We start from the raw sequence: 143415 nt of genomic DNA, 5'->3' as shown, positions 1-143415 counted from the left end.
CTCGACCAACTCAGCCTCATGAACCCAAAGCCTGGCAGAGACAGAGACCCCCAGATACGCCTGGGGCTCCTGAAAGAACCCCCAACATTCCTGCAGGACCCTCCAGTGTCTTCCCAAACTCTTCAGGACGGCCAGACGTGGTCACAGTTCTGGGGCTGGGGGTTCTGCCCTATCGCTTCCCAAACTCTGGGATGCCTCTACAGCTCCCTGGGACCCCCGTCCCCCCATTGTCACCAACCCACACGGTGCCACTGGTGCCAGGTCACAATGACACCCACAAGCCGGAGCAGAAGGAAAAGGACCCCACCGACCCCTGTGACCATTGCAAGAAACAGAGGGGGACACATCAGGATCACCCATTAGCCCAGGAGACCGGCACTCCCTGGTGACCCCATGTGATCCCACCTGTGACCCAGGGTGAGCCAGGTGTCACCTCCAGGGCCAGCTGAAGGCTGAGTGCCCAGTACACGCGGTGCCCGTCCTGTCCCAGCTGGTTAGTGACCATGCACTGGTAGGTGCCTGAATGTCCCACATCGATGTCCCTGAGCTCCAGGAGGGGACCCCGGGCCACCTCCTACCCATTGTGCAGCCAGGTGAAGGTGACAGGGGCTGAGCCCATCTGCTCTGAGCAGCACAGAGTCACGTTGTCACCTGCATGCACCTGGTTTGCCAGGGGACCGGTGGTGATGGTGGCATTGGTCACGGGCACTGTGGGGACAGAGACAGAGCTGGCACTGGGCAAGGTAGGATGGAGATGGGGGTACTGTGGGAGCGGTCATCCTCAGCCCAAGAGTCCCGGTCTCCCTGGACAGTGACATTCAGGGGGTCACTCTCGGCCAAGCTGTCCCCTTCGCTGTCCCCACACTGGTACTGGTCGCTGTCATTGTCCCCAGCCACCTGGCACTGCTCCAGGTAGGGGGTGGTGCCCAGCAGTGCTCTCGAGCCCTTCCAGTGCCAGGAGAAGGACAGGGGACCTCTCCCTGTGGCCACCGCGCAGCTTAGCACCAGGTGGTGCCCCAGTGCCACCTGTCCCCTTAGGGGCTGCACCCACAGTGAGAGCGAGACCCCTGCGGGAGGGGGTGACTGCAGGGGACAATGGGGGACCTGTGGGGGGAATGTGGGAGAGGGGAAGGGGGGCCCCACTGAGGGAGAGGCGGCGCAGAGATGGAAGGGTGCTTGGAAACGCACCTCAAGGAAGGATGAAGGGTTCAGGGACCTGTCATCTGGAGAGGAAGATGGGGAGACCCCAGGAATGGTATGTAAACCCAGGGAGGGAATGGTAAGACCTGAGGACCATGGGGGGAGATCAGAGAGGGCTGTAGTTGAACCAGGGAGAGATGAAGGGATCCCAGTGAGGAATGGGGGGACACAGAGGGTGATCCCAGCAGTAATGAGAGGATGTGGAAAAAGGTTGCAAGGGAATAGGGGGTACCCACATAGAGGTTAGGGGATGCGGTGAGATAACCAGGAAAGGATGGGGGACCCTGGCATTTATGGGGGAACCCAGGTAGTGTGGGGGGCTCAGGGAGGCTGTGGGGGCTCCCTGTGCCCATCCCCACACTCAGAGCACACCGTGATGGAGAGCTGGGCGCTCCTCTTCTGCACGGCCCCGCCCTCAGAGCGCACCTGGCAGCTGTAATTCCCCGAGTGGGAGACCCCCACGGCGGGCACCAGCAGCTGCGGGGACCCCTGCGGGCCCCCCACCACCTGCCCGTCCCGGTAGAACACGTGCAGGAGGGGGGCTCGGAGCCGCAGGAGGCTGGGGGTGCTGAGGCAGCTGAGAGCCAGAGGGGACCCCACGGTGGGCTTGGCAGGACCCTCCAGCACTGGGACCGAGAAGAGCTCTGGGAAGGAGAGGGGAGGGAGATTTGTGAGCCTGAGTCCCTGGGGAGGAGCTGTGGGGATATTAAGGTGGCAGCTGTGGAGTGCTCACCGTGCACTGTCACTGTCACTGGATCCGAGAGTGCCCACGGTGCCACCTCAGAGTCCACCCAGCCCCTGCAGCTGTAGCGGCCACTGTGGTTCAACTGCAGAGGGGACAGGGAGAGCTCGGTCCCACTGAGGGACCTCTCCACCTCCTTGTCCCCATGGTAGAATTACACGCCAGTGACCGACATGTTCGCCCAGTGCCAGCAGCGCAGTGTCACCGTGTCCCCCTCCAGCAGCTCCTGCGCTGGCACCTGCAGCACCAACCGAGCTGCGGGACAAGGGAGTCTTAGAACACCTTTGGAATTCCATTTTCTCAAAGAACCCACGCACTGGAACATATCCATTGCACCAGCGCTCCCTGAATCCAGAACTGGGGTCCAACTGCTCTGAGATGCTCTGGGATGTCCCCGTGTACAGGGGATGGGCTCTGGTCACACCAGGAGGTGACCCATGGAGCAGAGCCCACCCAGAGCCCTCGGGGTCCCCATGGGTGCCAGGCTGGAGACAACCAAACCCCCCTCACCATTTGTGACTGTCACGGGGGGGCTGAGCCCGGTGCCGGGTCTGTCACACGTGTAGGTGCCACTCTCAGTGACAGTGAACTGATCGTGTCTCTCCTGCCTCCAGCGTCGCCCGTCCTTGTACCAGATGGTGGCTGTCCCAAAGCCCTGGCAGGTCAGTGCCACCCGGTCCCACAGCACCGCCGGCCTCCAGGGGGGCTCCACCAGGATCTGCGTGGTCTGAGCACCTGTGGGTGACAGGGCACACCAGCCTGCCAGGGCTAGCGTGGGGCTGGGAACAGCAGGAAGGGGCTATGGCATCCCCTGAGGACTCACCAACGAGGCCGAGGGTCTGGGCTGGAAGGGAGAAGAGACAGGGCTGGGTGAGGGTGGCATCACAGGGACATTGGCAGGGAGGGACTGGGTGTGGGGGCTGTCCATAAACTGTCATAATGTGGCAAGGACCCCTTGGGGACAGAGACACACCGACTAGCCCTTGCTCAGTTAGGACATGGAGACACATTGGACACGCGGAAATGGAAACTCAGCAGTGGTTGCAGTGGTCATCCCCAACAGCCCCATGATAGTTCCCCAAATTTCTGTCCCCCCATTATTGTCCCCCCTCTCCTGTCCCCACAGCCCTGGTCACCTCATGCTCTGCCTCTGTGGCCTTTCAGGACCTCAGGGGACCCTGAAGCTCCCCTGTGCCCTCTCCCCACCAGTCTCTGCCTCACTAGGGCTCATCCCCAGGGTGTCAGGCCTGTGCCTAGGGCACTCACCCAAAAGGAGCAGTGCCACCTTCCCGGCCATCCCGGTGTCCCCAGCCATGTGCACTGGCTGTCACTCACTGCTGTGGCCACCCCTCCCCTGGCTGGCGGCTCTTCGGTTGAAGGGGAAGGAAGCGAGGCCACATCCGTCCCCATGTGTAGGTGGCCCTTGGTGGGGGCAGGGTGGGGAAAGGATGGGGGCAGGGTGGAGACCTTGTGGGACATGGTGGGACATGGTGGGGCCAGAATTTGGAGTCTGAGGTGGTGTAGGGAGCCAGGGATGGGTGTCCAGAGGAATGGGGTGCCCAGGGATGGGGTCCCATGGGAATGGGGGTCCCAGTGGATGGATGGACTTAGACTTGGGGATGAGGGTGCCAGAACAATGTGGCCTCCTGGGATTTGTGATCATGGGATGGGGGCCAAGGGATGGAGGTGCCAGGGGAAAGGGGAACCCTGTGAGAATGGGGGCTTCTGGGGGAATCAATGTCCCTAAGGGAATGCGGCTCCCAGGGACTGGAATTACCAGGATGGGGTTCTTTGGGGTCGGAGATTGTGAAGAATTGCAGTCCAGGGAAGAGGTCTTAGGGAAGGAGGGACAAAAGGAAATGGGATTCCCATGGTTGGGGTCCCAGAGGAATGGGGGTGTCAGGGATGGGCAGTGGCTGGGGGGGCATGGGGGTCACAGCTCCTTCCCTGGGTGCCTCAGATTTTGAGGTGACCCTTGGCCAGGTGATGTCCCCTTGGGATGTTCATTTCCTGTGCAGGTATCACATGGGGGTCCTGGGTAGCTCTGCTTCTGTGCCCTCCCCTGTCCTTGATTTTTTCTTTCTTTATTTTTATTCTTTTCCTTATTTTCCTCACTTTTATGCCATGTCCCCTCAACCCCAGACCCTGGCTCAGCAATCCCAGGAAGCACCTGAGCAGGGAACGCATTGGAGGGAGGCAGGTGAGGGGGATAATGGGGAGCAAGGAATGCAGGGAAGGGTGGGGAGGCTGTGGGGGATGGAGGTGTTGGGCTGCGCCCCCTCAACACTTACAATTTCTTTTTCCTGGACAAAAAGGAAGAGGCCATTTGTGCTGAGAGTCAGATGGCAAAGGGAGGCAGTGTTTGTCCTGGGAGGGCACATCCAGGAGGGTCCTGCCCTGTGAGATCACTGTTGTGGGGATGACCTGGAGGAAAATCGGTCCAGGGTGTGACACATCCTGGCATGGGGTGTCCTGGGGGTGGCAGTTCCAGAAATGTCCCTGAACATTCCTGGCTGGGTGTCTGTCCCAGGGGTGGCACATCCTGGCATGGGGTGTCCTGTCCCAGGTGAGGCAGTTCCAGAAATGTCCCTGCACATTCCTGGTCGGGTGCCTGTCCCACGGGTGGCACATCCTGAGGACCCCTGTCAATGCAAGGGTGGAGCCCAGCCATGGCCCAGCCCCACTGCACAGGGATGGCCATTGTCCAGCCCTGCTCTGGCCAGCCCCAGGTGGCAGCCAGCATCTGAGGGTCCCCCCTGCCCCCTTGGCTTTGAGTCTGGCAGCTTTAGAGCTGCTGCAGAGATGAGAATTCTGTGAGGGAAAAGGCCTTCCTGTGGTGTGCTCAACTCTGCAAGAAGCACAAACTCCAAAGGGAGCTCAAGCAGTGGCTCTGTGAGGTCCTTTGATGGTTTTCAGAGCAGGGCTGACTGGAAACCCCCCTGCAGGGGCAGCTGTGGAGGAACTCGTTAGAAAATATGACAATTGGTCATTTTGTCCCTCTCAGCAAGGGACTGCGAAAGCCCCAGCACTACTGCAAATTCCACACCAATCTGCTCAAAAACCTGACCCGCACCCTCCTTCTTGAACAAAACCTGAAGTCCTTTGGTGCCTTCAAGATGGAATGTTTGTGTTCTGGATGTGCACAGCAGAAGAGAGGGGAAAGTGTGGCAATATTGAGCAGGGGTTGCACACGAGGGGCTGGGGAACAGGGGTGTCACAGCAGGAGTAGGGAGTGCCCAGGCAGGGGAATTCAGGGCAGGCTGGAGTGGATTTACCATGGAATCAGAGCCTGAGGCACACCCTCGGTCACCCCCATCCCGAAGGTCCCACTCATCCAGGATGGTGACATTCAGGGGGTCACTCTTAGCCATGCTGTCCCCGTTACTCACCCGGCACTGGTACTGGCCGCTGTCATTTTCCTCAACACCACCAGGCAGGGGCTGGTGCCCAGCGGTGCCTCCCGTTGCCGGAAGAACAGGGCACCTGTCCCCGTGGCCACCACACAGCTCAGCACCTGGCGGTGCCCGAGTGCCACCTGTCCCCCGGGGGGCTGTGCCCACAGTGACACCCTCTAGAGAGGAACCCATGCGGGAGGGGGGACAGCAGGGGACAGTGAGTGACCCGGGGGGGTCGGGGACGGGCAGGAGGATCACAGTGAGGGAGAGGAGGCACAGAGATGGGGGGGACTTGGAAACAGGGAGATAGAGGGTTCTGGGAGGGGATACCTGGAGAGGGAGGGGGGCGACACCAGGAATGGTATGGGGACCCAGGGAGGGGGGGATGTGACCTGGGGAATGTGCAGGGACCTCAGAGAGGGGTGGGGGGATGCAGGGAGGAGTGAAGGGACTCGGTGAGGGATGGGGAGACACAGGCCAGGAATGGAGGACTTGGGGAGGAACCCGGGGCAGGAATGGCAGGACACAGAGGAGGTGTCGGGGAGGGATGGGGGTACACATGTAGGGCTGGAGGACCCTGGGGAAGTCCCGGGAAAGAGTGGGAGAGCCAGGGAGGGATCCAGGAAAGGTTGGGGGCCACAGGGCAGGTGTCAAGGAGGTCTGAGGATCCCTAGGCAGTACTGGGGGAGCCAAGGAGGCTGTGGGGGCTCCCCATGCATGTCCTACACTCAGCAGTGCGCCCCATGATGCAGAGCCCCCCCCTCAGAGTGAACCTGGCAGCTGTAATTCCCCAACTGGGAGACCCCCACGGCGGGCACAAGCAGCTGCAGGGCCCCCTGTGGGCCATCCACCACCTGCCCATCCTGGTAGAACATGTGCAGGAGGCGGGCTCGGGGCCACAGGGGGCTGGGGGTGCTGAGGCAGCTGAGAGTCAGGGGGGACTCCAGGGTGGGCTTGGTGGGACCCTCCATCACCGGCACCGAGAAGAGCTCTGGGAAGGAGAGGGGAGGTGAGGACTGTGACTCTGAGTCTGCTGGGAAGTGGCTTTGGGATTGTCAGGAGTTTGGAGTTCCAGCCGTGGGGGTGCTCACTGTGCACTGTCACTGTCACTGGCACCGACTGTGCTCACATTGACATTTCAGCATCCAGCCAGCCTCTGCAGCTGTAGTGGCCACTGTGGTGCAGCTGCAGAGGGGACAGGGAAAGCTCAGCCCCATAGCGGGATCTCCCCACCTCCCTGTCCTCATGGTGGAATCGCACTCCAGTCCCGCCAGCATCGGCAGCGCAGTGTCACCGTGTTCCCCTCCAGCAGCGTCCATGCCGGTACCTGCAGCACCAGCCAGTCTGGGTGACATGGGTGTCCTGTCACATTGGGGGTCCCATTTTCATGGGGATCTCCCCACTGGGTCACACCCAGCGCACCAGGGGTCCCCAATTCCAACACTGGGATCCCCCCACTCTGGTGGGTCCCCAGAGCAGGGGACGGGCTCTGATTACACAGGAGGTGACCCATGGAGCAGAGCTCACCCAGAGCCCTTGGGGTTCCCGTGAGTGCAAGCCTGGGGAGACCCAAAGTCCCCTCACCATCTGGGACTGTCAATGGTGGGCTGCAACCGGTGCCTGGTCTGTCACACATGTAGGTGCTTTTCACGTTGACAGTGAAGTGGTCACGTCCCTCCTGCCCCGAGCGCTGCCCATCCTTGTACCAGATGGTGTCACCAATGGTCCCCGAGCCCTGGCAGGTCAGTGTCACCCGGTCCCACAGCACTGCCGGCCTCCAGGGAGGCTCCACCAGGAGCTGGGTGGTGTGGGCACCTGCGGGTGACAGGGAACACCAGCCTGCCAGGGTCAGAATGGGGCTGGGGAAAGAAGATCCTGTGGGAAAATATGTCTGGGTGGTCCCCAAAAGATATTTGGCAAAGCAGGGCGACATGTCTGCATCACAGTCACCCGTGCACTACATCTGTTTGGCACAGACACCTTGGCACCATGGACACTGAGGCCACCCTGGGCTGAGGCAGAACATGGGGACATGGGTAGACATCCTGGGCATGAGGACACAGCAGACACAGCCCATGCTGGCCCAGGTCACGCCTACCTGCTCATGATCCCATCCCCATGATCCCATCTCCATGGCTGCATCCTCACTGTTCTTGTCCCCTTCTGTCCCTGAGTCCCAGTTCCCTTGTCCCTATCCCCAGAGCTCCCTGACCCCAAAGGTGCCAGTCCCTACATTCCTGTCCCCACATGCCCATTCCCAAATTCCTGCCCCCTCTGTCTGTCCCCAAAGCCACCCTACATTCCTAGTCCCACCAAGATCCACTGTGGGTAACATGGACTGTCACTGCTGGCATTGGGGACCTCAAGGGACCCCACAGCCCCCCTGTGCCCCCTCCCCTCCCCATCGTGTCAGGCCCATGCCCAGGGCACTCACCCCACAGGAGCAGCGCCACCTTCCCGGCCATCCCGGTGTCCCCAGCTATGTGCACATCTGTCACTCGCTCCTGGGGGTGACTGTCCCCTGGGTGGTGGCTCTTTGGCCAAAGGGGAAGGAAGCGAGGTCAGGTCTTGTCCTCATGCGTAGGTGGCACCTGGAGGGGGCAGGGTGGGCACAAGCTGGGACAGGCTGTGGGCAGGGTGGGGACAGGATGGGGACAAGCCTGGGTGTGAAACAGTGGGACATGGGGTCTCCAGGATTTGGGGGCTCAGGGGATTTGGGGATGTGGGGTGGGTGTCAAGGGGCATGGGGGGTCCCAGGGATGGGGTCCCTTGGAATGGGGGTGATGAGGAGGGGGAGTCACTGGGAATGGGGGTCCCCACGGCTGAGGGGACTCAGGGATGGGAGTGCCAGAGTAACATAAGTTCCAGGGATTTTGGGTCATGGGATGGGGATGCTGGGGGAATGGGGGATGCTGTGGGAATGGGGGTCCTGTGAAAATCAAGGTCCTGTGGGAAGGGAATTTTAGGGATGGAATAAACAGCAGGTGGTTCCTTGGGAACGTGGGGTCCTGGGCCATGGAGATCCTGGGGAATGTGAGTACTGGGATATGGGTTCCAGAGAGGGGGTGACATAAGAAACAGGGTACCCCTGATTTGATTTCCAGGGGAATGGAGGTGCCAAGGACGGGCAGTGTCTTCGTAGACCCATAGATCCCAGCTCCTTCCCTGGGTGTCTCAGATTTTTGGCTGACCCAGAGCCCAGCACAGCCCCCACAAGGTGCCAGCAGCCTGGACATCATCCCAGACAGAAGGTGCCAGCAGCCTGGGCATCATCCCAGACAGATTCTGAGGGGCTCTGGGTGTGTGGAGCTGCTGCAGAGGTTAGAATTCAGTGGAGGAAAATTTCCTGCCTTTAGTTTGCTCAGCCCTGAAAGAAGCACAAAACAAAAAGGCAGCCCAAGCAGTGGGCTCTGCTCTGGGAGGGCCTTTGATGGTTTTCAGAGCATGGCTGGCTGGAAACCCCCCCGGCAGGGGCAGCTGTGAGGGAACCAGTCCGGAAATGTAGCAATTGATCATTTGTTCCTCTTTGTAAGGGACAGAGAGAACCACAAAACTACTGCACAATCCACAACATTCTGCTCAACATCCTGACCTGGACCGTCCTTCTTGAACAAAACCTGCAGCCTTCTGGAGCCTCATGGAAAGAATGTTTGGGTTTGGGTTTTGTCTGCCACATAGGAGGGAAAAGTGTGGAAATACCAAGCAGGGGCTCTGCCCACAGCTGTGCTGGGGCTGTGATGAGTGACCCTGTGTGGATTCCAGGTTTCCCCAAAGCTGATCCATCCTGGCCCTCCTCACCTGAGGGAAAGGCTGAGGGTTTGCAGGAATTGTGGTATAAATCCAGCAGAGGTTCTGCTGTGGACCCAAGACCTGCCTGGGGTCAGGCGCTGCCTTCCTTCCATTTGGGATCATGGAGGGCGGCCACGGGTGTTGATCAGGGCATGTGCCTGGCCCCGGGACACTGCTACACTGCCAGTGGGCACTGGGATCCCACCTGCTGCCGTGGTGGCTTCTGCCCGCTGCTGGTGGTGGTACCGGGACCGATTGGTGCCCGTGTGTGAAGGTCCGCCCGAAATGAACGGGTGACGAATGATTTTTTTGGTGCAAAAATAACCAACAAAGGCACAGGGGTTTTGCATTAACAAATCAACAAGATGCAATTTTATAGATGATAACCACAGCTAAATATGCGTTGTATTAGGGGATCCGAGGAAGAGAAGGGTAGCATAAGGGAAAAAGGGAGGAAAGAAGGTTAGGGAAGGGGTATAGCTACCAAAACGTGATGTCTTTGGGGTCCCGCCGCCGAAACTCGCTGGTACACGCCTTGGGGAGATCTCAGAGAGGCAGTTGAACCGAACCCCAAAATATACTGTTCTTGGTTGGGGGAAGGGTGGCCGAAATTAGGTTTCCATGGAGGGGAAAAGAATAGGAACAGGAGGAGGGGGAGAGGCTATTCTATTTTTTTCGCAGGTATGTTTACTCTGGGCAGGTTTTCCCCCCTCCCCAATTTGGGAGGGGGTACAGTCCCAGTCTCTGGAAGGAGGTTGCCAGGGGGGTGCCAGGGGTGTACCATGGGGGTGCCAATAGGGTGCCAGAGGGGTTCTTGGTTCCTTGATGAGGGGATTCGCATCTCTGTTGGTCCATCACGGTGGTTGAATACAGGCAAGAGGGGTCTTCTCTTGGAGGGGGGAGCCACCCCAGAGCTCAGTCCAGTCCAGGAGTTTGGAAGAAAGTCCAGTTCCATTGTTCAGAAAAGGGCAGTATGCCCCTTCGAGTACAGCAATGCATGTTCTGCAAACAGCACCTGTGAACACACTGAATAAGCATGAGACTTTCTTTCCCAACTGGCTCAACAGTTTTTAACCTTTCGGTGGTCTTTTTCTCATGACAATTGTGAGGCAAAAATGAAGGATTTTCAGATGGACTTCTACACGACTCCATGACTCACGATTGTCTTGAGAAATCCTCATCAGCAGAGCTCTAGAGTGTCTTCGAAACTCGTTGCACGTCGGTAGCATAACCCTGAAAAGTAGGGATGACAGAAAAGAGGGGATAAAAGGGAAGAGAAGGAAAAGAAAGAGATTGGGATTCATATTCCAATATTTTTTGGTATCCCAATATTACGAGGTAGATTGTGCCTGGGCCAGTCTGACCCTTGCTGCCGGGCTAAAGGCAGCAGCTGTGGCGTATCACCCCAGAGACACCTTTAGCTTGCTGGAGGTTGCAGCTGGGCACTGAAACAAGTCCCGGCTTGTTAGGAACTCCGTTTACCTCAGGAGGGAAGGCTTCAGGCGATGGTGAAGAGAAAGGAGATGGATTCTGCTGGAGGGTTGATATCCAGAGCTTTATTCCATGGTCACAGAGGTCTGAATCTTAGCAACAGCTCCAACAGAAGCTGGACCGCATGGCTTGATTCGGATTTTAAGCTCAGGGACAGGGGAAGGGGAGGGACAGATGAGCCACCAACCAGGTGGGAGGGGCAGGGTCTCAAGGGAGAGGAACACCTAAACAGGCCAATGACTCCCAGGCCTAAGGGGCATCCTTTGAACTTGACCAACCACATGACGACCTTCCTGGAATGTTAAGCCTGATTGACAGGACTCACTCAGCAAGGGGGCGAGGGGGAAGGGAGAGAGGTATAGGCACATCTGGGAAGGGACCCGGAAGTTTAAAACAGGATATTACAACACACCGCAACAGGAAACTTTCTGTAAATCATACTTGATAATTAAGAAGTTGTTCTAAAGCACATATGCTTGATTCATAACTATTTCGTATCAAGTGTTTTGAGGACATCTATTGTATAGAGTACATCACCTAAACGGTGTGCATTGACTACAGTTGACAGTCTCCTAAGCTTTTTCATCATGTTCCAATTCAGAATGAATAGGGCTGCTGACAAGATAAAGCCAAGCGTAACTAGGATCAAAAGAACAACAATTGGATGGCACACACTGTTCAGGATACCTGTGGCAGTAGGTGACCACCCAAAGAGAGTATCCCACCACTTTACCCTCTCCATAACCCGGTGTATTTGTCTCACGTTGTGATGAACAGTCACCAGAGTCTTCTGTCTGTTCTCCTTGATTTTCTCGAGGATGTCAACCAGGTCCTGATGGAGCAACAGGTGTCTCACGAGGGTGAGGTTCATTCTGATAGGAGTGGGCATCAGCTTCTGGATCAGTGTGTAGTTGGATTGCAATAGGTAGTGAGAGGTAACTGGATCTTCGTAAGAGAAATCACATCCTACTATCTTAGTAAAGTTACAAGCACAAAAGTTTGAATGATTCTTTGTATCTACCACACATCTTCTACAAAAACAGAATCACATGTCGTTCTAAAGCATGCACAGCCATTGCCTATGTATATAAGAACTGTCTGGGTATCCTCATGTGGACGAATCTCAAAATGACAGATGTTTTGCTCTGTGTCTAAACAGATATCCTGAGCTACAATTGCATTGCTTTCACAGATGAACCCTTGCTGTTCTCGGACAATATAAGTTTCCAGATTAACAGTTTGCCATTTGTCATCGACCTGACAGGCCCATCCCCTATGTTCAGTAGGATAGAGAACAGCTCCGTCATGGTTTAATCCTAATGTAATAACAGGGAAGACCAAATGTACAGAGGCATTGTGTATGGTTAAGACAAAAGCAGTGGCTGTGTTTGAAATGGGATCATAGGTAAAGTTCACCAGGTTCCACTAGGATTGGAATTCTCTTTCAAATTCAGTGGCACTGTCCCAGATTATTTTCCGAATTTCTGTAGGGAAGGTGCCTTCCTCGCCCTCTCTTATAATTGCAGCAGAGACCGACTGCATCCTCAATTGTGCCTGGATACAGCTGAGGACTAAGGAAACATTGTTCTGTGTGACACTAAGTGCATCAATTACCAATTTGTGATCATTCACGTTCACTTTTTCCCAATTTGGCAAAATGTTTGAAAGCAGCCACTGGTGCGTCCCCAAAGCTGACAGAGATGACCTCAGTGGTTGCTGCAATCTGGTCAGGTCTCTAGTTGTAGCAGCCAATTTGTTCATTAGTCCCAATCCTGTCCAGCCTTCAAAAGAAGTTTGCAGGAACAGAGAACAGGCTGGCTGAATATCTGAAACATTGTTCTGCATTAGCAATTTTACCTGTTTGAGAGACCATGCTGGATTGAACAATATTTGTTGTTGGCCAGTTTTCCTGGTCACATAAGTTCCAATCTCGAAAATTATCGGGATGAGTATGACCAGTGGTACGGGTGAAGTGGTGACAGTGGTAACAGTGGTTTCAGCATTTATTACAAATTTAAAAGAATGGCCTTGAGTATCCTTGGCCCAAAGACAAATTACCTCTGTAGTGTGGGTTAGTGTGAAACTGTGCCAGCAATCTCATATGCTTGGGTGCGTACAGATTTGCTTCTGTTCGTTTTCCCGATCTGCGGAAGCAATGATGGACATTGCTTTACTGTAGTCAGACCCATTAACCATTCGACACCCAACACTAATTAGTTCATCCACTATTCCTTGAAGCTGCCAGGTTTTGTGTCTCTCCCATTCCTGTCTGGTGTACAACTTATCTTCATGTGTAACTACTGTTAGCAAGTTCAGACCCGTGACATTTCCCATAGATCCAGTGGATTGCAGGAAGGCTTGACACCAGGGCCACTCGAAGGGGTTTCCTGTTGCCTCTGCTCTTTGGGGTGTGACATTAGAAAAAAGGTTCACACTTTGGGTCTGAGAGAGTGTAATTACAGCACTCGGTGTGGGTTTTGGTACAGTGTTTTTCTTGAATGTGTAAACCAAGCCTCTTAGTCCTAATGGACTAGCAGTGTCATTCTCCCAACGACATGTCACATAAGTGGGTTTGACCAAAACAAAACTGTACCAGCAATCAAGTGATTCATCATTGCAATCTCTCGTGATCGCAACATTGGTGGTTTTGGTACTAGAAACATAACTACCAACATGTTCCTGGCGGCAACGCAGAATAAGGGGACTTTCTATTTTGGAACACCCCCATTTCTTTGTGGGACACAATTTTGCTGAGGGGATGTCCAGATGATTCCTTCCACCTGCTTCCATAAAATTTCCAGCAATTATGATGGAAGTGGCTTTTTCATGGAGGGTTCCTTCCACCTTTCTGCATGTTACCACAATTGACTCACCAACTCTTCCCGTCAGGGTTCTCATCAACTCATTCTGGTCCCATCTCCACTCATTTGGGCGGTACACCTTGGAGTCATGCTGCACTAGGGTTGCCAGGCTCGGGTAACGGCCCTTGGGATAGGTTCCAAGAACATTGGTGTGCTGAACGATGGCTTCAGGCCACAGCTGTTCACCAGGGGGTTGTCCATGAAATTGCGGTAAAATGCAGAAAAGTATTAGCAAGGTTATCATGTTTTCAGATGATTCTCATGTCCCTCGGGGTTCACCTGTAAAAGCAAGAACAACAAAAAATCCTGCCACTGAGAGGCAGAAAGGAGTTTAAAATGAGGGGATTATCCAGCGTGTGTGTATGCGGTGCTCTTTTCCAAGAGCGTCAGAGGCTACCCATGCATATTTATTCAGAGGGGTTTTCAGCACAAGTGGTACCTCGCCCACCGTGGGGAGGTTCACTAAGACAGGTTGTCCAGGGTAATGTGATGGATTGTTTGCATCGTCGGGACCTTCCAGCGAAGGGATGATGCTTGGAGGTGTGGGGTAAAAAGCAGTGACTTTGGGGCAGCCGTTCACTCCCCACCTGCTATTTACCCCTTTCACAGCCTCCCACAGCCGGCAGTCCCAGCTTGCTTTCTGGGGTTTAAGGAACCGCTTTAAAAGGCCATTTGTCCTTTCCACGATCCCGTTACCCTGAGGATAGTAAGGAGTATGAAAGGTCCACTTTATGCCTTCGGCTCTGGCCCAATCCTGAACCACCTTGGCAGTAAAGTGAGACCCGTTGTAAGACTGAATTTCTTGTGACTTTGGAAAAGGTCCAAACCACCCCTGCAAAGCTTTAACTGTATTATCACCTGTGGCCCTTTTAAAAGCATCAGCTTGTACCAACCCAGATACGATTTCCACTCCTACTAACACAAAATATTTACCTCCTGATTTCTTAAAAGGACCAATATAATCTACCTGCCATGCATCCCACAAGCCTTTACCTTTCCTCAAATGCAGTGGGTCATCCTCTAAAGGATGCCTTTCCAGTCGCTTGCGGCACTGTTCGCAGGCCGATATGCATGTTTTACATGCATGTTTTACACATTTCCCTGGTGACTGGCCAGCCGTGGGCATGTGCTTCCTGATACAGATCTTTGGCACCTGTGTGCTGCCTTTTTACATGTAACCATTCTAACAGTTGATTCCAATCCTCTGAAATAGTTTCTTTTTCCAGGGAGCTAAGCCTTGCTAGTTCATAACTCTGTTGTTCCATTCACTTGCTTGATTCCCATCAGTTTGATGAGAAGCTACCCAACCGACCAGAAAGTTTCCTTTACTGGCAATTTCTAGGATTTCTTTCCATTTATCTTTCTGCCACACTGGGATTCTGTTAACTTACCAGCCATTCTGTTGCCAGAAAGGGAGCCACTCAGGGAAGCCTTTGTATACCGCATATGAATCAGTATAGATGTAAACAGGAGAAGTGTTTTGTGCCTCATGCTGGAAAACACTCCAGAGGACTATGAGTTCCCCTACCTGAGCGCTGCCCTTCCCCTTTTGTGATAATCTTTTCACCAGATGAAATATGTAAGGCAGCCGCCTTATATTTCCAAATTTTTCCTTCCCGCTTTGAAGAAGCATCTGTAAACCAACAGTTTGCTGCTATTTCAGGTGAGAATGGTGGTGCTACTTTTATTACAGAAGCAGGTTTGTCTTTGCTACTATCCAGGCTCTCAGTGTCTTGTATTGCCAAGAATTTTGCAGCACCTTCTGTGACAGAAAAGGTATTGCAGTAATACTCTATTTGAGCATACCATTTCCTGACTGACGACTTTTGGGCTATGCCGTCAGGTGGAGGGGTCCGATTTGTGACAGCTTTAATTACCTTAAAGGGACCTCTCAAGATGATAGCTTGCTGCCGTGTGATTTTCTCTACTTCAATGAGAGCTAAGCTAACAACAATCCTTTTTCCCAGGTAGTGTATCTTTTCTCAGCATCTTTAAAACCAAGGGAAAAGAAGCTGACAGGCCTTGTTGGACCATCAGGACCTCGCTGCCAGATGTGTATTGATAGCCCTGAGGAGGCAAATCCCCATTCCACTTGGAAAGGGTCTTTATGGTGAATGGGCCCCAATGCCTGATGTGCAGTGGCTTCAAAAATCAGTAATTGCAGTGCTTCCTCCTGAGAAGGAGTCCAATCCCATTTGACTCCTTTTCTCAGTAAATTGTAAAGGGGCCTAGCAATGATTGAGAAATCTGGGATGAGTTTCCTCCATAATACTAACAGTCCTAAGGCTTGCTGGAGGTCTTTTTTGTTTCCAGGCATTTTCATCTGCTCTAGAGAAGTTAAAGTGTCAGGTGGGATGCATGTGCTGCCAGATTGCCACCAAATGTCCAGGAATTTTACTTCCTGAGAAGGCTTTTGAATTTTCTCTGAGGGAATCTTTAAATCAAGGCTCTCCAGATGAGAGATTATATTCTGCTGGAGATTTAATTTCCTCTTTAATTTCCTCTCCTCCTACCAAAATATCATTAATGTATTGGTACACAGCTACAGTGTCAGGTTTAGGTATTTTTTCTAATTCTTCAGTTAAAGCATGGTGTGATAGTGTTGGAGAGTGTTTGTATCCCTGAGGGAGTCTGGTGAATGTGTACTGTTGTCCCTCCCATGTGAATGCAAAGCGATCCATGTCTTCTGGCTGTATAGGTATCATGAAGAACATGTCTTTGACATCTATGTTTGCCATGATTGTGTGAGCTTTTTCTTGTATTGATGTTATCAGTTCAGCTAAATTTGGCACTGTTGCAGGCAGAGGGTCAGTGTTGGCATTCAGCCTCCGGTAATCAACTGTAAGCCTCCACTTCCCATTAGGCTTTTGGACTGGCCACACGGGTGAATTGTATGGGCAGTGTGTGTTAATAATTATTCCTTCATCACGCAATTCTTGAATAACTGGTTTGATGCCTTCTCTAGCTCCAGAAGGCAAGGGATACTGTTTCACATTGATTGTTTTACTGTAAGGCAGTGCGGGTGCGGTCTGAAGCAGTCTAATGTTAAGTGGCGGAGTGCCAAAAGACCACAGAAAACCCTCGGTGTCTTCCCACTGCCTTCCTGAGAGGACATCAATCCCTAGCAGATTATTCGGTATGTCCCCAATTACCATTTTGACAACCAATTGATTTTCTTCTCCAGGGAGTGTTACTTTGCTAAAGCAACATTCATTGGTTCTGTGGTTCCTAAAGCATTAAGAACGCAGCATTGCCTTTTTGTTGGAACAACTCCACACTTCTGGGCATCTCTATGTGTTAGTGCAGAGATCTGGGCGCCTGTATCAACAATGTAGGTTACCAGAACTTTTTTAGGGCCCGTGATTGCTGTAATTAACATGTCTCCTGATTTATTTTTTGTGAGCATTCGTAAGTAAACCCAAGCTCCACCCCTTCGCTCACCTGTAAGTGGCAGAGATATTAGTTTCCCGAAAGCTCTGTTGGTGAAGATTCACTGTTTGTGTTTTGGGTTACGGGCGGGTGGGCAGTTATGTTGCTTAGGCTCTGTGAAAGAAGTTGCAAAAGAGTTACTTCTGGCTTACTGCTTGTGCTTTTCAGGAGACACGCAGCCAGGGTTTCACTGTCCAAGTTCTGTGAAAGAAGCTGAGAAAGTGTTAATTTTGGCTCACTGGCTGTATTCTGCGGGAGAGGCTGACACGCAGAGTCACTGCCCAAATTCCGAGGGGGAAACTGGGGAAGGGTTAACTTTGGCTCATTGCCTGTGTTCAGTGGGAAAGACTGTGATGTACTGTGTGTACAGAACTGTGTATTGGTAGGAGTGTTTGTTAGTTTCTGGTGAGGGAGGGGGATCGGGGCACTAGGCTGGGTATTTGATCTCCTAAAATTCCAGTTAGTTATGATTTTCTGCAATTTTTCAAGTGGTAAACCATCCATTATGTTCCGGGGAACCCCTTTTTTTATTCCCAGCATCCACCAGCATTGTCTGTTGGAAATCTGTTTTCCTGGTTCTGTGTTTTCAGTGTTAGGTGTTCCCATAAACCAGATACCTTTTGATTTTTCTGATTTTTCTTCCAGGGTTTTTAGAGGCCCATACTGTCTACAATAATACATTAAATCAACTGCTACCTCACTCCATGTCCAAATCTTACGGCTGCTAGATGTATCAGATGGTGTTGTGGGGGTCTGTGTTGGTGTATAGAGTGAAGGTGCAGTGTCAGTGGACTCAGACTGATCGGTGGAGTTGTTAAGAAATCTATCCAGTCTATCTATTTGGCTTAAAGTCATAATTGTTTTTTGAATAGTGATTGCTGTTGATTTCAATGTTTCTGGAAGCCCACGAATTAAAGGGGTCAAAATTTCAGGCTTCACAGGCAATTGCATTGGGGATTCAAAACCAGGAATTAATTTTTTCTCATGAATCATTTGCAAACAGGCAGCTTTTTGTGCACTTTCTAGGATTTGATCAGGGATACTGGCAATTGCTAGGGGATCACCCCTTTCCAAGGGATTTATTCCCCCGGCCCAATAGGCTGCATGTTGTGTTAGAGACCAGGAGTCACGCTTATCCCCTGTTTTTAGGAAAACACCATGTCCCCAGTAACAAGTGGCTTCTTGTTCAGTTAACTTAATCTGGTCTCCGCCAGTGAGGGACACACAGAACACATATTCCGTTTCTGATTCATGGGGAAGGCAACCGAATTCCTTTTTCAATTTAGCTAATTCGGTAGCACTGAATGGTGTTTGTTTGGTTGTTATGTGGGGATCCAGGTCTTCATCATTAATATAATTATATTCAGTTTTAATAAAAGGTCTCAAATGAGGACAACAATTTTCCCCACAATTTTTAACTGTTTCAGATTCTTTGTAAGAATAGTTTTGTTTTGCTGCCTCAAGTTCTTTGTAAGGATAAATCTTTTTAATGCAAGGTGTTACTTTTCCTTCCTCCTCGATAGAGGAGTTGATTTTGTGTATGGATTTGGTGTATTCTTCCCTAAGGGCAGCTTGCAGCATGTAAATTTCATTTCTTTCCTCATTTAACTGTTTTTGCAAAATTTCAACTAAATTTTGAAGGGAATCTATTATTACCATTTCCTCAGTTCTCCATTTACAGCGGTTTTCTATGGCTGCAGTGAGACATGCTCCAAGAACTGAGCAAAGAATGTTTTTATTCTTACCCATTTTGAATTTTGATTCGTGTTGCAGAGAACATATTCTATCAATGACATTTTCCAAATTAAACCAATTTTTCTCTGCCCAAGTTTCTCTGCCAGATGACGGTTTGGCATTGTGTTTAGCAAGCAAAGAGTAGAAGTCAGCTTTTGCTTTAGGATTGAGAATTTCATTCATTTTGTGTGAAGGGACTAGGACTATACCAGGGAGCTGATTTGTGAACTCAAATTACACAATCACACAGACTTTTTGTTCCACTTCATCTCCCTAGATAGCTGAAGAAACCAAATCTGTCTGGAAGGCACTGTTTTAATTGCTTCAGTTTTGTCCCTTCCTTTCCAGACAGTCCAGATACACACACTCACACACACAAATGTCTTCTTTGTGAGGGGACCAGAAACCTAGAACAGGGAAAAAGCCACTCAGCCTTTGCCAGGCCACCCCTCACTCCCTGTGTAGGTGAAGGGACAATATCTGTCTAAAAGGCACAGCTTAATTTCTTTAGGTCTGTCTCTCCCCTTTTAGACAGTCCAGGTACACAAAATACAGCAGTAAAAACAATAACAAGTTCAAATTCAGCTCAAATACAACAGTAACAGGTTCAGATTCAACTCAAACACAACAATAACAGCATTAATACCAATATCAATATCAGGATTAGGAGGAGTATCAGTGTTGGTGTCCATGCCGGTATTAGTTCAGTAACAGAAGTGACAGTAACAATTTCCCCTGCTTTTGCACCGAAAAATCTTTTGTGTCAATTCCAGAGCCCGAACGCTCAATTGAGCATGAGATTTGGCTTTGGTGTGTGCAGTTTGCGAGAGATTACAGATTACATACTACCTGCAAAATCTCACTGGCTACCAGAATCCCATCCTCGTCGCCAATTATGTGAAGGTTCGATCGAAATGAATGGGTGACGAAGGATTTTTTGGTGCAAAAATAACCAACAAAGGCACAGGGGTTTTGCAGTAACAAATCAACAAGATGCAATTTTATTGATGATAACCACAGCTGAATATGCGTTTGGTTAGGGAATCTGGGGAAGAGAAGGATAAGACAGGGAAAGAGGGAGGAAAGAAGGTTAGGGAGGGGTTTACAGCTACCAAAACGTGATGTCTTCTGGGTCCCGCCACCGAAACTTGCTGGTGCACGCTTTGAGGAGATCTCTGAGAACAGTCGAAACCGAACCCCAAAATATACTGTTCTTGGTTGGGGGAAGGGTGGCCGAAATTAGGTTTCCATGGAGGGGAAAAGAATAGGAACAGGAGGAGAGGGAGAGGTTATTCCATTCTTTTCATGGCCGAATGCTCGCAGGTATGTTTACTCTGGGCAGTTTTTCCCTCTCGCCCCGAGCTGGGATGGGGTACAGTCCCAGTCTCTGGAAGGAGGTTGCCTGGGGGTGCCAAGGGGGTACCATGGGGGTGCCAATAGGGTGCCAGGGGGGTTCCTTGTCTTGTCTTGGTTCCTTGATGAGGGGATTCGCAGCTCTGTTTGTCAACGATGGTTGAAGGCAGACAAGAGGGGTCCTCTCTTGGAGGGGGGAGCCACCCCAGAGCTCAGTCCAGCCAAGTCAGGAGGTAGAGAGCCATTGTTCAGAAAAGGGCGGCATGGCCCTTTGAGTTCACCATGGCATGTTCTGAAAACACCACCTGTGAACACACTGAATAAGCATGAGACTTTCTTTCCCAACTGGCTCAACAGTTTTTAACCTTTCGGTGGTCTTTTTCTCATGACAATTGTGAGGCAAAAATGAAGGATTTTCGGATGGACTTCCACATGGGGGTACCGAAGAAAGAGGAGAAGCTCTGTCCATCCTTGGGACAGTGCACAGGAATCTGTGGAAATGCCCGTGTGTGCCTCAGGGTCTGATTGCCTGGTAAATCCACTCCAGCCTTGTCTGATTTCTCCTGCCTGGGCACTCCCTGCTCCTGCTGTGACACCTCTGTTCCCCAGCCCCTCGTGTGCAGCTCCTGCTCAATATTTCCACACTTTTCCCTCTCTCCTGGTGTGCACAACCACAACACAAACATTCTTTCCATGACGTTCCAAAGGGCTGCAGGATTTGTTCTAGAAGGAGGGTCCAGGTCAGGTTGTTGAGCAGATTGTTGTGGGATTTGCAGTAGTTCTGGGGCTCCCTCAGTCCCTTGGGCAAAGGGAGAAAATGATCAATTGATGCATTTCCAGACACGTTTCCCCTCAGCTGGCCCTGCAGGGGAGGTTTCCAGCCAGCCCTGCTCTGAAAACCATCAAAGCCCCTCGCAGAGCCACTGCTTGAGCTCCCTTTGGGTTTGTGCTTCTTGCAGAGCTGAGCAAACCACAGGAAGGCCTTTTTCCCCCACAGAATTCTCAGTTCTGCAGCAGCTCTAAAGCTGCCAGAATCAAAGCCAAGGGGGCAGGGGGGACCCTCAGGTGCTGGCTGCCACCTGGGGCTGGCCAGAGCAGGGCTGGGCAATGGTCATCCCTGTGCAGTGGGGCTGGGCCATGACTGGGCCCCACACTTGCATTGACAAGGGTCCTCAGGATGTGCCACCCCTGGGACTGGCACCTGGCCGGGAATGTGCAGGGACATTTCTGTAACCACCACCCCCTGGGATAGGACTCCCCATGCCAGGATATGTCACCCCCTGCGACAGGACCCCCCAGGACAGGACCCCCCTTCATGTGCTACCCAAGGAACAGAGATTGCACCCATTTCCCATCTGACACTCAGCACAAATGGCCTCTTCCCTCTCGTCCAGGAAAACAATGTCAAAGTCTTCAGGGGTCACAGCCCCACCCCCCAATCCCCCAAAGTCTCCACACCCTTTCCTGCACTCCCCTCTCCCCATTTCCCCCTTCCCTTGGGTCCCCCAACCCCTTCCCTGCTCAGGTGCTCCCCAGGATTGGTGAGTCAGGAACTGGGGTTGAGGAAATATGGCAAAAAGTGCAAAAATATAAGGAAAAAAGAGAAATAGAGGGAAAAGTCAAGGGTAGGGGAAGGCACAGAATTATTACCCAGGACCCCCATGTGATGCCTGCACAGCAAACGAGCATCCCAGGGGGGTTTTGCTGAGCTCTGTGTCATGCCCAAATCTGAGGCACCCAGAGAAGGAGCTGTGACATCTGCGGGCACCCAGCCATTGCCCATCCCTGGCACTCCCATTCCCCTGGGAACTCAACCATGGGACCCCATTTCCTTCAGTCCCTCTTCCCTGGGGCCCTCATCCCTGGACTGCAATTACCAAGGATATCTACGACCAAGGAAACCCATCCTGGTAATTCCAGTTCCTGGGACACCCCTTCCCTTGGGGACCTTGATTCACCAGGACTCCCATTCTCACAGGGTTCCCTTTTTTGCTTGCACACCCATCCCTTGGCCACCATACCATGACCACACATCCCTGGAGGCCAAGTGGTTCTGGGACCCTCCTTCCTGACTCTGAGTCCATCCAACCCTTGGGACCATCATTCCCATGAGACCCCATCCCTTGGCACCCCATTCCTCTGGACACCCATCCCTGGCTCCCTACACCACCTCTGACTCCGAATTCTGGCAACACCATGTCCCCACCGTGTCCCACAAGGTCCCCACCCTTTCCCCATCCTGTCCCCATCCTGCCCCATCCTGTCCCCACCCTGCCCCCACCAAGGGCCACCTACACATGGGGACGGATGTGACCTCGCTTCCTTCCCCTTCAACCGAAGAGCCGCCAGCCAGGGGAGGGGTGGCCACAGCAGTGAGTGACAGCCAGTGGACATGGCTGGGGACACCAGGACGGCCGGGAAGGCGGCGCTGCTCCTGTTGGGTGAGCGCCCCAGGCACGGGCCTGAAACCCCGGGGATGGGGGGGGGGGGGGGCACAGGGGGACTGTGAGGTCCCCTGAGGTCCCCAATAGCACCAGAGTCAGTGCTGGTGGCAGTGACTGCACGGTGAGAACCTCACAGGCCCAACCCCGACACCCCCACAGCCTCTCCCCAGGGACTTGGGCTCACAAATCTCCATCCCCTCTCTTTCCCAGAGCTCTTCTTGGTGCTGATGCTGGAGTGTTCTACTGAGCCCATCCAGGGTTCCCCCCTGACTCTCAGCTGCCTCAGCACCCCCAGCCCCCTGTGGCCCCGAGCCCCCCTCCTGCACGTGTTCTACTGGGACAGGAAGGTGGTGGGGGGCCCGCAAGGGTCCCCACAGCTGCTGATGCCCACCGTGGGGGTCTCCAACCTGGGGAATTACAGCTGCCAAGTGCGCTCCGAGGTTGGGGCTGTGAGGAAGAGCAGCGCCCGGCTCCGCGTCACGGTGTTCTGTGAGTGTGGGGATGGGCACGGGGACCCCCCACAGCCTCCTTGGGTCCCCCATCACTGTCCTGATTCCCCCCTAAATGCCCGGGTCCCCTATCCTTTCCTGGGTACCTCACCAGATCCCCCAGCCCTACGTGGGTGCGCCCATTTTCCATTTAATCCTTTTCCATGTCCCCCCATTACTGCTGGGGTCACTCTCTGTGTCCCCCCATTCCTCACTGGGGTCTCTTCATCTGTCCCTGGTTCAACCACAGCCCTCTCTGATCTCCCTCCATGGTCCTCAGGTTACACCATTCCCTTCCTAAGTCCCCATATACTTCCTGGGGTCTTCCCATTTTCCTCTCCAGATGACAGGTCCCTTAACCCTCCATCCTTCCTGGGGGTGCCTTTCCAAGCCCCCTTCAATCTCTGAGCCCCCTCTCCCTCAGTGGAGTTGCCCTTCCCTGGTCCCACCCACCCACCACGGGTCCCTCACTGTCCCCAGGTGCACCCCCTCTAGCAGGGGTCCTGCTCTCAGGGGTGTCACTGTGGGCACAGCCCCCAAGGGGACAGGTGGAACTCGGGGACAGTCTGGTGCTGAGCTGTGCGGTGGCTGCTGGCACAGGTCCCCTGTCTTTCTCCTGGCACTGGGGGGCTCGGGGGCATCACTGGGAACTGGTCCCCGCCTGGAGCTGCGGTACATGGCGAAAATGACAGCTGCCAGTACTAGTGCGGGGACAGCGTGGAGGAGAGTGTCTCCCTGAATGTCTCTGTCCTGGGAGACCAGAACCCTTGGGCTAAGGATGACCCCAACCACAGTACCCCCATCCCCATCCCACTTTGCCTAATGCCGGTCGCATCTCTGTCCCCGCAGTGCTCGTGGCCAATGCCACCATCACCCCCGGTCCCCTGGCACACCAGATGCACACAGGTGACAACGTGACCCTGTGCTGCTTGATGCAGGTGGGCTCAGCCCCTGTCACCTTCACCTGGCTGCACAACGGGCAGGAGGTGGCCCGGGGTCCCCTCCTGGTTCTTGGGAACGTCAATGTGGGACATTTGGGCACCTACCAGTGCGTGGCCACCAACAAGCTGGGACAGGACGGGCACCAAGCATTCAGGGCACTCACCCCTGAGCTGGTACTGGAGGTGACACCTGGCTCACTCTGGGTCACAGGTGGGGTCACGCAGGGTCACCGGGGTGTTCAGGATCCCTGGGGTGATGGGTGACCCTGATGTGTCCCCCTCTGTTTCTTGCAGTGGCCGCAGGGGTCAGTGGGGCCCTTTTGTTCCTGCTCCTGCTCGTGGCTGTCATTGTGGCCTGGCACCGGTGGCACCGTGTGGGTGGGTGGCAATAGGGGGATGGGGGTCCCAATGAGCTGTAGAGGCCCACAAAGAAGCGGGTGCAATAGGTTGGCACCCACAGGCCCAAAATTGTGACTTTGGTGGGGGTCCTGTAGGGATTGGGGAGGTGCTGAAGGGTCCTGCAGCAATGTTGGGGGTTCTTCCAAGGGCCCTGGGGGCGTTTGGGGAGTTTATCCCTCCTGGGTTTGGGTTCTTGAGGTTGAGTTGGTCAGGGGCACTGGAGATATTCATTAATTCTGAGGAGAGTCAGGGATGCTTGGAGGTCCTGTGGAAAATTTAGGGTCCTGTCGGGGCTCAGAAATCCTGAGAGGGGTCAGGTCCCAGGGACACCACAGTCACCCTACCACTTTTTCCTCAGCAGACTCCAGGATGGAGCAAGAAAGGTGAGTGGGGGGCTCAAACCACACTCTCCCCTTTTACCCCAACCCTCAAGATCTCCCATTTCCTTTCCCCACATTCCCTTTGTTCCCTAAGGGCCCCCCCGGATCCCCTGGCCCCCCCAGAGGACAGGGAGGTGCTGTACACCCATGTCGTGGTCACCAAGAGGGCAGGGGGTGAGTACAGGGGGACACACACAGAGGGACACGTCACCCACGAGTGTCACCCCACCCAGATCCCACAGCCCATGTCTCTCACAGTGTCCCCCCATGCCACCACCCTCCAGGATCCCCAGGTGACCTACACGGAGCTGCGAGGACCCCACGCGCAACTGCGGGAACCTGGTGACATCTTCGGGAATGTGCTGTGACACTGGGGGGAACTGGGAGGCATTGGGGGTCCCCACCAATGGGCACCCACTCGTGAGGCTGCTGCCACTAAAAACTGCCCCTCCCCTCCCTGTGGAGGCACGAAGATCCCAAAGGGCTGAGAAATGAACAATTTCCTGCAACAGCAAGGAGAGAGAATAAAAACAACAGCAACGGCAACAAGGTTCAGAGTCTGAATGGCCACACAAGGAACGATTTCCAGGGAAAGTCACCAAAAAGGAATAAACCTCAGACATTTCCTCTAGTAGTTTTCCTCCACTAGAGCAACCTGGCAGGTTCTGGGACTTTCCTTGCTCTGATGGCCAAAGCGGCCTTCAGGAGTTCTGGATTGTCTTGTCCCCTGTCCCAAATCCCTCCTCTGCTGTGTTCCCAAAACGAGAAACTCACAAAGGTCCTGTGGGGATCCGGAGCCTCCCCCTTTTCCTGGGCAGTTGGCATTAGGCCGTGGCACAGGGTGGCGTGTCAGAGACAGGAAATTTTGATATCTGGAGACATTTTGGAACTCCTGTGTATGGCAGTGTGGGTAAGACCTTGCTTTTGGTGAGACAGGGCCCCATTTTCCCATCAGTCTGTCAACTGTGGCACACTGGGGACAGTGTGACGCTCTGCCAAAGCCAGCTCCTGAGTGGCTGGGTGACCAGAAGTGCCAGCTGGGGAGAGGGCCCTTGGTGTCCCAACTGGCTTAAAAGGCAGAGCATGAGGTGGTCAAGTCCCTGATCAGGTCTTGTTTTGGGTTGTCTGTCCCATCCACACTGGAACTCAGGAGTTGGCAAGTCATTTAAATGAGAAACACCTGCCAAGGAAAGTGGGATATTCCTGGATTGGAAAGAAGACCCATATCTAAAACTTGTTTTAATTTCAAAGATTATGGGGCTTTCAGGCCAAAATGTTGGAAAAGGAATAACAGGGTTTCCTAGAAATTTATAAACCAGAACAGAACAAGCAACATAAACCCAGAACTTTCCCTCCTGCTCAGCACTGTTGGTTTTTGTGGCAGTTTTAACCACAACCAGCAGTGGGCGCTGCAGGGAGCACTTACAGCCAGCAGGGGGCGCCCCGGTCAAGCTCCATCCCCTCAGGGGCCATGGTGGCCTCGGACAGGAGGGAGGAGGGGAAATCCCTCCTTTTGCAAACTCACGGCCACCAATTGGTCCCAGCACCACCACCAGCAGCGGACAGAAGGCTCCAAGGCAGCAGATTGGGTCTCAGTGCCCACTGGCAGCGTAGCAGTGTCCCGGGATCAGGCACACGCCCTGCGCAACACCCGCGACTGCTCTCCATGGTCCTGAATGGAAGGAAGGCAGCACCTGAGCCCAGGCTCATCTCAGGTCCACAACAGCACCTCTGGTGGCTTTACACCACAATTCCTGCAAGTCCTCAGCCTTTATCTCCCTTTTCCTCTTTCAGCCCTGTCACAGCTGCTCTGGAAATGTTGAATTGCCTTGGGATGTTGAGGAAAGCTGGTACTCGGTGCTGACTCCGCCTGGGCTCTTCAGGGGGCTCCAGAGCACTTTTGGAGTTCCTGCTCTTCCTGGGCCACTGCTGGTCCTGACACAGAAGCCACAGGGAGGGGGGGGAGGAGGAAAGCAGACCCACAGCCCTGAGGGCTCTGCAGCTGCAGCTAGTGCACAGGGAGAGCCAAGGCTGGAAGTAGTGCCTTAGGAGACCAAAATGGGGCAAAACTGGAGCTGGTTGGGCCAATGCCCCTATTCTGCTCTGGGAGCTCAGACTTTTAAGGAGGTATTGTAATTATAGCTGGAGTTAGTGAAGTTCAGCTCTGCTCCTAAAACATCCCAGAGCACAAACAGATGGCTTTGCTGCCTTTTCCAGAGATTTTGGGCTACACAAGGCAGTATTTGACACCATTTGGGGGTCAGATGCTGCCAGCTCTGCCCACAAGGAGCTTTCTTTACTGCCCGGAAGGTTTTTGCTGGTGCTGGGGATGATTCAATGCCTGTGCCATGTGGCTGCTGCTTCTCACTGGCCTTCCAGGAAGGCCGAGCTGGAGCAGCGGCTGAGGCAGGAGCAGCTGGAGCAGGTGGCCCACGGGAGCAGCACCTGGCCACGCAGGTGGAGCAGGAGTGAAATAAACAAGGGCCAGGAGACTTCTTCTCCTTTTTAATGCCTTTATTAAAAGTGATCAGCTCAGGATTGGGCGGCTCGGCGGGTCTGCAGCGTCCCGTGGTCTCCCAGGGCGACTCAGAGGAAGAGGATATGCGCAGCTCTGTCCACAAGGGGCAGAACTGGGGGAATCCAGTCCTCGTGGGAGCCTTTTGGGCGTGGTATTCTCCGCCAGGTGGTACTTTTGCTGGCTCAGTCGGCCTGGTCTCACCGCCGGGGGCTTCTCCCATGGTCAGGGCGAGAGGGTCCAAAGGTGTTCCGCGTCTCTGCAGGCTCAGCACTCGGCTCTTCACGTCTAGACATCACTCCAGTCTCTCAACTCTTAGGTGGCTCGTTGTTTTGGGGTCTTCTCTGTACACCGGGGGACCCATGCTGCTTTGTGGTCTTGGAGTCACTTTGCATAGCCTCTCTCCACCCTCTCAGGTGTCTTGACTATTCTGGGAAAGGTACAATTTAGCCTCGGGAAGGTCCCCACCCAGGAGAAGGGCCATTAACTCGCCCCAGCCAGGGCTTTTACTAATACAAAAACAACCATTAACGACAACGACCCGTGATTACAATAACAAAACACGAAGAACTTGGGCAGCTACCGTGCTCTGGCTGCCTTTTTGTAACTTTTTCTCTCAAAAAAAATATTACCCGAATTTTGTTCATAACAGTAGCACCCAAAAATTTTGCAGGGGTCTCAGATGAGGCCCATGGGGGCTGGGCCATGGTGGGGCACCACTCGTCATTCCTGCTTCCCCCTGATTTTGGGACAGAGCAGTGACACCCATCGGGCTCCCAAACCCCTCAGGGCTCAGGAACAGCCTCACAGGAGGTCCCGGGGTGATTCAGGTGCTCCTGGGCTCATTCCCAACAAAGGGCAGCGCTCTAGGAGCAGTTGGCACATCCCAAAAGAAGCAGCCCGGGGCTGCTGGAGCCCGAGTGCTGTGTGCAAGGACAGCGTAAGCAAGCTGGGCCCCGCTCAGCCAGCGCTGTGCCAGGAACGTCTCATCCTGCATGAGCTCGGCAGCCTCTGTGGGTGCCGGCCCCGGGGCTATCGGGGGGCGTGGCCAGAGGGGCCGGGGGGCAGCGGGTGGGAGGGGCCAGGATGGAGGGACCAGGACCCCACTGGGGAGCCCCGAGCATGGAGGGAGCGAAACGGCGGAGGGGAGGCCCCGGAACAGGGCGGAGCAGAGACCCTGCAGTGGGGTCTGTGGAAAGGAGGGAAAGCAATGGTGGTCCCAGAGCACAGGAAAGGGGCCCAGCTTATTGGAATATGAATCCCAGTATTACCAGTTAGATAGTGCCTGGGCCAGTCTGACCCTCACTTCTGGGCCAAAGGCAGCAACTGTGGTGTAATACCCCAGAGATACCTTTGGCTTGCTGGAGGTTGCAGCTGGGCACTGAACAAGTCCAGGCTTGTTAGGAACTCCGTTTACCCCAGGAGGAAAGCTTCAGGTGAATGGTGAGGAGGAAAAGGTGATGGATTCTGCCGGAGGGTTTAATATCTAGAGGTTTATTCCATGGTTACAGAGGTCTGAATGTGAGCAACTGCTCCAACAGAATCCTGACCGCATGGCCTGATAACCTTTTTAAGCTCAGGGACAGGGGAGGGGGAGGGAACAGGTGAGCCACCCAACCAGGTAAGAGGGGCAGAGTCTCAGGGGGGGATGACACCTAGACTCTGTGGGCCTGAGGGGCATCCTTTGAACTTGACCAACCACACGACGCCTTGCTGGAATGTTAAGCCTGATTGACAGGACTCACTCAGCATGGGGGCAAGAGGGAAGGGAGAGAGGTATAGGCACACCTGGGGAAGGAAGTTTACAACACACTGCAACACCAGCTGCCATCACGCTGCAAGTGCCAGGATGGTCACGGGGTGTCCGAACCGACTGTGGCAGTGTCCAAAGCCACTGTCACGATGTGTCGTGACCGAGCGTTGCCGGGGTAAAGGCCCCACAGCTCCGGGAAGTGGAGGGGTACCCTGAAAGGGGTGCAGCTGGTATGGGGCAGAGCCCTGCATATTCCCTATGCCCTGTGCAGGTGAGGAGGGCAAGGATGGAGCAGCTTTGGGAACACCTGGAATCCAGACAGGGTCCCTCCCCACAGCCCCATCACAACCATAAGGCAGAGCCACGGCTCAATATTTCCCACATTTCCCACTTATCTGGCAGCCGAGCCAGAACCCAAACTTTCTTTCCATGACGTTCCAAAGGGCTGCAGGTTTTGTTCAAGAAGGAGGACCAAGTCAGGTTGTTGAGCAGATTGTTGTGGCATTTGCAGTAGTTATGGGGCTCTCTTAGTCCCTTGGAGACAGGGATTAAATGATCAATTGCTGCATTTCCGGACTGGTTCCCTCACAGCTACCCCTGCTGGGGGGTTTCCAGCCAGCCCTGCTCGGAAAACCATCAAATGCCCTCACAGAGCCACTGCTTGGGCTCCCTTTGGGTTTTGTGTTTCTTGCAGAGTTGAGCAAACCACAGCCAGGCCTTTTTCCCCCCGCAGAATTCTCACCTCTGCTGCAGCTCTAAAGCTGCCGGAATCAAAGCCCAGGGGACAGGGGGGACCCTCAGGCGCTGGCTGCCATCTGGGGCTGGCCAGAGCAAGGCTGGGCAATGGCCATCCCTGTGCAGTGGGGCTGGGCCGTTGTTATAGGTAAAAGTTAAGTTAAGTTAAAATAGGATATAGTTCAATTATATTGTATCAAGTATGTTATATTATTTGTATTATGTTAAAGGGGGGAGGGCTTATTAGAATGTGCTAGAAGGGTCCAGGGTTTGGTGAAACAGGGGTCTGATGGGGCAAGGCAAGGTCAAAGAGAGATTGGATGAAACATCTGACCAATCATTCGAAGCCCTGCAGAAACGATTGGTCCAGAATGAACGGCGGTAAAGACCAATGAGAAGCCTGGAAATGGATCAATCATCATGAGGATCCAAAATGCACCAATCCTGGACTCGAAGGGGACTATAAATGTGGGGAGTTCGTTAGGGTTGGGGTTTTTCTTCTTTTGGAATATTTGTTGTTTGGGAGAACCCAGTGCACTTGGGGTGAGGGCACTATTTTCGTTTTTGGCTCGCTCTGTGGGTGCCTGGGCTTATCCTGGGCACTCCGTTCCTTGTAGCTATTTTAATAAACGAGAACCTCTTTCTCTGGATAAAGTTTGGCCTCGTTCGTATCCATAACACCATGGTTGGCCCCCACCCTTGGATGGCCACTGGCTTCAAGGAGCAGGAGTTTGGGTGCTCCTTCCTGCCCCGGGTCTCCATTCCCCAGCTGCTCTTGCAGGCTCTAATCCTGCAGGGAACGAGCAGGAATGGAGAAATCTGGACCACGCCTCTGGAGCTGCCATCCCCGAGGAATGGACCCCCTTGTCCATCATTTGTCCCCCCTGGACAGGATTCCCACAGGACAGAACACCCTCCCCCCCCCCACCCATGTGACACTCAATACAAATGGCCTCTTCCTTCTTCGGCAGGACAGAAAAAATGAAAGTGTTGGGGGGCACAGCCAGACACCCCCATCCCCCACAGCCTCTGCAGCCCTCTCTGTAGACCCCTCACTGTTACTTGCCCCACTGTGGGGTTCCCCCAACCCATTCCCTACTCAATTGTTTCCCAGAATAATCAAGGAGCAAACTGGGGCGTTGTGAAATTGAGGAATCAAAGGGAGGAAATGGAAAGGAAGAGTGGAAAAAGCCCCTGGGAGCTGGGGGCACACTGACTCAGAGCCCCTCGGAATCTCCCTGGGGTGACCCCCAGGACATCGGAACACTTTGGGGGCTGTCCTGAGCTGTGGGTGACCCCAAAATCTGAAGCACTCAGGGAAGGGGCTCCAAATCACGGACCCACCGAGCCACTGCCCAGCCCTGGCACCCCCATTCCCCTGGGAACCCAACCATGGGACCCCCATTCCTTCAGTCCCCATGTCCCAGGGACCCCACGCCAGTGCTCACATTCCCCAGGATCTCCATGGCCCAGGACCTCATTCCCAAGGAACCCTCTCCCATTCGTTCCATCCCCAGAAATTCCTCTTACCCCAGAACCTTGATTCTCCCAGGAACCCCCATGCCCACTGGATCCCTCATTCCCCTGGTACCCTCATCCCTAGGACAACCATCCCTTGACCCTAAATCCCTGGAGCCCTCATTGTTCCGGGACTCCCATCCCTTAGTTCCCCCAGCCCTGGGCACCCCCATTCCCATGGCACCTCCATCCCTGGTGACACCCCCTCCTCAGAAACCCTATTCCCAGGGGCCCAATCCCTTGGGCTCCCCATTCCCCTAGAACCCATCTCTGGCTCTCCAAACACTCTGTGCCCCTCACTCCTGCTAAGCCCATGTCCCACCTTCTGCCACTCTGTCCTGTCTCCATCCTGTCCCCTCCCTGCCCACAGCCTGTCCCCAGCTTCTGGCAACCCTGATCCCACCAGGTGCCACCTACGCATGAGGATGAGACCTGACCTCTCTTCCTTCCCCTTTTGCCAAAGAGCCACCACCCAGGGGACAGCCACCCTGGCAGCGAGTGACAGCAAGTCCAGATGTCCGGGGACACCGGGATGGCTGGGAAGGTGGCGCTGCTCCTGTGGGGTGAGTGTCCTGGGCATGGACCTGACACCATGGGGATTGACCCCAGTGAGGCAGAGACCAGTGGGGAGGGGGCGCAGGGAGTGGGAGAACATGTCAGTCACTGAGGTGTGATTCTGCTATGAGGACAAAGAGGTGTAGGGGTCCCTCAATGGGACTGTGCTGTCCCTTTCCCCTCTGCAGCTGAATCACACTGGCCGCTACTACTGTGGGGGCAGGGTGAGCTCCAACATGTCCTCGTGGGCACTCTCAGTGCCAGTGCCAGTGACAGTGCACAGTGAGCACCCCACAACTGGAACTCCAATCTCCGGACCCCACCACCACCTCCCAGCAGACTCACAGTCACAGTCCTTAGCACCCCTCTCCTTCCCAGACCTCTTCTCAGTGCCAGTGCTGGAGGGTCCCCCAAGCTCACTGTGGGGTCCCTCCTGAATCTCAGCTGCCTCAGCACCCCCAGCCCCCTGAGGCCCTGAGCCCCCCTCCTGCACGTGTTCTACCGGGATGGGCAGGTGATCGGGGGGGCCCGCAGGGGTCCCTGCAGCTGCTGGTGCCCACCGTGGGGGTCTCCCACTTGGGGAATTACAGCTGCCATGTGCTCTCAGAGGGGGGGCCGTGTGGAAGGGCAGCGCCCGGCTCCACATCACGGTGCACAGTGAGTGTGGGGATGGGCACGGGGAGTCCCCAGAGACCTCCCGGGTCCCCTTCCTGGGTACCTCCATGTCCCCCAGACACCTTTATTGTGTCCCTTCACCTCTGCCCTCAGTCCCTTCACTCCTCTGTGGTGTGACCCAATACCCAAAGTCCCCCATCACACCAATCTCCCGTCCCTATCCCCCCACAACAGCTGCCAGCCCCTCCCTGTGCCCTCAGCCTTGCCTTTGTCCCCACAGTGCCCATGGCCAATGCCACCATCACCCTAAGTCCCCTGTCACATTAAGTGCACGCAGGTGACAACATGACCCTGCTCGGTGCAGGTGGGCTCAGCCCCTGTCACCTTCACCTGGCTGCACAATGGGCAGGAGGTGGCCCAAGGTCCCCTCCTGGAGATCAGGGCTGTTGATGTGGGACATTCGGGCACCTGCCAGTGTGTGGCCACCAACCAGCTGGGACAGGATGGACACAAGGCTCTCAGCCCTGAGCTGGCCCTGGAGGTGACACCTGGCTCACCCTGGGTCACAGGTGGGGTCACACAGGGTTACTGGGGTGTTCAGGACCCCCATGGTTCAGGGCGACCCTGGTGTGTCCCCTCTATCCCCAGCAGTGGCTGTGAATGTCGGCAGGACCCTCCTGTTCCTGCTCCTGCTCCTGGCTGTCATCGGGGGCTGTCACTGGTGGCACCACCAGAGTGGTTGACAATGGGTGGGGGGGATTGGGGTCCTGGAATGAGGAGGAGCCCCCAGAGTGGAGGCAGAGATCAGCAGCACCCAGGGCCCCTGAGCTGGGGGACACCGAGCTTGCAGTGACCTCGGCTGGGGGTCCTGGGGGATATGGGAGGAATTTGGAATGTCTTGGTTGGGCTCCAGGGCTATCCCCGGATGGGCTTTGAGGAACGTTGCGGTGGCATTGGGAGTTCCTGGAGGGTTTGGAGAGCTCCTAGAGGGCAGTGCAGGGATGTTGGAGGATCTTTTTGGGTCCTGTGGGAGTTTGGGAATCCCCCTCTCTGCCATGCTTGGGGTTCTGGGGGTTCAGAGGGTTGGGGGCACGAGGGGGACTCGGGGCACTGCGGTGATACAGAAGTTCCGGGAGGTTCAGGGGTCATCAGAGTGTCCTGGGGGAATCAGGGGTCCATTGGGAATCAGGGCTGCAGTGGGGATTTGGGAGTCCCATGGGTGGTTGGAGCTGCCAAGGTCCCAGGAAGAATCAGGGGTCCTGGTGTCCCCATGGTCACCCCCTCCCTTTTCCCTTGCAGCTGCCAGGAAGCTCCAGGACAAGTGAGTGGGGGGCTCAGGGTGGGACTCCCCTTTCCCCCTCCCCAAACACCATGCAGACCCCCCCATCCCCACAGCATCCCCCCGGAGCAGGGGGCTGTGCTCAACACCCACATCATTGGCACTGAGTGGGCAGTGAGAGAACTCCAGGGTGGGACAGGGACACATCACCAACATGTGTCACCCCCCAATCACCTCCCCACAACTGGTATCACTCTCAGGGCCCCCACAGGTGTCCCCCAGCCCTGTCCCACCTCGGGATCTACAAGTGACCAATGCAGAGCTGTTGGGACACCAGAAGGGACAGCGGGACCCCCTTGACTACGAGAGCGTGCTGTGGCACTGAGGGCACTGGGGGGAACTGGAGGGCACTGGGGGGCACTGGGGGCATCGATTCCCCTCAGGGGTCTCTTCTTCCTTTTCACTGCACCCCATGGGGCTCCTCATTCCCCCTACCAGTTTTGAAGGAGCACACAACGTTTTTCCATCTAATTGTACCCAAAATTCAGTCTTTTGGTCAAACTGTGTGAGAAACAAGGCTCACTCTGTAAATTTCTTAAATGGTTAATAAGGGATAAAAGGGACAGTAAACAGCATGCTGGGTGCTTGGCAACTGCCAAAGGCACATGGATAACCATAGCAATTCTTCTTACATACCTTTTCATTGTATTGGTGAAATACATACTCCAGAGAGTTATACATTTTCAAACATTCTTTTCAGTTCACATGTTCCGGGAATTCTTATGCTTGGTTTGACCCCTGATTCATTTTCATGAAGTACATGCCATAGTGCAGATTAAATTTATATATTTTATGTCTTCACAAGGCCCCCCTGTTCTGTGGTTTGACAGTTCTTGATAGCCCAAGAGTCAGTGGTAAATTCCTCTTTGCATTCTCCTTTTTGATGGTTATTTATTTGCTACTTTTCAATGTGTTCTTCTCATACAGATGAGATACTCCACCAGTACATTAAATCAACAATATCTATTTCACAAATTATCTGAGTTATTCTCACCGTTGTCACTTAGTTACACAAATAAAGGCATTAGCTACTTATGCAACAGTTAATGCTGCAATGCACAGTGTCTCTACCTTGATATACTGGGAGAGCCTAAACTATAATGTATTTATCACACTAAAATATATGTTCTACACAGGGATTAGGGTAAACAGGCTGACAAATGGTCAAAGCAAAAGCGGTGAAAAACTGATTACAATCTGTATTATATCAAAATAATTTGGAAAAACCAATAGAATAGGGAAAGCCAATGACTACATAGTTATTCTTAACAGGGGGAAGGTGTATTGAAGGGTTGATCTGACTTCTCCTTATCCTGCTCTGATTTTGTCAGCAATAAATTCGATTTATATCTCTAATTCCGAGGCAGTTTTGCCCATGACAGGATTTGATGAGTGATCTCTCCTGGTCGTTGTCTCAACCCAGGAACCCTTTGCTCAATTTTCTCTCCCCATGCAGGTGTGGAGGGCAGTGAGAGAGCAACTGTGGTGGGTGCGGGGCATCTGGCCACTGTCCATCCATGGCAAGGCAGCGAGGAGGAGGAGGGTCCAGGTCAGGATGTGGAGCAGATTGTTGTGGGATTTGCAGTAGTTTTGTAGTTCTCTCTGTCCCTTACCAAGAGGAGCAAATGATCAATTGCTGCATTTCCAGACTGGTTCCCTCACAGCTGCACGTGCAGGGGGCGGTTTCCAGCCAGCCTTGCTCTGAAAACCATCAAAGGCCCCTCCCAGAGCGACTGCTTGGGCTCCCCCTTGGGTTTTGTGCTTCTTGCAGGGCTGAGCAAACCACAGCCAGGCCTTTTTCCCCCACAGAATTCTCACCTCTGCAGCAGCTCCACACACCCAGAGCTCCCAGGTATCTGTCTGGGGTGACCCCCAGGCCACCAGCAGCTGGTGGGGGCTGTGCTCAGCCCTGGGTCACCCCAAAATCTGAGGTACTCAGGGAAGGAGCTGGGACCTATGGGTGCACCCAGCCACTGCTCATCCCTGGCACCACCATTCTCCTTGAAATCAAATCATGAGTACTCTATTTCTTATGTGCCCACCCTCTCTGAAACCCATATCCCAGTACAGATATTCCCCAGGAATTGTATGGCCCAGGAGCCCCCATTCCCAAGGAATCCTCTCCCACTCATTCCATCCCCTGAAATCCTGCTTTCCCCAGGACCATGATTCTCTCCAGAACCTCCCATTCCCACGGGAACTCCCATTCCCCCAGCATCCACATCCCATGACCCCAAATCCCTGGAGCCCACGTTCCCCTGGGACTCCCATCCCTGAGTCCCCTCAGCCATGGCAACCCCATCCCCAGTGACTCCTCCTCCTCAGCTCCCCCATTCCCAAGGACCACAATTCCTTAGGGACCCTCCATTCCCCTGGACACCCATTCCTGGGACCCCAAACCCCCTGAGCCCCACACTCCTGGGAACCCCATGTCCCACTGTGTCACATCCAGCTTTGTCCCCATCCTCTCCCCTCCCTGTCCACAGCCTGTGCCCAGCTTGTGGCCACCCTGCCCCACCAAGGGCCACCTACGCATGACGTGACCTCGCTTCCTTCCCCTTTGCCCAAAGAGCCACCATCCAGGGCACAGCCACCCCTGGCAGTGAGTGACCGCCAGTCCACATGGCTGGGGACACCAGTATGGCCGGGAAGGTGGCGCTGCTCCTGTGAGGCGAGTGCCCTGGGCACGGTCCTGACACCCTGGGGATGGGGAGTTGAAGGTGGAAGAGGGGGGCTGTGGGGTCCACTGAGGTCCCCAATGGCGACATTCCAGTCCATGTTACTCACAGTGGACCTGAGTGGGAACAGGGATGGAGGGTGGCTTTGGAGACAGGAACAGGGAGGCAGGAATTTGGGGATGGGGATGTGAGGACTGGCATATTTCAGCTGAGGTATCTCTGTGGATAGTGAGAAGTGAACGGGAATGCAGGGACTGGAGGGGACAAGAACAGTGAGGATGTGGCCATGGGGATGGGATCATGAGCTGGTGGTGGTGACCTGGGCCAGCGTGGGCTGTGCCTGTGTTGTCCTCAGGCCCAGGGAGCCCACAGTGTCCCCATGTTCTGCGTCAGCCCAGGGTGGCCTCGGTGTCCCTGCTCCCAAGGTGTCTGTGCCACATGGATGTTGTGCACGGGTGGCTGTGAAGCAGACATGTCCCCCTGCTTCACTAACTCTTTTGGGGAGCACCCCCATGCACTTTCTCAAAAGAACTGCTGTCCCCATGGGGACTGTCCTCACACCCTGTACCCCTGTGCTGCTGTCTCCCTGGTTCCACCCTCACCCAGCCCTGTCCCTTCTCCCTTCTAACCCAGAACCTCAGCATTGCTGGTGAGTCCTCGGGGGATGCCATGGCCCCACCCTGCTGTCCCCAGCCCTACGCTGGTCCTGGCAGGCTGGTGTCCCCTGTCACCTGTATGTGCCCAGACCACCCAGCTCCTGGTAGAGCCCCCTTGAATGCCGGCGGTGCTGTGGGACTGGGTGACACAGACCGCCGGGGCTCAGGGACCGTCAGTGCCACCGCCTGGTACAAGGACGGGCAGCACTGGTGGCAGGGACACAACACTGTCCATGTCACCGAGAATAGCCACTACACGTGTGAAAGAGCCGGCACCAGGTTCAGCCTGCCCGTGAGAGTCTCAAATGATGAGGGTGGTTTGGTTGTCCCCAGGCTGGCACACGCAGGGACCCCGAGGGCTCCAAGTGGGCTTCGCTCCATGGGTCACCTCCTCCGTAACCAGATCCTTTCCCCTGCTCAGGGGACATCCCAGAGCATCCAAGTGTGGGTGGAACTCATTTTGGAATCGGGGAGCCCTGTGCACAGGGTGTGACCAAATGGGGGTGTCCCAGTGCTCTCCCCCAGACTGGTTGGTGCTGCAGGTGCTGGCACAGGCACTACTGGAGGGGGACACGGTGACACTGTGCTGCCGGGGCTGGAGGGAAAGCATGTTTACCTCGACATCCTTCCACCAAGAGGAGATGGAATTAGGGGTGCTCTGCGGTGGGACCGAGCTGTCCCTGTCCCCTCTGCAGCTGCACCACAGTGGCCACTAAAGGTGCAGGGGCTGGGTGGGATCCTGGGGGTGGCAGGAGTCAGCTCCAGTGACAGTGAAAATGCAGGGTGAGCACCCTACAGCCACCACCCTGACACCCCCACAGCCCCTCCCCAGAGACTCGGGTTCTCAAATTCCCCTCTCCTCCCCTTCCCAGAGCTCTTCTCGGTGCCAGTGCTGGAGTGTCTCCCTGATCCCACCGTGGGGTCCCCCCTGACTCTCAGCAGCCTCAGCACCCCCAGCCCCCTGCGGCCCCGAGTCCCCCACCTGCACTTGTTCTACCGGGACGGGCAGGTGGTGGGTGGCCCACAGGGGTCCCTGCAGCTGCTGGTGCCCGCTATGGGGGGCTTCTCCTCGAAGAATTACATCTCCGAGGGCAGGGCCGTGTGGAACAGCAGCGCTCGGCTCTCCATCACGGTGCCCAGTGAGCGTGTGGATGGGCACGGGGAGTGCCCAGAGACCCCCCCAGGTCCCCTGGTTGGGCACCTCCATGTCACCCTGAAATATTTCTTTTGTCCCCCCAAATCTGCCCAGTGTCCCCTCACCCCTCTGTGGTATGACCCCATCTCCAACATCCACCACCACATCCATCCTCCCGTCCCTATCCCCTCACACTTGCTGCCCTCCCTGTGGCCTCAGCCTTGTCTGTGTCACCGCAGTGCCTGTGGACAATGCCACCATTACACCCAGTGTCCTGGAGGTGACACTGCTGGACACAGGGACACACAGGGACACAGGTGGGATCACTCAGGGTCACCAGGGAGTGCAGGACCCTTGGGGTGATGGAGGATCCTGATGTGTCCCCCTCTGTTTCTTGCAGTGGCCGCAGGGGTCAGTGGGGCCCTTTTGTTCCTGATCCTGCTTGTGGGTGTCATTGTGGCCTGGCACTGGTGGCACTGTGTGGGTGGGTGACAATGGGGGGATGAGGGTCGTGGAGAGAGGTGGGAAGGGCCCCAGAGAAGGGGGACCCTAGGGCAGCACCCACAGCCCCTGACTTGGGAGGGGCTGAGCCCCCAGTGACCATGGCTCAGAGCTGTTGGAGGGTCCTACAGGGATGTTGGGGGTTCTGTCAGGGGTCCCCCTTTATGACAGGCTCGAGGATCTGGGGGCTCAGGGTGTTGGTGCAAGTGGGCTAGGTCAGGGATACTGCGGGGGCATCAGCAATTCTGGGGGGTCTGGGGAGAATTGTGTGTCTGGTGGTGGTTCAGCATTCCCAAGGATGGATGGGGGCTCCAGGGTCTCCAAAGTCACCCCTCCAGTTTTCCTGTGCAGATGCCAGGAAGCACCAGGAAAGGTGAGTGCAGCCTCCAGCCATGATACACCTTTTACCCAAACCCCCAGCACCTCCCATCCCATTCCACACACCCCCTTATTCCCACAGGGCCTCCCAAAACCCCCTGGCACCCCCAGTGGAGGATCCTCAGGCGATGTACATGGAGCTGCACAGGGAACCATGGGAACCCAGTGACATCTCTGACAATCTACAACAAAAGTTGTGATGCTCTGGGAAGCGGGAGGCACTGGGTGACACTGGGGATGCTCCCTCCATGGCTCCTGTTGTTGCCCATCCTTCCAAGGGAGGTGGTCATGGGGCAGGGGAAGGCTACACAGGGCACTCTGTGCTCCCCATTTCCTCTCCCTGTACCCCCAAGGGCTCCCCAATCCCTTTGGTCGGACCTGCAGGGGCTCCCCAGCTCCATCCAAGTGCCCAAGTACCCTCAGAGACTGCCCCATTCTCTCCCCACAGTGCTTGCAGTACACCCAGTGCTTCCTCATTCCCCCTCCCACTACCCCTGTCCCATCCCGCTGTAAAAGGGGGAGTCAGGGAGGATTCTTGCTGAAAGGTTTCATGGATGAAAATGAAGCACAAACGTGGCAATATTATATCTGAGGACTGTTTATTGATAAAGAAGAGCAAGTGTCTTTACCAAAGGGGGAGAGAAGGGAGTAGAAAGGGAAAAGGATGGAGAGAGAAACAGAAGACAGGGACAGCGTTACCACAAGGGGCCCAGGCACTCTGTGGGCATCAGCTTGGCAGATGGAGTGTGTGTGCTGCAAGCCAGGGCGAGCCCACATGGCTTTTGTGAGTGGCTGGGCGTGATTTCCAAGGACGGCACCTGCGTGTCTCTGGCATGGGCGAGCGATGGCTGCAGGCTGGCTGCTGCGGGCTGGCTGCGGGCTGGTGCCGCGGCACTGGAGGCTCTGGGCTGGCTGCTGCGGGCTGGGGCTGCGGTGGGCAGGTGCAGCAGGCTCGGTGCTGTGGGCAGCATGGGTAACGCGGCACAGGTGGCGGGTGGGTGCAGGCAGCATCCGCTCCACCATTGAGGCAATGAAGGAATGTCCAGGATGAGTGGGAATGGGCTGCCTCATAAAAGCAGCGAAGCAGGGAAGAACGGGTGCGGACAGGGAAGAAGGACCAGGGAGGAAAAGGCGAGTGGGGGTAGTATCGGTGATATTTTTGCCCAATGTCTGGGAGGAATGATGCATTTGACTTCATCTTATCAGAAGGCTAATTAATTACTTTATTATACTACATTATTGTATATTATATTCCATTACATCTAAACTGAATCTGCCAAGCACTCAACTGCACTCCACTGCACACAATCTCATGACTGTCAGCCCACAGTCCCAACACACACACACCTGGATTCAACTGGTCAGTGAATCAAAACTCCCAGACCAGAATCCAATTACCAATTCCCTTCAGGTAAACAATCTTCCACAATGCATTCCACTTGTCAACAACACAGGAGCAGTAAATGAGATAAGAATTGTTTGGATCATTCTTTGCTTCTCTCACTGCTTCTCCCAGGTTCAGAGAATGTCAGTCCCACAGGGGAGGAGGGCGAAACTGGCCCTCCGAGCGAGCCCCTGATCCCTCCAAGAAACCCAAAGCAAAATGCTCCTGTTGTGTCACAGTCTGCTGCTTTTATTTGCAAAGGCTCCTCTCACAGCCCGATTTCCCTGGCACTTTTCCCCAGACATTTTTCCTCAGGCATCTGTCCCACCAGAGAGTGGGTGTCACTCACAGCCCAATCACTGAAGCTTTCTCTCCCCTGATTCTCTTTGTGAAGCCTCCCCAGGGACAGGGTTGCCAGCATATGTACAACCAACAGAGTCATTTTTCACCTCATGTGTAAAATATGTTGAGACATAAATCCCAATCAGATTTGTTCCTCTTAACCCCAGTGTGCTTAGTAGCTCTGCAGTCCCCCTTCCAGTGCTCCCAATGAGGTGGCTTACTGGTGCCGATCCCAGTTCCAAGGGGGCACAGGACCTGGTTCCCTGTTCCTGGGAGAAAAATGCAGCTATTTGGTTAAACTGGCAGAAAGGGTATTTCTTTGTCAGCTCTGTCAAGGAAGCTGAACAAGGTGGGGACCTCCACTGGGATGGAAAATACCACTCCCTTCTCTCTAAACTAGTATGAAATTACAGGGCTTTTAGTTAAATATGTGGGAACAGGCATACCAGTTCTTTACTGGTATATATTGACAGAAACAAGTTAATGGAAGTTGACTTTTGCTGGATATTATATGAATTGATATTACGTCATTGATTGTACTGTTGATTAAATATTGCCATGTTGTTCAGATAGTGAAAAGCATTATGGAGTGGCTGATGTTGTTGGAGTGGCCAGGAGTGCTCCCTGCAGCGCCCCCTGCTGGTCGCGGTTATAACTGCCACAAAAACCAACAGCGCTGAGCGGGACAGAAAGTTCTGGGTTTGTGTTGTTGGTCCTGTTCTGGTTTATCCATTTCCCAGGAAAGAGCTGGTATTCCTTTTCCTACACTTTGGCCTGGAAGCCAGATCATCTTTGAAATTAAAAAAAATTTCTGCGATGGGTTTCTTTCCATTCCAGGATTTTTCCCCAGTTTCCTTGGCAGATATTTCTCATTTAAATGAGTTGCCAGCTTCTGGGTTCCAGCGTGGAGGGGACAGGCACCCCATGAGCAGATAGGGCCAGGGACTGTGCTACCTCATGCTCTGCCTTTTAAGCCAGTTGGGTCACCAAGGGCCCTCTCCCCAGCTGGCACTTCTGGTCACCTGGCCACTCAGGAGCTGGCTTTTTGAAAGTGTCATGCTGTCCCCAGTGTGCCATGGCTGACAGATGATGGACAGATGGGGCCCTGTGTCATGGTTTGACCCAGAAACAGGATTTCTGGGATGCTGTGGATGGGGCCAATGAGTGCTCAGATTTGAATATTGCCATCTGGCCCAACCACTGGGCATTGGGATCCACCTCCGAGAACACAGGGTAAAAGCAGGGCTCTCCCCCTGGCAGTTGCTCTTTGGATTTCTGGCGGTGAAGGAGTTGAGTCTCTCCTCCCAGCCCAGTTGCTGGCTGGGTCGGGGGAGGGGAAAAGCTATGCGACCCCAGGAGAGGTAGGCCTGGCCCCCCCAAGGGTGGAAGGAAGAAGTAAAGAAATGCCGGGAAGCAATGGGCAGCCTGTTCCCCCCCGCCCCCTTGGAGACAGACAGAGAGAGAGAGAGTGCAGCCTGTGTTTGTGTGCCGTTACCTTGAAAGCAGTAAACATGTGCTGGCAGCAGGCAGCCCGGCTGAGGAGATGGTGGGGGGAGGGGTGCAGGCAGGAGTCCAGCCGCTTGGAGGTGTTTTTAACCCTTTTTGGACAATGAAAACTTCACAGAACATTAACCCTTCCTAGACGAGAGATAAGAGTGGAGGAGGACAAAGGAAATGAGCGAGTGATGAAGGTCTGGACCAGAGAGAGAGAGAGTGAGAGATGTTGGAAAGATGGAGAAGAGGGAGTGGCATTTTATGCTGGACTCTTTTGTGTAGCCATGGACAGAGCTATGTTTCCGTGTAATACAGAGACTGAGTCCAGGGGGAGAAATGCCCCAGAGCCAAAGAAGATTCAGTGTGGGTACCCCTCGGCCCCAGGGGGTATATAAAATATGGAGGGGACAGATGTCCCAGAGGTGAAAGACTGAGCTTTTCTGGAACTGGACACAGCATCCTTAAAAAGACGACCCTGGAAGCAACCCTGATTCTGGTTCGGTGGTGAGAGCACCGGAACAAGGACGGAAAAGGCCACCATGACACATGGAAGGACTCCCTCTCCTCTTGAGGAACTGAAAGTTGAGCATTCTAAAGGGTGGTGCTGGACCCAGAATTGATTTTGGATTGTATTGTATTGGGAATTTGTGGGGGGAGGAGGAGGAGAAGAGTGTTTTTTGTGAGGTTTTCATTTTCCTTGTGGTTTTTTTTTCCTTTTTTTTGTGTGTAGTTTAGTAATTGTTTTTTAAGTTTAGTTAACAAACATTTCTTCTTTTTAAAGTGAGAGCCTGCTTTGTTTATTCCTGGTCAAAATCTCACAGCAGACACCAGAGAAGGTGTATTTTCTTGGGGGCATTTGGCCTTGTGCCAATGTCAAACCGTGACACCCTGTCTCACCAAAAGCAAGGTCTGACCCACCCCTGCCACACACAGCTGTTCCAAAATGTCTCTAGACTTCAAATTTTTCCTGTCTCTGACACCCCACCCTGTGCCATGGCCTGATTCTGACTGCCTGGGAAAGGGGGAGGCTCAGGAACCTACTCAGTGCCTTTGTGAGATCCTCGTGTGGGGAACATGGCAGAGGAGGGGTTTGGGACAGGGGACAAGAGAATCCAGAGCCTCCTGAAGGCCACTTTGGCCATCAGAACAAGGAAGATCCAGGGCACTGCCAGATTCCTCTGGTGGAGGAAACGTGATGGGGGGGGAAGTGTTCGGGGATTGTTCTTTGTTGGTGGTTTTCCCTGGAAATCATTCCTTGTGTGACAATTTGGACTCTGAACCTTGTTGCTGTTGCTGTTGGTTTTGTTCTTTCATTGCTGATTCAGGAAATTTTTCTTCTCTTAGACTTTTGGAATCTTCATGCCTCCATGGGGAGTGGTAGGGAAAGGGGCAGCAGCCCCTGTTTTTTAGTGGCAACCCAGAACTGGAGAATCCCATTCCTAAAGCCCCACAAAGCTGAACAAACACCATCTCTGCCAGTTTAACCAAAAAGCTGCATTTTGGACTAAATAAGAAGGAAATTGGTCCTGTGTTCCCTGGACCAGGAAGGAGCCTGGCGAGCCATGGGTGTACTGGGAGCACGGCGAGGGGGAAAGGGGAGCACTGGGGGCCCTGTGCAGCCCCCCCTGATTCGTGGTCATCACCCCAGGCAGGATGGGCCACCACGGGAGCCATGGGATGGGGACTCCCAGCGTCCCCCATTGTCACAGCACGTTCCCATGGATGTCACTGGTGTCCTGCAGTTGCCCATGTGGTCCTGGCAGCTCTGTGTGGGTCACCTGGGGGTCCTTGGGGGGGACAGTAAGAGACACCTGTCTTGGGGTGACACCCATGGGTGACATGTCCGTGTCCCCACCCATCCCCCATACTCACCCCCTGCCCCCTCATGTCCAGCCCCTCCCCAACCTCCAGGGGATAAGGGTGTTCTGGGGGGCCCTGTGGGGATAAGGGGAGGTGTGAGGGCTATCTGGGTAGGGGGTCAGACAGAGTCATGGCTGGAACTCCCCACTCATGTGTCCTGCGATTTCCTGAGAGCTGCAAGAAAAAGAGGATGGGGTGATAATGGGGTACCCTGGTCCCCAACCCCACCTGGGACCTTTAAATGCCCACTGGAGTCCTGAGCCCCCACCAGACACTGATTTCTACTGGACTCCCAGGCCCCTGCACCCAAAACTACCGCTGAGGAGCCCCAGAACACCTGAGGCACCCAGGTACTCCAAACCCCCTCTCCAGGACCCCTGAACTGCCTCGGGACCCTGATTCTTCACACAGCCCCTAAGCACCCCTCAAGCCTCAAGGAACCCCAAGAATGGAATGCAGGGAAGCGTTCAAACTGCTCCAGGATCCCTGAAGAGCTCTCAACATCCCTGCACAACTCTCCAATACCTCCCAAAAAGCCCCCAGGAGATCCCAGTGTCATCCCCATATTCCTCAAGACCCTTCCTGGCACAGCCCAGGACCCTCCAAAAGGTCCCCAAAGCAGTGAGCACCCCAAGCAAAGGTCACTGGCGTCTCAGCTTCCTCCAGCTCAGGGGCTTTGGGTGATGCCCCAAGGGCCCCCCCAGTGTTTGGGGCTTCCCCCCGATTCCTGTAAGACCTTGTGTCACCCCCATTGTCACCCACCCCAGCGGTGCCACCAGTGACAGCCTCCGATGACAGCCAGGAGCAGGAGCAGGAACAGGAGGGTCCTGCCGATATTCACAGCCACTGCTGTGGAGAGAGGGGACACATTGGGGTCATCCTGAACTGCAGGAGTCCTGAACACTCTGGTGACTCCATGTGACCCCACCTATTACCCAGGGTGAGCTAGTTGTCACCTCCAGGGCCAGCTCAAGGCTGAGTGCCCAGAACACGCGTTGCCTGTCCTCTCCCAGCTGGTTGGTGGCCACGCACTGGTAGGTGCCCGAATGTCCCACATCGACTTCCCTGAGCTCCAGGAGGGGATCCTGGGTCACCTGCTGCCCATTGTGCAGCCAGGTGAAGGTGACAGGGGCTGAGCCCACCTGCACCAAGCAGCGCAGGGTCACGTTGTCACCTGCACGCACCTGGTGTGATAGGCTGCCAAGGGTGATGGTGGCATTGGCCACGGGCACTGTGGGGACAGAGATTGGGCTCAGGCCACAGGGAGGAGCTGGCAGCTGGTTTGGGGGGATAGGGACAAGGGGAATGGGTGTCATGGAGGATGTCAGATATGGGGTAAAATCATGGAGGGGTGCGGGACACAGAAGAGAGGTGGGAGGACACAAGAAAGGTGTCAGGGAGAGCTGGAGGTCCCCAACCGGGGGACTCAGGGAATCTCTGTGTGGTTCCCATGCCCATTCGCACTTACTGCTCACCATGACACGGAGCTGGACAGTGCACTTCAGCAAGGCCCCCTCTTCGGAGTGCACCTGGCAGCTGTAATTCCCCGAGTGGGAGACCCCCACGGTGGGCACCAGCAGCTGCGGGGACCCCTGCGGGCCTCTCACCACCCATCTTGGTAGAACACGTGCAGGAGGGGGGCTCGGGGCCGCAGGGGGCTGGGGGTGCTGAGACAGGTGGAGTCAGGGGGGACCTCTGGATGGGCTCGTGGGGACCCTCCAGGACCGGCACCGAGAAGAGCTCATGGAAGGAGAGGGGAGGTGAGGACTGTGACTCTGAGTGTGCTGGGAAGCAGCTTTGAGGGTGTCAGGATTTTGGAGTTCCAGCCATGGGCGTGGTCACCGTGCACTGTCACTGTCACTGGCAATGACTGTGCTCACAGTGACACTTCAGAATCCACCAAGCCCCTGCAGCTGTAGTTTCCACTGTGGTGCAGCTACAGAGGGGACAACAACAGCTCGGTCCTGCTACAGGACCCCTCCACCTCCTTGTCCCCATGGTAGAATTGCATCTTGGTGACTGGCATGTCCCGCCACCGTCAGCATCGCAGTGTCACCGTGTCCCCATCCAGCAGCTCCTGTGCCAAAACCCGCAACTCTAACCGGACTGCAGGACACAGGGGTCCTGTCATTCCAGGGTCCCATTTTCATGGGGATCCCCCCATTGGGTCACACCCAGTGTACAAGGGGTCCCCAATTCCAGCACAGGTTCCCCCACACTGTCATGCTCTGGGATGCTCACCTTGTACTGTCCCCGTCACCCGCTATGACTCCTGCTGCCCCCAGGATCTCACCCAGCCCCTGCAGCTGTACTTGCCGCTTTGACTCAGCTGCAGAGGGGCCAAGGATAGCTTGCTCCTATCATGGAGTCCCCCCAGTTTCTTCCCCTTGGGGTAGAAGGACACCGAGGTGACCGTGCAGTTCCCCCGGCCCCAGCAGTGCAGTGTCACCCTGTTCCCCTCCAGCAGTGCCTATGCTTGCCTGTGCAGCACCAGTGGGTCTGGGGGACAGAGGGGTCCTATCACACCCAATGATACCGGGATCCCCCATTTGGTCACACCCAGGGCACCAGGGGTGCCCAATTCCAACACGGGGGTCCCTCTACACTGTGATGCTCTGGGATGTCCCCAGAGCAGGGGACAGGCTCAGGTCACACAGGAGGTGACCCTTGGAGCACAGACCATGCAGAGCCCTTGGGGTCCCCGTGGGTGCCAGGCTTGGGACACCCAAGTCCCCCTCACCATCTGAGACTCTCACAGTGGAACTGAGCCCAGTGCCAGGTCTGTCACATGTGTAGGTACCAGTCTCAGTGAAAATGAAGTGGTTGCGTCTCTCCTGCTGCCAGTGCTGCCCATCCTTTTACCAGATGGGGGCACCAGCAGTCCCCAAGCCCTGGCAGGTCAGTGTCACCCGGTCCCACAGCACTGCCGGCATCCAGGGGGGCTCCACGTAGACATGGGTGGTCTGGGCACCTGCGGGTGAAAGGGGACACCAGCTTGCCAGGGCCAGTGTGGGGCTGGGGACAGTGACGTGGGACCATGGCATTCCCCGAGGACTCACCAGTGAGGCTGAGGGTCTGGGCTGGAAGCGAAGAGGAAGAGGGCTGGGTGGGGATGGCACTGCAGGGACAGAGGCACAGAGGCATGGGGTTAAGGGGCTGTTCCCAAACAGGCTCTGTGGGGGCACAGGTGTGGCACAGATGTCTCAAGGACAGGCACACCGCAGCCACCCATGCTCAGGCATGGGGGCTGGCACAGGTCACCCCTTGCTGGCACTTGTCACCCCTGCCAGCCCCATGGCCACATCCCCATGACCCTGTGCCCATTGTACATTTCTGATGGCACCTGTCCCCATGGCCCAAACACATGTTGCCGGTCATGTTGTCCCTGTCCCTGCATCCCTCTGTCCCAAGTCCCACAGCTGCCCCAGCCCCAAAGTTCCTGCTGCCACATCCTTATTCCCACATTCCATCCCCCTCTCCTGACATCCGAGTTCCCCTCTTCCTGTCCTGTGTTCCTGTCCCCAAGGACACCCCACAACTCTGGTCACACTGCCTTCATACCCTGCTCGCATTGGGGACTTCAGGGGACCCCACAGCCCACCTGTGCCCCCTCCCCTCCCCATCCCCGGGGTGTCAGGCCCATGCCCGGAGCACTCACCCCACAGGTGCAGCGCCACCTTCCCGGCCATCTCCATGTCCCCAGCCATGTGCACTGGCTGTCACTTGCTGCTGTGGCCACCGCTCCCCTGGCTGGCGACTCTTCGGATGAAGGGGAAGGAAGCGAGGTCACGTCCGTCCCCACATGTAGGTGGCCCTTGGTGGGGGCAGGATGGCCACAAGCTGGGGACAGGATGGGGACAAAGCTGGGTGGGACAAGGTGCAATATGGGTTCCCAGGTGTGGGGGGCTTGGTGGGTTTGGGCACATGGGGATGAGTGTCTAGGGGAATGGGGGTCCTGAGGAGGGGGAATCACTGGGGATCGAGGTGGGGTAAGGGAATGGGGGTTCCCAGAACTGGGAGGACTCAGGAAGGGGAGTCCTGGGGGAACGTGGGCTCCAGGGATTTGGGGCCATGGGATGGGGACACTGGAGGAATGAGAGTCCCGTGGGAATGGGGGCTTGGTATTATCAAAGTCCTGGGGGAAAGAGGATTTCAGGGAATGGAAAGAAGTGGAGATAGTTCCTTTGGAATGTCATCCTGGGCCATGGAGTTCCTGGGAATGTCAGTACTGGGATAGGGGTCCCAGGCAAGACGGGACTTAAAGAATAAGGTTCCCATGGTTGGTCTCCAGGGGAATGGGGGGTTGCCAGGGATGAGCCATTTCTGGATGGGCACCGGGATCTCAGCTCCTTCCCTGGGTGCCTGAGATTTTGGGATGACACGGGGCCCAGCACTGACCCCTGGGGTGCTCCTTTCCAGGGCAGACATAAAATGTGGGTCCTGGGTAGCTCTGCTTCTGTGTCCTCCCCTGCCCTTGACATTTTCCTCTCTTTATTTCTCTTTTCTCCTTATTGTCCTCACTTTTGTACCATGTCCCCTCACCCCCAATTCCTGGCTCAGCAATCCTGGGGAGCACCTGAGCAGGGAATGGGTTGGGGGAGCCAGGGGAGTGGGGGGTGCAGGGAAGGGTAGGGAGGCTGTGGGGGATGGAGGTGTTGGGCTGTGTCCCCTCAACACTTTCTTTTTCCTGGACAAGTAGAAAGAGGCTGTTTGTGCTGAGAGTCAGATGGGAAAATGGGGGGCTTGTGTCCTGGCATGGCACATCCAGGGGGGTCCTGTCCTGGGGGGGATCCTTCACCAGGGTGTGATACATCATGGTATGGGGGTCCTCTCCTAGGTGTGGCAGTTGTGGAAACATCCCTGCACATTCCTGGACTGGTGCCTGTCCCAGGGGTGGCACAACCTGGGGACCCCTGTCAATGGAAGGGTGAGGCACAGCCATGGCCCAGTCCTGCTCTGGCCAGCCCCAGGTGGCAGCCAGCGCCTGAGGGTCCCTCCCTGCCCCCTTGGCTTTGATTCTGGCAGCTTTAGAGCTGCTGCACAGGTGAGAATTCTGTGGAGGAAAAAGGCCTTGCTGTGGTTTGCTCAGCCCTGAAAGAAGCACAAAACCTCAAAGGGAGGCCAATTGTTGTTGTCTTTGCAGTAGTCCTTGGTTTCGCTCAGTCCCTTTGGCAAAGAGACAAAATGATCAATTGCTGCATTTCCAGACAGGTTCCCGCACAGCTGCCCCTGCTGGGGGGTTTCCAGCCAGCCCTGCTCTGAAAACCATCAAAGGCCCTCACAGAGCCACTGCTTGGGCTCCCTTTGTTGTTTGTGCTTCTTGCAGGGCTGAGCAAACCACAGGAAGGCCTTTTTCCACCCACAGAATTCTCACCTCTGCAGCAGCTCTAAAGCTGTCAGAATCAAAGCCAAGGGGGCAGGGGGGACCCTCAGGTGCTGGCTGCCACCTGGGGCTGGCCAGAGCAGGGCTGGGCAATGGCCATCCCTGTGCAGTGGGGCTGGGCCATGGCTGGGCCCCACCCTTGCATTGACAGGGGTCCCCAGGATGTGCCACCCCTGGGACAGGTACCCAGCCAGGAATGTGCAGGGACATTTCTTGAACTGCCACCCCCTGGGACAGGTCCCCTCATGCCAGGATGTGTCACCCTCTGGGACAGGATCCTCACGGGACCTACCCCCTGATGTGCCCCCCCGCAGGAGAGAACCACCCCCATTTTCCCATCTGACTCTCAGCACAAACGGCCTCTCCCTTCTTGTCCAGGACAAAGACAGTGAAAGTGTTAAGAGAGCACAGCCCCACATCTCCATCTCCCACAGCCTCCCCACCCTTTCCTTCATGCCCCATTCCCCATTTTCCCCCTCCCCTGAGTCCCCCCAACCCCTTCCCTGCTCAGATGCACCCCAGGATTGCTGAGCCAGGAACTGGGGGTGAAGGGATATGGCAAAAAGTAAGGAGAATAAGGAAAGGAGAGAAATAAAGAGAGGAAAATGTCAAGGGCAGGGACAGGAGGCAGACACAGAGGCAGAGATACTCAGGATCCCCATGCAATGCCTGGCCAGGAAATGAGCACCCCGGAATGGATTTTGCGGCGCCCCTTGTCACCCCAAAATCTGAGGCACTCAGGGAAGGAGCTGTGACCCCTCTTCCTCTCAGCCACTGCCCATCTGTGACACCCCCATTCCCCTGGGAACTGAAACCTTGGGACCCCATTTCCTTCTGTCCCACCTTCCTTGAGAGCCCCATCCCTGGACTGCAATTCCCCAGGATCTTCAACCACAAAGAAACCCATCCCAGTAAATCCAGTCCCTGGGACCCCCCTTCCCTTGGGGGCCTTCATTCACCCAGGGCCCCCAACCTCACAGGGACCCCTTTTTCCCTAGCACCTCCATGCCATGGTCCCCATCTCATGATCACAAATCCCAGGAGGCTACGTTGTTTTGGGACCCTCATCCCCAAGTCTCAGTCCACCCAAACCCTCATACTGTCATTTCCCTGGGACCCCAAATACCTGGGTATCACATTCCCCTGGACACCCATCCCTGGCTCCCTGCATGGCCTCAAACCCCGAATTCTGGCAACACCATGTCCTCACCATTTCCCACCATTCCCCCCATGTCCCACAAGGTCCCCACCCTCCCCCCATTCTGTCCCCACCCTGCCCCCACCAAGGGCCACCTACACATGGGGACAGACGTGACATCGCTTCCTTCCCCTTCATCCAAAGAGCAGCTTGCCAGGGGAGCGGTGGCCGGCCACAGCAGTGAGGGACAGCCAGTGCACATGGCTGGGGACACCAGGATGACCGGGAAGGTGGTGCTGCTCCTGTGGGATGAGTACTCCAGGCACAGGCCTGACACCCCAGGGATGGGGAGGGGTCACAGGGGTGCTGCAGGGTCCCCTGAGGTCTCCAATGCCAGCAGAGCCAGAGCATGGCATGGAGCCCAGTGTGACCAGAATTGTGGGGTGGCTTTAGGGACAGAAAGAGGGGAACTCGTGATAGAGACAGGAACAGAGACATAGAGATTTTGGGGCAAGGATATAGCAGAAGAGCCTTGGGGCTTAGGTAGCTGTGGGGACAGGAACAAGGGAACAGGAATGCAGGGACAGGGACAAGGGCCACGTAGCATGGAGATGGGCCGGGACGACAGGTGCCATTGGCATGGGATCATGGGTCCAGGGCCATGGGGTTGTGGCCATGGGGACAGGTACTGTAGAGCTGGTGGAGGGGGCCAGTGCAAACAATAGGATGTCCACGGTGTCCCCATGACCCTCACTGAGCCCTGTCCCTTCTCCCTTCCAGCCCAGACCCTCGGCCTTGCTGGTGAGTCCCTGGGGGATGCCATGGCCCGACCCCACTCTCCCCAGTCCCACTCTGACCCTGGCAGGCTGGTGTCCCCTGTCACCCCCAGGTGCCCAGACCACCCAGCTCCTGGTGAAGCCCTCCTGGAAGCCGGCAGTGCTGTGGGACCGGGTGACATTGACCTGCCAGGGCTCGGGGACTGCTGGTGCCACCACCTGGTACAAGGATGGGCAGCACTGGGGGCAGGAGGGAAGCAACAACTTCACTGTCACTGAGAGTGGCACCTACATGTGTGAAAGACCCGGCACTGGGCTCAGCCTCCCCGTGAATGTCTCAGACGGTGAGGGTGGTTTTTGTCCTCAGCCTGGCACCATGAGAACCCTGAGGACTCTGGTGGGCTCCACTCCATGGGTCACCCTCTGGTGTGACCAGAGCCCATGTCCTACACACAGGGACATACCAGATTATCCCAGTACTGTGGAACCCTTGTGTTGAAACTGGGGAAACCTGGTGTGCTGGCTGTGACCCACTATAGGGGTCCCAGTGGCATCAGGACCCTCTAGACCCCTGTGATGTGACTCCACCTCTCTGCCCTACAGACCAGCTGGTGCTGCAGGTGCCAGCGCGGGCACTGCTGGAGGGGAAAACGCTGACACTGCGCTGCCGGTACAGGCAGGAGAAGTCAGTCGATTCGGTGTTCTTCTACTGCGAGGAGACGGAACTGGGGGGGTTCTACAATGGGACCGAGCTGACCTTGTCCCCTCTGCAGCTGAACCACAGAGGCCGCTAGCGCTGCAAGGTCTGGGCACAGTACCGGGCATCACAGCGATGGGTGGAGTCCGCGCTGGTGACAGTGACAGTGCATGGTTAGCACCTCACATCTGCTAACCCGACAGCACCACAGCCCCTCGCTAGGGACTCGGGGTCACAATTCCCACAGTCCCCCATCTCCTCCCCTGAGCTTGTCTGGATACCGATGCTGGAGGGTCCCCCCAAGCCCAGCCCGGGGTCCCCCCTGACTCTCAGCAGCCTCAGCACTCCCAGCCCCGTGCGGCCCCGAGCCCCCCTCCTGTACATGTTCTACCAGGACCGGCAGGTGGTGGGGGCCCGCAGGGGTCTCTGCAGCTGCTGGTGCCCACCAGCAGTGGGAGTCTCCCACTATGGGAATTACAGCTGCCAGGTGTGCTCCGAGGGGATGGGCATGCGGAAGAGCAGCGCTCGGCTCCACATCACGGTGCGCAGTGAGTGCGGGGATGGGCACAGGGAGTCCCCACAGCCTCCCTGGGTCTCCTCTGTGGGTACCTCTATGTCCCCAAGACACCTTTCTTGTGTCCCTCCGCCTCTGCCCTGTGTCCCCTCATCCCTGCGGGGTGTGACCCCATCCTCAACATCGCACATCACACCCACCCCCTTGTCCCTACCCCCTCACACCAGCTGCCAACCACTCCCTATGGCCTCAGCCCTGTCTCTGTCCCTGCAGTGCCTGTGACCAATGCCACCATCACCCTTGGTACCCTATAACACCTGGTGTGTGCAGGTGACACCATGACCCTGTGCTGCATGGTGCAGGTTGGCTCAGCCCCTGTCACCTTCACCTGGTTGCACAATGGGCAGGAGGTGGCCCGGGGGCCTCTCCTGGAGCTCAGGGACATCGATATGGAACATTCGGGCGCCTACCAGTGCGTGGCCACCAACCAGCTGGGACAGGACGGGCACCGCGTGTTCCAGGCACTCAGCCCTGAGCTGGCCCTGGAGGTGACACCGTGGGAACACAGGGACACAGGTGAGGTCACACAGGGTCATTCAGGACTGCAGAACCGTGGGGTGATGGATGATCCTGATGTGTCCCCCTCTGTTTCTTGCAGCGGCTGCAGGGGTCAGTGGGGCCCTTTTCTTCCTGATCCTGCTTGTGGGTGTCATTGTGGCCTGGCACTGGTGGCACCGCAGGGGTGGGTGACAATGGGGGGATGAAGGTCGTGGAGAGAGGTGGGAAGGCCCCCAGAGAAGGGGGGTCCCAGGGCAGCACCCACAGCCCCTGACTTGGGAGGGGCTGAGCCCCCAGTGGCCATGGCTCAGAGCTGTTGGAGGGTCTTGCAGGGATGTTAGGGGTTCTATAAGGGGTCCCCCTCCATGCCAGGCTCGGGGTTCTCGGGGCTCAGGGTGTTGGTGCAAGTGGGGTGGGTTGGAGATACTGGGGGGGCATCAGGGATACTGGGGAGGCGTGGGGAGAATTGTGTGTCTGGTGTTGGTGGTTCAGCATTGCCAAGGGTGGATGGGGGCCCCTGGGTCTCCAAAGTCACACTTCCAGTCTTCCTTTGCAGATGTCAGGAAGCACCAGGAAAGGCGAGTGCAGCCTCCAGCCATGATACACCTTTTACCCAAACCCCCTGCACCTCCCATCCCCTGCCACACAGCCCCTTATTCCCACAGGGCCCCCCCAGGCCCCCTGGCACCCCCAGTGGAGGATCCTCAGGTGATGTACATGGAGCTGCGAAGGCAACCGTGGGAACCCAGTGACATCTATGACAATCTACACCAAAAGTTGTGATGCTCTGGGAAGTGGGAGGCACTGGGTGACATTGGGGGTGCTCCCTCCATGGCTCCTGTTGTTGCCCATCCTTCCAAGGGAGGTGGTCATGAGTCAGGAGGAGGCTACACAGGGCACCCTGTGCTCCCCATTTCCTCTCCCAGTACCCCCAAGCTCTCCCCCATTCCTTTCCTTGTACCTCCAGGGGCTCCCCAGCCCCATCCAAGTGCGCAAGTACCCTCAGAGACTGCCCCATTCTCTCCCCACAGTGCTTGCAGTACACCCAGGGCTTCCCCATTCCCTCTCCCACTACCCCTGCCCCATCCCACTGGAAAAGGGGGAGTCGGGAAGGATTCTTGCTGAAAGGTTTCTCAGATGAAAATGAAGCACAAACATGGCAATATTATATCTGAGAACTGTTTCTTGATAAAGGAGGGTAAGGGTTGTAACTGAAAGGGGACAGAAGGGAGTAGAAAGAGAAAAGGATAGAGAGAGAGAAACAGAAAACGGGGACAGCGTTACCACAAGGAGCCCGGGTGCTCTGTAGGCATCAGCTTGGCAGATGGAGTGTGTGTGCTGCAAGCCAGGGCGAGCCCACATGGCTTTTGTGAGTGGCTGGGCATGATTTCCAAGGACGGCACCTGCGTGTCCCTGGCATGGGCGAGCGATGGCTGCAGGCTGGCTGCTGAGGGCTGGCTGCGGGCTGGTGCTGCAGCACTGGTGGCTCTGGGCTGGCTGCCGCGGGCTGGGGCTGCGGTGGGCAGGTGCAGCAGGCTCAGTGCTGTGGGCAGCATGGGAAACGTGGAAGAGGCAGTGGGTGGGTGCAGGCAGAATCCACTCCATTGGGGAAAGCAATGAAGGAATGTCCAGGATGAGCAGGAATGGGCTGCCTCATGGAAGCAGCACAGCAGGAAAGAATGGATAGAGGCAGAGGAGAAGGACCACTGAAAGAAAAGGCAAGGGAGGGGATTGTCAATGATATTTTTACCGGATGTCCAGGAGGAATGATGCATCTGACCCCATCTTATCAGAAGGCTTATTAAGTACTCTATTATACTATATTATTCTATATTATATAACATTACATCTAAACTGAATCTGCCAAGCACTCAACTGCACTCCACTGCACACTATCTCATGACTGTCAGCCGACAGTCCCCACACACACACACCTGGATTCAACTGCTCAGTGAATCAAAATTCTCACATCAGAATCCAATCACCGATTCCCTTCAGGTAAACAACCTACCACAATGCATTCCATATGTGAACAACACAGGGGCAGAAAATGAGATAAGAATTGTTTGGATCATTCTTTGCCTCTCCCACTGCTTCTCTCAGGTTCAGATAATGTGAATCCCACAGTGGAGGAGGGCCAAACTGACCCTCTGAGCGAGCCCCTGATCTCTGCAAGAAACCTAAAGCAAAACACTCCTGTTTTGTCACAGTTATCTGCTTTTATTTGCAAAGTCTCCTCCCACAGCCTGATTTCCCGGGCGTTTTTTCATAGATATTTTTCCTCAGGCATCTGTCCCACTAGCCAGTGGGGGTCACTCACATCCCGATCACTGAAGCTTTCTCTCCCCTGATTCTTGGTTGTGTGAAGCCTCGCCAGGGACAGGGTTGCCAGCACATGTAAAACCCACAGAGGTTTTTTTCACCTCATGTGTAGCATATGTTGAGACATAAATCAAAATCAGATTTGATCCTCTTAACCCCAGTGTGCTTAGTGGCTCTGCAGTCCCCATCCCAGTGCTCCCAATGAGGTGGCTTACTTGTGCCCATCCCAGTTCCAAGAGGGCACAGGACCTGGTTCCCTGCTCCTGGGACAAAAATGCAGCTCTTTGATTAAACTGGCAGAAATGGTGTTTCTTTGTTCAGCTCTGCCAAGGAAGCTGAACAAGGAGGGAACCTCCCTTGGGATGGAAAATACCACCCCCTTCTCTCTGAACTATTATAACTTTGAAATTACAGGGCTTTTAGATGGGAAGACGAATAACAGTGCTTGACTGGTATATATTGACAGAAACAAGTGAATGAAAGTTGACTTTAACTGGATATTATATGAATTGATAAAACATTATTGATTATACTGTTTATTAAATATTGCCGTGTTGTTCAGATAGTGAAAACTATTGTGGAGCTGCTGATGTTGTTGTGGTGGCCGGGAGTGCTCCCTGTAGCGCCCCCTGCTGGTCGCAGTTATAACTGCCACAAAAACCAACAGCGCTGAGCGGGACAGAAAGTTCTGGGTTTGTGTTGTTGGTCCTGTTCTGGTTTATCAATTTCCCAGGAAAGAGCTGGTATTCCTTTTCCTACACTTTGGCCTGGAAGCCAGATCATCTTTAGAATTAAAAAAAATTTCTGAGATGGGTTTCTTTCCATTCCAGGTATTTTCCCCAGTTTCCTTGGCAGATATTTCTCATTTAAATGAGTTGCCAACTTCTGGGTTCCAGCGTGGAGGGGACAGGCACCCCATGAGCAGATAGGGCCAGGGACTGTGCTACCTCATGCTCTGCCTTTTAAGCCAGTTGTGTCACCAAGGGCCCTCTCCCCAGCTGGCACTTCTGGTCACCTGGTGACTCAGGACCTGACTTTGGCAGAGCTTCACAGTCCCCACTGTGCCATGGCTGACAGACTGGTGGACATTTGGGGCCCTGTCTTACCAAAAGCAAGGTCTGGCCCACCCCTGCCACACACAGCTGTTCCAAAATGTCTCCGGACTTCAAATTTTTCCTGTCTCTGACACCCCACCCTGTGCCATGGCCTGATTCTGACTGCCTGGGAAAGGGGGAGGCTCAGGAACCTCCTCAGTGCCTTTGTGAGATCCTCGTGTGGGGAACATGGCAGAGGAGGGGTTTGGGACAGGGGACAAGAGAATCCAGAGCCTCCTGAAGGCCACTTTGGCCATCAGAGCAAGGAAGGTCCAGGGCACTGCCAGATTCCTCTGGTGGAGGAAACGTGATGGGGAGGAAGTGTTCGGGGATTGTTCTTTGTTGGTGGCTTCCCCTGGGAATTGTTTCTTGTGTGACAATTTGGACTCTGAACCTTGTTGCTGTTGCTGTTGGTTTTGTTCTTTCATTGCTGATTCAGGAAATTTTTCTTCTCTCAGTCTTTTGGGATCTTTGTGCATCCATGGGGAGCGGTGGAGAAAGGGGCAGCAGCCCCTGTTTTTTAGTGGCAACCCAGAACTGGAGAATCCCATTCCTAAAGCTCAATAAAGCTGAACAAACACCATCTCTGCCAGTTTAACCAAAAAGTTGCCTTTTGGACTAAATAAGAAGGAAATGGGTCCAGTGTCCCCTGGCACTGGGAGGAGCCTGGGGAGCCATGGGTGTACTGGGAGCACGGCGAGGGGGAAAGGGGAGCACTGGGTGCCCTGTGCAGCCCCCCTGAGTCATGGTCATCACCCCAGGCAGGATGGGCCACCACGGGAGCCATGGGATGGGGACTCCCAGCGTCCCCCATTGTCACAGCACATTCCATGGATGTCACTGGTATCCTGCAGTCGCCCATGTGGTCCTGGCAGCTCTGTGTGGGTCACCTGGGGGTCCTTGGGGGGGACAGTAAGGGACACCTGGCTTGGGGTGACACCCATGGGTAACACGTCCTTGTCCACATCCATCCCCATACTCACCCCCTGCCCCCTCATGTCCAGCCCCTCCCCCACCTGCAGGGGATAAGAGTGTTCTGACGAGCCCTGTGGGGATAAGGGGGGTTCTGAGGGGTGTCTGGGGAGGGGGGTCAAGGAGAGCAATGGCTGGAGCTGTCAACTCACGTGTCCTGGGATTTCCTGAGAGCTGCAAGAAAAAGAGGATGGGGTGATCATGGGGTGCACTGGACCCCAACCCCACCTGGGACCTTTAAATGCCCACTGGAGCCCTGAGCCCCCACCAGTCCAGATTTCTATTGGACTCCCAGGCCCCTGCACCCAAAACTACCCCCGTGGAGCCCCAGAACACCTGAGGCACCCAGGTACTCCAAACCCCTCTCCAGGACCCCTGAACCACCTCGGGACCCTGATTCTTCACACAGCCCCTAAGCACCCCTCAAGCCTCAAGGAACACCAAGAATGGAATGCAGGGAAGCGTTCAAACTGCTCCAGGATCCCTGAAGAGCTCTCAACATCCCTGCACAACTCTCCAATACCTCCCAAAAAACCCCCAGGAGATCCCAGTGTCACCCCAATATTCCTCAAGGTCCTTCCTGGGACAGCCCAGGACCCTCCAAAAGGCCCCCAAACCTGTGAGCAAAGGTCACTGGGGGCTCAGTTTCCTCCAGCTCTGGGGCTCTGGGTGATGCCCCAAGGGCCCCCCCAGTGTTTGGGGCTTCCCCCCGATTCCTGTAAGACCTTGTGTCACCCCCATTGTCACCCACCCCAGCGGTGCCACCAGTGACAGCCTCCGATGACAGCCAGGAGCAGGAGCAGGAACAGGAGGGTCCTGCCGATATTCACAGCCACTGCTGTGGAGAGAGGGGACACATTGGGGTCCTCCTGAACTGCAGGAGTTCTGAACACTCTGGTGACCCCATGTGACCCCACCTATTACCCAGGGTGATCCAGGTGTCACCTCCAAGGCCAGCTCAGGGCTGAGGGCCCGGAACACGCGGTGCCCATCCTGTCCCAGCTGGTTGGTGGCCACGCACTGGTAGGTGCCCGAATGTGCCACATCGATGTCCCTGAGCTCCAGGAGGGGACCCTGGGCCGCCTCCTGCCCATTGTGCAGCCAGGTGAAGGTGACAGGGGCTGAGCCCACCTGCACTGAGCAGCGCAGGGTCACGTTGTCACCTGCACACACCTGGTATGCCAGGGGGCAGGGGGTGATGGTGGCATTGGTCACGGGCACTGCGGGGACAGAGACAGGGCTGGCACCTGGTGAGGTGGTATGGGGGTGCTGTGTGTGGGATCACCCCCATCCCGATGATCCCGCTCACCCAGGACGGTGACATTCAGGGGGGTCTCTCTCGGCCACGCTGTCCCCGTCACTGACCCAGCACCGGTACTGGCCACTGTCATTGTCCCCAACGTGGCGCAGCTCCAGGCGGGGGCCAGTTCCCAGCAGTGCCCCTGAGCCCTCTCGGTGCCAGGAGAAGTACAGGGGACCTGTCCTTGTGGCCACCGTGCAGCTCAGCACCAGGCTGTCCCCGAGTGTCACCTGTCCCCCGGGGGGCTGTGCTGACAGAGACACCCCCGAGGGCGGGACCCCTGCAGGAGGGGGGTACAGCAGGGGTCAGTGAGGGACCTGGGTGGTCGGGGAGGGGCAGGAGGATCCCAGTGAGGGAGAGGTGGCGCAGAGGTTGAGGGGGATTGGAAACAGGCGGAGAAGGGGTTCAGGGAAGGGACACCTTGAGAGGGAGGGGGGCGACACCAGGGAGGGTATGGGGATACAGGGAGAGGATGGTGGCACCTGGGGAATGTGTGGGGACCTCAGAGAGGGGTGGAGGGATGCAGGGAGGGGTCTGGGGACCCAGTGAGTGATAGGTGGACACAAGCCAAGAATAGAGGGACTTGATGAGGGACCCGGATCAGCAATGGCAGGACATGGAAAAGGTGACAGGGAAGGATGGGGGTACCCATATGGGGCTGGTGGATACAGGGAGGGACCAGAGAAAGGAGCAGGGGAGCCAGGGAGGGATACAAGAAACTTAGGTACCACAAGACACGTGTCAGGAAGGACTGGGGATCCCCAGGCAAAGGACATGAGGAGGCTGTGGGGGCTCCCCGTGCCCATCCCCGCACTCACAGCACACTGTGATGCGGAGCTGGGCACTGCTCTTCCGCACGGGCCCCCCCCTCGGGGCACACCTGGGAGCTGTAATTCCCCGAGAGGGAGACCCCCACGGCAGGCACCAGTATCTGCGGTGACCCCTGCGGGCCCCCCACCACCTGCCCGTCCTGGTAGAACATGTTCAGGAGGGGGGCTCGGGGCTGCAGGGGGCTGGGGCTGTTGAGGCAGCTTATAGGGAGGACTCCACGGTGGGCTCGGGGGGACCCTCCAGCACCAGCACCGAGAAGAGCTCAGGGAAGGAGAGGGGAGAGGGATTTCTGAGTCTGAGTCCCTGGGGAGGGGCTGTGAAGGTGTCAGGGTGAGGGCTGTGGAGTGCTCACCATGCACTTTCACTCTCACTGGCACTGACCACCACTTCTCTGATGTCTGGAATTTCACCCGGCCCTCACAGCTGTAGTGGCCGCTGTGATTCAGCTGCAGAGGGGGCAGGGAGAGCTCAGTGCCATCAATGATCCCCCCCAGTTTCTTCCACTCTTGTTAAAAGACACCGAGTTGACTGTTCTGTTCTCCCAACCCTGGCAGCGCAGTGTCACTGTGTGCCCCTCCAGCAGCACCTGCCCCGGCACCTGCAGCACCAGCCAGGCTGGGGGACAGAGGGGACCTGTCACACCTGATGGAACCAGGATCCCCCCATTGTGTCACACCCAGCGCAACAGGGGTCCCCATTTACCACATGGTTTCCCCCACTCTGGGATGCTCTGGGATGTCCCCAGAGCAGGGGACAGGCTCTGGTCACACAGGAGGTGACCCATGGAGCGGAGCACACCCAGAGCCTTTGGGGTCAATGTGGGTGCCAGGCTGGGGACACCCAAACCCCCCTTACGTTGTAAGACTATCACGAGGGGGCTGTGCCCAGTGCCAGGTCTGTCATACCAGTAGGTGCCACTCTCGGTGACAGTGAAGAGCAACTGTCTCTCCTGCCACAAGCGCTGCCCGTCCTTGTACCAGGTGGTGGCACCGGTGGTCCCCAAGCCCTGGAAGATCAGTGTCACCCGGTCCCACAGCACCACCGGCCTCCAGGAGGGCTCCACCAGGATCTGGGTGGTCTGGGTATCTGTGGGCGACAGGGGACAGCAGCCTGCCTGGGCCACCAGGGAGCTGGGGACAGCATGGTGAAGCCATGGCATCCCCTGAGGACTCACCAGCGAGGCTGAGGATCTGGGCTGGAAGGGAGAAGGGACAAGGCTGGCTGAGGGTGACACCGCAGAGATAGCAGCACAGGGGCATGGAGTGTGGGGCTGTTCCCAAAAGGTCTCAGTAGGGGCAATGGTGTGGCACAGATGTCTCGAGGATGCGGACAGAGCAGCCAGCCCTTGATCAGGCATGGAGACACTGTGCTGGCACAGGTCACCCCTGCCACATCCCCATGGCCCTGTGCCCATGGGCCATTTCTGATGGGACCTGTACCCATGGCCCATTCACATGGTGTTTGTCCCCTTGTCCCTGTCCCAGCACTCCTGTGATCCTTTCCCTGCTCCTACAGCTTCCCCAGCCCCAAGGTTCCTTCTGCCACATCCTTGTCCCCACATATTCATCCCTGTCCCCACATTCCTGTCTCCTGTTTCTGTCCCCAAAGCTACCCCACAATTCTGGTCACACTGGGCTCCATGCCCTGCTGGCACTGGGGACCTCAGGGGACCCCACAGTCCCCCTGTGCCCCCTCCCTATCCCCGGGATGTCAGGCCCCTCCCCAGGGCACTCACCCCACAGGAGCAGCACCACCTTCCCGGCCATCCTGGTGTCCCTTACCATGTGCATTGGCTGTCACTCACTGCCGAGGGTGGCTGTCCCCTGGATGGTGGCTCTTTGGGAAAAGGGGAAGGAAGCGAGGTCAGGTCTCATCCTCATGTGTAGGTGTCACCTGGTGGGGGCAGAGTGGCCACAAGCTGGGGACAGGCTGTGGGCAGGGTGGGGACAGGATGGGGACAAGGCTGGGTGGGACATGGTGGGACATGGTGTTCCCAGGAATGAGGGGCTCAGGGGATTTGGAGATGTGGGGATGGGTGTCCAGGGGAATGGGGGGTCCCAGGGATGGGGTCCCTGGGAATGGGGGTGCTGAGGAGTCACTGGGAATGGGGGTCCCCACAGCTGAGGGGTCTCAGGGATGGGAGTGCCAGATGAACGTGATTTCCATGAATTTGGGGTCATGGGATGGGGATGCTGGGGGAATGGGGAATCCTTTGGGAATGGGGGTCCTGTGAAAATCAAGGTCCTGTGGGAAGGGAATTTTAGGGATGGAATGAACAGCAGAGGGTTCCTTGAGAATGAGGTGTCCTGGGCCTTGGAGATCCTGGGGAATGTGAGTACTGGGATACAGGTTCCCGAGAGAGGGAGACATATGAAATGGGGTACTCATGATTTGATTTCTAGGGGAATGGAGATGCCAGGGACAGGCAGTGGTGGGGTGGACCCATAGGTCTCAGCTCCTTCCCTGGGTGCCTCAGATTTTTGGGTGACCCAGGGCCCAGCACAGCCCCCACAAGGCACCGGCAGCCTGCAGTCACCCAAAAAAGATTCCGAGGGGCTCTGGGTGTGTCGAGCTGTTGCAGAGGTGAGAATTCTGTGGAGGAAAAATGTCTGCCTGTGGTTTGCTCAGTCCTGCAAGAAGCACAAAACCCCAAAGGCAGCCCAAGCAGTGGCTCTGGGAGAGCCTTTGATGGTTTTCAGAGCAAGGCTGGCTGGAAATACCCCCTGCAGGAGCAGCTGTGAGGGAACCGGCCTGGAAATGTAGCAATTGATCATTTGTTTCTCTTTGTAAAGGACAGAGAGAACCACAAAACTACAGCACAATCCAGAACATTCTGCTCAACATCCTGACCTGGATCCCCTTTCTTGAACAAAACCTGCAGCCTCATGGAAAGAATATTTGGGTTCAGGATGTGTCTACCAGACCAGAGGGAAAAGTGTGGAAATACCAATCAGGGGCTCTGCCCACAGCTGTGCTGGGGCTGTGGGGAGTGACCCTGTCTGAATTCCAGGTGTGCCCAAAGCTGCTCCACCCGTGCCCTCCTCACCTGAGTGAAAGGCTGAGGGTTTGCAGGAATTGTGGTGTAAAGACACCAGAGGTGCTGCTTTGGACCCGAGATCTGCCTGAGATCAGGTGCTGCCTTCCTTCCATTTGGGATCATGGAGAGAAGACGCGGTTGCTGCGCAGGGCATGTGCCTGGCCCCAGGACACTGCTACACTGCCAGTGGGCACTGGGATCCAACCTGCTGCCTTGGCGGCTTCTGCCTGCTGCCAGTGGTGGTGCTGGGACTGATTGGTGCCCGTGAGTTTTCAAAAGGAGTGATTTCCCCCTTTCCCTCCCGTCCGAGGCCGCCATGGCCCCTGAGGGGATGGAGCTGGACCGGGGCGCCCCCTGCTGGCCGGGAGTGCTCTCTGCAGCGCCCCCTGCTGTCTGGGAGTGCTCCCTGCAGTGCCTCCTGCTGGCCATGGTTATAACTGCCACGACAACAAACACGTTCTGGGTTTGTGTTGTTGTTCTATACTTGTTTATAAATTTCCCAGTAAAAAGCTGGTATTCATTGTCCAACACTTTGGTCTGGTATCCCCATAATCTTTGAAATTAGAAAAAGTTTAGACGTGGGTCTTCTTTCCATTCCAGGAATATTCCCACATACCTTGGCAGATATTCCTCATTTAAATCAGTAGCCAACTCCTGGGTTCCAGTGTCGATGCGACAGACACCCCAAGGGGAGACAGGGTCAGAGACTTGGGCACTTCATGCTCTGCCTTTTAAGCCAGTTGGGCCACCAAGGGGCCTCTCCCCGGATTGCACTTCTGGTCACTCAGCCACACCAGACCTGGGTTTGTCAGAGCGTCACACTGTCCGCAGTGTGATGGAGAGATGGGGCCCTGCCTCACAAAAAGCAAGGCCTGACCTACCCCTGCCACACACAGCTGTTCCAAAATTTCTCCAGACATGAAACTTTACCTGTCTCTGACACCCCACCCTTTGCCATGGCCTGAACCCGACTTCCTGGGAAAAGGGGATGCTCCAAAACCCCCACAGGGCCTTTGTGACATCCTCGTGTGGGGAACACGGCAGAGGAGAGGTTGGGACAGGGGACAAGAGAATCCAGAGCCTCCTGAAGGCTGCTGTGGCCATCAGAGCAAGGAAGGGCCTGAGCCCTGACAGGTTCCTCTGGTGGAGGAAACGTGCTTGGGGGAGTGTTTGGGGTTTGTTCCTTTTTGTGGCTTTCCCTGGAAATCGTTCCTTGTCTGACAATTTGGAGTCAGAACCTTGTTGCTTTTGCTTTTGGTTTTATTCTCTCCCATTGTTGTTAAAAGAAATTGTTCTTCTCTCAGCCCTTTGGCATCTTTGTGCCTCTATGTGGACAGGTGGGTCAGTTTTTAGTGGCAGCAAACACACGAGTGGGTGCCCATCGATGGGGACCCCCAGTGCCGCCCAGTTTCCCTCAGTGTCACAGCACATTCCCGTAGATGTCACCGGGTTCCCACAGTCGCGCCTGGGGTCCCCGCAGCTGCGCGTAGGTCAGCTGGGGATCCTGGAGGGTGGTGGCACGGGGGGACACTGCAAGACACACGGACTGTGGGATCTGGATGGGGTGACCCTCGCGGTGTTCCTCGTGACGTGTCCCTCGGCATGTGTCCCCCCCTATACTCATCCCCTGCCTTCTTGGTGACAATGATGTGTATGTACAGCACCTCCCTCTCCTCTGGGGGGGCCAGGGGATCCGGGGAGGTCCTAAAGGAATAAAGGGGATGCGGGAAAGGGAATGGGAGGTCTTGGGGGATGGGGTAAAAGGGGAGAGTGTGGTTTGAGTCCCCCAGTCACCTTTCCTTGTTCTTCTGGGCACCTGCAAAAGAAAGAGGAGAGGGGTGAATGTGGGGTTCCGGGGCCCTGCCCCCTCTCAGCATTCCTGAACTCCCATTGGACCCTCAATTCCCCTCAGGACCACCAAGCATCTCTGGAGCCGCCCCCCTCCAGAACTCAGTGCCTCTGATGAACTCAACCTCAAGAACCCAAAGCCCAGAAGTTACAGAGACCCCCAAACACAACCAGGATCCCTGAAAGAAGCCCCAACATATCCTCAGAACCCTCCAGCACCGCCCCAAATTCTTCAGGACCCCCAGTCAAGGTCACAATTCTGAGGCTGTGGGTGCTGCCCTATCGCTCCCCAACACTTGGGGCCTCTACAGTTCCCTGGGACCCCTGTCCCCATATTGTCACCCACTCTGACAGTGCCACCGGTTCCAGGCAACAATGACACCCACGAGCAGGAGCAGGAACAAAAGGGCCCCAATGACCCGTGTCGCCACTGCAAAAAACAGAAGGGGACACATCAAGATCACCCATCACCAGAGGAGTCCTGCACTCCCTGGTGACCCCATGTGACCCCACCTATTACCCAAGGTGAGCCAAGTTTCACCTCCATGGCGAGCTCAGGACTGTGTGCCTGGAACACGTGGTGCCCGTCCTGTCTCAGCTGGTTGGTTGCCATGCACTGGTAAGTGCCTGAGTGCCCCACGTCGATGTCCCTAAACTCCAGGAGGGGACGCTGGGCCACCTCCTGCCCGTTGTGAAGCCAGGTGAAGGTGACAGGGGCTGAGCCCACCTGCACTGACCAGTGCAGGGTCACGTTGTCACCTGCACGCACCTGATGTGACAGGGGACCGGGAGTGATGGTGGCATTGGCCACGGGCACTGTGGGGACAGAGACAAGGCTGAGGCCACAGAGAGGAGCTGGCAGCTGGTGTGGGGGGATAGGGATGGGGGGATGGGTGTGATGGAGGATGTCAGATATGGGGTAAAATCATGGAGGGGTGCGGGACACAGAAGAGAGGTGGGAGGACACAAGAAAGGTGTCAGGGGGAGCTGGAGGTCCCCAACCAGGGGACTCAGGGCGTCTCTGTGGAGTCCCCATGCCCATTCGCACTTACTGCTCACCATGACGTGGAGCTGGACAGTGCACTTCTGCACGGCCCCCTCTTCGGAGTGCACCTGGCAGCTGTAATTCCCCGAGTGGGAGACCCCCACGGTGGGCACCAGCAACTGCATGGACCCCTGTGGGTCCCGCACAACCTGCCCGTCTTGGTAGAACACGTGCAGGAGGAAGGCCCTGGGCCGCAGGGGGCTGGGGGTGCTGAGGCAGGTGAGAGTCAGGGGGGACCCCTGGATGGGCTCGTGGGGACCCTCCAGGACCAGCACCAAGAAGAGCTCTGGGAAGGAGAGGGGAGGTGAGGAGGTGAGGACTGTGATTCTGAGTGTGCTGGGAAGCGGCTTTGGGGGTGTCAGGATTTTGGAGTTCCAGCCATGGGCGTGGTCACTGTGCACTGTCAATGTCACTGGCAATGACTGTGCTCACAGTGACACTTCAGAATCCACCAAGCCCCTGCAGCTGCAGTTTCCACTGTGGTGTAGCTGCAGAGGGGACAACAACAGCTCGATCCCGCTACGGGACCCCTCCACCTCCTTGTCCCCATGGTAGAATTGCACTTGGTGACCGGCACGTCCCGCCAGCATCAGCATCGCAGTGTCACCGTGTCCCCATCCAGCAACTCCTGTGCCAACACCTGCAACTATTACTGGACTGCGGGACACAGGGGTCCTGTCATTCCAGGGTCCCGTTTTCATGGGGATCCCCCCATTGGGTCACACCCAGTGTATAAGTGGTCCCCAATTCCAGCACAGATTCCCCCACACTGAGATGCTCTGGGATGCTCACCTTGTACTGTCCCTGTCACCCGCTATGACTCCTACTGCCTCCAGGATCCCACCCAGCTCCTGCAGCTGTAGTTGCTGCTTTGGCTCAGCTGCAGAGGGGCCAAGGATAGCTTGCTCCTATCATGGAGTCCCCGCAGTTTCTTCCCCTTGGAGTAGAAGGACACCAAGGTGACCGTGCAGTTCCCCCGGCCCCAGCAGTGCAGTGTCACCCTGTTCCCCTCCAGCAGTGCCCATGCTGGCCTGTGCAGCACCAGTGGGTCTGGGGGACAGAGGGGTCCTGTCACACCCAATGACACTGGGATCCCCCATTTGGTCACACCCAGGGCACCAGGGGTGCCCAATTCCAACACGGGGGTCCCTCTACACTGTGATACTCTTGGATGTCCCCAGAGCAGGGGACAGGCTCAGGTCGCACAGGAGATGACCCATAGAGCACAGACCATGCAGAGCCCTTGGTGTCCCCATGGGTGCCAGGCTTTGGACACCCAAGTCCCCCTCACCATCTGAGACTCTCACAGCGGAACTGAGCCCAGTGCCGGGTCTGTCACATGTGTAGGTACCAGTCTCAGTGAAAATGAAGTGGTCGTGTCTCTCCTGCTGCCAATGCTGCCCATCCTTGTACCAGGTAGTGGCACCAGCGGTCCCCAAGCCCTGGCAGATCAGTGTCACCCGGTCCCACAGCACCGCCAGCCTCCAGGGGGCTCCACGTAGACCTGGGTGGTCTGGGCACCTGCGGGTGACAGGGGACACCAGCCTGTCAGGGCCAGTGTGAGGCTGGGGACAGTGACGTGGGGCCATGGCATTCCCCGAGGACTCACCAGCAAGGCCAAGTGTCTGGGCTGGAAGGGAGGTGAGAGAGGGCTGGATGGGGGTGGCACTGCAGGGACAGAGGCACAGAGGCATGGGGTTAAGGGGCTGTTCCCAAACAGGCTCTGTGGGGGCACAGGTGTGGCACAGATGTCTCGAGGACAGGCACACTGCAGCCACCCATTCTCAGGCATGGGGGCCCCTTGCTGGCACAGCTCACCCCTGCCAGCTCCATGGCCACATCCCTATGGCCCTGTGCCCATTGTCCATTTCTGATGGCACCTGTCCCCATGGCCCAAACACATGTTGCCGGTCATGTTGTCCCTGTCCCTGCATCCCCCTGTCCCAGATCCCACTGCTGCCCCAGCCCCAAGGTTCCTTCTGCCACATCCTTATCCCCACATTCCATCCCCCTCTCCTGACATCCGAGTTCCCCTCTTCCTGTCCTGTGTTCCTGTCCCCAAAAGCACACCACAACCCTGGTCACACTGCCTCCATGCCCTGCTGGCATTGATGACCTCAGGGGACCCCACAGCCCCTCTGTGCCCCCTCCCCTCCCCATCCCAGTGGTGTCAAGCCCATGCCCAGGGCACTCACCCTACTGGAGCACCACCACCTTCCCGGCCATGCCCATGTCCCCAGCCATGTGCACTGGCTGTCACTTGCTGCTGTGGCCACCGCTCCCCTGGCTGGTGACTCTTTGAATGAAGGGGAAGGAAGCGAGGTCACGTCCGTCCCCACATGTAGGTGGCCCTTGGTGGGGGCAGGATGGCCACAAGCTGGGGACAGGATGGGGACAAGGCTGGGTGGGACAAGGTGCAATATGGGTTCCCAGGTGTGGGGGGCTTGGTGGGTTTGGGGACATGGGGATGAGTGTCCAGGGGAATGGGGGTCCTGAGGAGGGGGAATCAATGGGGATGGGGGGGGGGAGTAAGGGAATGGGGGTTCCCAGAACTGGGAGGACTCAGGAAGGAGAGTCCTGGGGGAACGTGGGCTCCAGGGATTTGGGGCCATGGGATGGGGACACTGGAGGAATGAGAGTCCCGTGGGAATGGGGGCCTGGTATAGGACCTTCCCCAAGGTCCTGGGGGAAAGAAGATTTCAGGGAATGGAAAGAAGTGGAGATGGTTCCTTTGGAATGTTATCCTGGGCCATGGAGATCCTGGGGAATGTCAGTACTGGGATAGGGGTCCCAGGCAAGACGGGACTTAAGGAATAGGGCTCCCATGGTTGGTTTCCAGGGGAAGGGGGTTGCCAGGGATGAGCCATTTCTGGATGGGCACAGGGATCTCAGCTCCTTCCCTGGGTGCCTGAGATTTTGGGATGACACGGGGCCCAGCACTGACCCCTGGGGTGCTCCTTTCCAGGGCAGACATAAAATGTGGGTCCTGGGTAGCTCTGCTTCTGTGTCCTCCCCTGCCCTTGACATTTTCCTCTCTTTATTTCTCTTTTCTCCTTATTGTCCTCACTTTTGTACCATGTCCCCTCACCCCCAATTCCTGGCTCAGCAATCCTGGGGAGCACCTGAGCAGGGAATGGGTTGGGGGAGCCAGGGGAGTGGGGGGTGCAGGGAAGGGTAGGGAGGCTGTGGGGGATGGAGGTGTTGGACTGTGCCCCTTCAACACTTTCTTTTTCCTGGACAAGAAGGAAGAGGCTGTTTGTGCTGAGAGTCAGATGGGAAAATGGGGGGCTTGTGTCCTGGCATGGCACATCCAGGGGGGTCCTGTCCTGGGGGGGATCCTTCACCAGGGTGTGACACATCAAGGTATGGGGGTCCTGTCCTAGGTGTGGCAATTGTGGAAACATCCCTGCACATTCCTGGACTGGTGCCTGTCCCAGGGGTGGCACAACCTGGGGACCCCTGTCAATGGAAGGGTGAGGCACAGCCATGGCCCAGTCCTGCTCTGGCCAGCCCCAGGTGGCAGCCAGCACCTGAGGGTCCCTCCCTGCCCCCTTGGCTTTGATTCTGGCAGCTTTAGAGCTGCTGCACAGGTGAGAATTCTGTAGAGGAAAAAGGCCTTGCTGTGGTTTGCTCAGCCCTGAAAGAAGCACAAAACCCAAAGGGAGGCCAATTGTTGTTGTCTTTGCAGTAATTCTTGGGTTCTCTCAGTTCCTTGGGCAAAGAGACAAAATGATCAATTGCTGCATTTCCAGACTGGTTTCCCCACAGCTGCCCCTGCTGGGGGTTTTTCCAGCCAGCCCTGCTCTGAAAATCACCAAAGGCCCTTACAGAGCTACTGCTTGGGCTCCCTTTGGGTTTTGTGCTTCTTTCAGGGCTGAGCAAACCACAGGAAGGCCTTTTTCCACCCACAGAATTCTCACCTGTGCAGCAGCTCTAAAGCTGTCAGAATCAAAGCCAAGGGGGCAGGGGGGACCCTCAGGTGCTGGCTGCCACCTGGGGCTGGCCAGAGCAGGGCTGGGCAATGGCCATCCCTGTGCAGTGGGGCTGGGCCATGGCTGGGCCCCACCCTTGCATTGACAGGGGTCCCCAGGATGAGCCATTCCTGGGACAGGCACCCGGCCAGGAATGTGCAGGGACATTTCTGGAACTGCCACACCTGGGACAGGACACCCCCCATGCCAGGATGTGTCACCCCCTGGGACAGGATCCTCACAGGACCCACCCCCGGATGTGCCCCCCAGGAGAGAACCACCCCCATTTTCCCATCTGACTCTCAGCACAAATGGCCTCTCCCTTCTTGTCCAGGACAAAGACTGTGAAAGTGTTAAGAGAGCACAGCCCTACATCTTCATCCCCCACAGCCTCCCCACCCTTTCCTGCACCCACCATTCCCCATTTTCCCCCTCCCCTGGGTCCATCCAACCCCTCCCCTGCTCAGATGCACCCCAGGATTGCTGAGCCAGGAACTGGGGGTGAGGTGATATGGCAAAAAGTAAGGAGAATAAGGAAAAAAGAGAAATAAAGAGAGGAAAATGTCAAGGGCAGGGGAGGACACAGAGGCAGAGATACTCAGGATCCCCATGCAATGCCTGGCCAGGAAATGAGCACCCCGGAAGGGATTTTGTGGCTCCCCATGTCACCCCAAAATCTGAGGCACTCAGGGAAGGAGCTGTGACCCCTCTGTCCCACTCAGCCACTGCCCATCCCTGACACCCCCATCACCCTGGGACCCCTTGGGACCCCATTTCCTTCTGTCCCACCTTCCCTGAGACCCTCATGCCTGGACTGCAATTCCCCAGGATCTCCAACCCCAAAGGAACTCCTTCCCAGTAATTCCAGTCCCTGGGACACCCCTTCCCTTGGGGACCTTCATTCACCCAGGGCCCCCAATCTCACAGGGACCCCTTTTTCCCTGGCACCTCCATGCCATGGCCCCTATCTCATGATTACAAATCCCAGGAGGCCACGTTCTTTTGAGACCCTCATCCCCAAGTCTCAGTCCACCCAAACCCTGGTACCCCCATTTCCCTGGGACCACAAATACCTGGGTATCCCATTCCCCTGAACACCCATCCCTGTCTCCCTGCATGGCCTCAGACCCCAAATTCTGGCAACACCATGTCCGCACCATATCCCACCATCCCCCCCATGTCCCACAAGTTCCCCACCCTGCCCCCATCCTGTCCCCACCCTGCCCCCACCAAGGCCCACCTACACATGGGGACGAGATTTGACCTCGCTTCCTTCCCCTTCATCCGAAGAGCCGCCAGCCAGGGGAGCGGTGGCCACAGCAGTGAATGACAGCCAGTGCACATGGCTGGGGACACCGGGATGGCTGGGAAGGTGGCACTGCTCCTGTGGGATGAGTGCTCCAGGCACAGGCCCAGAGATGGGGAGGGGAGGGGTTACAGGGGGGCTGCAGGGTCCCCTGAGATCTCCAATGCCAGCAGAGCCAGTGCAGGGCATGGAGCCCAGTGTGACCAGAATTGTGGGGTGGCTTTAGGGACAGAAACAGGGGAACTCGTGATGGAGACAGGAACAGGGACATAGAGATTTTGGGGCAAGGATATAGCAGAGGAGCCTTGGGGCTTGGGTAGCTGTGGGGACAGGGACAAGGGAACAGGGATGCAGGGACAGGGACAAGGGCCACTTAGCATGGAGATGGGCTGGGACAACAGGTGCCATTGGAATGGGATAATGGGTACAGGACCATGGGGTTGTGGCCTTGGGGACAGGTACTGTAGAGCTGGTGGAGGGGGCCAGTGCAAACAATAGGATGTCCACAGTGTCCCCATGACCCTCACCCAGCCCTGTCCCTTCTCCCTTCCAGCCCAGACCCTCAGCCTCACTGTTGAGTCCTTGGGGGACTCATGGCCCCACCCCACTCTCCCCAGTCCCACTCTGGCCCTGGCAGGCTGGTGTCCCCTGTCACTCGCAGGTGCCCAGACCACCCAGCTTGTCATGGAGACCCCCTGGAGGCCGGCGGTGCTATGGGACCGGGTGACACTGACCTGCCAGGGCTCAGGGACTGCTGGTGCCACCACCTGGTACAAGGATGGGCAGCACTGGGGGGCAGGAGGGAAGCAACAACTTCACTGTCACTGAGAGTGGCACTTACATGTGTGAAAGACCCGGCACTGGGCTCAGCTGCCCCGTGAATGTCTCAGACAGTGAGAATGGTTTGTGTCCTCAGCCTGGCACCCACAAGAACCCCGAGGACTCTGGTGGGCTCCACTCCATGGGTCTCCCTCTGGTGTGATCAGAGCCCATGTCCTACACACAGGGACATAACAGAGTATCCCAGTACTGTGGGACCCTTGTGTTGAAATTGAGAAAACCTGGTGTGCTGGCTGTGACCCAGTATGGGGGTCCCAGTGACATCAGCACCCTCTAGACCCCTGTGATGTGACGGCACCCCTCTGCCCCACAGACCAGCTGGTGCTGCAGGTGCCAGCACGGGCACTGCTGGAGGGGGAAACGCTGACACTGCGCTGCCGGTACAGGCAGGAGAAGTCGGTTGATTCGGTGTTCTTCTACCACGAGGAAACAGAACTGGGGGGATTCTACAATGGGACCGAGCTGTCCCTGTCCCCTCTGCAGCTGAACCACAGAGGCCGCTAGCGCTGCAAGGCCTGGGTGAACAACGGGGTATCACAGGGATGGGAGGAGTCAGCGCTGGTGACAGTGACAGTGCATGGTGAGCACCTCACATCTGCTAACCCGACAGCACGACAGCCCCTCGCCAGGGACTCGGGGTCACGATTCCCACAGTCCCCCATCTCCTCCCCTGAGCTTGTCTGGATACCAGTTCTGGAGGGTCCCCCCAAGCCCAGCCCGGGGTCCCCCCTGACTCTCAGCAGCCTCAGCACTCCCAGCCCCCTGCGGCCCCGAGCCCCCCTCCTGTACATGTTCTACCAGGATGAGCAGATGGTGAGAGGCCCGCAGGGGTCCCCGCAGCTGCTGGTGCCCACCAGCAGTGGGGGTCTCCCACTATGGGAATTACAGCTGCCAGGTGTGCTCCGAGGGGATGGGCATGCGGAAGAGCAGCGCTCGGCTCCACATCACGGTGCGCAGTGAGTGCGGGGATGGGCACAGGGAGTCCCCACAGCCTCCCTGGGTCTCCTCTGTGGGTACCTCTATGTCCCCAAGACACCTTTCTTGTGTCCCTCCGCCTCTGCCCTGTGTCCCCTCATCCCTGCGGGGTGTGACCACATCCTCAACATCCCCCATCACACCCACCCCCTTGTCCCTGCCCCCCCACACCAGCTGCCAGCCACTCCCTGTGGCCTCAGCCCTGTCTCTGTCCCCACAGTGCCTGTGACCAATGCCACCATCACCCTTGGTACCCTGTTAAACCAGGTGCATGCAGGTGACAACGGGACCCTGCGCTGCTTGGTGCAGGTTGGCTCAGTCCCTGTCACCTTCACCTGGCTGCACAATGGGCAGGAGGTGGCCCAGGGTGCCCTCCTGGAGATCAGGGCCGTCAGGGTTGAACATTCGGGCACCTACCAGTGCATGGCCACCAACCAGCTGGGACAGGATGGACACCACGTGTTCCAGGCACTCAGCTCTGAGCTGTCCCTGTTGGTGACACCGTGGGGACACAGGGACACAGGTAAGGTCACACAGGGTCATTCAGGATTGCAGGACCTCTGGGGTGATGGATGATCCTCATGTGTCCCCCTCTGTTTTTTGCAGTGGCCGCAGGTGTCAGTTGGGCCCTTTTCTTCCTGCTCCTGTTCGTGGGTGTCATTGTGGCCTGGCACCGGTGGCACCGTGTGGGTGGGTGACAATGGGGGACAGGGGGCCCCAGGGGGCTGTAGAGGGCCCCAGAGTGTGGGCCTGATAGGGCAGCACCCATAGGCCCAGAACTGTCACCTTGCCTAGGGGTCCTGAAGGATTTGGGGAGGTGCTGGAGGGTCCTGCAGGGATGTTGGGGGTTCTTTCTGGGAGTGTTTGGAGCGTCTCTGTCCCTGCTGGGCTTTGAGTTCCTGAGGCTGAGTTGGCCCAGGGCACTGGGGAGGCTCATGAATTCTGGGGGCCTTCAGGGATGCTTGGGGGTCCTGAGAGGAATTGAGGGTCCCACAGGGGTTCTGGAATCCTGAGAGGGGTATGGCCCTGGGACCCCACAGTCACCCCTCCCCTCTTTCCTTTGCAGCTGCCAGAAAGCAGCAGAAATGGTGAGTGGGGTCTTCAACCATGAGTGCCCTTTTTCCCGCATGTCACAAGTCTCCATTGCCTCCCACACATTTTCTTTATACCCACAGGCCTCCCCCGGATCCCCTGGCCCCCCCAGAGGAGGGGGAGGTGCTGTACATCCATGTTGTGAGCACCAAGCAGGCGCAGCGTGAGTAACGTGGATTGGGGTGACAGTGACACATCACCCACTGGTGTCACTCCACCCGCCTTGGTCCCTCCAACCATTGTGTCCTGCAGGGCCCCCAGGCGTCACCAACCACCAGTAACCCTTGGTGGCCTATGTAGAGCTGCGGGGACCACACAGGCAACCAAGAAATCCCAGTGAAATCAATGAGGTTGTGCTGTGACACTGGCAACAACTGGGGTGCACTCGGTGTCCCCACCCATGGGCACCCACTTGTGTGTGTGCTGCCACTAAAAACTGCCCCTCCCTGTGGAGGCACAAAGATCCCAAAGGGCTGAGAGAAGAACAATTTCCTGAAACAGCAACGAGAGAGGATAAAACCAAAAGCAATAGCAACAAGTGTCAGATTCCATATTTTCACAAAAAGATCAATTTCCTGGGGAAGTCCCCAAAAGGAACAAACCCTGGAAACTCTCCCCTGCACAATTCCTCCACCAGAGGAACCTGCAACTTACAACTTCCTTGCTCTGATGGCCAAAGCGGCCTTCAGGAGGCTCTGGATTCTCTTGTGCCCTGTCCCAAACCCCTCCTCTGCCCTGTTGCACCCACGAGGATGTCACAAATGCCCTGTGGGGGTTTCCAGAGCCTTCCCCTTCTTCAGAGCAGGTCAGGATCCAGCCATGGCACAGGGTGGGATGTCAGAGACAAGAGAAGTTTGATGTCTGGAGACATTTTGGAACAGCTGTGTGTGGCAGGGATGGGTCAGGCTTTGCTTCTGGTGAGATAGGGGCTCGTCTACGCATCAGTCTGTCAGCCATGGAACACAGGGACAGTGTGATGCTCTACCAAAGACAGTGCCTGAGCAGCTGGGTGACCAGAAGTGCCACCTGGGAAGAGGGCCCTTGGTGGCCCAACTGGCTTAAAAGGCAGAGCACGAGGTGGTTAAGTCCCTGACCCTTTCTTTCTTGGTATGTCGGCCTCATCCATGCTGGAATGCGGGAGCTGGCAACTCATTTAAATGAGAAATATCTCCCAACGAAAGTGGGAATATTCCTAGAATGGAAAGAAGACACATGCCTAAAACTTTTATTAATTTTGAAAATGATGGGGCTTCCAGACCAAAGTGTAGAAAAAGGAATAAAAGCTCTTTTCTTGAAAATTTATAAAGCAGAACAGAACAAACAACACAAACCCAGAACTTTCGCTCCTGCTCAGCACTGTTGGTTTTTGTGGCAGTTATAACCGTGGCCAGCTGGGGGCGCTGCAAGGAGCACTCCCGGCCAGCAGGGGGGGCTGCAGAGAGCACTCCCGGCCAGCAGGGGGCGCCCCGGTCCAGCTCCATCCCCTCAGGGGCCATGGCGGCCTCGGACGGGAGGGAGGAAGGGAAATCTCTCCTTTTGCAGACTCACGGGTACCAATCAGTCACGGCACCATCCCTGGCAGCGGGCAGAAGCCCCCAATGCCACTGGCAGCGTAGCAGTGTCCCAGGGCCAGGCACACGCCCTGTGCAACACCTGCGACCGCTCTCCATGATCCCGAATAAGAGGAAGGAAGGAAGTGCCTGACCCCAGGCAGGTCTCGGGTCCACAGCAGCATCTGTGGTCTTTATACCACAATTCCTGCAAACCCTCAGCCTTTCACTCAGATGAGGAGGGCAGGAATGGAGCAGCTTTGGGGACACCTGGAATCCACACAGAGTCACTCCCCACTGCCCCACCATGGCTGTGGGTGAGCCCCTGTTCGATATTTCTACACTGTTCCCTCATGTCTAGCAGCCATGGTCAGAACCCAAAGATTCCTCTCAGGCTGTTACAAAGGGCTGCAGGTTTGAGACAGGAAGGACGATGGACCTGATCAGGTTTTTGAACAGATTGTTGTTGTCTTTGAAGGATATTTGAGGCTCTCTCAGAACCTTGGGCAAAGGGAGAAAATGATCAATTGCTGCATTTCTGGACTGGTTCACCCGCAGCTGCCCCTGCAGGGGTTTTTCAAGCCAGGCCTGCTCTGAAAACCATCAGAGGCCCTCGCAGAGCTGCTGCTTGGGCTCCCTTTGGATTTTGTGTTTCTTGCAGGGTTGAGCAAACCACAGGCAGGCCTTTTTCCCCCACAGAATTCTCACCTCTGCAGCAGTTCCACAGACTCAGAGCCCCTTGGAATCTGTCTGGGGTGACGCCCTGACTGCCGGCACCTTGTGGAGGCTGTGCTGGGCCACAAGTCTCCCAAAAATCTGAGGCACCCAGGAAGGAGCTGAGACCCATGGGTCCACTCAGCCACTGCCCATCCCTGGGACTTCCATTCCCTTGGAAATCAAATCATGGGAGTTCCATTTCTATATGTTCCACATTGTATGGGACCTCTATCCCAATATTTACATTCCCCAGGATCTCCATGGCCCAGTATCCCATTCCCAAAGAACCCTCTGCTATTCATTTCATCCCCTGAAATCCTCCTTTCCCCAGGACCTTGATTCTCCAAGGACCCCAATTCCTACAGGACCCCTCATTCCCCCAGCATCCCCATCCCATGACCCCAAATCCCTGGAGCCCACATTCCCCTGGGATTCCCATCTCACAGTCCGCCCAGCATTGGGAACCCCTATTCCCATGGCACCCCCTGTCGCTGGTGATTCCCCCTCTTCAGGATCCCCATTCCCAGGGCCCCCATTCCTGGGACCCCCCATTCCCCTGGTCACACAGCCCTGGCTCCCAAAACTCTCTGAGCCCCCCACTCGTGGGAACCCCATGTCCCACTGTGTTCCATCCAATCTTGTACCCGCTCTGTACCCACACTGCCCACAGCCTGGGCCCAGCTTGTGGCCACCCTGCCCCCACCAGGTGCCACCTACGCATGAGGGCAAGATCTGACCTCGCTTCCTTCCCCTTTGGCCAAAGAGCCACCACCCAGGGGACAGCCATCCCCAGCAGCAAGGGACAGCCAGTGCACATGTCTGGGGACACCGGGATGGCCAGGAAGGTGGCGCTGCTCCTCTGGGGTGAGTGCCCCATGCATGGGCCTGACACCCTGGGGATGGGGAGGGGAGGGGGCACAGAGGGGCTGTGGGATCCCCTGAGGTCACCAATGCCAGCAGTGCCAGTCAATGTTAACCACAGCAGACCTTGATGGGGCTGGGGATGTAGGGTGGCTTTCAGGACAAGAACAAGGGGGCAGGAATTTGGGGATGGAGATGTGGGGACAGGAAAGTTGGGACTGGCACCTTTGGGCTCAGGTAGCTCTGGGCATAGAGACAAGGGAACTGGGATGCGGGGACAGAAGGGGACAAGAACAGTGAGGATGTGGCCATGGGGATGTGATCATGGGGATGGGATCATGAGCTGGTGGGGATGACCTGGGCCAGCATGGGCTGTGTCTGTGGTGTACTCATGCCCGGAGTGTCCACAGTGTCCCCATGTTCTGATTCAGCCCAGGGTGGCTTCAGTGTACATGGTCCCAAGGTGTCTGTGCCACATGGATGTGGTGCATGGGTGGCTGTGACACAGACATGTCTCCCTGCTTCGCAAAATATCTTTTGGGGACCACCATCACACACTTTCCTACAGTAGCTGCTGTCCCCACAGGGACCGTTTGGGGAAGCCATCATGCCCTGTGCCACCATGTCCCCACAGTGCCACCCCCACTGAGCCCTGTCCCTTCTCCCTTCCAGCCCAGACCCTTGGCCTTGCTGGTGAGTCCTCGAGGTATGCCATGGCCCCACCTCGCTCTCCCCAGCCCCACACTGGCCCTGGCAGGCTGGTGTCCCCTGTCACCTGCAGGTGCCCAGACCACCCAGTTCCTCATGGAGACCGCCTGGAGGCCTACGGTGCTGTGGGACTGGGTGACACTGACCTGCCAGGGCTCAAGGACAGCTGGTGATGCTACCTTGTACAAAGACAAGCAATGCCTCTGGCAGGAGGAATGTGACCACTTCACTGTCAACGTGGAAGGCACCCACATGTGTGACAGACCTGGCACTGGGTGCAGCCTCCCCATGACAGGCTCAGACAGTGAGGGGTTTTGGGTGTCCCCAACCTGGCACTCACAGGGACCCCAAGGGCTCTGGGTGGTCTCTGCTCCATAGGTAATCTCCTGTGTGACCAAAGCCCATCCCCTGCTCTGTGGACATCCCATTGCATCCCATTGTGGAGAACCCCATGTTGGAATTGGGCACCCCTGGTGCCCTGGGTGTGACCCAATGGGGGAACCCTTAGGAAAACGGGACCCCTGGTGTGACAAGACCCCTGTGTCCCACAGCCCGGTTGGTTCTGCAGGTGTTGGCACGGGCACTGCTGCAGGGAGACACGGTGACACTGCATTGCCGGCGCTGGCGGGACATGCTACTCACAGAGGTGCGATTCTACCATGGGGACAAGGAGGTGGGGAGGTCTAGCTATGGGGCCGAGCTGTCCCTGTCCCCTCTGCAGCTGCTCCAACGTGGCCACTACAGCTGCAGGGGCTGGGTGGACACCGAAATGTCAATGTGGGCACAGTCGGTGCCAGTGAGAGTGACAGTGCACGGTGAGCACCCCCACGGCGGGAACTCCAATCTCCTGACAACCACAAAAGCCACTTCCCAGCAGACTCAGAGTCACAGTCCTCATGTCCCCTTTCCTTCCCAGAGCTCTTCTCGGTGCCGGTGCTGGAGGGTCCCTCCGAGCCCACCGTGGGGTCCCCCCTGAATCTCAGCTGCCTCAGCACTCCCAGCCCCCTGCGGCCCAGGGCCTTCCTCCTGCATGTGTTCTACCAGGACGGGCAGGTGGTGGGGGGTCTGCAGGGGTCCCCACAGCTTCTGGTGCCCACCGTGGGGGTCTCCCACTAGGGGAATTACAGCTGCCAGGTGCACTCCAAGGGGGGGCCATGCAGAAGAGCAGCACCCAGCTCCATGTCACGTTGCACAGTGAGTGTGGGGATGAGCACAGGGAGCCCCCACAGCCTCCTTGGGCCCCCAGCACTGCATGGGGACTCCCAGCGCTCCCTGACACCTGCCCTGTGGCCCTAACCTTTCCCAGATCTGTCCCTGCCTCCCCTCCTCCTTTCTCCTGTCTTTCCCCTGATCCCCCAGCCCTACATGGATACCCCCATCCTTCCCTGACACCTTTTCCATGTCCTGCCCTCCCAGCCCCAGGTCCCTCACCAGGTGCCCCATTCCTCACCCATGTCTCCCTATCCCTCACTGGGTACCTTCAATCCTTCTTGCTCCCCCCTATCCCTCTCTGAGGTCCCCGCACATTCCCCAGATCCCACCATCCTCCCCTGGGTCCCTATACCCTCCCTGGTGTTGCCCCACTCCCTCTCCAGGTGTCTCCCCTCCTGAACCCCCCATTCCCCTGTTTCCAAGACTCCCCATGTCTGTGCCCTCTCTCCCACATTGGGGTCCTGCTGCACCTCTCGAAGTGCCCCGGGTCCCTCACTGTCCTCTGCTGTCCCCTCATCCCACAGGCATCCTGCCCTCGGGGGTGTCACTGTGGGAACTAACCCCCGGGGTACAGGCGACACTCGGGGACAGCCTGGTGCTGGGCTGTGCAGTGGCCACATGGACAGGTCCTCTCTCCTTCTCCTGGCACCAGGAGGGCTCAGGGGCACAGCTGGGCACTGGCCCCCGCCTGGAGCTGCGCCACAATGGGGACAATGACAGCGGCCAGTACTGGTGCCGTGTCAGCGATGTGGATAGCGAGGCGGAGAGCGACGCCCTGAATGTAACCGTCCTGGGTGAGCGGGACCCTTGGGCTGGGGATGACCCTATCCACGGCTCCCCCATACCACCTCGCCAAGTGCCAGCCCTGTGTCCCCACTGTGCCCGTGGCCAATGCCACCATCAGCCTCAGTCCCCTGTCACACCAGGTGCGTGTTGGTGACAACGTGACCCTGCGCTGCTCAGTGCAGGTTGGCTCAGCCCCTGTCACCTTCACCTGGCTGCACAGCGGGCAGGAGGTGGCCCAGGGTCCCCTCCTGCAGCTCGGGGACATTGATGTGCGACATTTGGGCACCTACCAGTGCGTCACCACCAACCAGCTGGGACAGGACAGGCACAGCGTGTTCCGGGCCCTCAGCCCTGAGCTGGCCCTGGAGGTGACACCGGGCTCATCCTGGGTCACAGGTGGGGTCACACAGGGTTACCGGAGTGTTACTGACCCCATGGTTCCGGGTCACCTCAGTGTGTCCCACTCTATTCCCAGCAGTGGCTGTGAATGTCGGCAGGACCCTCCTGTTCCTGCTCCTGCTCCTGCTCCTGCTCCTGCTCCTGCTCCTGGCTGTCATTGGGGGCTGTCACTGGTGGCACCGCCGGGGTGGGCGACCATGGGGGAATGGGGGTCCTGGAGTGAGGGGGAGACCCCAGAATGGAGTCAGAGATCGGCACCACCCAGGGCCCCTGAGCTGGTGGACACTGAGCCTGCAGTGACCTTGACTGGAGGTCTTGGGCATGTGGGGGGAATTTGGAGGGTCTTGGTTGTGCTCCAGGGTCATCGCTGGGTGGGCTTTGAGGAATATTGGGTTGGCACTGGGAGCTCCTGGAGAGTTTGGTGAGGTCCTGGAGGGCTGTGCAGGGATGTTGGAGGACCTTTTTGCGTCCTGGGGGAGTTTGGGGGTGCCTCTCCCTGCCAGGCTTGGGGTTCCAGGGACAAAGAGGGTTGGGGGCACCAGGGGGTTAGGGCCCTGTGGTGGTGCAGAATTTCTGGGGGCTTCAGCGGTGCTTAGAGTGTCCAGGAAGAATCAGGGGTTCATTGGGAATCGGGGTTGCAATGGGGATTAGGGGAGTCCTGTGGGTGGTTGGAGCTGCTAAAATCCCAGGAAGGTTCAGGGGTCCCAGTGTCCCCTCGGTTACCCCCTCCCATTTTCCTTGCTGCCACCAGGTAGCTCCAGGACAGGTGACTGGGGGGCTCGGGCTGGGACTCCCCTTTTCCCCTCCCCAGACACCACCAGTGCCCCCCTTATCCCGACAGGACCCCCCAGGAGGAGGCGACTGTGCTCAATAACCACATCGTGGGCACCGAGTGAGCAAGGACTGAGTATGGGGGGGCCGGGACACATTTGTTTTGTGGAGAAAAGTAAAAGTACTCCACAACTCTTTGAAAGTGTTAAAGCTGGTATGTTTCTTACAGTGCTGGACGCATGCAGAGATTGCTCTCCTCAAAAAAGACATGCGTTCCTCTGAGAACTTCAGGTCTCTTTTTATCTCCCTCTCAAATACATATGCATACAGTTTCACAATATAGTTTATGGGTTTCGTGTGACATTTGGCACTAGTTCCTTTTTATCTGAAAGAATTCCGAGGTCAGGCTGACTTGCCCTTACAGCAGTCCCTGTCTCTCCCTGTCATCTTCTGTCTCCCCCCCTTTATCTCTGTCCTTCGCTGAAATAACTTCACTGAGCTTAGGCCTTGCTGTCTAGCTAAATAACTACGGTTTCTAAATGCAGACTTTACTCAAAAATGTACATTTCACCTAAATTAAAATGAATGTCTATCTTGGAAAATTTTCATTTTGCCTCATTCTCCCCTTTCCTAAAAGGGGGAAGTAAATTCTTTTATTTTGTTCAAATTCTTATTTGTACAAAGTAAAAGAACAACAAGTGTACTTTAGTGCTTTACCATGTACGTTTCACAATGGATAATCTTAAACTTATTCTAACTAACATTAACAAAACTACAGTAGGATGACACAACTTATTAAAGATTCTATTTGCAGTTGGTGACTTCTTAAAGACCACATCTCACCAGTGATGATCTGCATTTTGTTTTACTCTTTGCAGAATTCTAGCTATTTCTTTTTGTATCACATTGGACAGTTCTCTCTGCTTCTTTGAGTTTTTCTTTAGGATCTTTAGTAGGTCTTGGTGCTTAATTAATTGTTTTACTAATCTAAGATCCATTCTAATAAGAGTAGGTGATAGTCTGTGATTCATTGTGTAATTGCTTTCAATCAACTGGTGGGATGTCACTCGGTCTAAGTACGAAAAACTACACTTGATAATTTTAATAAATTACAAATACAGAAATTAGAATGATTTCTACTAGAAAAAATAACATCATTGCTATCAATTTTTACAGCAGCACAAGCAGTTCTCAGGCACACACACTCTTTTCTAGCATATACAAGCACAGTTTTTGGTCAGTGACTGGATGAACTTCGAAGTGACAAATACTCTGTTCAGTGTCTAAACACATTTCTTGGGCATTAATAGTATTGCTTTCACAAATGAATCTCATCTGTTCTCTAGTAATGCAGGATTCTAAGTTTACTGTCTGCACTTTTCATTCATCTTTTGTGCCCACACTCTATGTTCTGAAGGGTAGAGTATTGTTTTTTCATGGTTTAATCTTAGTGCAACGACGGGATGGATATCATAAACAGTGGCATTACGTATGGTAAGCACAAAGGCAGTGGCCACATTAGAAGCAGGATCATAGGTGAAATTCACCATAGCCCACCATGATTGAAACTTCCTTTCAAAATCAATTGCGCTATCTCAAACAATTTTCTAAATTTCAGCAGGAAAATTACTTTCACCCCTTTCCCCTATGATCAGAGCTGCTGTTGCTTGCATCTATAACTGTGCTTGTATACAACTGAAAGCTAAAGACACATTATCCTGAACTTTACTAAGTGCTTTTGCTATTAACTTGTGGTCTTGGTCCCTGGCTTTTTCGTACTTTCTTACTTTGGCAGTACTTTTGAAATCTGCCACTGGCTAGTTCTTAATGCCAATAGAGATGACTGTAAAGGCTGCTTCAATTTTGTTACGCTACCTGCTGCAGTGGTCAGTTTATTCATCAGTATTTTTGAATCAATTCCATTTAAAACTGTTAATCTTGTCCTTAATATCTCAGTTAGATCTTTTCTTATTCTGCTCTGGAGATATAGTTGTCTTTGTGACTTCGTTGTCTAGCCTTCAAAGGATGTTTTTAAGAAGGAGGAGCAGTCTGGTTGGATTTTTGAGATGTTAATTTGCATTAGCAACTCAACACTTTTGAGAGACCATTCTGGATTGAATAATAGTTATTGTTCTCTTACATTCTTTACTACGTAGGGGCCTATTTCATACACTTTAGGTTCAAGTTTGGGTTGAGTCTGAACTATTTGTGTCCTAGTATGGGTTGTATAAGGCCCTGCTCTCGTTAAAAGTGCAGTGTCTACTTTGAATTTAAATGAAAGTCTGATAGCAACTCGAGCTCAAAGGTAGGTCACTTCTACAGGCTGTATTAAGATGAAATTACACCAACAGTCTGATTGACTTAGGCTATCACAAACTTCCTGGTGTTCGTATACACCAGGAGAGGTTGAGTCAGTAATTGCATCTGGTCTCTCATAAGCCATCTTATTGATGATCTGGCACCTTACTTTGATTTCTTCTCCTCTGATTCTTTGAAATGCCCACAGTTCTCATTCCTGCCATTCTTGCTTCTCATATATCTGATTCCCGTGGATTACTACAGTAGATACATTTAAATCTTTTATCTCAGGAAGTTCTCTCATGGATCCAGTATACTGATCAAAAGCCTGGGACCAAGGCCATTCAGCATTGCTTCGGATAGAGGTACTCTCTAGTTCTGAAACTTCAGTTATAATTACATACAAAACAATTCTGTAAACTAAATTATGAACTACCCCCGACTGCAATATACTCATTTTGCCCGAGTAAATTATAGTCTCAGTTCATTGTCTTCTGGTGTCACTGGTGTCACTCTCCAAGGGACTTTAGGGCTTTCTTCACTCGAGAGTGATGGATCCAGGCATTCTGCTCTTTGATTTTGATTGCAGTGAAGGTGATGAGAATTACTTGCAGTGGTCTTTCCCACTGTGGTTCCAAAGTATTCTCTGTAAGAGACTTAACATATACACCATCCCCAGGTTAACTCTTTGCTCTGAGTTCCAGCCACATGTTTCTCAAATTCTCTGAGTTAATTGCTTAAAGCCACCATGTAGGTGGCCAGGGTTATCACCCTAATGTGGGTGGACCTTCCTTTTGTATTCCATATGGTCTTCTATAATGCATTTCAAAAGGATTCAGCATTCTTTTAGCTCAAGTTTTAGTTCAAATTCACAATAGTGCCAGTGGAAGAGCTTGGGGTTAGGGTAGATGAACTTCTTGCCCCAGTCTTACAATCTGCTGCTTAATCAAATGATTCATTTTCTCTACCTGGCTACTTGATTGGGGCGGTGTGGAGTGTGAAGTTCCTAATCTATGCTCAGGTGGCTACTAATCTGTTGCACTGCTTTGGAAATTAAATATGATTCTCCATCTGAGGATATTGTGGCTGGAACTCTGAAGCGTGGTATTATTTCTTGTAACAATACTCTGGGCACCTCTTGGGCTTTGACAGTTCTAGTGGGGAATGTTTCTGGCCACCTTGAAAATGTATCTATCAATACTAGTAAATAATGATACCCCCCTTTCCTTGGGAGTTCTGAAAAGTTAATTTGCCACTGCTGTACAGGCCCGTGGCCTCTCTCAGTCTGACTGAATTTTGGCCTGGGGTATTTTTGGGGTTTGTCTGGAGGCAAGGATCACATTGTCGGCTCACCTGAGTGATAGTGGCATATAAATTCCTGACAACAATAAATTCTTTCAATCAGATGTATGTTCTAGAAAGCCAGTGGAAATTACTACTTCAAAGCCAACACTTCATTTCAGTGCACTCTGTATCACTAGCAGCCTTGGTCATTTTGGGAAAGGAGCCACACTCTATAAAAAGCTTTTAATCAGTTAGGCCCTAGTGTGTTTTCTAGTGCTCTTCCTTTGCTAGTAACCATGAAAATGGGAAGGGATTACTAGCTCTCTTTCAATGGTAGCCCACCCCTTGCAGCTGTACGTCTCTTTTGATTAGTATTATTGTAGTATGGCTTACCTTCGAGGAAAATCTGTCTATAATTACCTCACCCTTTGCTGCTTTCTTTGCCTCTCCATCTGCCAGCTCATTTCTTTCTTCTAATTTTAAGCTCACTCTCTGGTGTTCCTTAATATGCTCTTTCAGGTAGCTGAACTGCTTCCAGCAGCCGCATTGTCTCTTCTTCCTTTGTGAGGTCAGCAGTCCCCTCTCCTTCCAGATGGCTCCATGTGCGTGCACGACTCTGAATGCCTTTTGCTGTTTCTAAGGCATGGGTCAATGCATTTATCTCAGCCTTCTGTGCAGAGGTACCTGTTGGTAAGGGTCCAGACTCTATTACCTCTCTGCAGGTAGTCACTGTGCACTTTGCATGTTGCTTTTCACTGGCAATGTAGCTGCTCCCGTCAGTGAACCAGGCCTTGGCATCGTCTAAAGGAGTGTCCATTAAGTCTGTGCGGCTGGAGAAGGTAGCTTCAATGGTTTCTAGGCAATCATGGTGTACTGCTTCTCCTTGATTCCACTGAGAAAAGAAGCTGGGTTGACAATATTAGTCACCACTATCTCTACATCATCTTGCTCTACCATGATGGCCTGGTATTTCAGAAACCTCTGTGGTGAAAGCCAGTGGCCACCCTTTACTTCCAGTACTGCGGACACTGTGTGGGACACTAGCAACAGTCATTTTTGTCCTAGGGTAGACTTGGGTGCCTCTTGAATGTTCAGCACAACTGCTGCTACACCTCTGGGGCAACCTGGCCATCCTTTGGCTGTTGCATCTAGTTTCTTAGAGAATTAAGCAACTGCCCTTCGATATGGACCCAAGTGCTGTACCAGTATTCCCAGGGCAATTCCTTGCATGGAAAAATAGAAAGAATGGTTTACTTACATCTGGAAGTCTCAAAGCTGGAGCTGACATGAGGGCACTCTTTAGCTGGTGAAAGGCCCGTGTGGCTCCTTTTGTCCACTGGAGATCTCTCTTTCCATTGGCAATAAGAGCATAAAGGGGTCTGACGAGGAGTCTGTAATTATAAACCCACAGCTGGCACAACCTTGCCATGCTTGCCATGCTAAGAAGGTTTGGAGTGCCTTTGTTGTCTGGGGTTTTGGGGTTTGGCATATGGTTTCCATGCCTTAAAGTCTGCTGCTCAGCACTCACTTCTTACCCCAGGTAGATTACTTTCTGTTTCACTACCTGTGCCTTTTTCTTTGATATCTGTATCCTTGGAGTCCTAGGAAATACAAAAGGCTTACCATCCAGGCTTCCCTTGTCCAAGTGGTGACTAGAAGATCATCTATATACTGCAACAGCCTCCTTTCCTCTTGTGGAGCTTCCCGGGACTCTGGGTCTTTGCAAGCTGTTCTCCAATTGGAGTGGGGAATTTTTGAAGCCTTTGGGCACATGGACCATGTGAGCTGTGTTTGAATGCAAAAATTTTCTGGCTGGCTTCGTGGATAAGGAGGCAAAAGAAGGCCTCTCTGAGGCCTAAAACAGTGAACCAGGTTAGCTCAGGTGTTAAACAAGTTAGTAAAGTATATGGATTTGCTACCACAGGCTATAAATTCTGTGTTATCTTATTGACAGCCCTCAATCCAGTGCTATCAATAACGGGGCTGATTCCTTCCTTATCTTCCTTTTGAGGGTACTGCTCAATTCTCACTGGTTGTGTTCTTTCCTTAAGCTTGATTACTATGTGGGGGCATTTTTCACCGTCCCTGGTACAGCAGAGGCCCATACCCTCGAAAACACTTATTTATTTATTCTAATATCTCTTTACTAATGTCTTTCTTAATTTCAATGGCTGTTAATGTTAAGCCTAACATCTTTATATCATTTGCCTCCAGAGTAACCTTTCTCTTTTGAGACTGTTTAGCGAATTGAGTTGAATTGTACAAAAGCTTCTAAGTACACATAGTACTCATGTTACTTTAAAGGTTTGCAAAAGTATTCCTTCTCAGACTGGCCAGTTGTTCCCCACACTACAGCATAAACATTCTCCACAGGTACTAAAGCTTTATTTAAAACTGAATATATGGCCTTGTGTTGACTAAAATTCTACCCTTTTCTTTCTTCTGATCTCACTGCCTCTCACAGAGGGGTCGGTTACCTCCTGGTTCTGGATGAAATTGAACTGCCAGGAGGGGGATGGGTTCGAGTGGGTATACTTTTGGAGCCTAAGTCTTCTTCCCTTTTGGGGAGGTCATCTTTATCCTTCCTCCCTTACCTTAGGAGGAGCCTTTAACAAATCATATGTACTCATTTTACAAACTGTAATCGCTTTGCATTTCAGAATGATAATCTTTGTCTGACTTCATACATTGCTATCTTATGCTGCACGCTGAACAACACGTTTGATTTGCTTTCTCTTTGCCTTGTTTTCCTTTTCAAGGGCCAAGACCAGAGGGCTGTCTGATCTCACAGTCTCTTTGCCATTCTGGGTGGTTTCTTAAAACAAAAACACATATCAGCATACAAAACTCCATCCCATTTACCTTCCTATTTTAAAACAGTTTAACTGCAATGAAGTATTATAAATCTTTTTATTTTCTGAGCTGCTCCTACTGGCAGCCTTCTCCCAGTCAGCCCTCCTAAAAGGGGCTAATTTTGGAACTTCTTTGCTCTGGTCAGTTCTCATTATCTCTTTCTCCTTGCCCTATCTCACCTCCACCCCAACTTCTCTTTACAAAGCTTCACAGTAGTTTCTTAGTCTTCCTCCCACTCTCCCACAAACAGCTCCAGGTAGCAGGTATCAGATGTGATTTCTCACACATGAGCTTTAAGATCTTAGGTTTTGAATCAGCTTGATCAGAAAACTTTAATTTCGACTCGGGGCATGTGCCCTGACGCGTATTAGAACAGCAATACCAGCGTCTCCCACAAACTCTGCACTGCAATAATACTAACGCAGCGTGACAGCCTCTTGATCCACCAAAGGCTCTCAGGAATTGCCGGCAGAGGCAGGTTATTCGGTTTATTACAGAGAACTCTAAATCCCCTACGGCAGGCTGTTCCCAGTCCAGACTTACTATAGTACCAGCTGAAGTCTACAAACTCTTTCATCTCTTCTATCTAAACTCTGTTTTACAAAATATCAGCCTTTTCTAGTTCTCTTCTTGCACAATCTAATTAAGCACTGTGTCTACTTACCCTCATTTTACTGCCTTGCAAAAAGGCTGTGCTTGTCACAGCAGAAACTATGATATGCCCACAGACACAGACACACGCACCCACCTCCCCCCCCCCCTTAATCTCAAATTCACTAGAGCCAAGACTTGAATTGCTATTGGGGGGAGAATTCTTGCAATTCCTTTAATTTGCTTTACCATAGTTAAACATAAATCACCATACCATAGTTCTTCTGTGTAAAATGCTATCCTTGTTTCAAACAAAATCTTAAAATCTCCACAAACACCACTATAAAATTCGAGAATCAAATTACCACAATGCAGTGGAAGAAAATCACCACACAAAATCACTGGGAAAGGGCATATCTCTCAAAGTGCCCTCTTTTCTCAACACAACACAGCATACGATAATGCAGCATTTACTCCCATCAGTTTTCCCTGGACACAATCAAAATAACATCACACAGTCCAGAGATCAAGTCCAAACATCCAGGGCAAAGGAACTCTCTGAGCTCGTACTCATGGTTAAAATATACCAAATCTACACAAATCACTGCATTTAAACACAATAAATACTGTTGCTGATGTTCCTCCACTTGTTCCACTTCTCTGCGGGGCAGTACCCCCCCCCACACCCTGCTGCAGCCAGCACCTCAGGCCTCACTCAGCTGCTCAAACATGGGTAGTACTCACACCCCCGCGCCATGGGTGACCTCACTTGTTTGCTTTCTCTTTCACATACCACACACACACAATTACAGACATATTCACATTAACCACACAATGCATTAACCATATAATGATACAGTGTCTGACACACATACGCACATAGAGATTCACTCGACTCACCCCCAGGGTCGCTCGCGGTCCACCTTATCAGACAATGAACCCCTGTCGCTAATCCAGCTGCTCCATCAACTGCATCCATAGGCTGAGCATCCAGATGTCTCTGAGTGATTTACACCCTAGCTCTCTTTTTCCCCGGGGGCCGCTCAGTACATACTGTATCTGCCGCAGGCCAGCAGGTCCTTGTCTGTCCTCACAGGAGGCAAATCGAGACTAGCAGAACCCCACCAAGAAAAAACCCTAGGGTGAGCCTTGGAGGTCTGTCTATCTCCCCTGCCCCTGCGGGGACAGAGAAGTCCCATCTAGGGTGCCATAATATTTTGCGGAAAAAAGAAAAAGTACCCCACAACTTTGTAAAAGTTGTAAAGCTGGGTATGTTTCTTACAGCACTGGATGCATGCGGAGATTGGTCTCCTCAAAAAAAGGCATGTGGACCTCTGAGAACTTAAGGTCTCTGTTTATCTCTTTCTCAAATACATATGCATACAATTTCACAATAGGTTCATACATATTCATTTTTATGGGTTTCGCGTGACATTTGCCTCTAGTTCCTTTTTATTAGAAAGAATTCTGAGATCAGGTTGGCTTGGCCTTACAGCAGTCCCTGTCTCTCTCTATCATCTTCTGTCTCCCTGCCTTTATCTCTGTCCTTCACTGAAGTAACTTCACTGAACTTAGGCCTTGCAGTCTGGCTAAATAACTATGGCTTCTAAACATAGACTTAACTCAAACATGTAGATTTCACTTAAATTAAAATGGGTACCTATAGTGGAAAATTTTCACTTTGCCTCACAGCACTGTTGGTTTTTGTGGCAGTTATAACGGTGGCCAGCAGGGGGCGCTGCAGGGAGCACTCCCGGCCAGCAGGGGGCGCCCCGGTCCAGCTGCATCCCCTCAGGGGACATGGCAGCCTCGGACGGGAGGCAGGAGGGGAAATCGCTCCTTCTGCAAACTCACAGGCACCAATCGCTGCCAGCACCACCACCGGCAGCGGGCAGAGGCCGCCAAGACAGCAGTGCCCACTGGCAGCGTAGCAGTGTCCCAGGCTCAGGCATACGCCCTGCACAACATCAGTGGCTGCTCTCCATGAATCCAAATGGAAGGAAGGCAGAGCCCGAGGCCAGACAGGTCTCAGGTCCACAGCAGCACCTCTGGTGGCTTTATGCCACAATTTCTGCAAACCCTCACCCCTTCAGTCAGGTGAGGAGGGCAGGGATTGAGCAGCTTTGGGGACACCTGGAATCTACACAGGGTCACTCCCCACAGCCCCACCATGGCTGTGGCCAGAGCCCCTGCTCGGTATTTCCACACTGTTCAATCCTTTCTGCTGGCCATGGCCTGAAGCCAAACATTCTTTCCATGAGGTTCCAGAAGGCTGCAGGTTTAGTTCAAGAAAGAGGGTCCTGGTCAGGTTGTTGAGCTGAGCGTTGTGGATTGTGCAGTAGTTTTGTGGTTCTCTCGGTACCTTACAAAGAGGAACAAATGAACAATTGCTGCATTTCCAGACTGGTTCCCTCTCAGCTACCACTGCAGGGGCGGTTTCCAGCCAGCCCTGCTCTGAAAACCAAGGAGAGACTCTCAAAAGAGCCACTCCCTGGGCTCCGTTTGGAGTTTGTGCTTCTTGCAGGGCTGAGCAAACCACAGGCAGGCCTTTTTCCCCCATAGAATTCTCACCTCTGCAGCAGCTCCACAGCATAAGAGCCTCTTAGAATCTGTCTGGAGTCATACCCAGTCTGCCAGCAACTAATGGGGGCTGTGCTGGGCCCTAGGTCACACCAAAATCTGAGGCATCGAGGGAAGGAGTTGAGACCCATGGGTCCATCCAGGCACAACCCATCCCTGGCGCTCCTATTCCCCTGGAAACCAAATTATGGGAGTCCGATTCCTTAGGTCCCACCATGCCTGGGACTCCCATCATAGTCCTCAAATTCCCCAGGATCTCCATGGCCCAGGACCCCATTCCAAGGAACCCTCTCCCATTCATTAAAACATTTGAAATCTCCCTTTCCCCACAACTTTGATTCTCCCAGGACCCTCATTCCTACGGGACCCCTCATTTCCCCGGTATCCTCATTGCATGACCCCAAAACGCTGGAATCCCACATTCCCCTGGGACTCCCATCCCTGAGTCCCCTCAGCCCTGGGGAATCTCATTATCATGGCAACCCCATCCCTGGTGACTCCCCCTCTTCAGGATCTCAATTCCCAGGGACCCCATCCCTGGGACTCCCTATTCCCCTGGATATGAATTCCTGGCTCCCTAAAGCCACTGAGCCACCCACACCTGGGAACCTCCTGTCCCACTGTGTCACATCCAACCTTGTCCTCATCCTGTTCCCACCTTGCCCACAGACTGTGCCCAGCTTGTGGCCACCCTGCCCCCACCAAGGGCCACCTACACATGAGGGTGAGATCTGACCTCGCTTTCTTCCCCTTTGGCCAAAGAGCCACCACCCAGGGGACAGCCACCCCCAGTAGCAAGTCACAGCCAGTGCACATGGCTGGGGACACCGGGATGCCCGGGAAGGTGGTGCTGCTCCTGCAGGGTGACTGCCCCAGGGTCTGACAGCCCAAGGATGGGGAGGAGAGGGGGCACAGGGGGGCTGTGGGGTCCCCTGAGGTCCCCAATGCCAGCAGAGCCAGTTCATGGTACCCACAGTGGACCTTGGTGGGACTGGGGATGTAGGGTGGCTTTGGGGACAGGAAGACGGGGCAGGAATTTGGGGATGGGGATTTGGGGACAGGAATGTGGGGACTGGCACCTTTGGGCTTAGGGAGCTCTGGGGATAGGGACAAGGGAACTGGGATACAGGGACAGAAGGGGACAAGAACGGTGAAGATGTGGCCATAGAAATGGGATCATGGGGATTGGATCATGAGCTGGTGGAGGTGACCTGGGCCAGCATGGGCTGTGTCCATGGTGTCCTTCTGCCCAGGGTATCCACAGTATCCCCATGTTCTGCCCCAGCCCAGGGTGGCCTCAGTGTTGCTGTTCCCAAGGTGTCTGTGCCACAGGGATGTGGTGCACGGGTGGCTGTGACACAGACATGTCCCCCTGCCTCTCCAAATCTTTTGGGGTCCACCCACGCATATTTTCCCATAAGAACTGCTGTCCCCACGGGGACAGATTGGGGACAGCCCCCACACCCCCTGTGCCCCATGTGTCTCTATCCCCACGGAGGTACCCTCACTGATCACTGTCCCTTGTCCCTTCCAGCCCAGACCATCAGCCTCGCTGGTGAGTCCTCAGGGGATGCCATGTCCCCACCTCGCTGTCCCCAGCCCCATGCTGGTCCTGGCAGTCTGTTATCCCCTGTCACCCACAGGTTCCCAGACCACCCAGATCCTGGTGGAGCCCCCCTGGAGGCCAGCGGTTCTGTGGGACCGGGTGACACTGACCTGCCAGGGCTCGGGGACCACCAGTACCACCACCTGGTACAAGGACGGGCAGCACTGGGGGCAGGGACATGACAATGTCACTGTCACTGAGAGTGGCATGTACAAGTGTGACAGACTTGGCACAGGGCACAGCTCCCCCGTGAACATTTTATATGTTGAGGGGATGTTTGGGTGTCTCCAACCTGGCAACTGTGGGGACCCCGAGGGTTCTAGGTGGGCTCCTCTGCATGGTCACCTCCTGTGTGACCAGAGCCCATCCACTGCTCTGGGGACTGCCCAGAGCATCCCAGTGGGGGGGGATTCCTGGTGCTCAGGGTGTGACCCAATGGGGAGTCCTGGTGCCATCAGGTGTGTAAGGACCCATCTGTCCCCCAGACTCGCTGGTGCTGCAGGTGCTGTTGGGGGCGCTGCTGGAGGGGGACTCAGTGACACTGCGCTGCCAGGGTTGGCAGAACCGCACGGTCAAACTGATGTCCTTCTACCACGAGGAGAAGAAACTGGAGGGGCTCTGCAATGGGACCAAGCTGTCCCTGTCTCCTTTGCAGCTAAACCACAATGGCCGCTATCGCTGCAGGGGCTGGGAGAGGTCCTGGTTCTTGGAGGTCCAGTGCCGGTGACAGTGACAATGCAGGGTGAGCATCCCAGAGCATCTCAGTGTGCGAGGACTCGTGTTGAAATAGGGGATTTCTGGTGTGCTGCGTGTGACCCAATGTGGGGATCCCCATGAAAATGGGACCTCCAGTGTGACAGGACAGCCATGTCCCACAGCCTGGTTGGTGCTGCAGGTGTCGTCGGGGGAGCTGCTGGAGGGGGACACAGTGACACTGCGCTGCAAGCACTGGCAGGACATGTCGGTCACTGGAATGTGATTCTACCGTGGGAACAAGAAGGTGGAGAGGTCCTTCAATGGGACCGAGCTGTCATTGTCCCACCTGAAGCTGCACCACAGCGGCCGCTACTGCTGCAGGGGGCTTGGTGGACTCTGAAATGTCACCATGGGCACGGTCGGCACCAGTGACAGTGCACAGTGAGCACCCCCACAGATGGAACTCCAACCTCCTGCAAACCCAAAAGCCACTTCCCAGCAGATTCAAAGTCACAGTCCTCACCTCCCCTCTCCTTCCCTGAGCTCTTCTCGGTGCCGGAGCTGGAGGGTCCCTCCGAGACCACCATGGGGTGCCCCCCCTGAATCTCAGCTGCCTCAGCAGCCCCAGCCTCCTGCGGCCCCGAGCCCCCCTCCTGCACGTGTTCTACCGGGATGGGCAGGTGGTGGGGGGCCCGCAGGGGTCCCTGCAGCTGCTGGTGCCCGCCGTGGGGGTCTCCCACTCAGGGAATTACAGCTGCCAGGTGTGCTCTGAGGGAGGGGCCGCGTGGAAGAGCAGCGCCCGGCTCCGCATCACGGTGCACAGTGAGTGTGGGGATGGGCACGGGGAGCCCCGACAAGCACGCCGGATTCCCTGCCTGGGCACCTCCATGTCCTCCTGACCCTTTTTGGGGTCCCTCCACCTCTGCCCTGTGTGTCCTCACCCCTTCCTGGTGTGACCCCATCCCCAACATCCTCCATCACACCCATCCCCCCGCCCCTATCCCCCCACACCAGCTGCCAGCCACTCCCTGTGGCCTCAGCCATGTCTGTCTCCCTACAGTGCCCGTGGCCAATGCCATCATCACACCCATACCCCTGTCACACCAGGTGCGTGCAGGTGACAACGTGACCCTGCACTGCTCAGTGCAGGTGGACTCAGCCCCTGTCACCTTCACCTGGCTGCACAATGGGCAGGAGGTGGCCCAGGGCCCCCTCCTGAAGCTCAGGGACATCCATGTGGGACATTCAGGCACCTACCAGTGTGTGGTCACCAGTGGGATCACACAAGGTGGTTGGGGGGTTCCGGATGCCTACAGTTCAGAGTGACCCCAGTATGTCCTCCTCTGTCCCCAGCAGTGGCTGTGAATGGCAGCAGTACCCTCCTGTTCCTGCTCCTGCCCCTGGCTGTCATCGGGGGCTGTCACTGGTGGCACCACCAGGGTGGGTGACAATGGGGTGATGGGCATCCTGGAGAGAGAGGGAGGTCCCAGACTGGGGACAGAGATCAGCAGCACCCAGGGCCCCTGAGCTGGGGGACACTGAGCCCGCAGTGACCTTGACTGGGGGTCCTGGGGATTTGGGGCATATTTGGAGAGTCTTGGTTGGGCTCCAGGGCCATCCCTGGCTGGGCTTTGAGGAACATTGTGGTGCACTGGGAGCTCCTGGAGTGTTTGGGGAGGTCCTGGAGGGCTGTGCAGGGATGTTGGGGGATCTTTTTGTATCCTGGGGGAGTTTGGGGATCCCCCTCCCTGCCAGGCTTGGGGTTCTCGGGACCAAGAGGGTTGGGGGCACCAGGAGGGGAGTTGGGGCCCTGCAGTGGTGCAGAAGTTCTGGGGGCTTCAGCGGTGCTCTGAGTGTCCGGGGGAGTCAGGGGTCCTTTGGGAATCAGGGCTGCAGTGGGGATTTGGGGATCCCATGGGTAGTTGGAGCTGCCGAGGTCCCAGGAAGAATCAGGGGTCCTGGTGTCCACACGGTCACCCCCTCCCCTTTCCCTTGCAGCCATGAGGAAGCTCCAGGACAGGTGAGTGGGGGTCTCGGGCTCGGACTCCCCTTTCCCTCTCCCCAAACACCATGCAGACCCCCCCTTATTTCCACAGGATCCCCACGGAGCAGGGGGCTGTGCACAACACCCACATCATGGGCACTGAGTGGGCAGTGGGAGAACTCCAGGGGGGGACAGGGTCACATCACCAACATGTGTCACCTCCCTACCAGGTTCCCACAACCAGTGTCACTCTCAGGGCCCCCACAGGCGTCCCCCAGCCCTGCCCCACCTTGGGATCCACAAGTGACCAATGCAGAGCTGTTGGGACACCAGAAGGGACAACAGGACCCCCGTGACTACAAGAGCGTGCTGTGACACTGGGGGGAACTGGAGGGTACTGGGGGGCACTGGGGGCATCGATTCCCCTCAGGGGTCTCTTCTTCCTTTTCACTGCACCCCATGGGGCTCCTCATTCCCCCTTCCAGTTTTGAAAGAGCACACAACGTTTTTCCATCTAATTGTACCCAAAATTCAGTTTTTTGGTCAAACTGTGTGAGAAACAAGGCTCACTCTGTAAATTTCTTAAATGGTTAATAAGGGATAAAAGGGACAGCAAACAGCATGCTGGGTGCTTGGCAACTGCCAGAGGCACATGGATAACTACAGCAATTCTCCTTACATATCTTTTCATTGTATTGGCGAAATACATACTCAGGAGTGTTATACATATTCAAATATTCTTTCCAGTTCACATGTTCTGGGAATTCCTTTTGCTTGGTTTGACCCTTGATTCATTTTCATGAAGCACATGCCATAGTGCAGATTGAATTTATTTATTTCATGTCCTCACAAGGCCCCCCTGTTCTGTGGTTTGACAGTTCTTGATAGCCCAAGAGTCAGTGGTAAATTCCTGTTTGCATTCCTTCATTTGATGTTTATTTATTTGCTACTTTTCAATGTATTCTTCTCATACAGATGAGATACTCCACCAGTACATTAAATCAACAATATCTATTTCACAAATTATCTGAGTTATTCTCACCGTTGTCACTTAATTACACAAATAAAGGCATTAGCTACTTATGTAACAGTTAATGTTGTACTGCACAATGTCTCTATCTTGATATTTTGGGAGAGCCTAAACTATAATGTATTTATCACACTAAAATATATGTTCTACACAGGGATTAGAGTAAACAGGCTGACAAATTGTCAAATCAAAAGCAGTGAAAAAGTGATTCCAACCTGTATTATATCAAAATAATTTGGAAAAACCAATAGAATAGTGAAAACCAATGACTACAAAATTATTCATAACAGGGAGAAGGTACATGGAAGGTTTTATTTGACTTCTCCTTATCCTGTTCTGATTTTATCAGCAATATATTCAATTCATATCTCTAATTCTGAGGCAGTTTTACCTATGACAGGATTTGATGAGTGATCTCTCCTGGTCGTTGTCTCAACCCAGGAACCCTTTGCTCAATTTCCTCTCCCCATGCAGGTGTGGAGGGCAGTGAGAGAGCGGCTGTGGTGGGTGCGGGGCATGCGGCCACTGTCCATGCACGGCAAGGTAGGGAGGAGGAGGAGGGTCCAGGTCAGGTTGTTGAGCAGATTGCTGTGGGATTTGCAATAGTTTTGTGGTTCTCTCAGTCCCTTAACCAGAGGAGCAAATAATCTGTATGGAGCTGTATTTCCAGACTGGTTCCCTCACAGCTGCCCCTGCAGGGGTGGTTTCCAGCCAGCCCTGCTCTGAAAACCATCAAAGGCCCTCACAGAGCCACTGCTTGGGCTCCCTTTGGCTTTTGTTCTTCTTTCATGGCTGAGCAAACCACAGGCAGGCCTTTTTCCCCCACAGAATTCTCCCCTCTGCAGCAGCTCCACACACCCAGAGCCCCTAGGTATCTGTCTGGGGTGACCCCCAGGCCACCAGCACCTTGTAGAGGCTGTGCTCACCCCTGGGTCACCCCAAAATCTGAGGCACTCAGGGAAGGAGCTGGGACCTATGGGCCCATCCAGCCACTGCCCATCCCTGGCACCACCATTCCCCGTAAAATCAAATCATGAGTACCTCATTTCTTATGTCCCCACTCTCTCTGAAACCCATATCCCTGTACTGACATTCCCCAGGAACTCCATGGCCCAGGGTCCATCATTCCCAAGGAACCCTCTCCTACTTGTTCCATCCCCTGAAATCCTCCTTTCCCCAGGGCCTTGATTCTCTCCGGAACCTCCCATTCCCATGCGAACTCCCATTCCCCCAGCATCCACATCCCATGACCCCAAATCCCTGGAGCCCATGTTCCTCTGGGACTCCCATCCCTGAGGCCCCCCAGCCATGGGACCCCCATTCCCAGTGACTCCTCCTCCTCAGCTCCCCCATTCCCAAGGACCACAATTCCTTAGGGACCCTCCATTCCCCTGGACACCCATTCCTGGGACCCCAAACCCCCTGAGCCCCACACTCCTGGGAACCCCATGTCCCACTGTGTCACATCCAGCTTTGTCCCCATCCTCTCCCCTCCCTGTCCACAGCCTGTGCCCAGCTTGTGGCCACCCTGCCCCACCAAGGGCCACCTACGCATGACGTGACCTCGCTTCCTTCCCCTTTGCCCAAAGAGCCACCACCCAGGGCACAGCCCCCCTGGCAGTGTGTGACAGCCAGTCGACATGGCTGGGGACACCGGGATGGCCGGGAAGGTGGTGCTGCTCCCTTGAGGTGAGTGCCCTGGGCACGGGCCTGACACCCTGGGGATGGGGAGGGGGCACAGAGGGGCTGTGGGGTCCCCTGAGGTCCCCAATGCCGACATTCCAGTCCATGTTACCCACAGTGGACCTGAGTGGGAACAGGGATGGAGGGTGGCTTTGGGGACAGGAAGAAGGAGGCAGGAATTTGGGGATGGGGATGTGGGGACAGAAATGTGGGCCTGGCATCTTTCGGCTGAGGTATCTCTGTGGATAGTGAGAAGTGAACGGGAATGCAGGGACTGGAGGGGACAAGAACAGTGAGGATGTGGCCATGGGGATGGGATCATGAGCTGGTGGTGGTGACCTGGGCCAGCGTGGGCTGTGTCTGTGGTGTCCTCAGGCCCAGGGTGTCCACAGTGTCCCCTTGTTCTGCCTCAGCCCAGCGTGACCTTGGTGTCCCTGCTCCCAAAGTGTCTGTGCCTCATGGATGTGGTGCATGGGTGGCTGTGAAGCAGACATGTCCCCCTGCTTCACTAACTCTTTTGGGGAGCACCCCCATGCACTTTCTCAAAAGAACTGCTGTCCCCATGGGGACTGTCCTCACACCCTGTACCCCTGTGCTGCTGTCTCCCTGGCTCCACCTTCACCCAGCCCTGTCCCTTCTCCCTTGAAGCCCAGACCCTCAGCCTCACTGGTGAGTCCTCGGGGGATGCCATGGCCCCACCACGCTGTCCCCAGCCCCCATGCTGGTCCTGGCAGGCTGGTGTCCCCTGTCACCCGTAGGTGCCCAGACCACCCAGCTCCTGGTGGAGCCCCCTTGGATGCCGGCGGTGCTGTGGGACCTGGTGACACAGACCGCCAGGGCTTGGGGAGCGCCGGTGCCAGCACCTAGTACAAGGACGGGCAGCACTGGTGGCAGGGACAGAACACTTTCCGTGTCCCTGAGACTAGCCACTACACGTGTGACAGACCCGGCATGGGCTCAGCCTCCCCGTGAGAGTCTCAAACGATGAGGGGATGTTTGAGTGTCCCCAGGCTGGCACACGCAGGGATCCCAACGGCTCTGAGTGAGCTTCGCTCCATGGGTCACCTCCTCTGTAACCAGATCCTTTCCCCTGCTCAGGGGACATCCCAGAGCATCCAAGGGTGGGTGGAACTCGTGTTGGAATCGGGGAGCCCTGTGCACAGGGTGTGACCAAATGGGGGTGTCCCGCTGCTCTCCCCCAGACTGGCTGGTGCTGCAGGTGCTGGCACAGGCACTACTGGAGGGGGACATGGTGACACTGCGCTGCCGGGGCTGGCAGGAAAGCACGTTTACCTCGGTGTCCTTCCACTAAGAGGAGATGGAATTAGGGGTGCTCTGCGGTGGGACCGAGCTGTCCCTGTCCCCTCTGCAGCTGCACCACAGTGGCCACTAAAGGTGCAGGGGCTGGGTGGGATCCTGGGGGTGGCAGGAATCAGCACCAGTGACAGTGACAATGCAGGGTGAGCACCCTACAGCCACCACCCTGACACCCCCACAGCCCCTCCCCAGAGACTCGGGTTCTCAAATTCCCCTCTCCTCCCCTTCCCAGAGCTCTTCTCGGTGCCGCTGCTGGAGGGTCTCCTTGATCCCACCGTCGAGTCCCCCCTTGTCGGAGAATGACTTAAAGAAAAGGCCATGAGACATAAAATTGAGAGAAAAGTATAAGGGAAAAGTAAGGCCGTTTCTAACAGTTCTCAGCCTTCTGACTTGTATAAACAATTAGACTCTCTCAGGCATCACTCTATAAACAATAAAGTTCTCAGCTTGTCTTCCCATGGCAAGCAGAACACCGTCCTTGGGAAGGCCTGTTATCCTGAGAACAGATGTAGAGGTTTTGGGAACACTAGTTTCTGTTTTAGTTTCTGGTTTCTGTTTTGGTTTCTGTCTTTAATAAACAATTGTAGGTATTCTAAAACAAAGGGAGTGGTTAGAAGTTTCTCTGTTAGCCTATCATGACATTGGATTACAGAATATTCATGGCGTTCGTTAGCACTGTTATTTAAGGTGATTGATTGATCAATAAAGTCGGACTTCGATGCATTACCAGGATGGTCGTTCTCCCCTTCACTTCAATACCCCCTGACTCTCAGCTGCCTCAGCAACCCGAGCCCCCTGCGGCCCCGAGCCCCCCTCCTGCACATGTTCTACCGGGACGGGCAGGTGGTGGGGGCCATCAGGGGTCCCTGCAGCTGCTGGTGCCCGCTATGGGGGGCTTCTCCTCAAGGAATTACATCTCCGAGGGCGGGGCCATGCGGAACAGCAGTGCTCAGCTCTGCATCACGGTGCCCAGTGAGTGTGGGGATGGGCAAGGGGTGTGCCCAGAGACCCCCCAGGTCCCCTGGTTGGGTACCTCCATGTCCCCCAGAAATATTTCTTTTCTCCCCCCACCTCTGCCCTGGGTCCCCTCACCCCTCTGTGGTGTGACCCCATCTCCAACATCCACCACCACACCCATCCTCCCGTCCCCATCCCCTCACACTTGCTGCCCTCCCTGTGGCCACAGCCCTGTCTGTGTCCCCGCAGTGCCCGTGGACAATGCCACCATTACACCCAGTGTCCTGGAGGTGACACCGCAGGAGACAGGGACACACAGGGACATGGTGGGGTCACTCAGGGTCACCAGGGAGTAGAGGACCCTTGGGGTGATGGGTGACCCTGATATGTCCCCCTCACAAAGGGTCACCAGGGACTGCAGCACTCCAGGGGTGATGAGTGACCCTGATGTGTCCCCCTCTGTTTCTTGCAGTGGGTGCAGGGGTCAGTGGAGCCCTTTTGTTCCTGCTCCTGCTCGTGGCTGTCAATGTGGCCTGGCACCGGTGGCACCGTGTGGGTGGATGACAATGGGGGGACAGAGGTCGTGGAGAGAGGTGGGAAGGGCCCCAGAGAAGGGGGGCCATAGGGCAGCACCCACAGCCCCTGACTTGGGAGGGGCTGAGCCCCCAGTGACCATGGCTCAGAGCCCTGGGAGCTGTTGGAGGGTCCTGCAGGGATGTTGGGGCTTCTATCAGGGTTCCCCCTCCCTGCTGGGCTCGGGGGTCTGGGAGCTCAGGGTGTTGGTACAAGTGGGGTGGTTCAAGGATACTGCGGGGGGCATCAGGGATACTGAGGGGCATCAGGGATACTGGGGAGGCGTGGGGAGAATTGTGTGTCTGGTGGTGGTTCAGCATTGCCAAGGGTGGATGGTGGCCCCTGGGTCTCCAAAGTCACCCCTCCTTTGCAGATGTCAGGAAGCACCAGGAAAGGTGAGTGCAGCCTCCAGCCATGATACACCTTTTACCCAAACCCCCAGCACTTCCCATCTCCTTCCACACACCCCCTTATTCCCACAGGGCCCCCCAAGACCCCCTGGCACCCCCAGTGGAGGATCCTCAGGTGATGTACATGGAGCTGCAAAGGCAACCGTTGGAACCCAGTGACATCTATGACAATCTACACCAAAAGTTGTGATGCTCTGGGAAGTGGGAGGCACTGGGTGTCTCTGGGGGTGCTCCCTCCATGGCTCCTGTGGTTCCCCATCCTTCCAAGGGAGGTGGTCATGTCTCAGGGGAAGGCTACACAGGGCACCCTCTGCTTCCCCTTTCCTCTCCCAGTACCCCCAAGGGCTCCCCCATCCCTTTCCTCATACCTGCAGGGGCTCCCCAGCCCCATCCAAGTGCCCAAGTACCCTCAGAGACTGCCCCATTCTCTCCCCACCGTGCTTGCAGTACACCCAGGGCTTCCCCATTCCCCCTCCCACTACCCCTGTCCCATCCCACTGTAAAAGGGGAGTCGAGGAGGATTCTTGCTGAAAGGTTTCTAAGGTGAAAATGAAGCACAAACATGGAAATATTATATCAGAGAACTGTTTATTGAAAAAGGAGGATAAGTGTTCTTAGTGAATGTGGAGAGAAGGGACTAGAAAGGGGAAAGGATAGAGAGAGAAACAGAAGACAGGAACAGTGTTGCCGCAAGGAGCCTGGGCGCTCTGTGGGCATCAGCTGGGCAGATGGAGTGTGTGTGCTGCATGCCAGGGCAAGCCCACATGGCTTTTGTGAGTGGCTGGGCGTGATTTCCAAGGACGGTACCTGTGTGTCTCTGGCATGGGCGAGCGATGGCTGCAGGCTGGCTGGTGTGGGCTGGCTGCGGGCTGGGGCTGCGGTGGGCAAGTGCAGCAGGCTCGGTGCTGTGGGCAGCATGGGAAACGCGGCAGAGGCGGTGGGTGGGTGCAGGCAGCATCTGCTCGGTTGGGGCAGCAATGAAGGAATGTCCAGGACGAGCAGGAATGAGCTGCCTCATGGAAGCAGCAAAGCAGGGAAGAATGGATGCAGGTAGGAGAGAAGGACCACCGGGAGGAAAAGGCAAGTGGGGGTAGTATTGGTGATAATTTTGCCCAATGTCTGGGAGGAATGATGCATCTGACTTCATCTTATCAGATGGCTAATTAAGTACTTTATTATACTGTATTATTCTATATTATATTACATTACATTACATCTAAACTGAATCTGCCAAGGACTCAGCTGCACTCCACTGCACACTATCTCATGACTGTCAGCCGACAGTCCCCACACACACACACCTGGATTCAACTGCTCAGTGAATCAAAATTCTCACATCAGAATCCAATCACCGATTCCCTTCAGGTAAACAACCTACCACAATGCATTCCATATGTGAACAACACAGGGGCAGAAAAGGAGATAAGAATTGTTTGGATCATTCTTTGCCTCTCCCACTGCTTCTCTCAGATTCAGAGAATGTGAATCCCACAGGGGAGGAGGGCCAAACTGACCCTCTGAGCGAGCCCCTGATCCCTGCAAGAAACCCAAAGCAAAACACTCCTGTTTTGTCACAGTTACCTGCTTTTATATGCAAAGTCTCATCCCACAGCCTGATTTCCCTGGCGTTTTATCATAGATATTTTTCCTCAGGCATCTGTCCCACCAGCCAGTGGGGGTCACTCACATCCCGATCACTGAAGCTTTCTCTCCCCTGATTCTTGGTTGTGTGAAGCCTTGACAGGGACTGGGTTTCCAGCACATGTAAAACCCACAGAGGTTTTTTTCACCTCATGTGTAGCATATGTTGAGACATAAATCAAAATCAGATTTGATCCTCTTAACTCCAGTGTGCTCAGTGGCTCTGCAGTCCCCCTCCCAGTGCTCCCAATGAGGTGGCTTACTGGTGCCCATCCAGTTGCTAGGGGACACAGGACCTGGTTCCCTGCTCCTGGGACAAAAATGCAGCTCTTTGGTTAAACTGGCAGAAATGGTGTTTCTTTCTTCAGCTGTGTCAAGGAAGCTGAACAAGGTGGGAACCTCGCTTGGAATGGAAAATACCACCCCCTTCTCTCTGAACTATTGTAACTTTGGAAATTACAGGGCTTTTACGTAAAGATGTGGGAACAGGAATAACAGTTATTTACGGGTATATATTGACAGAAACAAGTTAATGGAAGTTGACTTTTACTGGATATTATATGAATTGATATTATATTATTGATTATACTGTTGAATAAATATTGTGATGTTGTTCAGGTAGTGAAAAGTATTTTGGAGTGGCTGATGTTGTTGTGGTGGCCGGGAGTGCTCCCTGCAGCGCCCTCCGCTGGCCGCGCCTATTACTGCCACAAAAACCAACAGGGCTGAGCGGCAGGGAAAGTTCTGGGTTTGTGTTGTTGGTTCTGTTCTTGTTTATCAATTTCCCAGAAAGAGCTGTTATTCCTTGTCCTACACTTTGGGCTGGAAGCCAGATCATCTTTGAAATTAAAAAAAATTTCTGAGATGGGTTTTCCATTCCAGGAATTTTCCCCAGATTCCTTGGCAGATATTTCTCATTTAAATGAGTTGCCAACTTCTGGGTTCCAGTGTGGAGGGGACAGGCACCCCATGAGCAGATAGGGCCAGGGACTTGGCTACCTCATGCTCTGCCTTTTAAGCCAGTTTTGTTACCAAGGGCCCTCTCCCCAGCTGGCATTTCTGGTCACCTGGCCACTCAGGAGCTGGCTTTGTCAAAGTGTCACGCTGTCCCCAGTGTGCCATGGCTGACAGATGATGGACAGACGGGGCCCTGTCTTACCAAAAGGAAGGCCTGACCCATCCCAGCCACACACAGCTGTTCCAAAATGTCTCCAGACTTCAAATTTTTCCTGTCTCTGACACCCCACCCTGTGCCATGGCCTGATTCTGACTGCCCTGGGAAAGGGGGAGGCTCAGGGACCTCCTCAGCGCCTTTGTGAGATCCTCATGTGGGGAACATGGCAGAGGAGGGGTTTGGGACAGGGGACAAGAGAATCCAGAGCCTCCTGAAGCCACTTTGGCCATCAGAGCAAGGAAGGTCCAGGGCTCTGCCAGATTCCTCTGGTGGAGGAAACGTGATGGGGGGGGGGGGGGGGGGGAGTGTTCGGGGATTGTTCTTTGTTGGTGGTTTTCCCTGGAAATCGTTCCTTGTGTGACAATTTGGGCTCTAAACCTTGTTGCTATTGCTGTTGATTTTGTTCTTTCATTGCTGATTCTGGAAATTTTTCTTTCCTCAGACTTTTGGAATATTTGTGCCTCCATGGGGAGTGGTAGGAAAGGGGCAGCAGCCCCTGGTTTTAGTGGCAACCCAGAACTGGAGAATCCCATTCCTAAAGCCCCACAAAGCTGAACAAACACCATCTCTGCCAGGTTAACCAAAAAGTTGCCTTTTGGACTAAATAAGAAGGAAATGGGTCCAGCGTCCCCTGGCACTGGGAGGAGCCTGGCGAGCCATGGGTGTACTGGGAGCACTGGGACGGGGAAAGGGCTACCCTAGGTGCCCTGTGCAGCCCCCCCGACTCATGGCCATTACCCCAAGCAGGATGGGCCACCATGGGAGCCATGGGATGGGGACTCCCAGCGTTCCCCAGTGTCACAGCACGTTCCCATGGATGTCACTGGTGTTCTGCAGTCGCCCATGTGGTCCTGGCAGCTCTGCGTGGGTCACCTGGGGGTCCTTGGAAGGGACAGTAAGAGACACCTGGCTTGGGGTGACACCCATGGGTGACATGTCCATGTCCCCACACATCCCCAATGCCTACCCCCTGCCCCCTCATGTCCAGCCCCTCCCCCACCTGCAGGGGATAAAGGGGTTCTGGGGAGCCCTGTGGGGATAAGGGGGGTTCTGAGGGGTGTCTGGGTAGGGGGTCAGGCAGAGTCATGGCTGGAACTCCCCACTCACCTGTCCTGGGATTTCCTGAGAGCTGCAAGAAAAAGAGGATGGGGTGATCATGGGGTGTCCCCTGGTCCCCAACCCCACCTGGGACCTTTAAAGGCCCACTGGAGCCCTGAGCCCCCACCAGACACTGATTTCTACTGGACTGCCAGGCCCCTGCACCCCAAAGCACCCCTGAGGAGCCCCAGAACACCTGAGGTCCCCAGGTACTCCAACCCCCTCCCCAGGAACCCTGAACCCCTGAGCACCCCTCAAGCCTCAAGGAACCCCAAGAATGGAATGCAGGTAAGCCTCCAAACTGCTCCATGATCCCTGAAGAGCTCTCAACATCCCTGCACAACTCTCCAACACATGCCTAAAAGCCCCCAGGAGATCCTAGTGACACCCCAATATTCTTCAAGGCCCTTCCTGGGACAGCCCAGGACCTTCCAAAAGGCCCCCAAAGCTGTGAGCACCCCAAGCAAAGGTCACTGGGGGCTCAGCTTCCTCCAGCTCAGGCGTTTTGGGTGATGCCCCAACTGCCCCCCCACTGTGTGGGGCTTTCCCCCAGTTCCTGTAGGACCTTGTCCCCCCCCTCCATTGTCACCCACCCATGTGGTGCCACCAGTGACAGCCCCCGATGACAGCCAGGAGCAGGAGCAGGAACAGGAAGGTCCTGTCGACATTCACAGCCACTGCTGGGGACAGAGGGGGACACATTGGGGTCACCCTGAACTACAGGGGCCCTGAACCCCCCAGCAATCCTGTGTGACACCACCTGTGACCCAGGGTGAGCCAGGTGTCACCTCCAGTACCAGCTCAGGGCTGAGTGCCCGGAATATGCGGTGCCCATCCTGTCCCAGCTGGTTGGTGGCCATGCACTGGTAGGTGTCCGAATGTCCCACATCGATGTCCCTGAGCTCCAGAGAGGACCCTGGGCCACCTCCTGCCCATTGTGCAGCCAGGTAAAGGTGACAGGGGTTGAACCCACCTGCACCGAGCAGCGCAGGGTCACGTTGTCACCTGCATGCACCTGGTGGGACAGGGCACTGAGGGTGATGGTGGCATTGGCCACGGGCACTGCGGGGACAGAGACAGGGCTGGCACCTGGTGAGGTGGGATGGGGTTGCTTTGGGTTCGGTCACCCTCAGCCCGAGGGTCCCGCTCACCCAGGACGGTGACATTCAGGGGGTCACTCTCGGCCACGCTGTCCCCGTCGCTGACCCGGCACCGGTACTGGCCGCTGTCATTGTCCCCAACGTGGTGCAGCTCCAGGTGGGGGCTGATGCCCAGCAGTGCCCCCGAGCCCTCCCGGTGCCAGGAGAAGGACAGGAGACCTGTCCTCATGACCACCTCACAGCTCACCACCAGGCTGTCCCCCAGTGTCACCTGTCCCCCGGGTGGATGCACTGACAGGGACACCCCTGGGAGTGGGACACCTGTGGACGGACACAGAAGAGATTGGGGACCCAGGAAGCATGGGAGACACGGGAGGGAAAGGAAAGGATTGGAGGGTAGCAGAGAGGATCCCAGTGAAGAGAAGGGGACCCTGGGAGGCATGTTGGGATATAGGGACAATGGTGAGACCCCATGGAAAGGTGCAGAGACCCGGGCAGGGATGTGGAACCACAAGAGAGACTGAGGAGACTCTGGGAATGATTTGGGGTTTATAGATGGGCTGCAGGACCCATGGAAGGAAGGGAGAGCAGAGGGTGGAGCAGGGACCTTGGAAAGGGTGGGGAATCCAGGGAGGGATGGGGAGGACAAAGAGAGGGATGAGGGATCAGGAAGCGGAACTGGGCAGTCATGGGGGAAACCAAGAGGGACTTGGGAAATTTCGTATGACCCAGAAAGGAGTAAAGAGAGGGATGAAGGATTCAGGCAATGGTAGGAAATCCTTGGAGGATGTCGGGCATCCCTGTCCCCATCATTGCACTCACTGTGTACTGTCACTGTAACCCTCTTTGACACCCTCCACTTTGACACCACTTTGCTCACCCAGCCCTCACAGTGGTAGTTGCCGCTGTGGTGCTGCTGCAGAGGGGACAGGAACAGCTCGGTGCCATCACGGAGCCCCTCCAGTTTCTTCCCCTCATGGTAAAATGACACCGAGGTGACCATGTTGTTTCGCCAGCTCCGGCAGCGAAGTGTCACCATGTCCCCCTCCAGCAGCGTCCATGCTGGCGCCTGCAGCACGAGCCCGTCTAGGGGTTGGAGGGGTCATGTCGTACTTGATGGCGCCAGGACCCCCCCATTGGGTGCACCAGGAGTCCCCAATTCCAACAAAGTGTTCCCCCACAGTGGGGGTGTTCTGGGATGTCCCCAGAGCAGGGGCCAGGCTCTGGCCACAAAGGAGGTGACCCATGGAGAGGAGCCGACCCAGAGCCCTTGGGGTCCCTGAAGGTGCCAGCCTGGGGACACCTGAAGTCCCCTCACAATCTAAGACTCTCACAGCAGGGCTAAGCCCGGTGCCGGGTCTGTCACAGGTGTAGGTGCCACTCTCGGTGACAGTGAGGCGGTCAGGTCCCGGCTGCCCCCAGCGCCATCCGTCCTTGTACCAGGTGGTGGCACTGGCGGTCTCTGAGCCCTGGCAGGTCAGTGTCACCTGGTCCCACAGCACCGCCGGCCTCCAGGGGGGCTCCACCAGGAGCTGGGTGGTCTGGGAACCTGTGGGTGACAGGGGACACCAGCCTGCCTGGGCCAGCATGGGGCTGGCGAGAGCGGGGTGTGGCCATGGCATCCCCTGAGGACTCACCAGCGAGGCCGAGGGTCTGGGCTGGAAGGGAGAAGGGACAGGGCTGGGTGGGGGTGGCACTGTAGGGGAAACAGCACAGGGGCAAGGGGTGTGGGGGCTGTCCCCAAACTGTCCCTCTGGGGGCAGCAGTTCTGGTAGGAAATTGTTTCTGGGTGGTCCCCAAAAGATTTGGAGAGGCAGGGGGACATGTCTGTGTCACAGCCACCCATGCACCACATCCATGTGGCACAGACACCGTGAGAACAGGGAGACTGAGGCCACGCTGGGCTGAGGCAGAACTTGGGGCACTGTGGACATCTCGGGCGAGAGGACACCATGGACACAGCCCATGCTGGCCCGCGTCACCCTCACCAGCCCATGATCCCAACCCCATGGCCACATCCTCACTGTTCTTGTCCCCTTCTGTCCCCACATCCCAGTTCCCTTGTCCCTATCCCCAGAGCTACCTGAGCCCAAAGGTGACAGTCCCCACATTCCTGTCCCCACATCCCCATCCCCAAATTCCTTCCTCCCTCTTCCTGTTCCCAAAGCCACCATACATCCCCAGTCCCACCAAGGTCCACTGTGGGTAACACAGGGTGGCACTGCTGGCATTGGGGACCTCAAGGGACCCCACAGACCCCCTGTGCCCCCTTCCCTCCCCATCTCCAGGGTGTCAGGCCCATGCCTGGGGCACTCACCCCACAGGAGCAGCGTCACCTTCCCGGCCATCCCGGTGTCCCCAGCCATGTGCACTGGCTGTCACTCGCTGCTGTGGCCACTGCTCCCCTGGCTGGCGGCTCTTCGGATGAAGGGGAAGGAAGCGAGGTCACGTCTGTCCTCCCATGTAGGTTGCCCTTGGTGGGGGCAGGGTGGCCACAAACTGGGGACAGGCTGGGGACAAGACTGGGTGGCACATGGTGGGAAATTGGATTCTCACACGTGGGGAGCTCAGGGGGTTTAGGGACCTGAGGATGGGTGTCCGGGGGAATGGGGGATCCCAGGGATGGGGTCCTTAAAATGGGGGGAAATCACTGGAGATTGAGGTACCATGGGAATGGAGGTTCCTTTTGATGTTTATTTACTTGCTACTTCTCCATGTGTTCTTCTCATACAGATCAGATACCCCACCAGTACATTAAATCAACATTAGCTATTTCACAAAATTATCTGAGTTATTCTCACCATTGTCATTTAGTTACACAAATAAAGGCATTAGCTACTTATGCAACAGTTAATGTTAAACCACACAGAAAATTGTCTCTATCTTGATAGTTTTTGAGAGCCTAAATTATAATATAATAATCACACTGAAATATATATTCTACACAGCGATTAGGGTAAAAAGGTGAGAAATAGTAGTGTATCAAAAGCAGTTAAAAATAGATTACAAACTGTATTATATCAAAATAATTGGGGGAAACCAATATATTGAAAGGCAATGAATACAAAGTTATTCATAATGCGGAGAAGGTGTATGGAAGGGTTTATTAGACTTCTTATCCTGCTCTGATTTTGACAGCAATAAATTCAATTCATATCTCTAATTCCGAGGCAGTTTTGCCCATGACAGGATTTGATGAGTGATCTCTCCTGGTCCTTGTCCCAACCCAGGAACCCTTTGCTCAATTTTCTCTCCCCATCCAGGTGTGGAGAGCAGTGAGAGAGCAGCTGTGGTGGGTGCGGGGCATGCGGCCACTGTCCATGCACGACAAGGCAGGGAGGAGGAGGAGGGTCCAGGTCAGGTTGTTGAGCAGATTGATGTGGGATTTGCAGTAGTGCTGGGGCTCTCTCAGTCCCTTGGGCACCGGCACAAAATGATCAATTGCTGCATTTCCAGACTGGTTCCCTCACAGCTGCCTCGGCAGGGGGGGTTTCCAGCCAGCCCTGCTCTGAAAACCATCAAAGGCCCTCACAGAGCCCCTGCTTGGGCTTGCTTTGGAGTTTGTGCTTCTTGCACAGCTGGGCAAACCATAGGTAGGCCTTTTTCCCCCCACAGAATTCTCACGTCTGCAGCAGGATCTTCAAAGACCCAGAACCCCTCAGAATCTGTTTTGGGTCACCCGCAGGCTGCCGACGCCTTGTGGGGGCTGTGCTGGGCTCTGGATCACCCAAAATCTGAGGCTCCCAGGGAAAGAGCTGAGACCCATGGGCCCATCCAGCCACTGCCCATCCCTGACACCTCCATTCCTCTGGAAATCAAATCATGGGTACCATATTTCTTATGTCTCCCCCTCTCTGGAACCCGTATCCCAGTACTCACATTCCCCAGGATCTCCATGGCCCAGGAGCCCTCATTCCCAAGGAACCCTCTGCTGTTCATCCCATCCCTAAAATTCCCTTCCCACAGGACCTTGGTTTTCACAGGACCTCCATTCCCACAGGATCTCCCATTTCCCCAGCATCCCCATCTGATGACCCCAAATCCCTGGAACTCATGTTCCTCTTGCAGTCCCATCCCTGAATCCCCTCAGCTGTGGGGACCCCCATTCCCAGTGACTCCCCCTTCTCAGCACCCCCATTCCCAGGGACCCCATCCCTGGGACCCCCCATTCCCCTGGACACCCATCCCCACCTCCCCAAATCCCCTGAGCCCCCCTACTCCTGGGAACCCCATGTCCCACTGTGTCCCACCCAGCCTTGTCCCATCCTGTCCCCACCCTGTCCACAGCCTGTCCCCAGCTTGTGGCAACCCTAATCCCACCAGGTGACACCTACCCATGACGACAAGACCTGACCTCGCTTCCTTCCCCTTTGCCCAAAGAGCCACCACCCAGGGGACAGCCACCCCTGGCAGTGAGTGACAGCCAGTGCGCATGGCTGGGGACACCAGGATGGCCGGGAAGGTGGCGCTGCTCCTGTGGGGTGAGTGCCCTGGGCACGGGCCTGACACCCTGGGGATGGGGATGGGGAGGGGGCAGAGGGGGCTGTGGGGTCCCCTGAGGTCCCCGATGCCAGCACGGCATGGAGCCCAGTGTGACCAGAGTTTTGGGGTAGCTTTGGGGACAGAAACAGGAGACAGGATTGTGGGGACAGGGAGATGAAGATGTGGGGACAAGGATGTGGCAGAAGGAACCTTGGGGCTGGGGCAGCTGTTGGGACCAGGACAGGAACACAGGAATGCAGGGACAGGGACAAGGGGACAAACACCATGTTGGTCGGCCATGGGGACAGGTGCCATCGGAAATGGCCCATGGGCACAGGGCCATGGGGATGTGGCTGTGGGTCTGGCAGGGGTGACCTGTGCCAGCACAGCGTCTCCATGCCTGACCAAGGGTTGGCTACTGCGTCCCTGTCCTCAAGAAATCTGTGCCACACCATTGCCCCCACTGAGACATTTTGGGAACTGTCCCACACTCCATGCCCCCATGCTGCTGTCCCTGGAGTTTCACCCTCACCCAGCCCTGTCCCTTCTCCCTTCAAGCGCAAACCCTCGGCCTCGCTGGTGAGTCCTCGGGGGATGCCATGGCCCTACCCCACTGTCCCCAGCTACATGGTGGCCCAGGCAGGCTGGTGTCCCCTGGCACCCGCAGGTGCCCAGACCACCCAGATCCTGGTGGAGCCCCCTGGACACCACTGGGTCTGTGGGACCAGGTGACACTGACCTGCCAGGGCTCGGGGACTGCCAGCACCACCACCTGGTCAAAGGACGGGCAGCGCTTGTGGCAGGAGAGACAGGAGCGCGTCACTGTCACCGAGCGTGGCACCTACTGGTGTGACAGACCCAGCACCGGACGCAGCCCCCTCGTGATAGTCTTACAACGTAAGGGGGGTTTGGGTGTCCCCAGGCTGGCACCCATGGGGACTCTGATAGCTCTGGATGGGCTCTGCTCCATGGGTCACGTCCTGTGTGACCAGAGCCTGTCCCCTGCTCTGGGGACATCCCAGAGCATCCCAGAGTGGGGGAAACCGTGTGGTAACTGCGGACCCCTGGTGTGCTGGGTGTGACACAATGCAGGGGTCCTGGTGCCATCAGGTGTGACAGGTCCCCTCTGTCCCCCAGACTGGCTGGTGCTGCAGGTGCCGGGGCGGTCGCTGCTGGAGGGGGACACGGTGACACTGCGCTGCCAGGGCTCGTGGAACAGAACGGTCACCTCAGTGTCCTTCTACCGAGAGGAGAAGGAACTGGGGAGGCTCCGCTATGGCACCGAGCCGTCGTCCCTGCCCCCCCTGCAGCTGAACTACAGCAGCAGCTACAGCTGCGAAAGCCGAGTGAAATTTGGGACATCAGAGAGGTCGTGGCGGTCAGTGCCGGTGAGAGTGACAGTCCATGGTGAGCACTCCACAGCCCCCACCCCGACACCCCCACAGCCCCTCCCCAGGGATTCAGGCTCACAAATCCCCCACCCCTGTCCTTCCCAGAGCTCTTCTCGGTGCCGGTGCTGGAGGATCCCCCCATGGCCACCCAGAGGTCCTCCCTTACTCTCATCTGCCTCAGCACCCCCAGCCCACTGCGGCCCCAAGCCCCCCTCCTGTACGTGTTCTACCGGGATGAGCAGGTGGTGTGGGGCCTGCAGGGGTCCCCACAGCTGGTGGTGCCTGCCGTGGATGTCTTCCACTCGGGGAATTACAGCTGTGAGGTGCAATTCGAGGGTGGGGCCGCGCGGAACAGCAGTGCCCGGCTCCATGTCACAGTGCACAGTGAGTGTGGAGATGGGAACGGGAAGCCCCCAGAGCCTCCTCGTGTCCCCTGCCTGGAGACGCCCAGTCCTTCCTGACACCTGACCTGTGGCACCTAAGATTCCCATATCCTTCCCTGGCTCCCCTACTCCTTTCTCTGGTCCCTCCCCGGATCCCACATGGGTACCCCCATCCTTCCCTGGCACTTTTTCCGTGTCCTGCCATTGCTGACCCGGGTCCCTCCTCAGGTCCCTCCATTCTTGGCTTGTGTCCACCCATCGCTCACTGGGTCCCCAGACCCCTCCCTGCATCCCGCCACCCCTCTCTGAGGGCCCCACTCATTCCCCAGGTCCCACCATCCTCTCCCTGTATCCCTGTACCCTTCCTGGTGTCGCCCCCATCTCTCTTCAGGTGTCCCTTCCCTGAACCCCCTATCCCCCTGTTTCCAAATCCCCACCCATCTCTGCACCCCCTCTCCCTCACTGGGATTCTCCTGCCCCTGTCCGACCACCCAGGTCCCTCACTGTCCCCTGCTGTCCCCCCCTCCTACAGGGGTCCCACCCTCGGGGGTGTCCCTGTCAGCACAGCCCCCCGGGGGATAGGTGGCACTCGGGAAGAGCCTGTTGCTGAGCTCTGTGGTGGCCGAAGGGACAGGTCCCCTGTCCTTCTGGCACCAGGAGGGCTCGGGCGCAGTGCTGGGCACCAGGCTCCACCTGGAGCTGCCCCACGTTGGGGACAATGACAGCGGTCAGTACCGGTGCCAGGTCAGAGATGGGGACAGTGTGGGTGAGAGTGACCCCCTGAATGTCACCGTCCTGGGTGAGCGGGACCCTCGGGCTGGGGGTGACCCCACCCATGGCACCCCCATACCATCTCACCAGGTGCCAGCACCATCTGTGTCCCCACAGTGCCCATGTCCAATGCCACCATCACCACCGGTCCCCTGGCACATCAGGTGCATGAAGGTGATAACGTGACCACCGGTCCCCTGGCACATCAGGTGCATGAAGGTGATAACGTGACCCTGCGCTGCTCGGTGCAGGTGGGCTCAGCCCCTGTCACCTTTACCTGGCTGCACAATGGGCAGGAGGTGGCCCAGGGTCCCCTCCTGGAGCTCAGGGACATCCATGTGGGACATTCGGACACCTACCAGTGCATGGCCACCAACCAGCTGGGACAGGATGGGCGTGTTCTGGGTACTCAGCCCTGAGCTGGCCCTGGAGGTGACACCTAGCTCACCCTGGGTCACAGGTGGGGTCACACAGGGTTACGTCCCTGTCCCGTCCCCAGCAGTGACTGTGAATGTCGGCAGGACCCTGCTGTTCCTGCTTCTGCTCCTGGCTGTCATCGCGGGCTGTCACTGGTGGCAGTGCTGTGGTGGGTGACAATGGGGGTGTCACAAGGTCCTACAGGAACTGGGGGGAAGCCCCACACACTGGGGGGGGGCAGCTGGGGCATCACCCAAAGCCCCTGAGCTGGAGGAAACTGAGCCCCCAGTGACCTTTGCTTGGGGTGCTCACTGCTTTGGGGGCCTTTTGGAAGGTCCCGGGCTGTCCCAGGAAGGGCCTTGAGGAATATTGGGTTGACACTGGGGTCTCCTGGGGGCTTTTTGTGAGGTATTGGAGAGTTGTGCAGGGATGTTGAGAGCTCTTTAGGGATTCTCGATAAGTTTGGAGGCTTCCCTGCATTCCATTCTTGGGGTTTCTTGAGGCTTGAGGGGTGCTCAGGGGCTGTGTGAAGAATCAGGGTCCTGAGGGGGTTCAGGGGTCCTGGGGAGGGGGTTGGAGTACCTGGGTGCTTTAGGTGTTCTCAGGCTCCTCAGGGGTGGCTTGGGGTGCAGGGGCCTGGCAGTCCAGTAGAAATCAGTGTCTGGTGGGGGCTCAGGGCTCCAGTGGGCCTTTAAAGGTCCCAGGTGGGGTTGGGGACCAGGGGACACCCCATGATCACCCCATCCTCTTTTTCTTGCAGCTCTCAGGAAATCCCAGGACAGGTGAGTGGGGAGCTCCAGACATGGCTATCCTTGACCCCCTCCACAGACACCCCTCAGACCCCCCCTTATCCCCACAGGGCCCCCCAGAGCCCCTTTATCCCCTGCAGGTGGGGGAGGGGCTGGACATGAGGGGGCAGGGGGTGAGTATGGGGGATGGGTGGGGACACGGACATGTCACCCATGGGTGTCACCCCAAGCCAGGTGTCTCTTACTGTCCCCCCCAAAGACCCCCAGGTGACCCACGCAGAGCTGCCAGGACCACATGGGCGACTGCAGGACACCAGTGACGTCCAGGGAACGTGCTGTGACTCTGGGGGACACTGGGAGTCCCCATCCCATGGCTCCCGTGGTGGCCCATCCTGCCTGGGGTGATGACCACAAGTCAGGGGGAGCTGCACAGGGCACCCAGTGCTCCCCTTTCTCCCTCCCAGTGCTACCAGTACACCCATGGCTCCCCAGGCTCCTCCTAGTGCCAGGGGGCACAGGACCCTTTCCTCCTTATTTAGTCCAAAATGCAGCTGCTTGGTTAAACTGGCAGAGATGGTGTTTGTTCAGCTTTCTTGGACTTTAGGAATGGGATTCTCTAGTTCTGGGTTGCCACTAAAACCAGGGGCTGCTGCCCCTTTCCTACCACTCCCCATGGAGGCACAAAGATTCCAAAAGTCTAAGAGAAGAAAAATTTCCTGAATCAGCAATGAAAGAACAAAATCAACAGCAACAGCAACAAGGTTCACAGTCCAAATTGTCACACAAGAAATAATTTCCAGGGAAAGCCACCAACAAACAATCCCCGAACACTTCCCCCCCCCACCCCCCAACACGTTTCCTCCACCAGAGGAATCTGGCAGAGCCCTGGACCTTCCTTGCTCTGATGGCCAAAGTGGCCTTCAGGAGGCTCTGGATTCTCTTGTCCCCTGTCCCAAACCCCTTCTCTGCCCTGTTCCCCACACGAGGATCTCACAAAGGCCCTGTGGGGTTTCAAAGCCTCCCCCTTTTCCAGGGCAGTCAGGATAAGGCCATGGCACAGGGTGGGGTGTCAGAGACAGGAAATGTTTGATGTCTGCACACATTTTGGAACAGCTGTGTGTGGCTGGGATGGGTCAGGCTTTGCTTTTGGTGAGACAGGGCCCCACCTGTCCATCAGTCTGTCAGTTATGGCACAGTGGGGACAGTGTGACGCTCTGCCAAAGCCAGCTCCTGAGTGGCCGGGTGACAAGAAGTGCCAGCTGGGGAGAGGGCACTTGGTGGCCGAACTGGCTTAAACGGCAGAGCATGATGTGACAAAGTCCCTGACCCTGTCCCCTGTTGCAGTGTCTGTCCCATCCAGGCAGGAACCCAGGACATGGCAACTCATTTAAATGAGAAATATCTGCCAAGGAAAGTGGGAATATTCCTGGTACTGAAAGGATATGCATGTCTAAAACATTTTTTAGTTGCAGAAATGATGGGGCTTCCACGCAGAAGTGTAGGAAAAGGAATAACAGCTCTTTATGGAGAAATTTATAAACAAGAACAGAACAAACAACACAAACCCAGAACTTTTGCTCCTGCTCAGCACTGTTGGTTTTTGTGGCAGTTACAACCGTGGCCAGCTGGGAACGCTTCAAGGAGCACTCCCAGCCAGCAGGGGGGCTGCAGGGAGAACTCCCGGCCAGCAGGGGGCGCCCCCGTCCAGCTGCATCCCCTCAGGGGCCATGGCAGCCTCGGACGGGAGGGAGGAGCGGAAATCGCTCCTTCTGCAAACTCACGGGCACCAATCGGTGCCAGCATCACCACCGGCAGCGGGCAGAAGCCGCCAAGGCAGCAGGTTGGATCCCAGTGCCCACTGGCAGCGTAGCAGTGTCCTGGGGCCAGACACACACTCTGCACAACACCCACAATGGCTCTCATGATCCCAAATGGAAGGAAGGCAGCGCCTGACCCCAGGCAGGTCTCGGGTCCACAGCAGCACCTCTGGTGTCTTTACACCACAATTCCTGCAAACCCTCAGCTTTTCCCTCAGGTGAGGGGGGCAGGGATGGAGCTCCTTTGGAGACACCTGTAATGCAGACAGGGTCACTCCCCACAGCCCCACCATGGCCTCTGGCAGAGCCCCTGCTCAGCATTTCCACACATTTCCCTCTTATCTGGCAGCCGAACCAGAACCCAAATATTCTTCCTGGGCTGTTCCAAAGGGCTGCAGGCTTGACACAGGAAGGAGGATGGACCCAGTCAGGTTGTTCAGAAGATTCTTGTTGTTTTTGCAGGGTTTTGGGGGCTCTCGCAGACCCTTGCTGCAAGGGACAAAATGATCAATTGCTGCATTTCCGGACTGGTTGCCTCTCAGCCACCCCTCCAGGGGGAGTTTCCAGCCAGCCTTTTTCTGAAAACCATCATAGGCCTTCACAGAGCCACTGCTTGGGCTCTTTTTGGGGGTTTGTGCTTCTTGCAGGTCTGAGCAAACCACAGGCAGGCCTTTTTCCACCCACAGAATTCTCAGCTCTGCAGCAGCTTCACAGACCCAGAGCCCATCAGAATCTGTCTGGGGTGACACCCAGACTGACGGCACCTTGTGGATGCTGTGCTGGGCCCTGAGCCAACGAAAAAATCTGAGGCACCTAGGGAAGGAGCTGAGACTCATGGGTCCACCCAGACACTTCCCTTCCCTGGCACATCCATTCCCTTGGAAATCAAATCATGGGAGTCCCATTCCTTATGTCCCACCTTGCCTGGGACCGCTATCCCAATATTTACATTCCCCAGGATCTCCATGGCCATGCACCCCATTCCCAAGGAAGCCTCTCATGTTCATTTCATCCCCTGAAATCCTCCTTCTCCCAGAACCTTGATTCTCTCAGGACCCCAATTCTTATAAGACCCCCCCCATTCCCCCAGCATCCTCATCCCATGACCCTAAATTCCTGGAGCCCACGTACTCCTGGGTCCCCAATCCCTGAGGTCACCCATTCCTATGGCACCACCATTCCTAGTGGCTCTTCCTCTTCAGCACCCCCATTCCAAGGGCCCCAAATCCCTGGGACCTCCCCATTTCCCTGGATACGCAGACATGGCTCCCCAAACCCTCTGACCTCGCCACCCCTGGGAACCCCATGTCCCACTGTGTCCCACCCAGGCTTGTCCCCATCCTGTCCCCACCCTGCCCCCAGCCTGTCCCCAGCTTATGGCCACCCTGCCCCCACCAGGTGCCACCTACGCATGACGACAAGACCTGACCTCGCTTCCTTCTCCTTTGGCCAAAGAGCCACCACCCAGGGGACAGCAACCCCCAGCAGTGAGTGACAGCCAGTGCACATGGCTGGGGACACCGGGATGGCCGGGAAGGTGGCGCTGCTCCTGTAGGGTCAGTGCCCTGGGCAAGGGCCTGACGACCTGGGGATGGGGAGGGGGCACAGGGGGGCTGTGGGGCCTCTTGATGTTCCCAATGTTGGCAGTGCCCTCCATGTAAAACACAGCAGACCTTGCTGGGGCTCTGACTGATGCAGGAATTTGGGAATGGGGCTGAGGGGAAAGGAATGTGGGGACTGGCACCTTTGGGCTCAGGGAGCTCTGGGCATAAGGACAAGGGAACTGGGATGCAGGGACAGAAGGGGATGAGAACGGTGAGGATGTGGCCATGGGGATGGGATCATGGGGATGGGATCATGAGCTGGTGGGGGTGACCTGGGCCTGCATGGGCTGTGTCCGTGGTGTCCTCATGCCCAGAGTGTCCACAGTGTCCCCATGTTCTGCCTCAGCCCAGGATGGCCTCAGTCTCCCTGTTCCCAAAGTGTCTGTGTCACAGGGATGTGGTGCACAGGTGGCTATGACACAGACATGTCCCTTGCTTCTCCAAATCTTTTGGGAACTAGCCCCACACACTATCCCACAGGATCTGCTGTCTCCATGGGGACAGTTTGGGGACAGCCCCCACACCCTGTGCCCCATGTGTCTCTGTCCCCATGGTGCCACCCCCACCCAGCCCTGTCCCTTCTCCCTTCCAGCTCAGACATCTTTTCTGTGTCCTGCAATCCCTGCCCCGGGTATGTTCCTAGGTCCCCCATTGCTGGCTTGTGTCCCGCCATCCCTCAGTGGGTCCTCTCACCCCTCCCTGGGTCCCTCCACCCCTCTCTGAGGTCCCTGCAAGTTCCCCAGATCCCACCATTTCCTCCGTGGTTCCCTGGGTCCCCTTTCTATTGTCAGACCCCTCCCTCTCCAGGTGTCTCCTCCCTGAACTCCCCATCCCCTGTGGGCTTCCTTTCCAAGCTCCCCCCAGTCTCTGCACTCCTTATTCAATGGTGTCTCCCTGTCTCTCCTCAAACCTCCTCAGGTCCCTCACTGTCCCCTGGTGTCCCCTCCTCTCACAAGGATCCCACGCTCGGGGGTGTCCCTGTCAGAGCAGCCCCCTGGGGGACAGGTGGCGCTCAGGGACCTCCTGGTGCTGAGCTGCACAGTGGCTGTGGGGACAGGTTCCCTGTCCTTCTCCTGGCACTGGGAGGGCTCAGGGGCACCGCTGGGCACTGGCCCCCACCTGGAGCTCGGGCATGATGGGGACAATGACAGTGGCCAGTACCGGTGCGGGGTCAGCGACGGGGACAGCGTGGCCGAGAGTGATCGCCTGAATGTCACCGTCCAGGGTGAGCGGGGCCCTTAGCCTGGGGATGACCTCACCCACAGCACCCCCATTCCCACCTTGCCAGGTGCCAGCACTGTCTGTGTCCCTACAGTGCCCGTGGCCAATGCCACCATCATCTCTGGTCCCCTGGCACATCAGGTGCATGCAGGTGACAAGGTGACCCTGCACTGCTCGGTGCAGGTCGGCCCAGCCCTTGTCACCTTCACCTGGCTGTACAACGGGCAGGAGGTAGCCGGGGATTCCCACCTATGGCTCGGGAACATCGATGTGGGACATTCAGGAACCTACCAATGCATGGCCACCAACCAGCTGAGACAAGACGGGCACCGTGTGTTCCGAGCACTCAGCCCTGAGCTGGCACTGACGGTGAAAACATGGGGACACACAGGCAGAGGTGGGGTCCCACAGGGACACCAGGGAGTGCAGGACCCCTGGGGTGATGGGTTATCCTGATGTGTCCCCCTCTGTTTTTTGCAGTGGCCACAGGGGTCGGTGGGGCCCTTTTATTCCTGCTCCTGCTTGTGGATGTTATTGTGGCCTGGCATTGGTGGCACCGTGTGGGTGGGTGATAATTGGTGAACGGGGGACATGGAGAGATGTAGGAAGGCCCCCAGAGAAGGAGGGCCCTAGGGCAGCACCCACAGCCCCTGACTTGGGAGAGGCTGAACCCCCAATGACCATGCCTCAGAGACCTGGAGAGCTGTTGGAGGGTCCTGCAGGGATGTTGGGGTTCTATCAGAGGTCCCCCTCCCTGCCAGGCTTGGGGTTCTGGGGACTCAGGGTGTTGGTGCAAATAGTGTGGGTCAGGGATACTGGGGGCATCAGGGATACTGGGGGGACCTGGGGAGAATTGTGTGTCTGGTGGTGGTTCAGCATTCCCAAGGGTGCATGGGGGCCCCAGGGTCTCCAGAGTCACTCCTCCAGTTTTCCTTTGCAGATGCCAGGAAGCACCAGGAAAGGTGAGTGCAGGCTTCAGGCATGATATGCATTTTACCCAAACCCCCAGCACCTCCTATCTCCTTCCACACACCCCCTTATTCCCACAGGACCCCCCAAGACCCACTGGCACTCCCAGTGGAGGATCCTCAGGCCATGTACATGGAGCTGCACAGGCAACCGTTGGAACCCAGTGACATCTATGACAATCTACACCAAAAGTTGTGATGCTCTGGGAAGTGGGAGGCACTGGGTGACATTGGGGGTGCTCCCTCCATGGCTCCTGTGGTTCCCCATCCTTCCAAGGGAGGTAGTCATTGGTTTGGGAAGGCTACACAGGGCACCCTCTGCTCCCCATTTCCTCTCCCAGTATCCCCAAGGGCTCCCCCATCCCTTTTCTTGTACCTGCAGGGGATCCCCAGCCCCATCCAATTGCCCAAATACCCTCTGGGACTGCCCTATTCTCTCCCCTACTGTTTGCAGTACACCCAGGGCTTCCCCATTCCCCCTCCCACTATCCCTATTCCATCCCACTGTAAAAGGGGGAGTCGGGGAGGATTCTTGCTGAAAGGTTTCTCAGATGAAAATGAAGATCAAACATGGCAATATTACATCAGAGAACTGTTTATTGAAAAAGGAGGGTAAGTGTTCTTACCAAAGGGGGAGAGAAAGGAGTAGAAACAGGAAAGGATAGAGAGAGAAACAGAAGACAGGGACAGCGTTACCACAAGAAGCCCGGGTGCTCTATGGGCATCAGCTGGGCAGATGGAGTGTGTGTGCTGCATGCCAGGGCAAGCCCACATGGCTTTTGTGAGTGGCTGGGCGTGATTTCCAAGGACGGCACCTGCGTGTCTCTGGCATGGGCGAGCGATGGCTGCAGGCTGGCTGCTGTGGGCTGGCTGCGGGCTGGTGCTGCGGCACTGGTGACTCTGGGCTGGCTGCTGCGGGCTGGGGCTGCGGTGGGCAGGTGCAGCAGGCTCGGTGTTGTGGGCAGCATGGGAAACGTGGCAGAGGCGGTGGGTGGGTGCAGGCAGCATCTGCTCTATCGGGGAGGCAATGAAGGAACGTCCAGGACGAGAAGGAATGAGCTGCCTCGGGGAAGCAGCGAAGCAGGGAAGATAGGATGCAGGCAGGGAAGAAGGACCACGGGGAGGAAAAGGCGAGTGGGGTTAGTATCGGTGATATTTTTGCCCAATGACTGGGAGTAATGATGCATCTGGCTTCATCTTATCAGAAGGCTAATTAAGTACTTTATTATACTGTATTAATCTATATTATATTCCATTACATCTAAACTGAATCTGCCAATCACTCAGCTGCACTACACTGCACACAATCTCATGACTGTCAGCCGACAGTCCCAACACACACACACACCTGGATTCAACTGGTCAGAGAATCAAAACACTCGCACCAGAATCCAATTAGCAATTCCCTTCAGGTAAACAATCTTCCACAATGCATTCCACGTGTGAACAACACAGGAGCAGTAAATGAGATGAGAATTGTTTGGATCATTCTTTGCTTCTCTCACTGCTTCTCCCAGGTTCAGAGAATGTGAGTCCCACAGGGGAGGAGGGCCAAACTGACCCTCTGAGCGAGCCCCTGATCCCTGCAAGAAACCCAAAGCAAAACACTCCTGTTTTGTCACAGTTACCTGCTTTTATATGCAAAGTCTCATCCCACAGCCTGATTTCCCTGGCGTTTTTTCATAGATATTTTTCCTCAGGCATCTGTCCCACCAGCCAGTGGGGGTCACTCATAGCCCGATCACTGAAGCTTTCTCTCCCCTGATTCTTGGTTGTGTGAAGCCTTGACAGGGACTGGGTTTCCAGCACATGTAAAACCCACAGAGGTTTTTTTCACCTCATGTGTAGCATATGTTGTGACATAAATCAAAATCAGATTTGATCCTCTTAAGCCCAGTGTGCTTAGTGGCTCTGCAGTCCCCCTCCCAGTGCTCCCAATGAGGTGGCTTACTGGTGCCCATCCCAGTTCCAAGGAGGCAAAGGACCTGGTTCCCTGCTCCTGGGACAAAAATGCAGCTCTTTGGTTAAACTGGCAGAAATGGTGTTTCTTTGTTCAGCTCTATCAAGGAAGCTGAAAAAGGTGGGAACCTCCCTTGGAATGGAAAACCCAATCCCCTTCTCTCTGAACTATTATAATTTTGAAACACAGGGCTTTTACGTAAAGATGTGGGAACAGGAATAAGAGTTCTTTACTGGCATATATTGACAGAAACAAGTTAATGGAAGTTGACTTTTACTGGATATTATATGAATTGATATTATATTATTGATTATACTGTTGAATAAATATTGTGATGTTGTTCAGATAGTGAAAAGTATTGTGGAGTGGCTGATGTTGTGGTGGCCATCCAAGGGTGGGGCCCAGCCATGGCCCAGCCCCACTGCACAGGGATGGCCACTGCCCAGCCCTGCTCTGGCCAGCCCCAAGCGGCCAGCCATGACTTGAAGGTCCCCCCTGCCCCCTTGGCTTTGATTCTGGCAGCTTTAGAGCTGCTGCAGGGGTGAGAATTCTGTGGGAGAAAAAAAACTGCCTGTGGTTTACTCGGCACTTCAAGAAGCACAAAACCCAAAGGGAGTCCAAGCAGTGGATCTGTGAGGGCCTTTGATGGTTTTCAGAGCAGGGCTGGCTGAAAATTGCCCCGACAGGGGCAGCTGTGTGAGAACCAGTCCAGAAAGGCAGCAATTGATCATTTTGTCCCTTGCAGCAAGGGTCTGAGATAGCCCCAAAAACCTGGAATATTGCGCAACAATCTGCTCAACAACCTGACCGGTTCCCTCCTCCTTCCTGCCTCAAACCTGCAGCCCTTTAGAATGGCCTGGGAAGAGTGTTTGGATTCTGGCCGTGGCTGCCAGACAAGAGGGAAAAGTGTGGAAATATCAAGCTGTGGCTCTGTCTGCAGCTGTGGTGGGTGTGTGGGGAGTGATCCTGTGTGGATTCCAGGCGTCCCCAAAGCTGCTCCATCCCTGCCCTCCTCACCTGAGCGAGAGGCTGAGCGTTTGCAGGAATTGTGGTGTAAAGCCACCAGAGGTGCTGCTGTGGACCCGAGATGAGCCTGAGATCAGGCGCTGCCTTCCTTCCATTTAGGATCATGGACAGCGCTCGTGAGTGTTGGGTAGGGTGTGTGCCAGACCCCGGGACACTGCTATGCTGCCAGTGGGCACTGGGATCCAACCTGCTGCCTTGGTGGCTTCTGCCCGCTGCTGGTGGTGGTGCCGGGACCGATTGGTGCCCGTGAGTTTGGAAAAGGAGCGATTTCCGCTCCTCCCTCCCATCCGAGGACGCCATGACCCCGGAAGGGATGTAGCTGGACCGGGGCGCCCCCTGCTGGCCGAGGGTGCTTCCTGCAGCGCCCCCTGCTGGCCGCACTTATTACTGCCACAAAAAGCAACAGGGCTGAGCGGCAGGGAAAGTTCTGGGTTTGTGTTGTTGGTCCTGTTCTGGTTTATCAATTTCCCGGGAAAGAGCTGTTATTCCTTTTCCTTCACTTTGGCCTGGAAGCCAGAACATATTTGAAGTTTAAAAAAGTTTCTGAGATGGGTCTCTTTCTATTCCAAGATTTTTTCCCAGTTTCCTTGGCAGATATTTCTCATTTAAATGAGTTGCCACGTCCTGTGTTCCTGCCTGGATGGGACAGACACCCCATGAGCAGATAGGGTCAGGGACTTGGCTACCTCACGCTCCTCCTTTTAAGCCAGTTGGGTCAAGAAGGGTCCTCTCCCCAGCTGGCATTTCTGGTCACCCGGCCACTCAGGAGCTGGCTTTGTCAAAGTGTCACACTTTCCCCAGTGTGCCATGGCTGACAGATGATGGACAGACAGGTCCCTGTCTCACCAAAGGCAAGGCCTGACCCACCCCAGCCACACACAGCTGTTCCAAAATGTCTCCAGACTTCAAATTTTTCCTGTCTCTGACACCCCACCCTGTGCCATGGCCTGATTCTGACTGCCCTGGGAAAGGGGGAGGCTCAGGGACCTCCTCAGCGCCTTTGTGAGATTCTCATGTGGGGAACCTGGCAGAGAAGGGGTTTGGACAGTGGACAAGAGAATCCAGAGCCTCCTGAAGGCCACTTTGGCCATCAGAGCAAGGAAGGTCCAGGGCTCTGCCAGATTCCTCTGGTGGAGGAAACGTAATGGGGGGGGGGGGGGGGGGGGGGAAGTTTTCGGGGATTGTTCTTTGTTGGTGGTTTTCCCTGGAAATCGTTCCTTGTGTGACAATTTGGGCTCTAAACCTTGTTGCTGTTGCTGTTGATTTTGTTCTTTCATTGCTGATTCTGGAAATTTTTCTTTCCTCAGACTTTTGGAATATTTGTGCCTCCATGGGGAGTGGTAGGAAAGGGGCAGCAGCCCCTGGTTTTAGTGGCAACCCAGAACTGGAGAATCCCATTCCTAAAGCCCCACAAAGCTGAACAAACACCATCGCTGCCAGTTTAACCAAAAAGTTGCCTTTTGGACTAAATAAGAAGGAAATGGGTCCAGCGTCCCCTGGCACTAGGAGGAGCCTGGGAAGCCATGGGTGTACTGGGAGCACTGGGACGGGGAAAGGGCTACCCTAGGTGCCCTGTGCAGCCCCCCTGACTTGTGGTCATCACCCCAGGCAGGATGGGCCACCATGGGAGCCATGGGATGGGGACGCCCAGTGTCCCCCAGTGTCACAGCACGTTCCCATGGGTGTCACAGGTGTCCTGCAGTCTCCCATGTGGTCCTGGCAGCTCTGCGTGGGTCACCTGGGGATCCTTGGAAGGGACAGTAAGAGACACCTGGTTTGGGGTGACACCCATGGGTGACATGTCCATGTCCCCACACATCCCCAATGCCTACCCCCTGCCCCCTCATGTCCAGCCCCTCCCCCACCTGCAGGGGATAAGGGGGTTCTGGGGGGCCCTGTGGGGATAAGGGGGGTTGTGAGGGGTGTCTGGGTAGGGAGTCAGGCAGAGTCATGGCTGGAACTCCCCACTCACCTGTCCTGGGATTTCCTGAGAGCTGCAAGAAAAAGAGGATGGGGTGATCATGGGGTGTCCCCTGGGCCCCAACACCACCTGGGACCTTTAAAGGCCCACTGGAGCCCTGAGCCCCCACCAGACACTGATTTCTACTGGACTGCCAGGCCCCTGCACCCCAAAGCACCCCTGAGGAGCCCCAGAACACCTGAGGTCCCCAGGTACTCCAACCCCCTCCCCAGGAAACATAAACCCCTGAGCACCCCTCAAGCCTCAAGGAACCCCAAGAATGGAATGCAGGTAAGCCTCCAAACTGCTTCAGGGTCCCTGAAGAGCTCTCAACATCCCTGCACAACTCTCCAACACATGCCTAAAAGCCCCCAGGAGATCCTAGTGACACCCCAATATTCTTCAAGGCCCTTCCTGGGACAGCCCAGGACCTTCCAAAAGGCCCCCAAAGTTGTGAGCACCCCAAGCAAAGGTCACTGGGGGCTCAGTTTCCTCCAGCTCAGGGGCTTTGGGTGATGCCACAGCTGCTCCCCCACTGTGTGGGGCTTTCCCCCAGTTCCTGTAGGCCCTCGTCCACCTCCTTTGTCACCCGCCCTGGTAGTACCACCAGAGACAGCCCCCGATGACAGCCAGGAGCAGGAGCAGGAACAGGAGGGTCCTGCCGACATTCACAGCCACTGCTGGGGACAGAGGGGACACATTGGGGTCCTCCTGAACTGCAGGAGTTCTGAACACCCTGGTGACCCCATGTGACCCCACCTGTGACCCAGGGTGAGCCAGGTGTCACCTCCAGGGCCAGCTCAGGGCTGAGTGCCCGGAACACGTGGTGCCTGTCCTGTCCCAGCTGGTTGGTGGCCACACACTGGTAGGTGCCCGAATGTCGCACATCGATGTCCCTGAGCTGCAGGAGGGGACCCTGGGCCACCTCTTGCCTGTTGTGCAGCCAGGTGAAGGTGACAGGAGCTGAGCCCACCTGCACTGAACAGCGCAGGGTCACGTTGTCACCTGCACGCACCTGGAGTGACAGGGGACCAGGTGTGATGGTGGCATTTGCCACGGGCACTGTGGGGACAGAGACAGGGCTGGCACCTGGTGAAGTGGGATGGGGGAGCCGTGGGTTGGGTCACCCCCAGCCTGAGGGTCGCACTCACCCAGGATGGTGACATTCAGGGGGTCACTCTTGGCTGTGCTGTCCCCATCGCTGACCCAGCACCGGTACTGGCCACTGTCATTGTCCCCAACACGTTTCAGCTCCAGGCGGGGGCCGGTTCCTGGACGCGCCCCTGAGCCCTCTCGGTACCAGGAGAAGGACAGAGGACCTGTCCCTACAGCCACTGTGCAGCTCAGCACCACGCTGTCCCCGAGTGCTACCTGTCCCCTGGGGGGCTGCGCTGACAGGGACAACTCTGTGGGCGGGACCCCTGCAGGAGGGGGGGACAGCAGGGGACAGTGAGGGACCTGGGTGGTCAGGGAGGGGCAGGATGATCCCAGTGGGGGGTGGGGGCGGGGAAGAGATGGGGGGGGGATTGGAAATAGGGGCATGGGGTTTTCAGGGAAGGGACACCTGAAGAGGGAGGGGGGTGACACCAGGGAGGGTATGGGGACACAGGGAGAGGATGGCAGGACCTGGGGAATGTGTGGGGACCTCAGAGAGGGGTGGCGGGATGCAGGGAGGGGTCTGGTGAAGCCCCAAAATGGATAGCCTTCAAGAAATAATGAGTTAAAACATGGAATGTGAAACATTCAAAGAAAGCTTAGCACTTAGGAAACATATAGAGCAATAAATCAGTTAAAGCATGGAACACAATGACAAGAAAGAGAGATACGGATAGAGGAACTGATGGGCTAAGCATGTTCAGAGCCAACAAAGTCAAACTAACCCTAATAGCCTTGCCAAGCCATGGGACCAAGCCAAGTACACCGGGAATTGGCCATATTAGGATAGGAGTTCAAAAGTTTAAGGAGGAAGACTCATCAGGTGACCCCATCCCACGATGAAGGCAACCGGAACGACCACCAAAATGATCCTCAAAAGAGATGTCTCCGCCCACGCTCCGCCCACACCATGCCTCTTATGAATATGTATGCAAAAACATGATTATGCATGTGATATGATGTAACTTCATAATCAAAACTGTATAAAAGGCTTACTTCGGTTACGAGATACTCAGAAATCCCTTTTGTGATTTCTCTGATGCGTCGTAATAAAATACCTCCTGTCTATGCTGACTTAAATTGAGTCTCTCAGGCAGTTATTCTCGCCTTTTGGGGCAAAATTCGGCATCATATCTGGCGACCCAGATGGGATGAACAGACGGGAGATCGGGGCCTTAAGGAGTCCCCCGGAGCCGAGCCCGGGGCTGGGACCCTCCGGGCGCCCCTGACAGATTTTGTCAGAGGAGACTCCCCCCCCGGACCAGTGCTCTTTGGTGGACGAAGGGTTTCCTGCATCTCCTGCTCCAATTAAGAGGTATTTTAATTGTTTATTGCTTATTGATTTTGGAATAAAGCGCTTTAATTGGGAAACGGGGACCAGACGTGGTCACCTGATGGGAAAGCCAGGGGACACCTTGGCAAAATCCCATTTGGAATCGGGGTCAGAGACCCCATTTGGAATCGGGGTCAGAGACCCCATTTGGAATCAGGGTCAGAGACCCCATTTAGAATCGGGGTCAGAGACCCCATTTGGAATCGGGGTCAGAGACCCCATTTGGAATTGGGGTTAGAGACCCCATTTGGAATCGGGATTGTGTAGCCCCATTTGGAATAGGAGTATTTGTTAAAAGAGTGTGTTTTTCTTTCGTCTTAAATGTTGTTGCTCTGTTTGAATCTCTAAATGTTGTTGCTTTGTTTAGATCTTTGAACTACGCCCGGGAACGTATCCAGCCAAGCCCGGGACCCTGTCCAATTTTTCCCTTTCCCTGATAAGGTTTTGAGGAAATATTTGTGTTATGCTTTTGTCTAATATTGTTATGTTGTCTGCAAGCATTTTGTGATTTGCTAAGACGTGAGTTCGAATTGCGGGACAAGGATTCGATATTTTGTGTCAACTGTAATTCTTGTATATGTAAGAATTTATTGTGATATTATCTGCAAACTGTACCTTGATTTACAGCTGTTTTTACGGTTGTGTGTGACAGCCCGAAGTTGACCAGTATCGGTACTATACGGTTTGCCAGCGACATCTCGTGGTAAAGCATTGTACTTTGATAGACCGGAAAGGTAGGACAGTTTGGATTAAAGAATGTGGGTATGAGTGGGAGCGAATGACCGATTGGAAATTGTGTCTATGAAGTGTTAAAATAAATTGGCATACAGTGTTTGCGAGAAAGAGATTAAACCAAAAACACAGACGTAGAGAATAGCCATGGGAGGTCAACAGAGCAAGGACGTGAATATGAAAACCCCCTTAGGATGTATCCTAAAGCACTGGAAGGACTTGGGAGGAATTCCGGGGGGAAACATAAGTAAGAAAACACTCCTTAAATATTGCACACAGTGGTGGCCATTGTATAAATTAGATGACAATGAGAAATGGCCGCCGGAGGGAACAACTAATTATAATACTATTTTACAGCTAATGCTTTTCCTTCGCCAGCTTAATAAATGGGACGAGGTGATGTATGCTGACATGTTCTTTACCCTAAGAAATAAACCAGAGTGGCAGAAAGAATGCGGGGTAAACGTGGCACCTCAGGACCCTCTAGTGTTAGCCCTGGAAAAAGATAAGAAAGGTTCAAAGCCTAAAGAACGTTGCTGTGATGCATGTAGCATTGGGCAACAATGTCTTAAGTTAACAAGAAGAGACAGTAGAAAGGAGAGCGAAATAAGCCTGTGAGAATACCATCCCTTTGCTCCAGGGCGGGAAGGACCTCTTCCCAGGCCAAAAGAGGAACAAGGAGATCCTAGCCTATTAAAGGAACTGGATCGATGGTAGAAATCTAAGTTTGGGCACAGCCCCCAGAGACTAGACAACAATTAGGAAGAAAGTACCCCATTAAAATCAGAGATCAATGAAGAGAAAAACAGCCCTCAAAAACTAAAAAGTCCACAGGGATCGGGGAGTTACATGGATGCTGACAGCCCACCCAGACTGGAAATCGAAGGGGAAGAAGGCAGTCCATCAAGAGCAGAGAGCCGAAGGGAGACACATAGCCTGCCCGAGCTCAGTCCATATGGAGATAACAACCCATCCAGAAGTGGAGGCATCTGTAGAATGGAGACCAGCACACCAAGAACTGGGGACAAAAATAACTCACTGGGAAGCGACCTCTCTAAATTGAGAGGCGACGTCTGTGAATTAAGAGACAGTGAGAGGAGTAATAATGAAATAGGTGAAAAGGAGGTAGAGAGCAACTCACAGAAACTGAATATAATAATACAGATAGAAGATAAGAAGGATGAGAAAAGATCAGAGGACGAGAGGGACAGCAGCCCGGAACAGGATTGGAGCCGGCAGATGCGAGAAGAAAGGCGACAGATGCAGAGCGAGAGGCGGTTGGACTGTGTAAACCATGCTAGGAGAGTAGTAGGAAAAGAGTTGACAGAAATTGAATGTGAAGATGAAGAACAAGGAAAGGGAAAGAGAAATAGGGAAGACACTGAGGCACAAGAAGAAGATCCCGGGGAGGGGATCAGTCACTCGTATTATACCAGATCTGTGGCACGAGGGGAAGCAGAGCAAAGGGAGAAAGGGAACCATACGATAGCCCCTCTCTGACAGCTTATGCCAATGGTGGGGGAGAAGACTAGAGTAAAGGTGCCATTCTCGACAAGTGATCTAAACAATTGGAGGGATGAGGCAAAGAATTTCAGGAGGAATCCAGAGGGGGTAGCGAAGAGATTTGAGTTGATGGCAAAAAATTTAGATATTGATTGAGAAGATATAGAGGTGATGCTGTCGGAGTTGACGGATACAGAAAGAGAACTCGTATTGGAAACAAGAAGACGACATGCTCAAGTACTATCAGGGAGACTAGAAGATAATTTTCCCAGTAGTAAACCAGAGTGGGACCCAGGCAATGCAGAGCACTATCAGCGATTAGTGCAGTATAGAAAACTGATAGCGATGGGCTTGTGTAATGCGATTCCTAAGGCTATCAATTGGTCAATGCTATATGACATCAGACAGGAAAAAGATGAGACCCCATCAGAGTTCCTGGATAGGCTTAGGGCAGCGATGAGACAATACACACCCCTGGACCCAGCAACAGAAGAAGGGAAACAGCACTTGTTAGGGTTGATGATGGGACAGAGTAACCCAGACATCAAGAAGAAATTACAAAAGCTCGAGCATCCAGCAAATAAGAACCTGGAGACACTACTGAATGAGGCATGGAAGGTATACAATAATAGAGAAGTTGAGGAGAAGAAAAAAGAGGACAAGAGGATAGCTCGAGTAGTGGCTGTAGCAGTGGCAGCTCAGAAGACAGGTTACTCGGAACCTGGAACTAGGGGAAGAGGTAGAGGCAATCCAGTAAGAGGGAGGGGGAGGCTCCAACCCCACGTGACTAGAGTAGGGCCAGATCAGTGTGCTTACTGCCTAGGGATGGGACACTGCAAGCAAGAATGCCCCCGACTAAAGGAAAGGTTGATGGCCACCACTACTACCACACATCAAGATAGCGAATGAGGGGGACTGGTGGGCCGTACCCTAGCAGACCCACTGGTTAAAATGGAGCTAGGGGAAGGTAAAAAGGAATTGAACTTTTTGATTGATACTGGAGCAACCTTTTCGGTTTTAAATCAGGAATTGATACCCAAAAGTGATGAATTTGTACAAGTTGTGGGAGCAACAGGCCAACCAGAAAAGGCTTACTTTTTGAAACCTATTAAATACAAAATCAGGAAACAAATGGGAATTCACCAATTCCTGTATTTACCAAATTCGCCAAAGCCCTTATTGGGGAGAGACCTGTTGGAAAACCTGGGAGCCATAATAAAGTTCAACAAAGACAAATTGGAATTTCAAGTAAATGAGGAACAACTGATTACAGCTTTAAGTCTAACAATCAGTTGTGTGGAATCCAAACCTGAGAATCACAATTCCGAGCGAATTCTAAGCGAGACATACTCATTAGTCTGGGCTACTGATATACCAGGAAGATCAAAACAAGCAACACCGATTGTTGTTGAACTTAAAGTTGGGGCAAAACCGGTGAAAAGAAAACAATACCCTCTGAGGATAGAAGATAGGAAAGGGATGGAACCTATAATCAGAAGGTTTTTAGAACTAGGGTTATTGGTAGAATGCGAATCAGATTTTAATACGCCAATCTTGCCAGTAGCGAAACCTAATGGGGCTTATAGGCTAGTTCAAGATCTGAGAGCAGTAAACGAAATAACCAAGACATTACATCTGGTAGTTGCTAACCCATACACGCTTCTAACTAGACTAAAAGATAATTTGGCCTGGTTCACTGTATTAGATTTGAAAGACGCATTCTTCTGCCTTCCCCTAGCCCCCGAGAGTCAAAAGATTTTTGCTTTTGAGTGGGAATCTGCAGATAGAAGAAGAAAGACTCAACTTACCTGGACGGTATTGCCCCAAAGATGGAGCAATTCCCCCACGATTTTTGGGAACCAGTTAGCCAAAGAATTAGAACAGTGGGAAAGGCCGCTGGGAGATGGCACCCTTCTGCAGTACGTAGACGACCTCCTAATAGCAACAGTGACAGAGGAAGAATGCATTGAATGGACTATTTCCTTACTAAATTTCCTGGGTTTAAGTAGATATCGAGTCTCTCAACAGAAAGCACAGCTGGTGCAAAAAGAAGTAGTGTACCTAGGATACGAAGTCTCCAGAGGAAAGCGATCCCTGGGAGCAGCTAGAAAAGAAGCCATCTGTCAGATGCCTAAACCAGAGGCGGTGAGAGATCTACACGCCTTTCTGGAGATGACAGGTTGGTGTCGGCTACGGATCTACCAGTACGGGATACTCGCTAAACCACTGTATGATTTGTTGAAGGAAACCGAGAATGTCCTAGTTTGGACTCCCGAAGCAGAAGGGGCCTTCAAGAAGTTGAAGCTGGAGCTAATGAGAGCACCAGCCTTAGGTCTCCCAGATGTATCAAAACCATTTTGGCTGTTCTCCCATGAGCGACAAGGGATGGCCCTAGGAGTCCTAGCACAGCAGTTGGGACCACATAAGAGAGCCGTGGCCTACTTCTCCAAGCAGCTAGATGAAGTAAGTAAAAGATGGCCAGGCTGTCTGAGGGCAGTAGCCGCAGTGATAATTAACATAGAAGAGGCCAGGAAGCTCACGTTGGGTCAGAAAATGACTGTGCTAGTATCTCACGCTGTGTCGGCTGTGCTGGAACAGAAAGGCAATCATTGGTTGTCGCCCTCCAGATTCCTAAAATACCAGGCCATCCTGGCTGAATCAGATGATGTAACTATTCAGATGGCTAACATTGTGAACCCAGCTTCATTTCTAGAAGGGAGAGCCCCAGCAGAACCCATCGAACACGACTGCATGGAAACAATTGAAGCCGTCTACTCCAGTCGCCCGGACCTCAAAGAAGAGCCAGGTCCGTTCGAAGATGCAGACAACTGGTTTTCGGATGGCAGCAGCTTCGTGAAGCAGAGAGTAAGAATGGCTGGCTACGCAGTCACTACCACAGAAAGAGTAATTGAGTCAAACCCTTTGCCTGCAGGGACTTCAGCCCAGAAAGCAGAGCTAATAGCTCTGACTCGAGCCCTGGAATTGGCAGAGAACATGCAAATTAATATATGGACAGACTCTAAATATGCCTTTTCCGTTGTACATGCTCATGGAGCCATCTGGAAAGAAAGAAGACTGTTGACTACACAAGGGAAAACAATCAAGCATGCAGAGGAAGTTCTGCGACTGCTAAAGGCGGTCCAACTCCCAGCACAAGTGGCCATAATACATTGTAAGGGACACCTGAAAGGTAATACTATTCCAGAAATAGGGAACAGGAAGGCAGATACAGAAGCCAAATTAGCTGCCACAAGGGCTAGGGAAGTGAAAGTAACGGCCCTAATACCAGGAGAACTGGATACCAACATACAGCCAAATTACCAGGAATCAGATCATAAATGGATTCAAAGAAATAAGGGCAAAATATTAGAGAATGGTTGGAGTCAACTGGAAACAGGACAGTTAGTAATACCAGGAAACGTGATGTGGCAGTTTATAAAAGCAGAACATGAGAAAGCCCACTGGGGCTTGGATCCGCTCTATCAGTACCTGCAAGCTATGATAGCAGGACCGAAATTATTTACCACCATAAAACGTGTCACATCCCAGTGTGAGTGATGCTTGAAGAACAACCCGAATACAGGGACTAAGATACACCAGGGAGCAATAAATCGAGGTAAATTTCCAAGTGAGGTATGGCAAATTGATTTTTCTGAACTCCCAAGAAAAGGGGGGTTTCAGTACTTGTTAGTATTAACTGATACATTTTCTGGGTGGCCTGAAGCATTCCCTTGCAGGACAAATAAGGAAAGAGAAGTGACTAAAGTATTGTTGAATGAAATTATTCCACGGTTTAGAGTACCGAAGAGCATATCTTCAGATAGGGGTACACATTTCTTTGCAAAAGTAGTGAGAGCAATAAACAAAGCATTACAAATTAAATAGCAATTACACACACCTTACCGTCCACAGGCCAGTGGGCAAGTGAAAAAGATGAATCATCTTATCAAACAGCAAATTGCCAAAATATGCCAGGAGACTAATTTGCAGTGGTATCAAGCTTTGCCTATTGCTCTGCTGAGGCTGAGAGTCAAACCAAGATCAAAAGAAAGGTTAAGCCCTTTTGAAATTTTGTATGGTAGACCTTATGCTATGCAAGTTGTAAATGGGGACGCCATAGACCAAATTGGTAATCAGTACATTTACGATTATGTAATTACGGTGGGGAAACAGTTTGATAAAAATGCTACTGTAATGATGGAGCACCAACCTAAACAACCTGATTGCAAATTGCATCTGTTTAATCCCGGTGATCAGGTGTATGTTAAGAATCTTTTAGGAAAACCCCTACAAGAGAAGTGGGAGAGACCTTTCCAAGTGCTGCTGACTACCTTCACCGCGGTTCGGATCAAAGAGCGACCTACGTGGATCCATTACTCACGGGTCAAGAAAACTCCGGAGAACAAACAAGAGGAGTAGACATCATGATCCTGACTCCACCTCAAACCTTTACAACTCTGATCATTGGACTCTTGATAAGTATAGCCTTTCCCCAAGACTCTGCCCCAATAGACCCATGGTCTTATGCACACCAGTGTATCCACCCGGAGTTGGGAATGAGGGGACCCTATTTCGAAGTTTATGCTCTGCGTAACAATAAGCCATACCCGAGTAAAGTATAGGATCGGTCCTCCATGGTAGCATACAAGGGAGACCAAATCCAAATTGAGTGTCAAGAGCTTGACCCGGTAGAAGGAAAAACCAGGCGGCTAGTATTAACAATTAAACCCTTGATGCCAGCCTCTGAACATAACCTAATTACCTTTAGTCCAGTGAAGATGGGCCAGCCCACAGTCTGGACCCAACAAAAGAGCCCAATCTCATGCCAGTGGAGTGACTTCCGGGAAGATCCACCCGGAACACAACCCCAAAACTCGGTAATCTATACAGAAGATTCGCTTAGAGAACTGCATCCTCGAAACATAACCCTTGACCTCCACCCTCTTCTCTCCCCTGCGGGAAAGATCGTAGTATCTAGTAGTCCTGAAGAAGGGAGAGCGCAGTGTGAGATGGCATTTAGATTAGACCAGTCGGTGACGTTCACATGCGAAAGGGAGTTGAAAACGCTACAGCGGGGTTTTGGCTTCCCTAGGCGTGCTGTCCAATATGAGGTGGCATTATCGGGAGACATGATCCCATTGTATCCAGATCTAGACTTGCCCCAAGAAACCACCCCACCGGTAGAATGTAAAATAGTGCATAACCTGACCTTTATAGAGCCTCAGGTGATAAGGAAATCTAATTAACTAAAATTATTGTTAGACCCCACTTATTCTCTGAAAAAGGTGCGGATGAACATTCATGCCGATGTTACACATTTGCAGAAAGATTGTCTACCATTTATACAGCAAAGCCTCAAGAGATAGAATGCATGGCTAGTGGCAAGGTCTTATCACAGAAGGGCACAAAGAGATCTGAGTGAGCGGGTTAGTACCAGATTTAGTATATTAAACACGATAGATCAGGAGGTGTTAGTGAACAAATTAAGTACTGTCACGACGAACCTGGGAAAGCTTAAGATGCCCCTCAGTTCATCCATGCTTACATTAGCAGAAACACAATCGCTAGTAGTAAAACTGCTAACCATGGTAGCAAACCATACTGCAGAAGATTTTGTGAAGCTCGCTGATTGCACAGGGGAACTCAGCAAAGACATTGCACTAGCTATTCAGTGCTCTCAGACGCAACAATGGGTACAATCCGTAGCGGCAAGAATAATGAGAGAAGGAATGTCAGGTATATTACCTCAAGATATAAGAGAAACAATATTAAAGGACAATCATACTACACAATTTGAGAAGGACCGCCAAGCCTGGTGGCAATTAGTAAATTTCACTTATGAACCCCAACAAGAACACATTGAAGCCTATGTCCTCACCATTAGTGCGGCAGAAGAAAGAGCTATCTTTCCTATCCTCACTCTAGGGACAATACATCAAGATGTCATTGTCAGGCCAATAGACCATAATGTCTGGGCCAGTTATGACTATACCAAAAAGAGGTGGCAATCGATTAGCACAGAAGCATGTATACCTAGAGGACAATTAGGCTATGTTTGCAAAAATGCTGTGGTAGAAGCAGAAGATTTATGCTTAGATGCCGAGAATAGTCTATGTACCTTTGAAATGCTTCCACATAATAGAACACAATCACAAGTTTACTATATAGGGAATGGGTGTGCTTGCGTGAGGACAACTTGTGACACCACACTATAGATAGTTGCCAGGAAGAGACTAACAATACTAACTTTTGTGTATGCAACTTTACCAAAATAGTAGGTTGTGATTTTCATTATACTGTCCCAATCAGCTAATTAACGCAGATTTTAACCTATATCAAGAGATTCCCAAATTACAAATAGAGATGGACGTTAAAATTCTTAAAACAATGCTCGCACATCCCAAAGTTAAGGAATTAGTGCAAAAGGTGAATCAAACGACTAAACGAATAGTATGGCAGGTAGAACATGATTCAGAGAAAATAAAAGATGTCCTGACCAAAGTAGAACAAGTAGGCCAGCATCATTGGTGAGATATCTTTACAGGATACTCCCCAACAGCTACACAAGTCTTCAACTAGCTGGTGCACCCAATGCTAATAGTAATTGTAGCTCTGTTACTACTAACTCTCACAAATATTTGTATGTGGTGGAGACTAAGAATTATTATGAAAAGGACCCAAATGGTTTGGGCTATGGTACGAGCGTATCAGCGCCCTATAAGATCAGGACTTGACGAAAGAATTCGTAAGTTATAAGAAAAGGGGGGAAATGAAGCCCCAAAACGGATAGCCTTCAAGAAATAATGAGTTAAAACATGGAATGTGAAACATTCAAAGAAAGCTTAGCACTTAGGAAACATATAGAGCAATAAATCAGTTAAAGCATGGAACACAATGACAAGAAAGAGAGATACGGATAGAGGAACTGATGGGCTAAGCATGTTCAGAGCCAACAAAGTCAAACTAACCCTAATAGCCTTGCCAAGCCATGGGACCAAGCCAAGTACACCGGGAATTGGCCATATTAGGATAGGAGTTCAAAAGTTTAAGGAGGAAGACTCATCAGGTGACCCCATCCCACGATGAAGGCAACCGGAACGACCACCAAAATGATCCTCAAAAGAGATGTCTCCGCCCACGCTCCGCCCACACCATGCCTCTTATGAATATGTATGCAAAAACATGATTATGCATGTGATATGATGTAACTTCATAATCAAAACTGTATAAAAGGCTTACTTCGGTTACGAGATACTCAGAAATCCCTTTTGTGATTTCTCTGACGCGTCGTAATAAAATACCTCCTGTCTATGCTAACTTAAATTGAGTCTCTCAGGCAGTTATTCTCGCCTTTTGGGGCAAAATTCGGCATCACTGGGGACCCAGTGAGCGATGGGTGGACACAAGCCAAGAATGGAGGGACCTGAGGAGGGACCCGGGTCAGCAATGGCAGGACACGGACAAAGATCCAGGGAAGGATGGGGGTACCCATGTGGGATCCGGGGAGGGACCAGAGATAGGAGCAGGGGAGCCAGGGAAGGATACGGGAAACTTAGGGGCCACAGGTCAGATGTCAGGAAGGGCTGGGAGTCCCCACACAGGGCTGGGGGAGCCGTGGAGGCTGTGGGGGCTCCCTGTGCCCATCCCCGCACTCACTGTGCACGGTGCTGTGGAGCCGGGCGCTGCTCTTCCTCACAGCCCCACCCTTGGATTGCACCTCACAGCTGTAATTCCCCGAGTGGGAGACCCCCATGGCGGGCACCAGCAGCTGCGGGGCCCCTGCGGGCCCCCCACGACCTGCTCATCCCGGTAGAACACGTGCAGGAGGGGGGCTCGGGGCCACAGGGGCTGGGGGTGCTGAGGCAGCTGCTAGTCAGGGGGGACCCCACGGTGAGCTTGGGGGGATCCTCCAGCACTGGGACCGAGAAGAACTCTGGGAAGGACAGGAGAGGGGGATTTGTGAGCCTGAATCCCTGGGGAGGGGCTGTGGGGGTGTCGGGGTGGGGGCTGTGGATTGCTCACCATGGACTGTCACTCTCACCAGCACTGACCGCCACGACTTCTCTGATGTCCTGAATTTCATCTGGCCCTCGCAACTGTAGCTGGCGCTGTGATTCCACTGCAGAGGGGGCAGGGACGACGGCTCAGTGCCATAGCGGAGCCTTCCAAGTTCCTTCCCCTCTCGGTAGAAGGACACTGAGGTGACCGTTCTGTTCCACGAGCCCCGGCAGTGCAGTGTCACCGTGTCCCCCTCCAGCAGCGCCTGCCCTGGCGCCTGCAGCACCAGCCAGGCTGGGGAACAGAGGGGACCTGTCACACCTGATGGCACCAGGACCCCCGCATTGTGTCACACCGAGCCAACCAGGGTTCCCAGTTATCACACAGTTTTCCCGCTCTGGGATGCTCTGGGTTTTCCCCAGAGCAGGGGACAGGCTCTGGTCACACAGGAGGTGCCCCATAGAGCAGAGCCCATCCAGAGCCATCGGAGTCCCCATGGGTGCCAGCCTGGGGACACCCAAACCCCCCTTACGTTGTAAGACTATCACGAGGGGGCTGCGTCCGGTGCTGGGTCTGTCACACCAGTAGGTGCCACGCTCGGTGACAGTGACGCGCTCCTGTCTCTCCTGCCACAAGCGCTGCCCGTCCTTTGACCAGGTGTTCGCACTGGCGGTCCCCGAGCCCTGGCAGGTCAGTGTCACCCGGTCCCACAGTGCCAGTGGTGTCCAGGGGGGCTCCACCAGGATCTGGGTGGTCTGGGCACCTGTGAGTGCCAGGGGACACCAGCCTGCCTGGGCCACCATGTAGCTGGGGACAGTGGGGTGGGGCCATGGCATCCCCCGAGGACTCACCAGCGAGGCCGAGGGTCTTGACTGGAAGGGAGAAGGGACAGGGCTGGGTGAGGTTAATACTCCAGGGACAGCAGCACGGGGGCATGGAGTGTGGGACGGTTCCCAAAATGTCTCAGTGGGGGCAATGATGTGGCACAGATTTCTTGAGGACAGGGACGCAGTAGCCAAACCTTGGTCAGGCATGGAGACGCTGTGCTGGCACAGGTCATCCCTGCCAGACCCACAGCCACGTCCCCATGGCCCTGTGCCCATGGGCCATTTCCGATGGCACCTGTCCCCATGGTCCACCAAAATGGTATTTGTCCCCTTGTCCCTGTCCCTGCATTCCTGTGTTCCTGTCCTGGTCCCCACAGCTGCCCCAGCCCCAAGGTTCCTTCTGCCACATCCTTGTCCCCACATCTTCATCTCCCTGTCCCCACATTCCTGTCTCCTGTTTCTGTCCTCAAAGCTACCCCAAAACTCTGGTCACACTGGGCTCCATGCCGTGCTGGCATCGGGGACCTCAGGGGACCCCACAGCCCCCTCTGCCCCCTCCCCTCCCCATGCCCGGGATGTCAGTCCCTTGCCCGGGGCACTCACCCCACAGGAGCAGCGCCACCTTCCCGCCCATCCCCGTGTCCCCAGCCATGTGCACTGGCTGTCACTCACTGCCAGGGGTGGCTATCCTCTGGGTGGTCGTTCTTTGGCCAAAGGGGAAGGAAGCGAGGTCAGGTCTCACCCTCATGCGTAGGTGGCACCTGGTGGGATCAGGGTGGCCACAAGGTAGGCACAGGCTATGGGCAGGGTGGGGACAGGATGGGGACAAGTCTGGGTGGGACACAGTGGGATATGGGGTTCCCAGGAGTGGGGGGTCTCTGGGGATTTGGGGAGGTGGGGATGGGTGTCCAGGGGAATGGGGGGTCCCAGGGATGGGATCCCTGGGAATGGGGGTGCTGAGAAGGGGGTGTCACTGGGAATGGGGGTCCCCACAGCTGAGGGGTCTCAGGGATGGGAGTGCCAGAGGAACGTGGGTTCCAGGGATTTGGGGTCATCGGATGGGGATGCTGGGGGAATGGGGGAATCCTGTGGGAATGGAGGTCCTGTGAAATTCAAGGTCCTGTGGGAAGGGAATTTTAGGGATGGGATGAACAGCAGAGGGTTCCTTGGGAATGAGGGATCCTGGGCCGTGGAGATCCTGGGGAATGTGAGTACTGGGATATGGGTTCCAGAGAGGGGGAGACATAATAAATGGGGTACCCATGATTTGATTTCCAGAGGAATGGAGGTGTCAGGGATGGGCAGTGGCTGGGTGGGCCCATGGGTCTCAGCTCTTTCCCTAGGAGCCTCAGATTTTGGGTGATCCAGAGCCCAGCACAGCCCCCACAAGGCGTCGGCAGCCTGCGGGTGACCCAAAACAGATTCTGAGGGGTTCTGGGTCTTTGAAGATTCTGCAGCAGACGTGAGAATTCTGTGGGGGGAAAAAGGCCTGCCTGTGGTTTGCCCAGCTGTGCAAGAAGCACAAACTCCAAAGGCAGCCCAAGAAGTGGCTCTGTGAGGGCCTTTGATGGTTTTCAGAGCAGGGCAGGCTTGAAACCCCCCCCTTGGAGGGGCAGCTGTGAGGGAACCAGCCTGGATATGTGGCAATTGATCATTTGTTCCTCTTTGTAAGGGACAGAGAGAACCACAAAACTACTGCACAATCCACAACATTCTGCTCAACATCCTGATCTGGACCCTCCTTCTTGAACAAAACCTGTAGCCTTCTGGAGCCTCATGGAAAGAATGTTTGGGTTTGGGATGTGTCTGCCAGATAAGAGGATGAAGTATGGAAATACCAAGCAGGGAATATGCCCACAGCTGTGTTGGAGCTCTGCGGAGTTACCCTGTCTGGATTCCAGGTGTTCCCAAAGCTGCTCCATCCCTGCCCACCTCACCTGAGTGAAAGGCTGAGGCTTTGCAGGAATTGTGGTGTAAAGCCACCAGAGGTGCTGCTGTGGACCCGAGACCTGCCTGGGGTCATGTGCTGCCTTCCTTCCATTTGGGATCATGGAGAGCAGTCACGGGTGTAGCGCAGTGCGTGTGTCTGGCCCCGGGACACTGCTATGCTGCCAGTGGGCACTGGGATCCAACCTGCTTCCTTGGCGGCTTCTGCCCGCTGCCGGTGATGGTGCCGGGATCGATTGGTGCCCGTGAGTTTGCAGAAGGAGCGATTTCCCCTCCTGCCTCCCGTCTGAGGCTGCCATGTCCCCTGAGGGGATGGAGCTGGACCGGGGTGCCCCCTGCTGGCCGAGAGTGCTCCCTGCAGCGCCCCCTGCTGGCCGTGGTTATAACTGCCACAAAAACCAACAGCGCTGAGCGTGAGGGAAAGTTCTGGGTTTGTTTTGTTTGTTCTGTTGTGATTTATTAATTTCCCAGTAAAAAACTGTTATTCATTCTCCAACACTTTGGTATCCCCATAATCTTGGAAATTAAAAGAAGTTTAGAGATGGGTCTTCTTTCCATTCCAGGAACATTCTCAGTTTCCTTGGCAGATATTTCTCATTTAAATGAGTTGCCAACTCCTGGGTTCCAGCGTGGATGCGACAGACACCCCAAGAACAGACAGGATCAGGGACTTGGCCACTTCATGCTCTGCCTTTTAAGCCAGTTGGGCCACCAAGGGCCCTCTCATCTGATGGCACTTGTCACCCGACCACTCCGAAGCTGGCTTTGGCTGAGCATCACACTGTCCCCAGTGTGCCACAGGTGACAGACTGATGGAAAGATGTAGCCCTGTCTCACCAAAAGCAAGGCCTGACCCACCCCTGCCACACATAGGTGTTCCAAAATGTCTTCAGACATGAAATCTTTCCTGTCTCTTACACCCCACCATGTGCCATGGTCTGAACCCAACTGCCCTGGCAAAAGGGGAGGCTCTGGAACACCCACAGGGCCTTTGTGACATCCTTGTGTTGGGAACAGGGCAGAGGAGGGGTTTGGGACAGGGGAGAAGAGAATCCAGAGCCTCTTGAAGGCTGCTGTGGCCATCAGAGCAAGGAAGGTCCAGAGCCCTGCCAGGTTCTTCTGGTGGAGGAAACGTGCTTGGGGGAGTGTTTGGGGTTTGTCCCTTTTTGGGTGCTTTCCCTGGAAATCTTTCCTTGTGTGACCATTTGGAGTCTGGACCTTGTTTCTGTTACAGTTGGTTTTATTCTCTGTCGTTGCTGTTTCAGGAAATTGTTCTTCTCTCAGCCCTTTGGGATCCTTGTGCCCCCACAGGGAGGCAGAGGGGCAGTTTTTAGTGGCAGCACACACACATGAGTGGGTGCCCATGGGTGGGGGCTCCCTGTGTCCTCCCAGTGTCACAGCGCATTCCCGTAGATGTTCACCAAGTTCCCGCGGTCGCCCCTGGGGTCCCCGCAGCTCTGCGTAGGTCACCTGGGGATCCTGGAGGGTGGTGGCACGGGGGGACGCTGCGAGAGACATGGGCTGTGGGATCTGGGTGGGGTGACCCTTGTGGGTGACGTGTCCCCCTGTGTGTGTCCACCCCGTACTCACCCCCTGCCTTCTTGGTGACCACGACGTGGGTGTACAGCACCTCCCCCTCCTCTGGGGGCGCCGGGGGATCCGGGGAGGTCCTGAGGGAATAAATGGGATGTGGGGGAGGGGATGGGAGGTCTTGGAGGTTGGGGTAAAAGGGGAGAGTGTGGTTTTAGCCCCCCACTCACCTTTCCTGCGTCTTCCTGTCGGCTGCAATGGAAGCAGGGGAGGAGTGACTGTGGGGTCCCAGGGTCCTGACCCCTCTCAGGATTCCTGGACCCCTTCAAGACCTCCAAGTATCCTTGAAGCCCCCCAGAAACCATGAGCCTCCGCAGTGTCCCCAAACAACTCACACTCAAGAACCCAAATCCCAGGATAAAAAGAGACTTCCCCAGAAAACCCCAGGGCCTTAGAAAGAATCCCCAACATCCCTGCAGGACCATCCAGCACGTCCCAAAACCCCACAAGATGTCTAGCCAAAGTCACAATTTTGGTGCTGTGGGTATTTCCCTATGGTTTCTCCAATTCTGTGGGCCTCTACAGCTCCCTGGAGCCCCCATCCCCCCATTGTCACCCACCCACACGGTGCCACCGGTGCCAGGTCACAATGACACCCACGAGCAGCAGCAGGAACAAAAGGGCCCCACCGACCACTGCGGCCACTGCAAGAAACAGAGGGGGACACATCAGGCTCACTCATCACCCCATTGGTCCTGCACTGCCTGGTGACCCCACCTGTGTCACTCCACCTGTGACCCAGGGTGAGCCAGGTGTCACCTCCAGGGCCAGCTCTGGGCTGAGTGCCCGGAACACGCGGTGCCCGTCCTGTCTCAGCTGGTTGGTGGCCACGCACTGGTAGGTGCCCGAATGTCGCACATCGATGTCCCTGAGCTCCAGGAGGGGACCCCGGGCCACCTCCTACCCGTTGTGCAGCCAGGTGAAGGTGACAGGGGCTGAGCCCACCTGCACTGAGCAGCGCAGGGTCACAGGGTCACCTGCATGCACCTGGTGTGCCAGGGGACCAGAGGTGATGGTGACATTGGCCACGGGCACTGTGGGGACAGAGACAGGGCTGGCACTGGGCGAGGTGGGATGGGGGTGCTGTGGGTGAGGTCACCCACAGCCCGAGGGTCCTGCTCACCCAGGACAGTGACATTCAGGGAGTCACTCTCGGCCAAGCTGTTTCCGTCACTGACCCAGCACCGGTACTGGCTGCTGTCATTGTCCCCAACGTGGCGCAGCTCCAGGTGAGGGCCAGTTCCTGGCAGTGCCCCCAAGCCCTCCCAGTGCCAGGAGAAGAACAGGGGACCTGTTCCCGTGGCCACCTTACAGCTCAGCACCAGGCTTTCCCCGAATGCCACCTGTCCCCTAGGGGGCTGCGCTGACAGGGGCACCCCCGAGGGCAGGACCCCTGCAGGAGAGTGGGACACCAGGGAACAGTGAGGGACCCAGGGGGGTGTCAGGGAGGGGCAGGGGAACTCCAGTGAGTGAGAGGGGGTGCAGAGATTGGGGAAGGGGGACCTAGAAAGGAACCCTGAGAGATGATAAGGGGGTCAGGGAGGGAACACCTGGAAATGGAGGTGGGCAACACCAGGAAGGGTATGGGGACCATGGGAGGGGATGGTGAGAGTTGGGCAATGTGCAGAGACCTCAGAGAGGGGTGGAGGGACCGAGGGATGGGGGAGGGGACCCAACGAAGGATGGAGGGAAACACAAGCCAGGAATGGGGGGACCTTAGGACCGACCCGGGGCAGCGATGGCAGGACACAGAAAATGCACCAGGGGAAGGATGGGGGTACCCATGTAGGGGCTGGGGGTTCCAGGGAGAGACCCAGGAAAGGATGGTGGGAGCCAGGGAGGGATCTGGAAAAGGTTGGGTGTCCCAGAGCAGGCATCAGGGAGAGCTGAGGGGTGCCA

The 143415-nt window shown here is 55.0% G+C and overlaps 1 pseudogene; it reads left to right on the top strand.

Moving 5' to 3' along the window:
• The first annotated feature begins 31759 nt into the window (after positions 1-31759).
• On the top strand, positions 31760-124996 carry LOC128948120 (Fc receptor-like protein 4; annotated as a pseudogene).
• Positions 124997-143415: the final 18419 nt, after the last annotated feature.

The sequence above is a fragment of the Melozone crissalis genome, unplaced genomic scaffold, assembly GCF_028551555.1.
Source record: "Melozone crissalis strain CALT ecotype California unplaced genomic scaffold, PUWL_Pcris_2 ptg000114l_1, whole genome shotgun sequence".
Classification (NCBI taxonomy): Eukaryota; Metazoa; Chordata; class Aves; order Passeriformes; family Passerellidae; genus Melozone; species Melozone crissalis.
The sequence above is the reverse complement of the archived record's forward strand: the minus strand, read 5'-3'. Positions and strand labels throughout refer to the sequence as shown.